At 38.9% G+C, this 138,531-nt stretch overlaps 2 long non-coding RNA genes across 5 annotated transcripts; one reads left to right on the plus strand and one right to left on the minus strand.

The window, feature by feature from the left end:
- Nucleotides 1-22,010: 22,010 nt before the first annotated feature.
- On the minus strand, nucleotides 22,011-25,413 carry LOC116575096. The gene is made up of 3 exons (XR_004279611.1): nucleotides 24,979-25,413; nucleotides 24,360-24,535; nucleotides 22,011-22,245 (listed from the first exon to the last, which is right to left on the minus strand). It is a non-coding gene; the product is annotated as an uncharacterized LOC116575096 (long non-coding RNA).
- A 2,008-nt stretch (nucleotides 25,414-27,421) lies between these two features.
- LOC116575092 lies at nucleotides 27,422-102,515 on the plus strand. Of its 4 annotated transcripts, XR_004279606.1 has the most exons (7): nucleotides 27,422-27,623; nucleotides 70,532-70,677; nucleotides 73,764-73,827; nucleotides 76,965-77,092; nucleotides 89,868-89,957; nucleotides 91,031-91,103; nucleotides 95,261-95,767. It is a non-coding gene; the product is annotated as an uncharacterized LOC116575092 (long non-coding RNA). The 4 variants fall into 4 exon arrangements; XR_004279607.1 differs by lacking the exon at nucleotides 70,532-70,677; XR_004279605.1 differs by lacking the exons at nucleotides 70,532-70,677; nucleotides 73,764-73,827; nucleotides 76,965-77,092; nucleotides 95,261-95,767 and adding an exon at nucleotides 101,918-102,515.
- The last annotated feature ends 36,016 nt before the right edge of the window (nucleotides 102,516-138,531 follow it).

Raw genomic sequence — 138,531 nt, forward strand, 5'->3', positions numbered from 1 at the left:
TTCTCCATACTTTTGAAACTTTCTTTTACATTTGTATCTATTTATATTCCCAAACCATGTTCTGAGTATCTAAATTATTTCTTTTTCTTTTTTTTAAATTTATTTTTTATTTATTTTCAGCATAATAGTATTCATTATTTTTGCACCACACCCAGTACTCCATGCAATCTGTGCCCTCTCTAATACCCACCACCTGGTTCCCCCAACCTCCCACCCCCCCACCACTTCAAACCACTCAGATTGTTTTTCAGAGTCCATAGTCTCTCTTTGTTTTCTATTTCAGATATATGTCTTTAAGTTCGCCAAGTCTTTCTTCAATTTTGTTTAGTTATTCTAATAACTTATGAATGGATTGACTGATTACTTTCATTTTTCTGGTGATTTGAATCATGACAATCTTGTGGCATGCCCCACAAGACTACAGGCTCCATGGTAGTGATAGTCTCACAATTATATCTCCATTATATAACATAGTGGTACCCATGCAGATGCAAACAGACCAATAATCCAGCAATTGAGTCTTTAACAAACTAATTTCATTTCTAAAAATTCTACTTGATTTTCTTCTTATCTATGTATCATAGTATTTTATTCTTTTCTTAAGCTCTTGATTCTTTCTTTTATATCTTTGATATAAGTTACATTGTTCTACTAAGGCTCTAATCTTCCTATTTATGTGTGTATGCATGTGTGTTGGCCAACTTTTGTTCAAGATGGCTTATTTTTGTATGTTTTGCAATTTTGGATTGTGAGCTTATCCATGCTAAGATGTTATCCATGGAAATTCTGTGTGATAGGGGTTGAGAAAATATTCCTCCAGAGTTTAATGTCTGCTTCATCCTGGTACCAAACTGCATGCTGATTTCTTGGCTTAAGAGTTCCCAGATAATAGTACCTGTATGACTGTAAGTCCCAACCCTTCATGAAGTTCAGTTTTGGGGTTTTAAATTCTGATGAGTGTATTACTACTACTACTACTACTACTACTACTACTACTATTACTACCACTACTACTATTTCCAGACTTGAAACTAGCTCTCTTTGGTTTCCTGATTCCAAGCACAAAACTTTTTTCATAAAGCAATGCTCCCTTCTGGAAAAAATTGGCTAAACTGGAAAAAATGTATGCTTTGTGACAGTGAGAAACTGGAAGCACATGACACACATTCTTTTGATTGTCATCTTAGTGGGCACTAACTATGTCTAGTGAAATTCATCAGCATACTATATTAGCCTGTGCCTAAACATGAGATGCAGCAGTGAAACAACTTGTGAAAGAAACATTTCTAACATTCTAAACACTTCTTAGCTAAACCTCCCATTTATTTTTGACTTGCATATATTTTCTAAGGTCTTGATATTATTCATTTTATAGATGTCTTGGTTTTTTAAATAGCTAAAAAATTTACAAGATATTTGATGGAAAAACTCACAGAATTTTGACATTGTGTGAAGCAAAGCCTTTGGTTTAAAAAAAAAAGCCTTTAATTTAAAAAAAAAAGTTAAAACGGTAAAACAAGAAGATATGTCATGTCTTGTCCAAATTCAGCCGTATTCCATACTTTTCAAACAAACAACACAAATGTAATTAAAAACTAAGTCCAATTTCAGAAAATTGGGCAATTTATTTATTTTAACACATTTGATCTTTACTGTTTATTAATTTCCTATATAAGAGGAAAAAAGGGAAAAGGAAAACAGTTCAAAACTGATGACTATAATGATCATGAATCTGTTCAAACACCTTGACTTCCAAATCAGTACCTCCCATCAGTATACTTATCAAGAATCTTGAGTAACGAAAATCACATTTCTTGATACTTTTTACCCATTAAACATTTTGCAAGTGTTCAAATTTTGTAGTAATTGAGGCCTGTTGTACACAGAGAAGTTCATGCAGGAACTAGTCCTGCATCAACACATACCTCTCACCACTCAGAGAATTTGTAGGTCCATACACATGATTAACCAAACATCTCTGTCTACTTTCTGCCTCCAACAGTCTTAGTTTAGACTTGTTGTTCCAATGTAATCTTTAGTGTCTCCTTTCACACTCAAAACTACCCCAGTTTGGATAGTAGTTTATATGGAAAATCACACTTACCATATTAGAGACTATGTTCTAACTCAGTGCCTGGTGAGAAGAACTCAGTTTTTCTGGGAAGAAAGTTACCAATCAATGCTAGCCCTTCACAAAAGCAAAAAGACACTTGGGACCTGATCTTCTTTAACTGATCTGTACAGACGAGTGGTCTCTCTTGGCTGAATACATGTAAAGTATTATATCACCCAAAACCCTGGAAGAAAGATAAAATGGGACATCTTGTAGCTTGTCAAAGACGATATATCTTTCATGCTCCTTAGTAGACAGGGCTAGATACCAAGGCAGCAGGCAAATTCATATAGGGATCAAGGGGTGTTCTTTGGGGAAAGAAATTAAAATTCTGACCTCTTCCTTGTTTGGAGTCAATAACATTGTATTTCTCTAATGGATTAGATTATTTCTAGCTGGGTTTTGCTGGCAAAAAATGATACTAAGGGCCCCAAAGAGGGACATTCCATAAAGAGGCAAGTAGTCTAAATTAGGGAGCTATAATGAACGCCAAGTCCTATAAGTGGAAAGGTAGATGCCAAACAGCAGCATGATGTTTGTATTTGGGGAATGATGGCAGATCATGTAATGTGTAAATTGAGACCCATAACCATGAAAGCTTGAAAGGGAAGTGGATAAGGATGGACTAAACTGGGCAGCATCAGCTTTCAGCAGCCTGAAATCAAAAGCCATCTAGAACTGTAACCCACTGAAGGACTGGTAAGAATTCCCAGTTCTCTCCTTGCCAGTATGTGGAAACACAAGTCATCTCTTCAGACTAAGTAAATGCCTAGATGTCTTAGGTAATTTAGAGTCAAGGAAAATTGTAAAAGACAGAAAATGGACTTCCTGCTAATAAGAGCATATGAAAGGGATTTAATGATTAATTGGGAAAATAAAAGGGATATGATAGTATTCTTGCCAAGAAAAAAAAGATATCATTTGAAGCCATCATAATTCATATATGACACAATGAATGCATTTTATAATGTTTAAAGAATAATCAGTTCATTTTGAGGAATGGAGGTAGTGTCCCATACATGGTACCTGGAGCAGAAAGGACACTGCTCTAACCAGCCTCCTTAATGCCCATCTCTCCCTATCAAAGTCCATAGACAATGTGACTTAGAGGCAGCCATATGGACAGGGATAGGAAGTTATAGAGACATTTTCAACTCTTGACAAGAAATCTGCTCCTGAAAGAAAATAAGCAAGCAAGGGCTAATTAGTAAGTGTAACACTGGCTCCTTAATTAAAATCTCCCTTTAGATTCAATCTATTCCATGGGATGACATTTAATAATATTGAGTTATAGTTATGAATGAGTTTGCCCAAATGTCTTCATCTTTGATTAAGATAAGTATTACCCATAGAGAAACAACCTTCCCAAGTTAAGTCATCTGTAAACAGAGATTTAACAAATCTTTTTATTCTGGAGCTTAGGTGTTCTGGGACTATTGTTTACCAAAGGGTATTCTGAGTGTACACTTTTCAAAATGCCACCAAGCAAGACCAGGTGTCAAATACCATTGCCACACAGTTCAACAGTAAGAATATACTGGCATGTATATTCCATATATAGAATATATAGGCATGTATATATGCATAAAAAACAACAAGAGAGCTACAAGGGGATGAGAAAAAAAGAAGTCCTTATTGTACCTTCAAGATAAGACTGATGTTTTCTTATGACACCTTCTGAAACCATGATGACCAATTTGCCCTTGATTCCACATTTTATTGAGGCTGGGTAAGAGAGGAAAAAAAATAACAGAGCTGTGGGTTAAAAGGATTTCCTTCTTTCTGGAATGAGTTGTTTTTGAAAAATAACATTAATGCCCAGATATTTGTATCTATACCTCTACTACACTTCACTTCCACTATTATCCATGGTGGGCCACTTGCCTGAAGAACCATGGATCTTCTGGGACAACAGAGACAACAGTATTTGCTATTTGTAATATGTGTCCAAAGCATTCTGCCTTCTGATTTTCTGAAATATTCAAGACTTGACAGGTTCTATTCATTTGATCTCTCAGTTTAGTTCTCCTTTCCTCTGTGTTTTGGGCATTATTCTCTGGCAGATTCTAACCTTTCAAATGCAAGATGGCTCCTGACTCTTTAGTTCCTGCCTTCTCACATTTAATTACAGCAAAATAGAGGAACCTGGTTTTCTAGTGTCCCATGAAAAGCCTTGAGACTTATTCTAGTTGGGTAAGTTTAGGACTGATGCTCTCCCCTGAATTATTCAATATAGCCAGAGATGGGCACGTCCATTATGGAGCCAAGGCAACCATATGCAGAAGTGTCGGATTATCAGTCAGCAATATAGCACCATTTTGCCTCTTTTATGTTCTCCCCTTTACCACAGATTTGGAAGTTTGGGAGCCCCTTTGCTTTGCAAGGCTCCAAGTTGGGTTCTAACAGTGAGAGTACTAGCCTAAGATTTGAAAGTCAAAGGAAATACACAGTGTCATTTCTCCTGGGGCCGTGGCAGGTGGGTGTGTGTGGGCTTTGGCAGTGCGTGGTTGTGAGGTTTTGATGGCAGCTCCCAGGCATCTTCCTGCAAATCACTAAGCTTTGTTGCTGCTAGTAGTTGAGATCATTGCCAGAATTTCTGTGATTGTGGCATTTTTTTAATTTCCTACCCATGAGCAACAGTTTCCCTGATCCTTACTCCCCCTTCTTTCATGGTTTCATAAGTCTCTAACTCTTTTATTAAATCCTTCCTGCTTGAAGTTCCTAGACTGGTTTCCGATTTCTGGTTCATCTGTGCAGAGGACCTGATAAGAGTGAAGGGGTACTACATCTGCAAACCAAATCTTGATTTGTAAAGAGGTAGAAGAATGAGGGTCAAAGTGGCAACAACGTTTCACTCTACTTCCTCTCAGTAGCACCATCTTAACATTCTAGAAATCATAGGAATTGCTTTTTCAAAATGCCTCAATTGCATGGATTAAAATACTGCATTTGTTTCCATCATTTGCCAAACCTGAAAGAGAGATTTCAGGCTGTCCTTCCTGGCCCTTCATGATCTGGTCACACTTCTCTTTCTTACCCTAGCATTCACCATCCTTCCACATGCCCCACAAAAGGATTTAAAGAGACTAGATTCTATTCTTGGAACATACCCTAAGCTTTCCTGCCGCTAGGCCTTCCTTCCAGTCATTCCTCCCATCTAGCATCTTAGTTTAATACAAACCCCATAACCTCTTTTCAAATGTCCCTCCAACCTCATCTTATCCTTTCCAATCTTCCTCCTTGTCTTTTTCTTCCTCTTCCTACTCTTCACAGCAAGGTTAACACTTAGAGAGCATGTACCACATGCCAGACAGCATAGTAGCTCTTCACATCCCATAAACTGAGCTCATCCCAGGTGGTAGGGGCTATTGTTTGCCCCAATGTATATGCAAGGAGCCTGAGGCTTGAAAGGTTGCATCCTTGCGGCAACCAGCTAGTGGCAAGTGGCAAGACTATCACTCAAATCCAGGTCCATCACTCCTAGTCAGAGAAACACCCCTCTTCCCTGAAGAGCCTCAGGGAATTTACAGTCTACCTTGAATACAAAAAATATAAATGAGTCAGTACATTTTCCAAGGTATTTTGCCCAAAGGACTGATGAGAGCCCCTCAGGCTACAAAGCTGGGATGCTCAGCCACCTGCCACCTGCCACCCATACCTCCCTATCACTAAGGAGCTTCATCTGTCATGACCTGTCAGCCTGCTTTGCATCTCCAAGGCACCCATCTCCTCTCCACCCAGCCCTCTTCTCCCTCCTGTCCATTTCCTCACATCTGATAACACTTTCTTCAGACAACCTTATAGGTTGTCACATGAATTTGTTTATGTAAAATATATGAAATAGCAGTGTGCTATTAACTATTTAACAGACAGCATATCTGAGCCAAACATTGTCATGTGAATTTGCTGTTTTGATATTTGACCAAGGACTTCTTTTCAACATAGTTATCATGTCAGATGCTTGGCTGAGGCCTCCTTAGATCTAAAAATCCAAAGCAAGGGCATTTGGGTGGCTCAGTTGGCTAAGCAACTGCCTTTGGCTCAGGTCATGATCCCAGAGTCCTGGGATCGAGTACTGCATCAAGCTCCCAGCGCCACGGGGAGTCTGCTTCTCCCTCTGACCTTCTCCCCTCTCATGATCTCTTTAACTCTCTGTCTCAAATAAATGAATACAATCTTTAAATAAATAAATAAATATTCAAAGAAAATTTTAAGAATGGATCAGCACTACATTAAGTCCATCAAATTCACTCTTGTACTGTTACTGCTGCCTCATGGTTTTAAAATCATGATATCATCGAGTACAGGTAATGAAATACAGTGCTATTCCTACACCATGTTATTTGACCACCAAAATCCATCTGACTTCTCTGCCTGGACAATGTGACTTCCCTAATGAGCAATGAATTTCCAGTTTGCCTTGGTAAATTAGATGTGTGCAACACCCGTATCATTCTTAAGAGGAGATCATTTGCCCTGCATTTATTTTATCTTTCCTGTGAGCTGAAACACAGATGTGTTGCCTGAAACCCAGGGATGAGAACAAGCTATATCCCAAGCAGGACATCTCAATTTGGGATATTTATATGGTTTCATAAAAGAGAAAAATAAACATCTTTTTTCTCCTAGCCACTTTAATTTAGATATTCTTTGCTTAGAGATTTCTTTAGAGGCTAAGCATCATCCTAGCGAACAGTATTAAATATATGTGCCTTTGAACAGAAACACACCTAAACAAAGTTACATATGACCAGCTGATGAAAAGTTATAACCAGAAGCTTGAGGGAACTTAACCCTCTATTTCCCCTAAGAGTAATGGCTCAGTATTAAGTACTTCAGCATTCATGGCCACTGAGAACTGAACTATAAAACAAACAAACAAAGAAGAACTGTGTCTAACAGCCTTGCCTCCTATATTAGCTGCATCATGCTGTCCCATTCTAAGTGACACTTGCAGGTAAATGAAAACAAAAACAAAAGCAAAAAACCCCACCAGCTTTACTTCTATACATGGTATCAAAGGGGAGGAATACTAATTAACAGTAAATAAAAAGGTTGTTTTCTTGCATTGCAGACTTTTTTGAGCAGTAAGACTGAGAATACAAATCAAGCACAGCCATCTTACCCTCTCCAACATACTCGTGAGAGAGAAATGTTCTCAAGAAGAATACCAGCTCAATACAGCTCAATACCTTCTTAACTCAGAGGAGGAAACAAATGCCCAGATGTCTAGGACCACACTATCTACTAGCTGATACTAACGCAGAGCAAAACCTCAGGTCTCCTGGCTCCCAAACCAGGTCTGCCCAAGGCTTGCTAGGTAAGGTCATGGGAAGAGAACTGTTTCTTTTGGTGCAATGAAAAGAAGTAGACAAACTAAGCGCTGGAAGGAGGGAAAGTTGGATGCAAAGCCAGGACCATTTGATTCTAAGTTGTTGTGTTCCTGACTTGGGACTTATGTTCCTGACAGCCAAGCTCTAACCTCTTATTTGAAATGAAGAAAACAGTCCTGCCTATGGCAGACTCTGAACGAGTGTTGTGTCCCTGCCTCTGACTGTTTCTCAGGCAATGAGTTTATTTCTACAAAGAACAGGAGCTCTATGTTATTTTTTCCCTTAAAGATTTTATTTATGTATTTGAGAGAGAGAGAGTGAGAGAGAAGGAACAGAGAGCCAGCTGGAAGAGCAGAGGGGGAAAGAGAGGGAGAAAGAATCTGAAGCAGACTCCGCACCTAATGTGGAGCCTGATGTGTGGCCTTATCCTGTGACCCTGAGATCATGACTGAGCCCAAATCAAGAGTTGTACACCTAACCGACTGAACCACTCAGATGCCCCAAGAGTTCTATGTTTTGAATTGAGTTAGGTGCCTGGCCCTGAGCTCTGGTTGCTACCCGGTTTTGATCATATTTTTGACATTCTTTACCTCTTCTTCCAATATTGTCACTTGCCCCATTATCATTAAGTACTTATCATATCTCAGCAGTAATTTCTTGACTGTAAAATAGTCAATGGTCTTTTTTTTTTTAACTTCTGAAGCATAGTTATTTGATATACAGATTTTTTCCAAAATGACTCTCTATCAAGATGTGTAAGCATACTCATCTGGTTAAAAGAAAGAGATGGGTATTCCTGAAGATCAAACCAAAGCCTCCCAACAACATTACCTTGATGGGCGGGTGGGTCCAGAGGCCCGAGAAGGTAAGTTCCCAGAGGACAGGAAACTAAACAACAAGCACCAACTACATACAACTAATTTCGGCTGGGAATTTAAAAAAAAAAAAAAAATTAGCCTGCATTGTGACTTCAGCATGCTGAAACAATGTCTGCACAATGCCAAAAACATCCAGATGGATGTGGAGAACTCAGCCGCCACCACATGCTTCATCTGCACCGACGTCTTATGGAAACAGCCAGCACAGATCTCTGGGGTCTGGAACAGTTGCCGGGCAAGAAGCCAGAGGGGAGAAATATTGCCAATATATGTTTAAATTAAATTAATTAACATTTATATAACTCTCTACATTGTATAAGGAACTTCTATGAAATATAGTGTCTCATTTAATCAGAAGAGCCACCTTATAAATTAGCTATTATTATCTGATGTACTTTACAGATGAAAAATTTAAGCCTCAAAAAAAATTAGATCACACAGTTACTAAAGAGTGGAGCCAGGACTCGAACCCTTCTCATAGAGTCTATAATAATGATTGAGGACTTACTGTGTAAAATCGTATCCTTGTACTGTAATTAATGTCCTCCACATAGATATGCTGTCAGAGAGGGAAGGCAAACATAAATGTTTCATATGGCATTATATACCTGGATTTCATATATCTAGACATCTATCTATATACATATTGATATCTATATCAGTCTATATGTATCTGCAGTATATATGTGCATATATATGTATATGTATTATATGTTATACATACATATATATTCACTTTACATTTCTATAAAGTAGTGGGAAATAAGAAAGAAATGAAGGAGAAGTGAAAGGATAAATTGGGTCTATTTGAAATTCAGTGGATTTGTTCCGTGAAGTCCTAATACTGCAAACATGAGCCCAGACAGGTTTCGCATACCTTTTTAGACTATCCACACCTAACAAGGCATATGTTTCAGTGAAGACAGACTATAATAATCCAATATGTTTGTAAGATTCACAAGTTGACAACGTGGGGCAAGTTGCCAATTTTGCATTCCTGAAAATTATTCTAAGTAGTGGCCCTAGTTTGATGACATTATGCTCCAGAAAGAGTTTATTCTTATTTCTAGAACCATCCAGATCAACACAATTCTGTTTGCACTTTTTTCACCAATATATTTTTATTCACCTCCAGTCCTCATCTTGGTCAAATGTATCCATGAAAGTAACTTGATTTTAGGGATAAAAAAACGAAATGGATAGAAATGCAGCACTGAGTTTGGAATCACCAGTTTCGACAGATTAAAAAAAGAGGAGAAACAAAGTTCCCTTCAGAAAATAAAGGAACGTGCTATCACATAAGAGACAGACACCATAGCCATGTACAGTGAGTCTCTGAAGTTTCCTGGTGACTGGGAGATAAAAAGAGGAGGATGTGTGAAGGATGCAGCCTTTTACATGGGTCCAAGACAACTTCCTGCAGCCTCATACCTCAGTCAGATCTCATATTCAGGGCAGCAGGTTTTTCTAGAACATTGGTCTCCCCCACTTATACTTCCACCCACTATGAGATGAGATTTGATGCCAATCAGATATTCACAGATGTCTATGCTCAAACCCCTGCCTGGACTTCTAAATTCCACCTATTCAACAGGTTCAGAAAAAAGCAAGATTGTAAGTTACATCTAAGCAGACAGATTTGGGGATGAGTATGTCCCTCCTATGGTGCGAACTATATAACTCAATAAGAACATATGATTCATGCCCTATTTACACAAGCATTATATTTTCAGTATCCAACATAACATGAATTATGCATGTTAGAATTTCATAACTTTATATAATCCTGCACATGAAACAGGTGCCTGGGCTCTTCTTAGAGTTACATCTACAAAAGATTTCAATGGTAAACACTATGATCACTTTACATACTGTAAAAACACAATGTTTTACATTAGAGGTCACCAAACTTTGGCCAATGGGCCAAATACAGCCTGCAGTTCGTTTCTGTATGGTTTGGGAGCTAAGAACTGTTTTTATAGTTTTAAATAATTGTGGGGTTTTTTTTTTACCAAAAACAAACAAAAAACAAAACAAAACAAAAACAAACAACCCCCCCCCACACACACACACAAAAGTAAACAGAATCAAATAAAACCATGCAACAGAGAGACCATGTATGGCCTGCAAAGCCAGAAATAAATTTACCACCTGGTCCTCTACAGAAAAAGTTGGGCAACCTATTTTAAATGATGAGCTGCAAATAAAACTATTTCATTTATTTACCTTCTTGTCTTTATTTCTCTTTTTTCTTTATTGGATTTGATTTATAGTGTTTTATTTATTTGATTTAATGAGGTATAATAACACTACATACCCAAGCTTTGGTTTCTAACTTTTGACAGTGGCTACCTGACGTGCTTCATAGGCATCTAGGAGTCTAGGAAGTTTGCGCTTGAGCGTGGTAGCAGGGATGCTGTATCAATTAGTGAAACCTCCATAGTAGATGTGGGAGGGTGAAATGGGGGTAGAAGCCCCACAAATTACCCTCCTTGCCTTGGGAGAGATTGTTAAAGTGTAGTTATATTTATACACGCCATTAAATATGCAGGGGTAAGAAACAAATACGTTAACAATGCAAGTCTCCGTGAGCAAAAGCCAGCTCTAGCCTGGAATGTGTCGTGCCACATGTTCGCTGCGTGACTGAAATGAGCTTTGCAGAGCTGCATATATTAAATGCTTGCACCCAGGAATTCAGGTCATTTTTTTTCAACTGGGCATCTCCACCAGCGTGGGTTGTGGCTTAGGTGCTCTAGAACCTCAGACTCTACACCAGAGCTTTACAAACAAGCACTTAGAGCTTTTTGCAAATATTCATAAATACTGGAGGAGGGTTCCCATAGCCGAGGATGGCCTGGCTGGCTGCTTCCTTATAGAGATTACACATTTTCATGCGCGGGTTCTCTTCCTCCACCAGTGGAGGAAGGGAAAGCACACTCCGAAGAGGAAGGCCACTTCTTGGGTCTGCAGTTACAGGGGGAGGCCCATGAAGAAATCCCCTTTCACGATGACAAGGACATAAGCTAGAAGCGCAACCTCACTGTCATCCTTCAGTTTCAAAAGCACAACATGGTATATTTCTGTGGCATCGCTTCAAAATGTATTACCTCATCAATTCGTTTCTGAAAAAGTCAAAATAGTGGAGGCAGTCTATTTTGCCAACATTTTGAATCAAAGCTGTTTTGAGTTCTTCAGGCACCAGAAAGCAGGCTTACTTAATGAATGGCATCTTCTCCCATCACTGGTGCGGCTTTTAGGGTTCAGAACTGAACATCACCTATCTAGTCATTTGTCCCATTCATTCAGCAAATACTAATTCAAATTCAAAAAGGGTTAGCTGTCAGATACTCTGCTCAGCTTTGGAGACACAGAAGTGATCAGAACATAGTCCCCAGACTCAAAAATCTAGGAAAGAGGTAGGTGAGTAAGCAAGCCATTAAAGGGCAGTGGAAGAAGTGTGAGAGGAGAAGCTTACCGTTTCTGGGAGAACACATAGGAGGGAGGAGCACTTAGCCCATATCCGCACGGACAGGGAGTCAGGAAAGGCTTTCCAGAGGAACAGAGATCTCTGCTGAACTTTGTTAGTTGAGAAGTGGGATGATACTACTTGACTTGTACGAGCATCACATGTTCTGGGTACAAAATGCATAGGATGTTCTGGGTCTCCAGCGAGTAGCAAGAAGCCCAGAGGGGGCAGGATATACATGAGATGGCTCAGGGTAGGCCAGCGGTAGAGCCAGGACCGGGCCCCACCTTCAGTACCAATCAGCTTAACGGCACACTGTATCTTCTCTCCTCGAGAGACCTATGTTTAGGTCTGGGACACGAATACGGTAACATAAAGACCTAAAACCCGACTATCACAAGCTCTGGGGAGAGTATCTATTCCAAGGACCCCTTCTATATTCATCTGCTAGGGGGTCAAGGATGAAGTGTCACACACGTGGTCTCTTCAACAATGGGAATGTCTTGTCTCGCAGTTCTGGAGTCTAGAAATCCAAAACTGAGATGGTGGCAGGGCTGGTCCCTTCTGAGGGCTGTGAGGGAGAGTCTGTTCCATTCCTCACTTCTGGTGTTTGCCAGCAATCTTTGGCATTCTTTTTTTTTTTAAAGATTTTTTATTTATTCATTTGACAGAGAGAGATCACAGTAGACAGAGAGGCAGGCAGAGAGAGAGAGAGGGAAGCAGGCTCCCCGCTGAGCAGAGAGCCCGACGCGGGACTCGATCCCAGGACCCTGAGATCATGACCTGAGCCGAAGGCAGCGGCTTAATCCACTGAGCCACCCAGGCGCCCAATCTTTGGCATTCTTTGTAGATGACATGCTCCTTTGTCTCCACATGACTTTCCCTCTGTACATGTCTTATTCTCTTCATGTGACATTCTTTGCATAAGAACATCACTCATAGTGGATCAGAGGCCCACCCTACTCCCGCATGACCTCATTTTAACTAATCACACTGACAGTGACCTTATTTCCAAATACGGCCACCCTCTGATGTACTGGAGGAGAGGACATCTGTATTCAAATGAGGGGAAGGTACCATCCAACCTTAACATCTTTATTTAGACAGTAACGGAACTGCCTTTCTGCTTCTCTTCATAAAGCAGCAGCAACAGTGACAATCCAATGACGCCTACAAGCAGAAGGGATAGGATAGAGGCCTTAAGGCTGGGCCCTCGGGTGCCCAAGAGCTATGAGGAAAAGCCCAAGATAAGGATAACAATTTCTGTCTTTCAGCTTCAAGCCCCTAAGTAATCATTTCTTCCACCTTGGCATTTTACCTGTGCTAGTCACCAGATCACCAAAAAAAACCAAAAAACAAAAACAAAAAACAGAAAATATGAGTGGGGCACCTGGATGGCTCAGTGGGTTGTGTCTACCTTTGGCTCAGGTCATGATCTCAGGGTCCTGGGATCGAGTCCCGCATCAGGCTCTCTGCTCAGTGGGGAACCTGCTTCCCCCTCCCTCTCTGCCTGCCTCTCTGCCTGCTTGTGATCTCTCTCTGTCAAATAAATAAATAAAATCTTAAAAAAAAAAATACCACAAGGCTCCCCGGAGGTGAGTACATCCCGATGAATCCCATACTGGCAATGAGGTCAGCTAGCCCTTCCTCACTGTGCAAAGCAGGCTGTCTTAGCTGTTGTCAGGTCAGGAGGCACAAGGCTGGACCCTGGAAGCAGAGCCTCCAGGCTGAGCAAGGATGGGAAAGGAGGACAAGAGAGGAGGAAGAAGAGCAGACAAGAGCGGAGGTCATCTGGTTCTGTCCTGTTTGAGATGCTGGAGCCCACGGGCTGAATGTTATTTTAGAATTCGGTATGTCGCACCGACACAGCATCACCTGCCTGCAGCCACCCTCCTACCAGTGGGGGAATTAGGCTAATTATGTCTCCAGGCAGGTATTCCCCTAGTTTTCAGGAAACAGAGACATAAGTAGGAAAGTTGCTGTGGAAAGGAAACTGTGGGCTATGATAGGATGGCAGGTTAGTACTGAATGTATGCCCCAAAGGCCTATGCTCCCCCGAGCCCTTGTGCTCCTACCTCCGAACGAGCTGTAGAAGAAGCAGGACGGGGGAACCTCCAATGGGGTCACTGAGGAAGCGTGCATTGTCACAGGCATAAACTCACCTAATCTTAACCTTGTTTTACGAATGGGGAAACTGAGGACTCAACACACATGGAGATGAGTTCCATTCCCCCAGGGGGAGACTAACAATAAGCCCTACCACCAAACTCTCCATTTCAAGCTCTTTCCACAACATGATATGATCTCAAATTGCTGGCCAGCCTGTATAAGTTCCCTAGGGCTGCCATAGGAAAGTGCCATAGCTGCGATGCCCTGAACTTTATTTTCTCAAAACTCTGGAAACTAAATATTTGAAATGAAGCTGTTAGCAGAGCTGGTTTCTTCTAAAGCCTCTCTCCTTGGCCTGTAGACGGCCTCTTCTCCCTGTGTCTGAGCATGTTTTTTCCTCTGTGCCTCTCAATGTCCAAATTTCTTCTTCTTATAAAGACACCCATCATATGGGATTAAGGCCCATTGTAATGACCTCATTTTAAGTTAATTACCTTTTTCAAGGTCCTATCTCCAGAAACGTCATGTTCTGAGATACTGGGAATTGGGGCTTCAACATACAAGCTTGGGGGGATACAATTCAGCAGTAATCCGCTCCCAGAGCCTTTCCTTGGGAAAGGCTGCTCATAACTTGTGCCGCTGGTGTCACATGACCCCGTCTCTCTGATAAACACAGCCAGGACCAGGGCCACTAAGCTCCCTGGAAGCCCAGCAGCCCTAAAGGTTGTTTATTGTGACAGCACTCCCAGTGGGGACAACTGGCTGGCCCAATTCAGGCTCTTTGGGGCAGTCTGAACTCAAGATATGGGAGAAACAGAGCAGATACTAGGGAAGCACAAACAAAAGGAACAGGCACAGAGAAGCTAAGCCTACAGCACAGTGAGGTCTAAGCAGAACCGCATCTCCTGCTACTGATCAAGAGAGAAAAAACTCTGGACACCAGAACCAGGCCGGACTCTGGATACATTTCCAAAAACCATACTGCTCAGCCCTGGTAAGGTCCTCAAGCTGTGCCTGGTTTTTGAAGCTGCCAGCATTGGATATTCCTTATTTCCAGGGGTAACCTGACATTAAAAGCAACCAACAAGTATAAGCATCTGAAATAACCATGGTGAGCTGAAAGAATCCTACCTTTTTTTTTTTCCTTCTCTGTCTAGGAAATTCATGTTACCTGCAGATGAAAAACAAACAAACAAATGAGAACCAATACAAAACCTCAGACATACATTTTGTTTCTTTCTGTGAGCCTATGGAAGTCATGGAGGGTTGAAACAGAGCCAAAATGGTCCTACTGTTCCCTGAAACAAGAATAAATGGAAAGCAAGGGTCTGGGAAACATATGATGGGCACACCGTAGTGAACAGCATTCTTTCCATCTGTACTTTGAGTTGTGCATAAGATAAAACTGATTTTAAATGCAACAGAAAGAAGGAAGAGTGCTGAATCCATTCAACAAACCTACCGTGAGAGTCCTGCCCGCAGTTACATTCCTGACTGCCCTACTGAGAACATTTCAACACAGAGAAATTTCAAGAGTTTCACATCATTTATCCCGTTTTTTTTTCTAGGTCATCCCTTTACATGGCAGTTAATCACCTGTCAGCCCTTTTCATGACAGGTTTTTAAGCAGTTAGAGTCCACCCTCCATTATTTGGAAGGAATAGTTTTTTTTTTTTTTTACTTCTTTATATTTTTCCCTTTTAGATTAAACTGTCTATTCCTTGGCCTGTATCCGTTATTCCACTCTAGGCTTACTTCAATTTGTCTTTATCTTTCTGATAGTCATGATCCCTAAAACACTACAAGATTTCAGAGTCATTAGTTGTAAGCCCCTCTGGAGTAGAAATTAGGCTCCTGATTTCTGTTCCATCTCCCCACAGTGTCTATGTGGTGCCCCCCATACAGGAGGCAGGAAACAAATGTTCCCTGACTCATTCCTTTATTCAGACTAGTTCTCCCCCAGGACAGTGGGACTGCTTACATAGCTCACAAGGAAAGACAAAGATTCTGGACCTCTTTTACCTTCTAAATAATGTTTAGTTACGTCACATTTTTGTAATATCCCTCTGTTGACCTGAAGCTGATTTCTTTCTCAGTCCTGAGTTATTCCATCAGCTCTGGAAAAATCCAGATTTGTAACATAAACTGTTCTCTGACCCTAAATTTGCTCAACTGCCAACGGAAGGATTGGAAGTTGGTCAGAAAAAGCTTAACCCTGGCACGACTTTCCGCAGCAACTTAGAGATCCCTGGACCAAGCCTTCCTTTTTAGAATTAAATTTCTTGCCCTGAGATGCCCCAGAAATCTTCAGTGGCAAAACCACAATGATATACCACTGAGGAGGATGCTGTGGGGTTAGCTGAGCAAATACATAGTGTGTCTTCTACGGGGAAGGGCTGAGGGAAGGGAGAAAATCATGTGTGGATTCAAAAAAAAAAAAAAAAGGTGACTTTTTCTAATCATTCCTAAGTATCCCTTTTTTGTAAAACAGTTGAGCTGTTAACTTCTATGCTAAGGCACGTATGCACTTTGGAAAGGTAATTTGAAAGCGAGTTGAGCCATGACAAATAGGGACAGCTGGCCTAATTGAATCATTTGATCTAAGACAGCTCAACTTGGTTATCCTCACTGCAGCCCACACTGATATTAGCGAGTGAATCATTAGCCATGAAATCATGTCGACTTTCCCGACTGCAGCGTTCTTGACATGACAGGATCGCGGTCTGCCTTTCATTAGAGCCCCAGTAAGTTCCTTCGTCTGTCAGGAAAACAACAAAGCGGCTTGGGAAACTTTTAGGCTCTGCTTCAGAAAGTCATTTGCTCCAACATGCCACATAGAGCATTTCAAAGAAAGGGCACGAGTTAGAGACGGGAGCAAGCTAGCTGCACCTAAGCAAGTTCACTGCACTGAAGCCTCTCCAGCAGCCACACCTGCAGGGAGAATGCAAGAGCAGCTTTATTTTGTAAGCACCAGTTTGTGGTCACTTGGGAAAGTGGGCTATAAATGGAGTAATAATAAATGCTTTAACACTTGACCCACAGACCTCCCTAAGGGGAGTCTTCATGTAGAGAGGACATTCCTGCCACCTTTAATTTAGTTTTTGTAAAAGGAAGGAAAGGGGCAAGCTCCTCTTTTTGCTGGATTTGTCAGAAGTGGTGAGACAGTTGAGAGCTCAAATGGAGGGACCAGTTCATTGACATGTGGAATCAGCCTTGGTTCCTTACAGCACTCACACCTTATCCCTAACTTGGCCCCTCACAGCCAGGCTCCTTCTTTAGGTCTCCCTCTCAAAACTGTCCCTGAGGGTGCACTGGCCTCAATTCTTCCCCACAGTCAGACACTGGGACAAGGGCTTATGAGGACCTGGAGGAGTGAGACAGAGCAGAGAAAGCCAAAACAAGATGCATCAGCTTTGGCTTCAAGAACACTGCTCAATCCTACGGAACCTTCTGAGGGGTCTATGAAAGGCATTTCAGAGCTGTCTGCCAGGGGAAGAAAGGAGGAAGCATTTACTCAATTGCTACTGCCCCCTGTTGGTAAAAGGTGGCACCAAAAGAATTAACTCCTTGCACTTTCGGGTTACACAATTGTGAGTTATGAGCCCTTTCCTTGGCTGTCCCCCCAGAACGCATCAACAATGCCCTAGACAATGCCGCAAGTCAAAGCGCCACCTGTTGTTGCTGTACAAGCCTCGCCAAACCCTGCCTCAAACTAGTCTCTCCGCCTAAGAGATGGCCCAACAAGATTTTGAAGAAACTGTACTGATAAGAATGGTCAGAAACAGAAGTGTGGTTTGGATGCAGGTCATTGTAGAGAAAAAGTAGACAAATGGATACATTCGAAGTTTTCCAAAAAGTCTGAGTAAACAATGCCATTTGCAGATAACTTTTATGCCGAAAATGACATGAGATTTAGAATGAATATACCAAGACCAAGAAACAATTGATATGGCTCACTTTCACAACTGTCTAAACAGTAGGTGAATCTGAAAAGCAATGGCAAAAATTGCGTAAAATGAATGTTGACTTGGAAAGTACCTCAGTACTGTAGGGGTACATGTCATAGCTACAATAGTCAATCTGAATCACAAAATTTCAGAGCTGGAAAGCAAGTTGGAAGTCATGTCCTCAAACCCTCTATTATTACAGAGGAGAAAATCAAGCATCTTCAGATTCCGCTGCTGTGTAAAACTGCTAGACCAGCTTTACCATCTGATGGGAGCACGTGAAAATAATAAGGGCGATTGGATAGCTAGAGTCAGTTCTTTAGTGAACCCTAACCCCAAAATATTTTCACAGTAACCATGACATGCAACAAAGATCACAGCCAGAAAAGAACTGTAGACAATTAAAAAAAATTTTAAGGTACTGTTTTAAGTTTTAAATGTAATTTTGTCAGGGAAAAATTAAAATTTTTTAATTAAAATAAATATTATGGTACAAAAAAAAGAAAAAATATAACTATTCACCTGATGGTTTTTAAGTACATCTAACAGTTTGAACTTTAATCCATTGGCTACAGTTTCATATAACAGCATTTTATGAAAATCATTGTCTAGTAACTAATTTATAAATTTTACTTAAATGATAATATCTGGGGTGCCTGGTTGACTCAGTCGGGAAGAGCATGTGACTCTTGACCTCAAGGTCATGAGTTCAAGCCATACATTGGGTCGTAGAGATTACTAAAATTAAATAAACTGAAAAAATAAAATGACTTTAAAAGGTACAATTTAGGTATTATTAAATAGTGCCACTTATGTAACTTTCCCTCTTTTTGACTTTTAAATAATTTTAAAGCAATTCATTTTAAAACAATATATTTTAATTTTAAATGCATATTCAGATTCAGTGAAATATTTCACACAGAGATAAATTTGTCTTTATGAACAAAAATCTTTTTTTTCTGTGCCTTGACTTTATTTTCAATCAAATGGAGATTACAAAAACCTATCATTTAAGGATCAAATGAATTAATACAGGTTTTACAATAAGCCCTATAAACATGATATCAATTATTATTATCTTACTATTGCCACTATTATTACTGTCATTATTTGGGGTATACAGAGGTAAAGTAAAGGAAAAGAATTGGAGAGAATATTTTCACAGGTGATGTTATGAGTGGTTCCCCCAGCATCTTCTCTACACTCCCTTGGAATGTTCCACTGAGCTCCTCAAGTAGAGTTCATTTTAGTTCTACACCACTTTCAGCCTTGAGGGGGATTAGCATAACAATGAAAGGTAAATTTACCTGAGAGAATTCCTTCTTTTTGAGATTTACCAAAAATTTAAGCCATTTTTAAAATTTATTTATTTTCAGCGTAACAGAATTCATTGTCTATGCGCCACACCCAGTGCTCTGTGCAGTATGTGACTTCCATAATACCCACCACCTGGCTCCCCCAACCTCCCATCCCCTGCCCCTTCAAAACCCTCAGAGTGTTTTTCAGAGTCCATAGTCTCTCATGGTTCGTCTCCCCTTCCAATTTCCCTCAACTCCCTTCTCCTCTCCATCTCCCCTTGTCCTCCATGCTATTTGTTATGCTCCACAAATAAGTGAAACCATATGATAATCTATACTTGTCTTTTGCACTCAGTTTTACTGTTTTAAGTTGTAAATACCACTAAAACCCCCAAATTGTCCCATAGAATGATAAAACTGAAGAAATGCAAGTTCTCTTTCTACATCTTCACAATCGCTACACTATCGTTTACTTATTTTTTTAAAAAAAAAGATTTATTTATTTGTTTACTTTAGAAAGAGAAAGCACAAGCATGAGCACGGGAAGGGGTAGAGGGGAGGGAGAGGGCCAAGCAGACTCTGCGCTCAGCGCAGAGCCCATTGGCGGACCCTTATCCCACAACCCCAAGATCATGACCCAGAGCCACGTCAAGAGTCAGGTGCTCAACCAACTGAGCCACCCAGGTACCCCAACACTATCCTTTCTTTCTAATATGCTCTTTAAACTCAGGAATATGTCACACCGTAGGGACCAGCATACCTTCTACACCCACAGCAAGCTGGGAAATTCTGAACCAAAGGAAAGGTCTGAGATAAACACATAGTATCCACATATGTCAGGGGCAACTATGTAACTAGGAATTCTTTAAATTAACTTTCATGTAGAATACTGTTTATTAAAGGATGAGGAATAGCGTTATACTCATTTAACTATTATTTAAACTTGACAATAATCTCAACAATTGTTAGAATTCAGATCATAAAGTTTTTTCAGAGAGCATTTTATCACTGACACTGTTTAGAATTGCTGGCAAATGGTGACAATAAAAAGGCCAGCTTTGGGTCAGGTTTGTAATTGTTCTTGAATGCTGCACAGTTGATTCACTCCTTACTGCATGCCCCTAACGGTCACTCTATAGAGTGGTGAGCACTGTTCTTGAGCAACGTTACTGATGTGGATGACCACAGGCTGGCTCTGTTTTAAAGAGCACAGGATCCAGCCGACCACACGCCAAGGATTTGCTGTCCAGACAGAACGTGATTTTGCCTCCTGCAGTCTCTCGTCTTTATGCTCATGATCTGAGATAATGACAGAGCTTTATTCCATCACCTATTTCTGAGCCTTCATTTCAGCCATTTTTTCTATCAAAAACTTTCTTCAATAAAAGGTTTTTATCTCTTAGCTTATTCATAGCATAGAGACAAAGACAAAGAAGCCAACCAGGACTTGGGACTTCACCATTTAAACCATGACTTTTTAAAAATCCCATGCATGCACACATGTGTAGAAACCACACATCAATGCTCCATACCTCTGCTCATTTTAAAAAATTAATTACATTTAATCAGGTCAACTCAACCGTGTCCATTAAGTAATGGACTAGGTGAGGCATAGCAAAATAATACTTTTTAATGATTAAAGCACCTGCATAGAAATGAGGAATCCAAGAAACAGAGAGGATAAAAGATTATCCTATAGTCACACAGCAATTGGTTTTAGACCCAGTTTCCTCTTCCCCTACTTAGATCCCTTCCAACTTAAAAGCCATGTTCCCTAGATACATTACCTAGAATCCAGAGTAGGAAAATACCATTGCAATACATGAAGTTGTTCAGCGTTATGACAGTGTGTGGTCAAATGCTACAATGGAAATCTAGGGAGGTAAAAAGTGGCTGGAGATGTCAGGAAAGGGCCAGTAGAGGAGGCTTGAGCTGGCTTCAGAAGCTCTTCAGGATGAAAGAAAATGGAGGAGGAATGGATCATTCCAATGGTCTGTCAGCAAAGACAGAGGAGTGAACCAATGGCCAGCAAGTCACTTCACCCTCTCTAAGCCCATTTTATCTCCCTTGAAATAAGGGCACAGTCTTAATGACATAGAGAAGTGTCATTCACCAGAATCACTCATGAGTTGAGTCTGTATTTATTAGAAAGAAATGAACATAAGCAAGAACAGACTCATGCACCTAAGGCATTCCATTAACTGTTATTTGTGAAATAGAAAGAACTTGCATTTTTTTTTTCTTTCTGAAATGAAAGGAGTAGGAGAATGAGAAGAGGAAAAAACAGGGAGAGGTCAAGATGACAGAATATGGTTATGGCACATAATGTGACCCCCTTCTAATGACCTCTCAAAAGCTCATGAAAGCATACCAAAAAAACTACAACATGTTAAGTGTGATGGGATTTCTTATAGAAACTGGCAGGGTATAGAGTTCTGCCCAAGTGATCATGGATAGAAAAAGATATAGTATCAAGGATGTGGGCATCAACTGGCTTCTATGTTACACTCTGTGACGCCTCCATATTCATTGCCTAGAGCTGCCATAACAAATGACCACAACCCAAGTGGCTAAAACCAACAGAAAATTATTCTCTCACAGTTCTGGGAGTTAGAAGTCCAAAATCAATGTGTCAGCAGGGCCAGGCTGCCTCTGGGGAGAAGAATCTTTCCTTGCCTCTGCCAGGTTCTACAGTTGTAGGCAATTGTTGGCATTCCTTAGCTTGCAAGAGCCTGATTGCAATCCCTGCCTCTGCAATCACATGACCTTCTTTCCTGTGTGTTTCTGGGAGGCTCCAACTCTCTCTGCCATTATAAGGATACCAGTCATTGGAGTCCTAAATCCCATCCTAATCCAGTATGACCTCATCTTAACTTGATTACAGCTGCAAAGACCCTATTTCCAAATAAGATCACTGTCCCAGGTACCAGGGTTAGGACTTCAAAGTATCTTTTTGAAGGACACAGTCAACCCACAATAGACCCAGATATATCCCTGAATATTTGCCATGTGCTTTATTAGGAGAAGCTCAAAGTAGCTGTATAATAACTGCATCCTTAACTTCACCTTTGGCTTCTCTTTGCTGGCCCAGAATGGTGGATCTGTGGAGAGTAAGACAGATCTGATGTACCCTTACAGCTTCCCCATTATGACAGTACTTAGAGAACCATTAGGTTCAGGTAATAGTTTTCATGGACGATTCATCTGTACATAGGCTCACAATGAATAGGCAAATAGTGCTTGGCCTTGCCTTAGATCTTTCCAGATATCTCTCTGGGCACATAGCATATATGAGGGCTTTCCTGCTCCATTTCACTTCTTGTCTTTCTTTCTCCCATACCCATGTTGAGGTCTGTTGATCCCAAGTATAGTTGGTACTCTATTATTAATACTAACAATATCATCAATATCAACAATACTAACAAAATCATCTACCTCATTATTTTGTAATTATGAATGGATGCCAAAGTTACCATACTTTTGTTTCTCTATTGCAATTATTACAGACTCTAATAAAGGCCTTTCACAGAATTCCAAATTTCATATGTTGTCCAGTGGCTTTAGGTCATATGCCTTTCTCCTTAAAGGGATAATTCTTCCAGCATCCCTCTTAAAATTCTTCCAGCATCCCTCTTCTGACCTTGGGAGAGTCTGATGAGCTTTAAGTGGTCTTAGATGGCTTGCCTATTTTCCCACGTTCCCTTCCACCACTATTACTAATACCTTTACAGACCCACAATTCTCATGCGCTTCTATTCAAGCTAGCTTGGAGCATTCTCAACATTCCCCTTATTTGCCATGTCCTTTGTACACCTATAACTTGCTGTTTCAGGTTATTCTATTAACTTTATCACACATTCACATTATTTCAACTGGGTTGTCAACACCTCAAGGGCAGGATTCATGCCTTGTTCTTCTCTGCATGTTTTTGTTTTTTTTTTTTTTTTAAGAATTTATTTATTTATTTGATAGAGAGAGATCACAAGTAGGCAGAGAGGCAGGCAGAGAGAGAGAGAGAGAGGGAAGCAGGCTCCCCACTGAGCAGAGAGTCTGATGCAGGACTCTATCTCAGGACCCTGAGATCATGACCTGAGCCGAAGGCAGTGGCTTAATCCACTGAGCCACCCAGGTGCCCCATTCTCTGCATGTTTTATAACGTTTATCATGGTGTCTAACATGGGGTAGGTGTTCACAAAGTATGAATATCATTAAATTGAAGTTGGGATTATCTTCCATCTTTTCAGGGCCTGAGCTCTCCTGAATTTCAGCATTGTAAAGGCAGTGAAGCTCACAAAAAGATATGCATTTATAGTACCCTATTCATCTCAAAAGAAGAGAGTATGTTTAAGGAGATGGCATAATTCTTCCAGGAATGGGACAAAATTTTGCTAAAGAGCTGGTGGTAAGGGTGAAACAACATAGCATTGTTTCTGCCACAAGGAAATCAGGCTTCTGGAAGGAAATCACTTTAATGCACTCGGAAAATGCTGCAGCAGATATACAGCTGGATGCAGAGGGAGATGCAAAGCTGCTGTTATTGCAATAAAATTGGGAAAATCCTACCACCAGACTGATATCCCCTCTCATTTTGAAAGAGAACTATTATGTTCACCCTATCCTTTCTGGGCTCTCTGGTTGGTTTCCTCTTGCATCATTAACAGGTTTTTCTGAAAATGCAAAATTTTGAATCAAGATACTGTAGACTGAATATTTGTTTTTCCCCAAAATTTATACATTAAATCCTAATGCCCAATGTAATGGTGGGGCCTTTGAGATATAATTAGGTCACCAAAGAGGAGCCCTCATGAATGGAATTAGTGTCTTATAAAAGAGCCTCCAGAGAGGTCCTTTGCCCTGTCTACCATGTAAGAACACTGCTAGAAGGGGTTATCTATGAACCAGAATCTGCCAGAACCTTGATCTCGGACTCTCCAGCCTCCAGAACTGTAAGCAGTAAATTTCTACTGAAATAGTAGAAAGCCCCCAACCTGTGGTATTGTGTTAGAGCTACAGGGACTAAGACACAAGGAGACCAGTACGGCTTCCATACAAGCCCCTTTAAATGCCATGTCATTAACCAAGTTTGGAAAAATGGAATCCTTGGCAATGGGATTGGTTGCTTTCACATTTGTGATTTTGTTTACACTTTTCACAATGCAAATACCACTCTGATTTTTCAGGGTTAATTGAACAATTTGGAAAAGAATATACCCACCTTTTCAAAGATGTCTAATGTTTTCCCCAAATACTTCCATTCTTTATTCTTCCCTGATTTACACATCATTTTCTCCTGAACAGACAGTACGTTGTATGCCAGCTGGACCTGGACCATAGTAGGTTTGTTTCCAAAGAAGGTTCGTGTCCAAAACATTGATAAAAGACCAAAGAAAACTGAACAGAAGAATTTTTTTAGGAATAGTTGAAGTAAAACAGTCCAAATCTGGATTGTCATCATTATACAACGGGAGGTGTAAAAGTTTTTTTAAGTGTCAAATGCAGATAACCTACATCTACAAATTTATTCCCAACCTAGAATTTCTAAGTTCCATGTCTTTACCCACTACCACCTATAAGAAAGAAAGAAAGAAAGAAAGAAAGTTAATTTGCAATAATTTGTTTTAAAGAAGACCAAGTGGTTCTAGTCAATCTTCACAACATTTTATTATAAACTCACTAATGCTTTGTGATTAATAATGTAAGAATTTACCCTCACTCAACAACAAAATACTCCAAGCATTGTCAGTGAGTCACTTTTAAGTTATCTACTACCCAGCTCCTATTAAAAGTCCTCCTGTTAAAAGTTATATAAACAAGCAAACAAAAAATCAGGTTACCCAGCAGCTCACTTCCCTTCACTTCATCCTTCAGCCTCCGTGAGCTCTATCTAAGCCCTTCACAGACTTGCTTCCCCTGCATTGCAGTTTTACAATAAGGGAAATCCATTCCTGTATCTATGATTAAAATCGTGTCAAGGTAAAGGACATGGTCCACTGTCCTATGTGGCTGCTCTGTCAATGCAGTAGATCCTCCTTGTCCACGGTTTTGCTTTCCACGGTTTCAGTCTCTAGCAGTCAGCCACCGTCCAGAAGAAGATGGTCCTTCTGACATACCAGAAAGTCACAACAGCCTCATGCTACGTCACAATGCCTATAGCTTTCATTCAATTCATCTCATCCCATAGGCATTTTATCTTCTCACATCATCACAGGAAGAAAGTGAGTACAGCATGGTGAAATATTTTGAGAGAGATCACATTCAAATAACTTTTATTACAGTATATTGTTATCATTGTTCTGTTTTATTGTTAGTTACCGCTGTTAATCTCTTACTCTGCTTGATTTATAAATTAAATTTTATCACAGGTATGAAGGTACAGAAAAAAAGTATGATATGTAGAGTTTGGTACTTTCTACAGTTTCAGGCATCCCCTGAGGGTCTTGAACCATATCCCCTGAGGCTCATAAGTGGGGCCTATGGTATTCTCCCAAAAGTGATTTGCTTCAGAATTCAAGGGAAAGAAAAACTGTTTCAGCTGGGGAAGTGGACTGGTGCCTGTTATGAGAAATCTGACTCCAGTTTTGATCTTTGATGGCTGACAGATTTTAAGCCTCTCCCATCTCCCTCTTCCCCTTTTGTCCACAAATGAACAAACTGATAACAAAGCCCCTTATTTGGTACCTGTGGGAGATACAAACCACACAAGGACTCCAGAACCTTCCCCCAGGCCCAGCTCCTAACAATAAAAACTCAGGCCAGGCCCCTGCCCTCACTCTCTCCAGCCATTTCAGTCTGCTTGAGAGGAGGGCCCTTCTCTCCACTGAGACCTCAATGATGTAAGCAACAAATCTTTTCAGACCCTTATACAGTGTATGTGGTGCCATCAGTTTCAACATCCCAAACAAATTTCGGGTCGGGGTGGGGGGCCTCTTGCTTTAGCAAGGGTTACTATAACAGCTACCTTCTTTCTGAAGTGAGAACTAGATAATATACATCCCCCTTTTGATCTTGACCAATATAAATACCAAGTAATTACAGCAGGCCAGCATGGTCTGTACATCTATGGATGCTTCTAAGGCAGGCAGATGGGCATCTCATGGTTATGGACATGAACTCCCAAATCCAGGTAGAGCCCCTATCTTTGTGCATTCCTAGCACCCTAGATTAGGGAGTGTTTACCAGCCTGACTCTGCACTGGGCTGTAAACTGCAGGGCAGCTCTCCACCCATGGTGCTCATCACGGTCTTCCTAGCAGCCAGCACAAGGGCAGGCGCTGAGCAAATACTTAATCAATGAATGACTGAAAGAATGAAATTTAGGTAGAAAAGTGATTTGCAAGAAAGCAAGGCAAAGATTAATTAATAAGTGTCCCAGGGGATAGGGGTGACTGGGTGGCTCGGTTGGTTAGGTGTCTGCCTTTGGCTGAGGTTGTCATCTCAGGGTCCCGGGAACAACCCCACACTGGGCTCCCTGCTCAGTAGGGAGCCTGCTTCTCCTTCTCCCTCTGCTGCTCTCCCTCTTGTTCTCTCTTTCTCAAATAAATAAACAAAATCCTTTTAAAAAAGTAAGTGTCACAGGGGGAAAATAAAGGCTTCTTCTGTAATTTAGGAAATGAGACAAGTACCCAACATCCAAACAGTAATCCTAACCTACAGCCTTCTGATCCAGTTAAACTGCCAGCATGGCACCTAATTGCTCAGGCCTTATACTACCACAGTCACCTGCATTGAAATTCTGGCACAAATCACAATTTACTTCCCAAAAGTTAAACTTCATTAAATATTAGTTTAATTTAATGTTTTCTAGATTAATTTAAGATTAATTTATAGCCAGGCATTTGCACAGCCCAAGCAGTATCTTTCCTTTCTGTCATTTCTATCATCTCACAGACAGCAGAAAAAGGGAAAATGTATGGTTAAGAAGCTCTATGATAAAGTAGGGGGAGATTTAATTAAACTATTACATATCTTTTCCTCAAGTGTGGGGGAAAAAAACATAAATTTGCCAGGGAGTACAGTAGTATGCATATCAGGAAGCCTGATAAACAAAAACTTTGCAGATATGAAAAGTGGTTCTTACAAAATGACTTGGGCTGAAAATCCAATAATGTATTTAACCCTACATTTTCTTCCTAAGTCTAAAATTATGTATTTATATCAAAAGAATCTTTGATTCATTGTTGCTAGAATTTGTTTTCAAAGAAAATGGGGGAAGAAAAAAAAGGCTGTTCATTGATATCCAATGACTTTTTTTTTGCACAACTGTCTTTTCCAGAATCATAGGATCTTAGTGCTGAAAAGGACTCTGGGCAACATCTAGTCCTATAGAGTTCACACCACTTTAACACAGCACCCTTCACTCAAATGGCATCTTATATGGAAATCATCACTGAAAGTAGGTCAAAACACAACTGCTTTGGTGAAATTGAGAGTGAGGAATCTGAGCCTTCCTCCAAACCCCCTCGTTCTTAGGGGCTGCCCCTGTAAATATTTCATCATCAGTTTCAGAGCTCTGCAAACACAGCCTGAAATTCACTGATTTAATGCAACCTCCCATTTTACAGATGAAAAAATACTGAAACAGTCAGGGCCAATGTATCAATCAAACTGCGCTGGTAAATTGTAGCAAATCCAAGTTAGCCCCCCCCCCCCCCACCGGTCTTCTGGCTGTCTTCATGACACCCAGAGCTTCTTGTCCTGGAGAGTGTGGCAGCCAAACTCACCATGCAGGTCTAGAAGAGGGTCTGATTGGGAGAAATGGTCACAAAATAGAATTCTATGAGCAGAACGGCTGAGGCCCTGATGCCTGCCTGTGACTCTTTTTTCATCATTAATATCTGCAGATTGTTTTAAGAAAAATCAACTCTTACAGAACTCTAAAAATAAGTATAAGTGTCCCTTCCTCCCACCCCACAGGTTCCACACCTCAGAGATAATTACTTACTTTCTTCTTCACTGAACAGATGCAGATTCTATTTCTAAAGTTATCAATATTAAATGAGGAATTTGATAATGATACGACACTCCACTTTTGCTTCTCTTATAGACTTAGTTTTGCATTGTCAAGGTTTCTAACATTCATTTCTGTAGTTATAAGTATATTCTGGGTGATTTATTGATTCTCGCACATTTTCAAGGAAAATGTTCTGATTTGGGGTTGGTTGGTTTTCTTTCTTTTTTTTCTTTTCCCCTTCCTCTCTGGAAGTATTCACGATGTTTTCTCTATACTTTGTGTTCTCAAATTTCACAGGATATATTCAATGGTAGAATATGTATGTATGGATATATGTAATTTCACTTATCCTGCTCAGAACTCAATGTCACTTTTAATCAGCAGACTTGTGTTTTTCTTCAGTTCAGTTGAAATGGTCTACTTTAAAGATATCTATTATTATCATTATTACCCCTGCCCTCCCATTATCTCCCATTATCTCTGTTTTGCTTTGTAATTACAATTAGTGGGAGTAGTGCTGGACCTCCTGGTACTAGCCTTTTGTTATGGAACCTGGACTGGATCCTAGGGGAAGAACCAAGTGGCACTCGGCATTTGGAGACTTTGGAGGATTAGAGGTTTATTTAATACCGGTGGGCTCAGAGGAGACCGTTCTCCAAGGGTCTGAGCCCCAAGCACAAGCAGGGAGGGTAATTTATACTCTTCTACTTCCACATACTTGGTACTTTTGGCGCACGTGGGAAACAGGGTAGGAAAGAAGAACCCAGAAGGGCTTTGAGACAGGGACTAGAATTCCCTTGCTGGTTTGGTTGGCCATCTTAGAGTACAGTTTCATCTTTGGGGTATAGTACTTATCATTTCCCCCCTTTGATGTCCCTTTAAACACCATATTTTAGAGGGCATCATTATCATCTATTATGGGCCGATACCCCTGCAAGACTAGTATCTGGGCAGCGGCTTGCCTGGTAACAGCGTTTTCTCTGAACTTAGCAAACCATGTTAAGGTTCCTAAGGCTGCCCAATAAACAATAACAATAACAAGCTTCTGGGAGAAAGTCCAGTCAGAAGGGGCAGTGGCATAAAGTCCAACTCCTGAGGTGAGGGATATCACGCTGATAATAGCCAGGGACCAAGGTGAACAGATGTCCATCAGTTGGTGGGGTCTTATCGAAGGTGGAGCCAGAGTGGGTCCATAGGGTCTAGTTGGGCTTTTCACTGGTGTGATTCGTCCAACTCCAAAGCAGTGGATCCATTGGGTGACACCTAAGACCTTGAGGGCAGTAGAGGTGGTTAGAAAAACAGTGTGGGGTCCTGACCCACATGGTCTCAGGGGGTCCTTTCTAAAGCTTCTCATCTATAGAGATGTGCCTTAGAGTTTTTCCCAGGGCTTGGAGGTGCTGGGACACTTCTAAGTTTCCAATCTGTTCCAGGTCTCCTCTAAGTCTATTTATTATAGGGGGTGGCCTGCCATTGAGCCTTTGAGGTGAATTTTAACTGTGGGAATCTTTCAAATACAGTTGACTAGAATAAACAAGATCAATGACCTCCAACAGTTATGCTCTATGGAAGTAAGACATTCATGTCCAGGCATAAGCGTAGCTGGATTTAAAGTTCGACAGGTTTTAGGTATTATTTCAGGCATATCTGTAAGTGTAGCCTGAGATTTAGTACGTCAGTCTCCTTCATCCATTGGTTTCTAAGACACTCTGGACCTGATGTGAAGTCATTACTGTTAGGGGCTGTCCCATGGTAAGCTTTGAGGTTCCTTTTACCAGGAGCACTGTTGTATGCTTAGCTAAGCCTTTGTTTGAAATTGCACCTCCTCGGAGGTGGCTTCTAGGATACATATGACTGAAAAATACCATCAAGAAGACCTCTTTGTTCGAGGTAAAGAGTTAACATTCTAATTACAAAGGATCACTGGCAAGTGGGAGAAAATCTGTCTCAGGAGATAAGGCTATCCCCAAGTGCATTACCCAATCCAATCATAAGGAAAGTGGGGTCACCCATTCTCTACAACTCCATAGTTAACCCTATGGAGTGGAGTATGCTCTGGCTTTTAGGGAATGGTTTAATTATCCCAGCCACACAGAATTGGTCAAGGTGGTAAGTTATACAATTGTTGGGGAATCAATCCCATTTTGTTTAATCATGTGCCATGGGGTCCTGTTATTATTATAAGTCAAAATAAATACAAAAATAAGAAGATTGTCTAAATGAGCTATTGTGCAACCTCTGAAGTTTACCTCAAATTGTCTAGCTTAGGTAAACAACAAACATTTAAAGACAATCAAACCTAGAATTTACATCCACAAAGGTGGGTTATTTAAATGTAATTTTTCTCTCTAAAATAACCCTCATTTCCAGAGATAGCAAAGTCAGGACTAATTTATTTGAGAAACAAGTCCATTTCTAACAAACCTGCCTTATTATTTACATACACTCAGCGAGAACAGTGAGTAATCATATAGATCTTTTAGAATCTGCTTTGCTGGAACTTTATAAGGAATCTCTAGGTTGAATTTTTAGTAGCCTCTCCAGGCCAGAAGCCAAGCCAAGACATACCTGCAATACCTGTAAGATTTGGGCAGATTCTTGTTCATGAGGTCCCCAAATTATCCTGAGGTTCCTGTACCTGCCAAGAAGTGACATTCTTTACTCACCTGGTGAGGTTGCTGGGACCTCTGTAAGCAAGGTATCAGGCCAACAGTTCAAAGGGGCTTTATGGATCCAGGTTTCATAAAGTCAACCTTAGCTTCTTAAAGCTGTCTAGTCATATCTGAGTCTGTGAAAGTCTTTCTCAAATATGACATTCCAGTCAAAACCTTGGTAAAATAACCAACATTTCCAATGGTGTCCTGTTACAAGGAGAACAGATTCTTATGGAACTTGTGCAAATGACTAGGATTGCCATGGAAGAAGGTATACTTATGGAGACCTTTTGGGTTTCGGAGGCTTCAGATAGAAAAGTTGAATGCTTTAATTTGCTTACAAATGATTATTTTATCATGTTTCTGTATGTCATAGAAATCTTAATTTTCCTTAATCAGGAAGAATGAACATTAAGGAAACAGTAACATTTTTCAAACAAGGATCACAAAGCTATAATCATCTTTTTAGTTCATTTAGTCCCATGTTACTGATTCTGGGTTTAGTCTGAATGCAGCTTCTTACTTCTGGAAGTTCTTACTCATTTCAGTTCTGATCTTAAAGATATTGGATACCTGTATTGTCCTAAAAGTCCTTTATATGAACCTCCTTAAAGATAAAACTTATTTTACAAGAGAATTAGAATAATTATAAGTGACAAAAACTCAGAATACACATGGTTAATGATCTGATAGGAGAGTTCACTATGATACGATTGACAAGGAAACTCAGTTATTCTGTGATACATAACACTTCAATAGCCAGAACCAGAACATTACATACCACACAAGCAAGTCTAATTAGTCAACAAGACTTTGTTCATGATTTAAATCTTGGGGAAGTTTGTTAAAACCTTAGAAAGTTTTAAAGCACAGGCCTACATAGGATTAGGGATGTTCAAGACCTGATAAAGGCAAGACATAGAACCTGGTTTTTCTTAGCAGGCAGAGAGAAAACAACTATTTGAATTTTCTTGTCAAGAGCAGACCAAAAATTGAGAATACTTTGTCTTTTTGAACAGAGAGAAAACCAAATTTCTATACCTGTGTCTTTTTAAAATTCATTCATTTCAATCTTAGTTCATCCTGACCACACCTAAAATTTGTTTGCAAAGATTTCCCTTCACAAACATTTTACAACTTTCCTTTGCATTCAGGTTTTGTCCCAAGCCATTTCCTTCCAAACAACATCTCATTTAGGACAAAATTACCTTCTTCTACCTTCAACAAATGTGCATTTCCATTCCTTATCTTTTTTAAGGTTAGCAGAATTTTGCACTTTAGAAACCTTAATCTCAGCGAAGACTGAGTAACCAATTGTGAACTATTGCACCAGAATTCTTATAAATGGCAAATTTGTGAATCAGTTAAGCAAAAAACATGTTTACCAACAGATTTAAATATCCTTACTTCTCTGCAATAAGTCAAAAGCACAAACCTATGTCCAGTAATCAATGCTTTAGCACTTTATCCCATTTGAAAAAGACCTAGATAGATGTCCACCAAATTTAATTCCATTTGTCATCCAAGCAAAACTAAAAGTTTCAGGTTACCAAAAACTTTGAAAACTATTTTAACAACTACCCATGAAAACTTTGATGAGACAATTAATCATTTTAGTCATCTTTTTACTAACAACTCAACAGAGATAACAAGAGATTATCTGACCTTCAGTAAACCTTGACAGAATAAAAGTTTCAGGTTTACCACCAATAACTTAAAAGACACATCTATCTTAATTAAACCAACGAACTTGGTTTAAATACTGAATTGTGTTCCATGTGGATCCTCCCCATGGTCAGTTTTCACCTGAGACACATGGGGAAATCTGGAGTGGGCAGTGGGGGGGGGGGTCCTCTTGCTCCTTGACAGTGAAGGGAGGAGCCATGGTGCCTAAGGCACTGAGGATGGTCTAGTAGCCAGCAGTGTAGGCCACACCCAAGGTGGTGCAGAAACGGGAAAAGGGGGATGGGGAAGCAGAAGAGACAAAGTGCTGCCAGAGGGCAGAAGAAGGGTTCTTGGTTCAGGAGCTCATCAGCTCCAGAGAAGCAGATGCCATGTTTCCCACCAACAAGGCGGGTAGGTAGTCCATATCTGGCCAGAGAAGACAGGGAATTTCCTGGAAACAAAGGAAGTTTTGGCAACTGCTTGGGAATATTCCTTCAGTATCTTTTGTAATAAACCTATAATCTAGTAAGAAAATTGTTTTCTGAAGTTCTGCGCAAAGTTCTGTGCAAATTGATCAAACCCAAGGAGGGCTCTCGAGGAGGATGGTGCTCTTGTGGGATAGCCTTTATCCTGTACGATCTAATGCTATCTCCAGGTAGAGAGTGTCAGAATAAATTGAAGGACACTCAGTTCGTGTCACAGTTGTCAATTCATATTTATGGTGTTAAAATCTAGGTAGAGTATTCAGGAAGACCACAAAAAATGTGTAGGTTGGTTTTCCTAGCAGGCCCTTTTCCTGAATGGAAAGGCAAGCTGAAGGACCATAAGTGGCTGACCATATCTCAGGAAGGCTTCCCTGAGGGGTCACCATAGACACCCAAATGAGGACTTTACTCAAGGACAGAGAATCTTACTGTATTTCACTTTTAGGCAGAGCTGTCCCTTCTTTTAAATTTTTATAGTGTCTGATGTGACTGTCCTAGATTTGCCTCAAATCTGCTCTAGTTTTTTCTCAAGCCTCATTACTCACTTCTAGATTATTCTCAGACAGATTATCCAGTGTATTTATGGTATGTTAGTCTGGTACTAAAGCCACCACTCAATACACAAACAATAAGTGTCACAAACTTAGAAGGGTAATTTTATAGGCTCAGCTATTTGAGAAGTGAATTCTTTCATGAAGTACCCTGGTGACTGTCACATGTTTCACACTCCATTCCTGGTCTCACATCTGAGTTTCACTCTTCCCTGGAATGTTCTTATTGCCTATAGCTTTAATCTCCAATAAACGGATTTTCCCCTGTTACAATTTTCCCCTGTTTCAATCTAACCCCATCCATTTCTCATCTTGCAGTATTTCCTTAAATGTTCTGGTCTACCATCAGTTTTCTTTCCTTGGTTTTCAATATTGTTATGACTTTATTTTTATTTATTTTTGTAAACGTCTTTTCAATCACTTCAACAAGACATAGGAAAACGGAGGAAATGATGTCTATCAAACACCTGCTGATCTTGAGTGATGTTCTAGAATTTTGGAATCTTTGACTAGAATACTAAAATCTTCCAGTGTTGAATGTAAAATAACAAATGTGTCCACATATATGAAGTTGTGTACTCAGTAGCCCTCCAGTTCTGAGGACAGGTGTGGCAGACCACCTGCAAGCTATCATCAAGCAGGTCAGCCCTATACACTCAGACTCCCTCCACTTCCATAGTTTAATATTCCACCTATCATCCCCCTGCATAAATAAGGTAACCTGGCAAAAAAGAATAGAAAGACCTAGAGTCTGCAGTCTCGACCAAGGCTCACAAAGGTCAATAAACAATCACAAAGGAAGTACAGATGTAGGGAAACTCAGTGATTATCTAGATCAATATCTTATGTTGGCCTGTGGATAACATGAAACTCTAAGACTTGAAGCTATTTTCTCATGGCTACACAGTTACTAGTAATACACTTAGGACTTGAGTCCTAGTCTTTTTATATCTAGATTATGGCTTGCCACACCTCTGATTGTCTTTTTTTCTCCTTGTTTCTCTTTTTTCCTTTATATATATATTTTTTTCTGAACAAAAAAGCAGAATAGTTACCCTCACCAATGAGTTCCTCTCTTTCTATCAACCCATTTTGCCACATACACTTCTCTATACAACATTCAACAGCAGAATCGCATGTGTTTGTGATGTCTAAGATGTCAGTCTTACTTTGCATAATCAGAGGCACCAACATTACCCACTGACTACAGTTCAGGTGAATTCTATGAATATTAAGCATGTAAGACATAGAAAGCACTGTATTAAATGTTTCAGGAAATACTAGGATGAATAGGAACTATTAAGAGACTACAGATATAAAGAAAAATGGCCCATGATAGTTTATTCAGTTCATTTAGAGGACAGGTGGAGAAATAGAAGTAGACATTGCAAGTGTCCAATGGTATCTGGTGCTTCCCCCACTCCAGGCACTTCTCAGCAAACTTGCAGTTGGACGGGTCCAGGTGACTCTTTTGGCCAATGGAGAATATGAACAGCATGTGTCACTTCAAGAAGAAAAGCATAAAAATGATTTTTTCAGATTCCCTTTCCTGCTATAGCAACTAAGGTGACTATGTGTTCTAATGGTGCAGCTATAAGATATGGGCAGTATCTCTAAAACTAGGGCCCCAAGAGACTGTGTGGAGCAGAATCTCTTGCCAACCCATGGGACATATAGCATGGGTTGTATGTATGTCTTTCTAAACCATTGTAATTCTTATTACTAGAGCATAATCTAGTCTGTTTAGTATAGTCAATCCTGACCAACCAGAGGACCCAGTTAAAGAAACGAAGAAGGAGCAGCTAGCAAAATGAGAAGATAGCAAGGAAGAGAATATCATGTGGTCATGAAAATTAAAGAAGCAGTGGGTATTTGTTGCCAATATATCAAGAAAAATGCACTAAAATTTTTACTCTCATTGATAATCATTCTGTCAACACTTTGTCCTTCAATACAGCTTCATTCTGCTTCAGTAATTTTCTTGGATTAAAAAAGCACATGCAAAAATACCTCATTGCAAAAGTATAAACCTGAAATGTGAAAACAAATGCATATTACAATCAGACCAAAATATTTACATGATGTAAAACATTAAATAAATAAACCGTTAGAATAATCCTATTGAATTAAGCAAATGGAATCCAATAGAACAGCTGTTAATATTATCTTCCTCCATAAAGAGAAACCTTGATGACTCATTTAGAGCTTCATAAATTGTAGTCTTTTCCCTGCTTGGTATAAATAGGGTTTTTTCCATCTAGTATATTATTTGGTAAATATTGCTAAAATTCATATGCATAACAACATAAGATCTTATCTATCTATTGTGTCTCCTAGACCTGGAAACTCCCTGTCCACCCAAGTACCTCATATAGGCAAATCCACTCAAATAAGGCTGAAAAAACTACAGATTAGTGGTAATCTAATCCCTCCTATTTATTTCTTCATAAACCCATTTCCAGGATAGCATACTTTTTAAAAATATATGTATTTATTATCCATTCCAAAAGAATCATAATTTATTCTTAAGAAATAAAACATCACTAAAATAACTTGAAGTTTTTGTGTATTCCCCTAAAATTGCATCCTTCTCCTTTTGTGTGCCTAACCCCATTGTCTTGGTAACAATTCAAAACACCTTCCGCCTTGTTCTCCAGCACTCTAAACATTTCTTTGGACCCCTCGAGTGATCAGTCCTGGTTTGGACTTCCCAAGGAGCTTAAGCGAGAGACCTCTTGTCCTAGTCACACATCCATGATACTTCCACCACCCAGGAAAGCACCCTATGAAGAGAAAGGGCGGGATTTGTCTACTGCCCTTCCCTTTACAACACAGAGGATATTGTGAAGGGTAAAGACCAATAATATTTCTGAGCGCCTTGGTTTGAAATTGTGCAAAAGAAAGAAGAAAAGGAAAACACTTGTGGCTTGTCTACAACACCGTCCTCAATAAAAACACTACTAATTTTCGGGTGCCTGGGTGGCTCAGTGGGTTAAGCCGCTGCCTTCGGCTCAGGTCATGATCTCAGGGTCCTGGGATCGAGTCCCGCATCAGGCTCTCTGCTCAGCAGGGAGCCTGCTTCCTCCTCTCTCTTTCTCTGCCTACTTGTGATGTCTCTCTGTCAAATAAATAAAATAAAAAATCTTTAAAAAAAATTTAAAAATAAAACACTACTAATTTTCAATTATCAAAGGATAAACTGTTTCATTTAGAGCACAGAGATGGCCATCATGAGGATTTACAGTATTTTCAAGGATTTAGACCTGAGAAACCCACGATACCTGACACACAAAAAAATTGACACAAAACCATGAGCATCCTTTACTAATGCCTCGTATTTGGCAGAAAGGAATTTTCACCAATGAAGAGAAAAGCTGAAGACAGTACTAATAAGTGGAAGGTGAGATGGTAAAGGTCTCAAGCTGAAGCTTCCACATACAGATCTTTAAAACTTTAAGTTCAAGCCCTTCACTTTAACCGTGTATAGGCAAGAACAGGACTCTTTGAGAACACTTTAACCAGATAAATGGAAACAGAGCTATGCCACCCACAATATCCCATGTTCTCTTATAAATGTGTGTAATAATAATCTGATTAAAATCAACAGAATCAACAGAATTTCTTGCATTTTGATACCTGATACAGCCATATTGTGGGAAAATTGGTATCACCTAGTGAATTTGAATTTGCACATATAACCCAGTAATCCTACACACAGGTATATACCCTAGAATACAGTCATCTATGGCCATAACTTTTTCAGAACTATGAGATGTGTTACAGAAATGTTTATGGCAGTGTTGTTTGTGAGAGGAAAAACTGAAACTACTGAAGTCCGCAAAGAGGAAACTGGATAATTTTGGAATACTCATACCTGGACTCCAATATACATAAAAGAATAAACCATAGGTATACATATCAACATAGATGACTCTCACAAATTTACTCCAAAAGAGGACAGGTGACAAAATAATACATACAGCATAATTCCATTTTGCCAAAGCCTGGCAAGATCAAGCAATGCATTGAATTATTCACAAAAGATTCATTATAATGGCTACTTAGAGAATGAGAAAAGAAAGGATGAGATTTTGGAGGGACAAATGATAGGCCTCAAAGAAAATAATAATTTTCTATCTTTCAAGCTGGGTAGTGGGCAAAGAGGTTAGTAGTCCTTGACACATATATGTTACCCATACTCTTTTGTATATAAAATAAATTTTTATATAAAAATTATTAAATTTAATGTACATAAGAATTTCTGTTTAAAAAAATTTTCACAGGCCAATGTTCAGGGAATCTGTTTCAGTGGGTTTAGGGAGCAAGGGGTTGCCTCAGGTTCATCTTTTATTTCTTTTTTAAGATTTTATTTATTTGTCAGAGAGAGATAACAAAAGTGAGAGAGAAAGCACAAGCAGGGGGAGTGGTAGAAAGGGAGAAGCAGGCTCTCTGCTGAGCAAGAAGCCTGCTGCTCCAGACCCTAGGATCATGACCCGGGTCAAAGGCAAGTGTTTAGCCACCTGAGCCATCCAGGGTGCCCAGGTTCAGCCTTTTTAAGTACACATCCCAGGTGCAATTAGAAGTGGTCCATGCAGGTGTATGTGGCACTTAGTGATACCTACCAATCTAATAAATACTATTTTCCTGAGTTTTCAAGTTTTATACTAAAGTTTATAGACTTTTTTTTTCAAACAAAATCTTGTTTTTTAAAAAACCCAATTTGTAGAAAGGATCAAAACAGAGAGTTTCTAGTTAGAGTTGGGGAGGAATTGTTAATGGGCATTCCTTTCCCCCATTACAACTGCAGACTTGGAAGCAGCTCTAGAAGTCCATGACTTTATGACCAATGGCAAAGAAACCCCCAGTATCAATCCTATTCAGTGAATTTCAGAATAGAAAGAAATTATGCAAGCTTGGCTGTAAGACAGAGGCAAAGTGGAAAATAAACCCTGGGAATATTTTAACTAGAGTTTATAAAATGTGTATGCTACTGTGGCTTGATTATGCACACACAATTTACACACTTTGCATAAGTGAAAGTACAATGTCTGACACACAGTAGGTATGCAATACAGCTCAAGTGAATCAATACCTGATTCATTCCATAACTTTGGATAAAATAGGATTTGAGGCAAGAGACTTGTTATTCTGTGATTCTAACTTTTGGGTGCAATTTACAACATAGTACTAGCCACAACTTCTCCCACTGGAATGCTTCCAGGCAACAAAAGTAATGGATTTGTTAAGTTACCCTCGGCAAACCACAGCACCCTGAACACCTGCTGAAAGAAAGAATTTTCTAGTTACAAATGTAGTTGAACATGCTGTCTAGAGCAGATCTACTCTGCATGAAACATGTAGCCAAAGTGAGAAAGGAATGGGATGGAATATTCAAATAGGAAAAAATAGGTGGGTGGCTACATATTGGTGTAAATGGAACATCATGTAGAGAAATGTGTTCTTGCTTCCTGAATTTACATTTTATACACAAATTGTATAATTAATACTTAGCCATAAGCAAAACTTCATGAAGTGGCTTTGGAAACAATTCGCTAAATTATTGCCATATACGGAGCCCCTCCCCACCAAATATTGGTAAAGACTTATACTATCTATAATGGCAAAAAGAACATGGAAGTTAGTATTCTGGGTGAAAACCCTCCTCATAAGCCCATTGGTTTCTGTTGATTCTCTTGGCCTTCATTCAAGAGAAGCTGGCATGGGCTGTTGCCTAGCAACAGCATGAAGTGCACTTTTCTACCAGCCCATGGAAACGCTGTCTCTGGACCTCATGCCATTTAGCACCATGGTTTTATAAATTATGACAATCCCTTAGGAACTTTGCTTTCCTCCCTTTAAATGAGTGCCTGAGGATGACTATTTTAATACTCATCCTTCAACGCAAATATTGTACTTGGCTTAACACAACCAGAAAATAAGAAGTTATATCCATTGGCAACTCTCCATTTCTCTGACCACTGACAGAGAAACCAGTAGGAACACACATCTTATTGAGAATTGCAGTATATTTTCTTTGAATGAACTGTGAGTTTAATGCCATCCTTACTAGTATTTAATTAATACCTCCTATGTGTTTAGGATATCTCAACAAAACAGACACTGTTCTTATCCTCCTGGAACCTACTTGCCTATTCTTGAATCTCCCTAGACGTTAAATGTCCACCTATAAGAACACATTTGATATCCTTATGTACTCCAGCTAAAAGGGAGGTCCTACTTTTTTAAAACCAAGAAGTGTTTTCAAGCCCGATTCAGATGACTAAAGCCCTAGTTGTTCAAGGGCAGGTGAATCCAAATTAGAAACTCCAGAAAATCAAGTCAGCAGCCCAGGAATCTTATCTGTGTGAAGGTCCCAGTCCCCACAGAAATGGTAACAGCACTGCTGAGACTCACATACCCGTCATGATTGAGGTTCTTTAATCAAAAAGAAAGGATGAAGGTTTTCAAATAAAGTATCTCTGAAAGGCCAGAAACTAACTTACCAACAGTTAAGAGAGGATTAAAGGATCTGTGTTCATCCTGTATCCTAGCATACAGGTTCAAGGACACCTAAGGAATGTAATGGGAACTTCATTCAAAACATCCTCTGAGCCATTCAGTGAGAGGAATGTTCCAAAATCCTCAACAGAGAGGACCAAAAGAGCATGACAACTCTTTGAGAACCCAAAAGAAATCTGGCTATGTGACTGTTCTTTAAAGAGTCATATCACTCAGGAAGAAAATTCCTCCAATTTGAGGAAGGACAGAACAAAGCTACAGAGCAAATGTTTGGGAGTAGAAATTTTGACAGTTTTAAAGAACCACAATTACTCAACAAACCATGAGTTACTGAGACTTGTAAGAAAGGAACAGAGGTTACTGGGATGGGTAGAACAGTATTAATGCCAAATAACTAGTGAGTGCTATGGAAATTTGTATGACATGATTTTCATTGGAGATATATAAACAGATCTTGAGAAAGTAATATGGGCCTCAAGTTGATTTAAACATGAAGCAGCCAATATTCAAATTTGTGACAATGAACCTAAATTCAAAGAACCTACCTGCTCATGAAAGAATGGAAGACATCTTGAGGGCCCTTTGACTGCTTCAGACTAGAAATTGATGGGGTACTTTTTTAAAGTTTCAGGAAAGGAAGAAAAGAGAAGAGAAAAAGGGACAGAATTTCACCAGAAGACTATATTATGAAGAAAGTTTTTGGAACTTTTCTAGCCTAATTTTTACCTTATTTAATGCCAGCTAAGTGCTCTTCCTCCCCCCATCCCCACAAATGTTTTAACTAAAAGATAAAAGAGGCAAGGCAAGGTTCTCTCAAACTTTTTTTTTCCCCTTCAGACACAAAGCATAATAATGGAAAAGCAATCCTATCACTATGCCTACATGATGAGCAATTTCTTAAAAAGAGAAAAATAGAGATAGAAAGAAAGCCCATGTCAATTAAATTCCATGTTCTTAGTTGATAGAAATTACTTTAGGAACATCCCTACATGTACATAAATATACTTTTTTTAATAGCAAAAACAACATGCAATAAAGGCTCTATGTGTTCTTTTTTTAGAGCGAGAGAAAGTGAGCATAAGTGGTGGGGAGGGGCAGAGAGAAAGAATCTTAAGCAGGCTCCATGATCACTGTGTAGCCCAACGTGGAGCCTGGTCTCATGACCCAGAGATCATGACATGAGCTGAAATCAAGAGTTGGCCACTCAACTGACCGAGCTACCCAGCCACCCCATGTGCCCATTTTTTAAATGGTACTGACTGCCTATATAAACCCACACATACATGGGCCTTCCAAGCTTAAATGTTTGGTCACAAATATTTCAGATCCTTCCCCCATGCACCTCACAATTCCTGTCTTTTTCAAATTGCAAGATGTGCCAGTGATTTCCTCCTTTTGGGGATCCCTGTGCAGACTGATCTCCTTCCCCTGCGTAGTGATAGAAAAGTCATCTACATGCTGAAGTGTCTGCAACCACAGAGCCTCTGCGGAGTCAGTCAGCCAAGCAGCACTCATGACTGAGAGTAAGAAGTCTTCCCAGGGGAAGGGACGTTCGAGTGGGACTCCTAAAGCCACATTAGCTCCAACTCTCCTTGCCAGCTGTGCTGAAGGATAGAGCTGAGTCCGCAGGTGCTCTTGTTCACTCAGGAATTACATGGATTCTCTAGGATAATTATAGTGGCTATTGTGTTTTTTAAAAAAAGCATTTCCCCATTGACGTGACTTTACTGGTGAGGTATGTTCTCCCCCACAGCCCATCCCCCCATGACGCTGGGTAGAGAAGTGGCTGTGACTGAGGACTCACCTCCAGAGAGAGAACAAGTCAAAGGAAATACCACTCTTTCTGGCTCAGGAGGGTGGGGGAAGAAAGGAGAGATGGGAAGAGGAGCCTGGAGGAAGGCCCAGGGATTCAAGAGTATCCAGATTCACTCCCCGTGCCGCCTCTGTTAGAAAAGGAGAAAACCAAACACAGGTCTATTCCCTGTTTTCCATCTAGGACTCTGAAAGGAAGAGTAAGCACAGGGTACGCACAAAATCAGGAGAGGCCTCGTTTAGCTCCATAGTTGTCCTCAGCTCCTGTATACCATTTGGAGACCGCTAGAAGTTAGCAGAAGGTATCTCCTGATGAGCTTCAAGGGATGGAGAAAGATAACCAGACCAGAGACTGAAGGCGAGTTTCAGGCAAACCTCAGGAGCAGAGAAAGAGGGGCAGTGGGCCTGAGTCAGCTAGGAGGAGCCCCAGGCCTGACCACCAGGGAACAGACCCCAAGTTCAGCAGCGTACCCGAGGATTCCACTGCTCCAGAGGCCTGCACGGAGGCAGACACGTACATGATCCTTCTCATCTGATCCTAACTTTCCCGCAGGCAGAGCCCTCTTTCCCACCCCCACTGCCACCAGAAGCTCATGGCACCCGATGCTCCTTAACCACTTACAGCTTTCCAAAGGTGGCAGTCTCGGCTGCACCCCATCTATGCCTTCGCACTGCAGTTGTGTCTTGAGGATCCTTTGTCCTCTTGTTCATATGATCGGTTTATTCTACAAGAACTAACCCTAGCCTCTGAAAAGACTCACCAGTCCCTCAGGCCAAGATCACCACTCATTACTCTGCTCACTGCATCTTGTCTACTTACTCTATGGTAGGACTCATCAGGGATTTGTATGTGATTTCACCTTCCCCACCAGATGGAAAAGTATACCTCCTTCATCTCTGCATCCCCCACTCTAATGACAGCACCTGGCTAAGAGGAAGTACTCATAGCTTTATTTATTTGTTAAGTGAATTTATAGACATGGACAAAATAGAAAATTTCTGTTAGGAAGTCCAAAAAATGCTTTTGTTAGGACCTACTTTATGCCAGACACTGTTAACATGCATTTTTATATACATAATTTCATAAAATCCACACCCCAATGTGCAAGAGTATTATCACTGTCGTTGTACCAATGAGTACACTGAGGCTGGGAAGGATGAAGGGACTCCTCCAAGAACAGGAAGGAAAGGAAAAAGCCAGGGTTAGAATTCATGTCTTCCGACTCCAATAGGAGGACTCCACAACATCAGTTTCTAAATAGCTTTCACCATTGTACTCAACTAGATTAGAAAGGTTGATATACAGTTAAAAAAAAAAAAGAAAGAAAGAAAGAAGGGAAAAAAAAAAGTAAACTATGGCTTATATTTTATCTTTAACATCTCTTCATATGATTATAATTTAATAGCATCAATTCACATTAGTCACTTAAATTTTCTGTCCTAGTGGGGAGCCCATAGGGTAAGGAGGAGACTGAAGGGCATGGTGCCAATACCATCCCCCACCTTGTCACAGGCAGCTGATAGCTTACAGTAGTTTTGGGTCTCCATGAGACTATGATCAAACAGAGAATAAATGCTGTTGGAATCAACTGTGAGGCCACAGCTGCATGGAATAAGGACTGGAGGGTGACTTCAACAAAACCAAGTGAAGTGTTTTAATGATGGATACATTTTTCAATGAGATGAGCTTTTCCCAGACCCTACTGGCTGTTTCTTTGAGCGATCATGGTGAGTCATGGGTTTGACAAAGCTTTCCCCCACAACTTTGAGGCATTAGGAGGTTGTCAGAAAACTCACACTTGCGGTGGAGATCTGTTTTTGAAGTTGTACAGAATTACCAATTAATGAGTTCTCGTATTATTCTTTTATAGCTGGGTGCATCTGGATAAGACTCAAGCACAAAGGGGCCCAAGTTATATATCATTAATTCTAACTTCCAGAGACATATATGGTCTCACTGTTACCTACTCTATTTGCCTTTGTTTTCTGGAGAACGAGTAAAGCCAATTAATAGGCCGATTAGCAAAATTTTTAATTCTTTTCAAGTGCCTCCTTTTTTTAATGACTGCAGATGCACCAGATCCTCTAAGCAGGGCTATAAAGCATTTGGGTTGTCTGATTGTAATAAGCTCTGCAAGGCAAATGCCATGTGCCGGCCCATAGGCAGACGTGGAATTATAGAATGGATTACAAGTTCTGAGAAGTATTTTACTGGTAGTAAACACACACTCAGAAAAGAAAGACACTTGGTCATCGCATTATGCTCAAAGGATCAGCTTGACACCTGGCAGGTAACAGATGCTCTTAAAATACTTCTCAAATAAATAACGCGACTCATAGACCCTCGACTATGACATCAGCTGTAGTATTATTCAACTTGCTATCTGGTACAGATTACAGAGAATAGATTTACTTTTATTCAAAAAAATGTTTTAATTTCCCTAAAAATACAAAGTATAACAAATATCCATATTCCTGCCATTCATAATTAATCAATGTTAATCATGTATCACATTTAAGATTTTTAATAAAAGAAATTAACAACTAACATTTATTGAGATTTAGCCATGGAGGTATTCCAAGTATTTTACATATATTAATTTGATTAAATCTTTAAGAAAAACCCTATGAGATAGGGATTGTCGTTATCTCAATTTTACCTAGAAGAAACTAAGGTATAGAACTTTAAGATTGTGCCAAGTCATAAGATTTAAGAGGGTACACTAGTTTGCTAGGGCTGCCATAACAAAGTACCAAAGGCTGTGCCTTAAACCACACAAATTTATTTTTTCATAGTTCTGGAAACTAGAAATCTGAGACCAAGGTGTCTATAGCCTTTCTTCTGAGGCTTCTCTCCTTGGCTTATAGACACCTGCCTTCTTCTGGTGTCTTCACATGGTCTTCCCTCTGTGCGTATCTGTGTCCTAATTTCCTCTCCTTAAAGGAACACCAGTCATATTGGATTAGGACCTACCCTAATAAACTTATTGTAACTTAGTTACCTTTTTAAAGGTACTGTCTTCAAGTACAGTCATTTTCTCAGTACTGGGGGTTAAGACTTCAACATACCAATTTCAGGGACACAACTGAATCTATACCAGAGGCAGAGCTGACATTCATTCCCAGGAAACTGTGACCCATAGCCATGTACTTGCTGTGCATAGCATAGCTGTCTCTGATAACAGTCAGGTCCCCATTGCACACTTTCTCAAACCGAGTCTCCCCATCCCATCCATTCTTCCCAGAGGCAACACTATCACAAAGTTTATGCTACTTTTAGAAGTTAACCTACATAACATGCATCCTTAATCTTATGTTTTTCTAACAAGTATTAAATTAAAAATACCACCCTTCTCCCAATAAGACAAGAGTCTTAAAGTGTTTTAACTTCTCTCCAAATAGCACCACATGCTCACACCTTTCATGTTATTGGTGTCCCGTATCTTAATCATCCTTTAACCACCTCTCCTCCCAAATGAGTTAATAGAGCTAACATTTAGGCTTACAAATATGTTTGATTGATTTCCTTGGTCATGATTTCTTCTTGCACTTGGGGTTCATTTTTCTAGTTGCTGAAGTGTCTACATTAAAATTTCTTACAATGAGGGTCTGAGAGTAGGAATGTGCTCCATCTATGTATATCTGGAAACATCTTCATCACCCTTACTTGATACAGTTTTAGGTTCAAGGTATTTTCCCTCCATGCTTTAAGATAGGATTACATGATTCCTGGTGATTAATTCATAATTCTAATCATTTGTTTCCAAGTTTATAACCAGTAACCTGGTTTATCTCTCTGGTATCTTTAAGTCTTTCCCCTCTTTTTCCTTAATGTTCTGCAGATTTATTATGTTGTGTTTAGATGTGAATTTGTTTCTATTTACCTGACCTGAGACAAATGTCTTTTTTCCATTCTAGAAAAGTCTCAGTTATTATCTCTTCAAATACTCTCTCTTCTATTCTTTTCATTTAATTCTTCAAGATCTCTAATAGAAAAAGTTATAGCTGTTCATTGTACCCTCAATATCTTCCATGTCGTTTAATTTACCTTCCTTTTCTCACGTTGAGATCTTTTATCCATTTTGAGTTTATCTTTGTGTACGGTGTAAGAGAATGGTCGAGTTTCATTCTTCTACATATAGCTGTCCAGTTTTCCCAGCACCATTTATTGAAGAGACTGTCTTTTTCCAGTGTATATTTTTTCCTGTTTTGTCGAAGATTATTTGCCCATAGAGTGGAGGGTCCATATCTGGGCTCTCTACTCTGTTCCACTGGTCTATGTGTCTGGTTTTATGCCAGTACCATGCTGTCTTGGTGATCACAGCTTTGTAGTAAAGCTTGAAATCAGGTAACGTGATGCCCCCAGTTTTATTTTTGTTTTTCAACATTTTCGTAGCGATTCAGGTCTCTTCTGATTCCATACAAATTTTTGGATTATTTGCTCCAGCTCTTTGAAGAATACCAGTGGAATTTTGATCAGAATGGCATTAAAAGTATAGATTGCTCTAGGCAGTATAGACATTTTAACAATGTTTATTCTTCCGATCCAAGAGCATGGAATGGTCTTCCATCTTTTTGTGTCTTCTTCAATTTCTTTCATGAATGTTCTGTAGTTCCTCGAATACAGATCCTTTACCTCTTTGGTTAGGTTTATTCCCAGGTATCTTATGGTTCTTGGTGCTATAGTAAATGGAATCGATTCTCTAATTTCCCTTTCTTTATTTTCATTACTAGTGTATAAGAAAGCCACTGATTTCTGTACATTGACTTTGTATCCTGCCACATTACTGAATTGCTGTATGAGTTCTAGTAGTTTGGGGGTGGAGTCTTTTGGGTTTTCCATATAAAGAATCATGTCATCTGCGAAGAGAGAGAGTTTGACTTCTTCACTGCCAATTTGGATACCTTTTATTTCTCTTTGTGGTCTGATTGCTGTTCCTAAGACTTCTAATACTAGGTTGAACAAGAGTGATCAGAGTGGGCATCCTTATCATGTTCCTGATCTCAAAGGGAAGTCTGTGAGCTTTTTCCCATTGAGGATGATATTTGCTGTGGGTCTTTCATAGATAGATTTGATGAAGTTCAGGAATGTTCCCTCTATCCTTATACTTTGAAGCATTTTAATCAGGAACAGATTCTAGATTTTGTCAAATGCTTTTTCTGCATCAATTGAGAGGACCATGTGGTTCTTCTCTCTTCTCATATTAATTTGTTCTATCACATTGATTGATTTGCGAATGTTGAACCATCCTTGTAGCCCAGGAATGAATCCCACCTGGTCATAATCTTTTTAATGTGGATAATCTTTTTAATGTGCTGTTGGATCCTGTTTGCTAGGATCTTGTTGAGAATCTTAGCATCCATATTCATCAGTGATATTGGTCTGAAATTCTCCTTTTGGCAGGGTCTTTGCCTGGGGGATCCTTTTCTCTAAGTCCTTGTCTCAGTACTGAGTTCCAGGTGATTACCCCAACTCTGTCATCTACTTCACTTCACTAGTTCTCTCTCTTTCTGTAGTTAAACTATTGTTTAGTCTGTAAAGGAAACACTTCCTTCAAAGGCACAAGTTCTCTCAAAAATCCTCAATTGTCAGCATCCTATGATAGGCTAACATTCATTTCAAAGAGCTTTGTTCATAAAGCTCATAACACTGAAGTGAAATGTTTTCCCTAGATGCAACAACAGTAAAAAAAAAGTCCAAAACCTTATTCAAGTGATCATTTTTTAAAGTAGTTCATAGATTATCTATTGTATGCATTTTATTCATTGAGAATCTGTACTAAGAATGGCAGTACAGTCAAGCAATGCGTTTCCAGAAATGGTAATGAAGTGCAGCCAAAATAGAGATAATTATTTTAATTAATGGTAATGATTTTAACGGTTGAACATTTTAACTAATTAATTATGATTGATTGCTTGTTACTAATCAGGAATATGATTTGAAGTTGTAATTGAAAAACCAGGAGCAATAGGTTCTGCAGAGAGCATATTACAAGCCTACTGAGATCAGGAGCATAACTTTTGCCTTGAAAACTGCATCCTGGAGCATTCCAGTCCTTTTTCCTTCATATATTCCTTAGAATAACTGTCAGAACACAGATTTGGGTTCCATGTTTAGGATCCTTTATCAGCAATGGAAAACAAAATGTAAATACATTTGATGAAATGTTTTATGGTATTATGGCTATAGCCTTTAATACCATATTAGTCATTTAAATTTATTATTATTAGTCTTTGAGTCTAAGTTGTCTCTCTTTAGATAAATAGTATGGATATAAGAAGCTACTCAATTAGTCTACTCAGACAACTTCTTTTATTTTAATAAGCGTTGACTGAGAATTCGTTTTCCATATAATTTATATGTAGTACTTTGGACATTGGATTGTTAAGCCTTTTAAATCTGACAAACTAAAAATATCACATTAAAAACTGCTAAAACCGGGCGCCTGGGTGGCTCAAGCTGCTGCCTTCAGCTCAGGTCATGATCTCAGGGTCCTGGGATCGAGTCCCGCATCAGGCTTTCTGCTCAGCAGGGAGCCTGCTTCTCCCTCTCTCTCTGCCTGCCTCTCTGCCTACTTGTGATGTCTCTCTGTAAAAAAAAAAAAAAAAACTGCTAAAACCAATGAAATAAGCTTCTTTTCATTCTTTCATCTATTGTTCTAATGATTCTATCTAATTTGGCAGATCACTATTTCAACATAACATGGGATTTTTCTTGTAGTAATTCATTCTGCATTAATATGTGTTACTGTACTATGGTAAGGTGGCTATTTTCATCTAATCCTTTATCATAAGGAAAATGCCACATTGACCTGCTTCTATTGGTTAGATAAGGAGAGGCAGGGAAAGAGATAGAAAGAATAATAAAGTGATAATAAGGCATGACAGGTTTGGAAAAAGGCAGAAAGTCAGTGTAGCGTGGTGCAGGGTATGAAGATAGGAAAGTGGAAAGAAGTAAGACTGGAGGGGTGGGTGGAAGCCAAGTTGCAGAGCCCTTGTTTGTCAGAGTGCTATGGACAAGGAAGAAAGGCTGGAGATCACTAGGGAGGAGATGACATAATCAAGTGTATTTTCTGGAAGGCCATACGGGAGCACCTATTGGAAGATCGATGGTAATCAGGAGAGAAGTTACGAAGGAGGCTGTTCCTATAGTCTAGATGACAGACAATGAAATCTTAGAGTAAGACAATGACAGGTTTTGGAGGCCACAGAACGGTTGGAGTTGAGGACCAAACCAGGCCCTGACTTGTATCTCCTTCAAAGTCCGGACACCTTGACAAGGTTAAGGACGGGAAAGTTGAGTAACACTGAGAAAGGGTCTGTGCTACGTGTCGTGGGCTCGCCTACGTGACTTCCCACACGTTCTTCCTGCAGTAGGGAACAATGTGGCCACAGTCCTGAATTCTTAGTTAATCCTTGTTGTTCTGTACCTCCCATGATCCACTCCCTGGTTGATTGTCTTGCTAATGGCTTTAGCCAAAACTACCTGGCTTCATGAGGTTTGCTTGTAGTTAATGTAAACTTGTTTGTTTGGGTTTTTTTAATAAAGATTTTATTTATTTATTTGACAGAGATCACAAGTAGGCAGAGAGGCGGGCAGAGAGAGAGAGAGGGAAGCAAGCTCCCTGCTGAGCAGAGAGCCTGATGCGGGGCTCGATCCCAGGACCCTGAGATCATGACCTGAGCTGAAAGCAGAGGCTTTAACCCACTGAGCCACCCAGGCGCCCCATAATGTAAACTTGTTATAGGAACTTGCAGTCATCTGACTGTACTGATATAATGCTCCTCCTATTCTGGTCTGCCTTATAAATGCTTGTAAGACGTGAAATAAATTTGGCACTGTTGGACATCATCTTCAGTGTCCCTCCTGCCCCCATCTCTTTGTCTCTTAACTTTTTTTCATCATCTCCTTAGCCCCCACGGTTACTCTGGTCAATTCGTCGCGCTGGCCGCCACAGACAGGGAGCATTCCTAGAATAGGACTGCTCACATTTGGTTAACAGTTAACTGTACATAAGTATTTAATTAGCAATTAAATGTATGGTGACCGTGGAGGAGGTTCAAGTTCAAGAGATAAATATGAGCTCAGTTTGGGACATGTTAAAATCAAGGTCCTGAAAACACTCTGGTTACCTCATGTTCTAGCTAATTCTTTCCACTTAGCCCATTCAACAACAATACCTCATCAACCTATTGTCTACAGCCATGGTCTCCAGATCATGTATCTACTTTTTAAATTGGATTCATACAGCCAGGTTCTGCCATCAGAGAAGCAAGTGTGGGAGGAGGGCCTGTGCCATTGATTGGCATGGGAGCAAATGCACAAAATATTGCCAAGATTGGACCCCTTTTTTTTCTACGTCTCATAGTCTAATCACTGATTTTTCAATCACTTAATTTATACTGCCTCCTCTGAAATTATTTTAATCACAGTCTTTAAAAACATTGGCTCTGAGTCACTTTGGGTGACTAAAACCAATGAAATAAGCTTCTTTTCATTCTTTCATCTATTGTTCTAATGTTGTCTCTCTTTAGATAAATGAGTTCATAAAGAGTGTCTGATCTCCCTTCTTTTCTCCTAGTAAATTTTCTCCTAGTAAATTTCAGTATCTAATTAGCTACAATTGAATCTTTCTCTCATTGCTCAGCCCATCCTTATGAAAGTCTAGTCATAGATTACTGGACCCCTCCCCATTTTCTCTACCCTGTAGTGGCCCAGCTATGAAAAATATCAGCACACTGAGGCCCAGAGGACAAGACTCAAAATCCCCGTAATTCTTCTCGTCCATAGTCAAGATGGGACCAAAGCCCTCTGTGATCATGGAGTCTTCAGCTAGGGGTCAAATGACTTAAGTGTGAAGAGAAGAGATCTGTAAAATGTGAAAGCCAAGCAATTCCCCAACATTTTTTGAAGTTAGTAGCATTTGCAAACCTTTACCCATTTCATAATCTTGTATGAAACTCTGGGGGCATAATCTTTATTTCTCTCAGGTATTATCAAGGTTAAAGTGCACTGTTTATATTTCAGCCAAGAACTTTTTTTTTTCCAGAATCAAGGGGAAAGTGGACACAGAGATGAAGGAATAATGATATTCAGATCATCAGCTTTTTTTTTTTTTCTTTTACCTTGCTGTAGATCGTCCACTCAGTAATTTACCCTTGGACATTTTTAGTCTCAGGTCAGACTTCCTTCTGCCATTTGGCATTCTCCCAGGCACCATCCTTTTCCATCACTCAGTGTAAACATTAGCCAAGCATAATTAGGAAGGTAAATCTGCTGTAGAAATGATCATGATTTCATTTAGATTTAGCCAATGTTAAACAATGGATAGGCAGTTAATTTTCTTTTCCTGGAAATTTAAAAACAAATAACAGACTCATCATCTAGACACATCTAAACTGTCTAAGTCACCTGCTGCAGCTTGTTTTTCTGATGCTAATGTTTTCAGTTATGTTCTCATTTCAGTACTAAGAAATGAATTTTGGGGTAGGAAGAAGGAAGGAGCACAGAGAATGAAGGGACAAGTAGAAAAGGACAGTATGAGAGGCCACTGTGTATCAGAAGGCCATCATATAATTTAGGTATTTCAGCTGCAAACAAAATTCACTACTTACACTGGTTTGCAGAACTGACAGTCTGTTTTGCCAGAACGATCAACATTAGCAAGCAGCATCCTACTGTTCAGCTGTGGATTTAGTCTGGAGTCATAGAAGAGGATAATATGCTTACGAATAGCACCTCTCAGAGTGTGAAGTGCACCTCCTGCGCTGGCAATCGAACCTTGGTTCTGGCAGTGCCCCCAGCAAGGTGAAGGAAAAGGGGGGAGAAATGAATGAATAATATTTCCTCTTTTACTTAAGATTTGCTGAAACTAGAACCTGGCATTGAATACTCAGAGCTGAAATACTCCACAGATAGTTCCATTCATGTGCTGGATCAAAACTGATATGGCTTAGTAAAGAAGAAAAATGAGCACTGGATGCTCTATCCATATGGTAAAAGTAAGAGCCTGACAACATCTCCCTTTTCTTCCTCATTACCAACTTTTGTGTGTTCCTAAGGATCTGCCTTCAGAAGGGATCTGAATCTGAGATCATAGTCAGTGAGTTTTGAAAGTTCTTATGGCAGTGTCTTCAAGATCATGATGTAGGCTGGATATCCCAAGACAGAGCAAACAGTAATATTCTCTTATGTATGTATACAGCTAGCCATACCCACTAACCACAATGAGTTAAGCATCTCACAGTAAATAATCCTGCTGAAATAAAAGCCTTAATTTTCTCAGCCCCATATGAATTATAAAGATAATCCATTTACCAATTATAAATATGCCCAGCGGAAGCTATTATGGTGCAGCAAATGTGTATCTTATATCCAAAAATGATGTTATTGTTATATTCTGTGATAGGGTTTTCTCTTTGGATCATCTCTGCAGCAGTGGTATTGAGTTCATACACAGATACTGACATGCTTTCTTTCCTTGTTGCTGATGACCCAAATCCTCATTTGTTAGATAGTTGGCCAGAATTGGGATCATCACAGCAAAATAATTTAAAGCTTATAGATTATTGTTACTATCAATGTTAATTTTTTTACTACCAGCAAAATTTGCCTAACCCATACAGAAAGGGTTTTTTTAAAATGTTATATCCTATTATGTAAAGCAAGTAAAGCACAATATGTACATTATATCACATGTACATTTAATTGGTTAAGGTAAAGTATTAGTTTCAGTAAAAAAATATTATTCAAAGAAGAATGATTATAAAGAATTCTTTATATGTGAATGATGATTAAGTTGAGTTATAAAGAGAATCAATGGATTCTTTCTTAAGAGATTTATGATATGAGTCCTAATTTTATTGCTTTAAACCAAAATCTTGTATAAAAGTTAGAAAACAAAGCATACCTACAAAGTGAGGTTTAATTAAGTCACAAAAACTAAAATAAAGTTAGAGCAAACTACTCAGGATTTATTTTGAAAAACAATTAACCATACAACTGTATCTACCATCTCTTTTGACCTCCAGGTTTCAAATAACATTAGCTCAGGTTTTTTAAGACTCAGTGCAAATAGTGTCTCCAAATTTAAAATACTTTGTCACTGTCAGATAGTAATTTACCATTCCCAACATTAATCAAGAGTAAATACTAATTAAAAATATGTTTAGTGGGCACCTGGGTGGCTCAGTGAGTTAATCCTCTGCCTTCCACTTGGGTCATGATCTCAGGGTCCTGGGATCGAGCCCGCATCGGGCTCTCTGCTCAGCGGGGAGCCTGCTTCCCCCTCTCTCTCTGCCTGCCTCTCTGCCTGCTTGGGATCTCTCTCTTTCTATCAAATAAATAAAATCTTTAAAAATATATATGTTTAGTACTTTATCCCATGATTTTACATAAACAAAGAAGGGCCCCTGTCTTGTCAGTTCTAGATAGAAGGTCACCAGTTTAAGAAGCAATATTTGACTCGAACCATATATTACAAGGATGGAAGATGTGGAGTAGGTAGTCTCCTGAGGGGGCTTCTTCCAGCTCTTGACTATATATTTGGATAATAATCATTAGAAGAAAATGTATTATCTTTTTATTTTGACATTATTATTTCCCTCTTCTCCCATTCAAAAGATGTGTGCTTTCAAGTAGCATGATGTAATTGACAAAAGCAAGGAATCTGTAGTCAGAAAATACAGAGCCTTTTCTCATCCATTTTAGAAAGTCACTTTCTTTGTAATTATAATGGAAATAATAATGAGACTGTCCCCCACATACCTCACATGGTGAATTTTAAATGATACAGGAATGTAAGAGCAATTTGTAAAGCCTAAAGTCCTGTATAAATGTTAAAGTTGAACATTTATTTAGTTATTTTTTTCTAATTATCATAATGATAAACACTAATTTAGATCTTACTGATATTGAGGAAATGCATTTTCTTAATAGATGGCCATGATTTAGAAATACAATCTGATGTTGAAAGAGTTTAGAATTATTTAAAACTAAGGGACAAAAATATAATATCTGTCATTAAAACCCAGTAGTGAGTTTATCATCACACTGGACCCATCAGAAGACAGGATTAGTAGGCTAAAAGAGAGAAAATTATAAGATATTCCAATTAAAGCTTAGGTTAAAAAAAGAATAAAGGGGGAAATCATAAATATATGAGCAGCATGTTCATGAGTTCTAACATGTGTGTAACTGAAGTCCTAAAACAAGAGAAGAAAAAGGAGCAGAAGAAATACTGGAGACAATAATTGCTGAGAATATTCCAAGGATATTAAGAGGCTCAATGAACCTCAAGCAGGATTAATACAAAAGAAACCACACATAGTCATATCCTCATCAAATGCTGGAAATCAAAGATAAACATCTCAAAAACAGAAAATCGCCTGCAAAAGAGTAGCATTGAGGCTTATAAAAGACTTTTTGTCAGAAACTATGAAACTGAAATAATAATGGAACATCGTTAACATGTAGAGAGAAAAATCCATCAAGTTAAAATTTTAAACCAAGCAAAAAATATCTTTTTAAAAATAAAGGTCAAATAGTTTGCATAAAAATGAAGATATACAATTAATAACCAGCAGTGATGTTACAAAAATATTATACTAAAAAGAATTCTTTAAGGTGACAAGATAATTCCAGGTAGAAATACATATTGACAAGTAGAAACAGAGAATCAGGAAGGATTTGTTGCATGAATATAGGATATTTAAAACTTCTTCAACCATCCAGGAACCATGAAAGGTGTATTCCTGATAAAGAAGATGGTGAAGCCAAAAGATAGAAGTCATTAAGGTACTGTTGAACTACTGAACCATTCTGGAACTAATTTTCACAGAATTCTTAGGTTAGATAATAAATTTCTTATTTTTAATAAAAATATTTCTTTCTTTTAAAAAGCTAGCAATTTTTGCTTCCAGCATTATGGCCTGTTAGATGCTCAAGAGATATTCCTTTGGCAGAAAGAATACATTCTGGATAGGACACACTTTGTTGCATTGCTTTTCTTCCAGGGAGTATGTGAAGTCTCCAAGGAACACTTTCGTCTCCTTCCTCCCAAAATAATCACCTGTCAGCTAATGGGTTAGGGTTGCCCTGTGGGTGCATGTTAATAACACCACTGTTTTATGGATGTTGAGATGTGGTGCAGTGTTAAGGTGCAATATCTGAGTGTGGAACTCTGTGCTAGCCAAGACGAAGGAGAAAGTCTGAAGGAAAAAGTCTTCTGTGGAGGAAAACTATCCTAATTTAGGTCCATATGACTCCCAGGTTAAAACTAAGTAATGAGCTTATGAATTCTTAAAAATCACCAAGCATTTAAGAATGCAAACCACCCCATGTAAAAGTCATAAGAAGCTATAAACAATAGAATTGGCTACCCAAGAAACTGCAGATACAGAAAATGGAATTTGATGATGTGTAGAAAAGTTTGTTTTAAATTGCTTAAAGAAATAAAACGCACTAAAATGAATATGAGCAAGTAACAAGAAACTATGAACAGGCAGATCTGAAAAACAATGAAATTTATATATGTATAAAACTTTTAAATTAAAAAAGGTTAATGGACAGGATATGTACTGCTGTATATAAAATAAGAGTGCAATCTGATAAAAAAAATCCATAAAGTAGCACAGTGAGATAATAAGGTATAAAATATTAGAAGGGTAAGAAATATGAACAGTAAAAGGATATAACTGATTAGAGAGACAAGAGGAGATAATGGGAGACTAGAAGGAAAGGTAATATTTGATAAGTTAATGGCTAGAAGTTTTCCAGAACTTTATGGATTCATGGATACAGGAAGAATACAGCATCCTATGCAAGTAAAATAAAAATAAATTCGTATCTACCACATACTAGTAAAATTACAGGGCAAGAAAGATCTTTAAGGGAGCATGAGATCAAATTCGTATAGCCTAGAAAGGACAATTCAAATGACAAAAATTTCTCAGCAGTAACAATGGAAGCCGGAAAACAACAGAATGTTGTTATCTTAAAAAATGCTGGAAAAGGTAGCTTAGGGGCAATGCGTGGTTCACTCAGTTAAGCGTCTGCCTTCAACTTGGGTCATGATCCTCGGGTCCCGAGATTGAGTCCTGCATGAGGCTCCCTGCTCAGAGAGGAGTCTGCTTTTCCCTCTACCTACCTCCCCTCCTGCTTGTGTTCTCTCTCTGTCAAATAAATAAATTAAATCTTCAGAAAGAAAGAAAGAGAGAGGGGAAGGAAGGAAGGAAGGAAGGAAGGAAGGAAGGAAGGAAGGAAGGAAGGAAGGAAATGTAGTTTAGCCTGATTGAACTGCTTTAATAAAATACCATAGACTGAGTGGCTTAAATAACAGACATTTATTTCTTACAATTACGGAAGCTGGGAAATCTGTACTTTGCAAGTTTCACTATGATATATCTTGGTGTTGACCTGTTTTTGTTAATTTTGAGAGTTCTCTGTGCCTCTTGGATGTGAATGCATAGTCCCTTCCCCAGATCGGGGAATTTCTCAGCTATAATTTATTCAGATAAACCATCTCTCCTTCTGGGACTCATACAGTATGGATATTATTGAACTTTGTGGAATTGCTGAGTTCTCTAAGTCTGCATTCATGATCTAATAGTTTTCTTTCCCTCTTCTTTTCAGCTTCTCATTTATTTAAACTCTCTTAAAATCTCTTATTTATTTAAACTCTCTTATTATTTTCCATAATTTTATCTTCTATATCACCTATTCATTCCCCTGCTTCTTCCATTCTCATTGGGATTATATCCAGCCAATTTTGAATCTAAGTTACAGCATTTTTTATTTTGGCCTGACTAGTTTTTAGGTCTTTAATCTCTGCAGCAAGAGTTTCTCTGGTATCCTCTATGCTTCTTTCAAGCCAATTAGTATTCCTATGACTGTTGTACTAAATTATTGTTCAGATATATTGCTTATATCTGTTTTGAGCAAATCCCTATGATTTCTTCTTTATCTTTCTTTTGGGGAGAACTCCTCCACCTTGTCATTACGTCTACACTTCTGTCTTTTGTGTAATATAAAAGCTTGTTATGTTTCCTGCTCCTGAGAGTACTACTATACTGAGAAGGGGTCATACACAGTCCAGGGCCTCACACTTCAGGAGTGTTTCTGGTGTATGCCGTGTGCTCTCTGATGTTGTGTTTCGGCTGCTCTTTCCCATAGGTCAGACCTCTGCAGAGTTCCTCCTGGCCTGTAGTGGGAAGTGTTTGGACCTTTAACTAAGTGTGCTTTGATTTGTTTGTTAAGCCTCATTACAAAGACAGGAAAAAAGAAAAAAAGAAAAAAAAAAGCCTGATCCAAGAAATGAGAAAAGGAAAAGAAACAAAAAAACAAACAGACAAAAAACTATTAGCCCTATTACAAAGAAAAAGAAAGAAAAATGGAAAAAAGAAAGTGGGGTGTGGTGGGGGGTGGGGAGAGAAGCCTGATCCAAAAAAACAAAACAAACAAACAAACAAAAAAAAACACAAAAAAAAAACAAGAAAAGGAAACAAACTAACAAATGAACAAAAAACCGTAAGCCTGTTTCCAAAGAGAAAAGAAGTAAGTGAAAACTGAACACTAGAAATAAGATAGAAAGAAAAAGAAAGCCTGTCCTATTCCCACTAGAACTGAAGCTGACAGTTCGGTGCACTCTATGGTCAGTAGACTTGGTACATGGCAGGGTTGGGGGGGTGAAGCGGGGGGACTGTGTTCTAAGGAAGAGGCCCACTCCACTGCACTGACTCAGTCAAGCCTGCCCTTTTAAAGATGCCCCTGCCCAGCACAGGGTGTTCAGGGTTTGGTGTAAAGGGCTCCAGCCTCTACTGGAGGTACTGTCTTTCTCTTTAAAGTGTGACTGTGCTGGGGGAGTTGGGGGCTGGTTAAAGATGGTATCACCCTGCACTCTCGTCCCAGGGGAGAGGAACTCTCAGCCACTACTGTTCAGGAGGCCCTCATAGAAAAGCGAACAATCTCCCTTCCTGTGTCCCAGGCCCTCTTCAGATCCCCACCCTCACCCTGTCTGTACCCAGGCCATCAGCACACCTGGCACTATAATTCTCCTCTTCTACCTTTGGCTGGCAATGGGATTCAAGACTCCAAATCTTAAAAGACCTAGGAAGGCACAGACTTGCTCTCTCCCCCAGAGGAGCACTTCATAGCACTGTGCCCAGAAAAACCATTCTGTCCCAGAAAAACCAATCACATGGCCACAGAGGTGCCTGGAATCTTCAGTGAAGCACAGCAAAAAGGTACAATCAGGTTATCTGCCCTCTGTGAGCACCTCTGTCCCCAGCTGTTGAACTGCCACTCAGTGGTGCCCAACAGGTCCTTTGTCCTTGGAGAGGCGATATACCCTCTTCCAAATGTACTCCAGGAAGGGGAACATTCATTCTTTCCTAGCGCAACCCATGGGATCCCCACACCATGAGTACCTTGCATGAACCCGAGGTACTGCTCTCCCTCCCATTCCCTCTCTCCCTGACTTGTCTCCACAAAAAGATCTCCCTCTGCTCTGAAGCACTGTGGCTTTTCTCTCCCCCAATTCATATCTCTGAACCTCACATCTGCCATGCACTCTCCTTCCAATTGTACAGATTGTTTTCTTAATCCTCAGATCAATCTCCTAGTTGTTCAAAATGACTTGATGTTGATCTAGCTGTGTTAGAGGGACAAGGTAAACCTAGGGTCCCCCTACTACTCTGCCATCTTAACTCCTCTTCTGGAGGCTGGAAAATCTGATATTGGGTTGCCAGGATGGTTGGGTTCTGGTAAGAATCTACTTCCTGGCTTATAGATCGTTGCCTTCTTGTTGTGTCTTCACATGGCAGAGAGAAAAGCTCTGGCATTTCTTCTTATAAGAGCACTAATGCCAACATGTGGGTTCCATCTTTATGGCCTCCTCTAAATCGAAATATTTTTCAAAGTGCCCCTCCTCCTAAAACTATCTCACATTGGGGTTATGACTACAATATATGACTTGGGGACGGGGGACACAAATATTCAGTCTATAACAACAGATATCAACCTTGAGTTGTTTACTGAGTTAAATTCTTTAATCAAGATAAATACACTTGAGATAAAGAGAAACTGGGAGTTTACAACCAAGAAATTTATACCACAAAAATTTAAGTATTTTTGAAGAGTTTATTTTTAAGTAATCTCTACACCCAATGCAGAGTTTGGATTCATGACCCTGAGCTCAGGAGTTACATGCTCCACCAACTGAGCCAGTCAGGTGCCCCACATGAATTTAACTATTTGTGAGAGAGGAAAATGATTCCAGACTATTTTAAGATTGAAGAAGAATGAAAACAAATTTAATTACAAACATACGAAAATCTAAATATTTATATAAAAGAATGTTAATAACGAATCTAAAGTGGTAGGTAACAATGACATTTAATTTGGAGAGGATGATCAAATTTAAAGTGTTGTTAAGCCCTGATACTAAAAATATGATCTACTAATTGTCAGCATCAGCATCACCTGTAACTTTGTGTGAAATTCACATGCTCAGGCCCCCTTAACAGGATTCCCAGGTAATTACATGCATACTAAAGTTCAAAAGCTGTCCAAAGTTCTACAACTGTTCATAATGGAGGATTGAAATATTATTCAAATGTAAATTAGTTTAGTTCATACATGATAAAATGTCAGTGCTAATCTCTAAAAATAAAAAAAAGAAGGTGAAATTTTAAAAACACCAAACCCTTGGTCCCACCCCAGAGGCTGTAATTAACCTGGTCAGTGGTATGGAACTGAGAACATAATTTTTGGAAGTTTCCCCCAGATACCTGTGATGTAGAGTCAAAGCTGAGACCCACTGCACCAGGTAACTGAACTAACATAAATATTTTCTTAGTATCTGAAACTTGATGGGGCTAAATATAAAATACTCTTCAATATGTCCTAAAGAAAATAAGGTATACCCAACTAAATAATAAACACATATGCTTTGGAAATACTAGCTTTTCTGTCTTGAGTAATATTTGAGTAATATCTTGTCTTTTCACTAAGGAAAAAAGAACCTCTCCTGAATAGAAAGAAGGGAGTAATGGAAGGCTAGTATCACTGAAGTACAATGGAATAGCCTTTTAGATAATTAGAGTTCTGGTGTTTTAGCATTTAATTGCACCTTATAGATTATATAGTTTGCTCAATCTGACTATATCCTTACTTTTAATAAGTACTTTTAGTATATTGTACATTTTCATATATTCTTATGTTATTAATTAGTGTCCTTCCACTTCAGCCTGAAGGAGTCCTTTCAGCATTTCTTTTAAGGTAGATTTAGTGGTCATGAATTCCCTCAGCTTTTGTTTTTGGGAAACTCTTTATCTTGCCTTTATTTCTGAAGGACAACTCTGCTGGGTAAAATAGTCTAGATGGCAATATTTTTTTTTCTTTCAGCACTTTGAATATATTATCCCATTTTTTCTTGGTCTGCAAATTTTCTTCTGAGAAATCTGTTGGTAGCCTTGTGGGGGTTCTCTTGCTGCTTTTAAAATTCTCTGTCTTTGATCCTAGACAGTTTTATTATTATGTGTCTTGAAAAAGAATATTTTGGATTGAAATTATGGAGTGACCTATTAGCTTTATGAATGTGGATGTCTTAATCTCTTTCTCGGTTTGGGAAGTTCTCATCCATTATTTCTTTAAGCAAGCTCTCTGTCCCCTCTCCCTCTCTTCTCTTTATGGGACTCCAAGAATATATAGATTGTTTCTCTTAATGGTATCTCACAACTCCCATAGATTTTCTTCATTTCTTTTTATTCTTTTCCTTTTTGTTCCTTTAAATAAAATTATTTAAAAATAATTTTATTTTTTTTAAAGATTTTATTTATTTATCAGAGAGAGAGAGAGGGGGAGAGAGCAAGCACAGGCAGACAGAGAGGCAGGCAGAGGCAGAGGGAGAAGCAGGCTCCCTGCTGAGCAAGGAGCCTGATGTGGGACTCGATCCCAGGACACTGGGATCATGACCTGAGCCGAAGGCAGCTGCTTAACCAACTGAGCCACCCAGGCGTCCCTAAAAATAATTTTAAATGATTTGTCTTCAAGTTCACTGCTTCTTCTGCTACTTGGTCTAGTCTGATGATGAATCTCTCTTATTTTATCTTTAATTAATTAATTTATTTTTTAGAAAGAGTAAGCATGCACAAGCAGGAGTGGGAGGGGCAGAGGGAGAAGAGAGAAAGAAACTTAAGTAGGCTCAATGCCCAGCACAGAGCCAGACATGGTGCTCCATCTCATGATCCTGAGATCATGACCTGAACCAAAATCAAGAGTCAGATGCTTAACTGACTGAGCCACCCAGGTGCCGCTCTACTGAAATCTTCAGTTCAGTCATTGTATTCGAGAACTCCAAAATTTCTATTTAGGCCTTTTTTTTCCTCTCTATTAAACTTCCCCTTTTGTTCTTCTATTTTCCTGACTTCATTAAACTGGTTAATCTGTGCTATGAAAGTATCTCTCTGAGCACCTTTAGAATAATTATTTCTAATTCTTTGTCAGGAAATTCATGTATCTCCATTTCTTTGAAGTCAGTTACCTGAAGTTTATTGTGTTCCTTTGGTAGCATCATGTTTTCCTGATTCCTCATGAGTCCTGTAGATTTGTGTAGTTATCTGCACATTTAGAGAACTAGTCACCTCTTCTAGGCATTATGGACCAACTTTGGTAAGGAAATATGTTCACCTGTAGGTAGGAGCATGTTGGAGCATGCTTTTACCCTGGGTAACAGAGCACCAAGTGCAGGGATGTGTGGCATCTCTAGGTTTGCGGTCATATGATTCTTCATTGGCTCAAGACACTGTGGCCCACAACAGTGACAACCGTGTGCTCTTTGGTAAGTCATGTGGGGGTTTGCAGTGGCTGCAATGACTTCTGAGTTTTCAGTGGCACCTCTATGTCCACCGAATTGGAACCACAGTAGATAGCAGTGGTGGCTAGAGCCAGTGATGTGCATACCCTTAGCAATAGGGACCAGCTGCAGATGCTGTGTTGTGGCATGTGCTAGCTGCAGACACACACATAGTGGTGGAGGCCAAGGTCAGCAGCAAGAGCCAAGGCCAACTTCAGGCACACTGCAGTTGTAGTGGCCCTGGCTATAAGTGTGCATTTGTGTGGCTACAAGATCACACCCTGGGCATGTGCCCACTACTGGAGACCAGTGACAGGAATTGGATCAGCAGGGTGCAGGTACATAGCTTAAGAAGCTAACTCAGATGAAACCACTGGTGCAGGAGATAGAGTTGGATCTGGGCTCAAAAGCAGCTATGGGGGTCCCCGGCTATTGACATGCACTCCTACTCCTACAGGATCTCCCCACTAGCATGCACATGGCATTGATGGCTAGTGACAGGGGTGAGCCAGGAGCATGCAGGTGCACAGCTAGGAGGGCTAGCAGAAGGTGTGTTCAGTGGTATAGACCAGTAACTGGAGATAGGGCCAAATTTGGGCCCACGAGCATCTGTGGGGGCCTTGGCAGTTGGCATGTACTTCTGTGGCTGTAGGATCTCTCCAAAGTCACATACATGACAATTGTGACCACGGCAAGTCAGGCTGGTAGTGTGCGTGTACACAGCCTAGCCACAAAGCATGCACATAGCAATGGAAGTCAGCATCTAGGCCAGCATGTTGCATTAGCATAGCCACAGAAGCCTGGGTTGGTTGTCAGTGTACATCTCAGATTCCAGTTGTGTTCAACTGTTCAACTGTCCAGTTGTGGCAAGAGAAAAGAGGCAGTGGGGAGGGAATCAGGCAGCTGGTATTAGTTAAGAATACATGTGGGGCAAAAACCAGAGAAATCTGCTGGGGTGTGTGGTTACCTTACTAGCTATCAGTTTCTTCAGTGGCAAAAGCTGCTGGGGTCCTCTGTAGAGCAGGTCACTGAGAACCATTGACCACTCCCATTACATGGCTAATACTGATAGCCCTTGACCTTCCTCCTTGCTCCTCGTCATCTCTATATGTCTCAGCTTTGCCAGTTTCTGGGTGGGTGAAACCTAAGTAGTTCTTTCATATGATGCCCCAAAAAGCTGGGGATCCTGGTTGCTCACCATACTCTCATTTTCCTGGCAAAAGGAACTCTTTCTAGCTTGTAGGTTTCCTCCCAGTGCTAAGCTGGTCGATGAGATGATCCAAGCAAATTGAAGCTGTTCTTCCTCCTCTTTTTATGCAGTTATTCCCAGGTTTTATTCCACTATCTTGCTGAAATTTCCTATATAGACCCCTGAGCTCAGCCAGAGCTGGTTTTTTTCTGTGGATAGCTGTCTAATTGTCGATCTTTGTGGGGGGATGAGAACTGCCGTCTTCTATTTCACCATCTTGGTGATATCACTCCAAATATTTCTAAATATAGTCATGATTAATAAGGAGTTCTCTGGGAAAGCTTTCATTATTAAGTGGTGATTCATAATATTTCTAAAGCGGCACTGTCCAATAGAATTTTCCACAAAGGGAAATCTGCTAGCCACATGTGTCTATTGAGTAGTTGAAAAGTGATCAGTGCAAATGAGGCACAGGATTTTTAACCTCACTTCATTTTAATTTATTTAAACTTATATAGCCACAAATGGCTAGTGGCTACCATATTGTTCAGTACAGCTCTACAACCTTGCTACTCAAGGTACAATTTCAAAGTCCAGTAGTATCAGCATCACCTGGGAGTTTATTAAAATCTTGGACCCCATACCAACTGAATTAGAAGGTACATTCTAATATGACCCCTGTGATAATTCACATGTATATTGAAGCTAATAAGCACTGTTTTGGAAATTTTCCTCCTTAAATGAGGCTACATTAATTGGCTGGAGTTTTGGTTGTTTGTTTTGTTTCATTTTAATGTTTTCTTGTTCTGAAAGCATATATCAAATGACTGTCTAGGCCTGAATCCAAGAGTATAAGACCTTAAACATACAATGTCTTTGTGTCCCAGTTTCCATATATCTCATATACAAATCTCAGTTCCATAGCAACCTATGTCACAAGATTGTACTTGGGATTTTTTTTTAGCATCCTGAAATTATAAAGTATAATTTGCACTAGGAATAAGTATAATTTGAACTAGATAATGTTACCCCTGGAAGGGCCTATACAAATAACATTTAATAACTAAGAAAAGTCAGGCCTTCAAAATTCATTTTCCCTGATCTCATCCTTCCAGGCATCTCTTCTTGTCTCATACCCCCAGGCCTTTCTCTGCTCCTTCAAATGGTCCATTATCATACAGACCAATATACGGGCAGCATACAGACAGCTATAGATCGACAATTTCCTTTTCCCAGTGGGTTGCAATTGGCTGTTCAGGGCCACATGTCTGTGACATTGCATGTGTTCTCCTTACCGAGAATTTTCTTTCCTGCCCCTGACTGGCAAAATTCTATTCATCTTTCAAGGATGCTGGTCATTTTTTTTGTCCCTGCCCCTAAGCAACGTGAATACCTATCTCTTCTAAAGCTTCATGGTAACGCATATCTGCTGCCATATGGTATGTATCACACAATATTGCAAGGATTTATTTATCTGTCTCTCCACCTCACTACATTATTAGCTCCTCAAAGAAAAAGAAGCTATATCTAATTCATCTTGCTAACCTTTGGGACCAGTACATTATTGGCATGTAGTTGGAGTTCAATGAATATACAATGAAATAAAAAGAACGGATGTTTCTCCAAGGTTGCATGGCTTTTGTCAGAGCTGGAACTGGAACCTAGATTTTCCAAATCCCATCCAGGCCAATGCTCTTTCTACTACATCCTATAGCGTGTTTTAACACAGAGAACAATCTTGGAATATTTGGAGCAACAGCTAAGAAAGAGAATTCCATTTTCCAAAGCGATACAGGTCAAAAGAGAAACAGAGCAATGTCACCTCAAAATTCATCCAGTTTCTCAGAGGCTCCCTTAGAGATCGTGTTTCACTTATATACCTGGTAAAATTAAGCAATGAAAATCCAAAAATGGATCAAGAAAAGAATAAAAACAGACAATTTGTATTTAGAAACACCAGAGTATCCCTATTAGTTATTGTGAAAAGATGACAGGCAGGGCTACGTAGTAACTGCAGTGAGGAAAGTACAGATTGCATCTGCTGTTCTGTTAAAGTACGTTATACTGACTACACTTAGAGGTTATCTGGGTAAATGGCCCAATAGTAATTGAAAATGAGCCTGTGAGCAAGACTGGATGGGGGAGAGAAGGAAACACGTGAAGATAGAGAAAATGTATGCAGCTGGTAAGAAAAGGCAGAGGGACAGAAGGAAGGAGCTTAGAAGAATAGCTGAAGATTTTTAAATTAACTTAATGGTAAAACTGATTTAATATATGCATATGAACAAAGGGCAACTATATCCACCCTTTCTTTTCTCAGTTATGAAGGGTTCTCTTCCTTCTATTCTTATTTCCTTTTACTTGGGTTGTTTCATTTAAAAAATAAATAAAAAGGTGAAGACAATGAGTAACCAAGAAGATAATCACACATTCTGAAATATTTCTAAACTGTTTCAATTTTCTATTGCTACTGTAACAAACTACTACAAACCTAATGGCTTAGAATGACACAAATTTTCTATCTTCCTATTCTGTAATTCAGAACTCCAACATAGATCTCACTGGGTTAAAATCAAGGTGTCAACGGCACTGTGCCCCTTTCTAGAGGATCTACATGAGAGAATCCATTTCCAACTCTTTTGTGTTGGTGGCAGAATTCAGTTTCTTGCATTTGCAGGACTGAGGTCTGTTCCCAGGTTCTAGAAGCTGCCTACACTCCTTGGATAATGGTCCACTTCCCCCATTCTCAAAGCCAGCAATAGTGGGTCAACCTATCTCATACTTCAAATCTCCCCTGCCTGTTCTTCTCATTGTATCTGTCTTCCTTCTGCCTCTCACATCCTTTGTTAAGGATACTTGTGCTTACGCTGGATCGACCCAGATCCAGATATCCCAGAATAATCTCTTTATTTTAAGGTTCATAACCTTAATTCCATCTCAAAATTCCTTTTGACATGTAAGATAACACATTCAAAGGTTCTAGAAATTAGGGCATGCAAATCCTTGGGGGCCATGATTCTGCCAACCCCACCTTCCTTCACTAGACAGATGCACATCCAAGAGGTCACTTGGCTCTGCCTGCTGGAAAGACATCATCTAAGAAACAACTTCAGAAAAGATTAGGGGTGAATTCAATGTAATTGCATATACATCCCATCAAAATATCTGTGGCATTCACTCACATGGTCACTGAACAAAATTTATTAAACACCTACTGTGGACCAAAAATTCTATGGTGAGTATTAAAATGAAAGTTGGTCAAGTCCTAGTCCCTTCCCTGCAAAAGTTGACAGTGAAGTGACAGGCAGGAAAGTCAAGCAGCTACAATGCCAGGTGGTGAATAGTGAAGGTATGTATGATGGCAGAGAGAAGGAAGAAACCACACAGAGAAGAGGTTCAGAGGAGGCTTCCAGGAAATACAGCCTTAATAATAGGGATGTTACATACAAAAGTTGTGAGCTGTCTCGTGTGATGAAGTCAGGGACGTACTTGGGCAAGTGTTGAGAAATGGGTAGGGGAGGAAGGCAGGAGATAGTTCCCCAATATCATGTATGTGCATCAGAGTAAGGAGTCTGGATGGCACCTCAAAGTCAATGAGAATCCATTAAAGGATTTAAGTAGACATGTAAGTAGATTTTCTGTTTAAAAGATCACTCAAGAAGCAAATAGGGAAGAACTAAAACAGTAAATTTGAAAATAATTTCCAACCTATATGCTCAATGGGAAAAGATATCTATACAGACATGTAAAAAATGAAGACATAGGAGCAGGTATGAAAAGCTGTTAAATGCTACTTCCTCTTTCAAACTCTATTTGTGAATTCTTCATGGTAACGGTACAGCAACAATCTGAAAGCACATTTTCTCTCAGATAAGCTGTTGTGGCCATGTTCCATGGAGATCTCAAACTCTTTCACTATCCACCAACACAGGATCTCCTCCCTTACACACGTGTCTCTACTTTCTTCAAACCACTACCTTCCCTTCCCATAGCCCTAGTCAGTTTCATGGGAAATGATATCACATTTTAAATCCAGTAAAAGATATTTCTATTTAAAGAAATCCTACACTTTCATCACATATTTTCTGAATATAAAAGTAATACATGTTTATAGTCTAAAATTTGGAAAACTATAAAGTTTGATGTAAATTCTTTCATCTTTTTTTCTGTAAGAAGGAACACTATGATTATGTGATTATGTGCTAATGCTTTTTTATCTCCTTTTTTCTTTATTTATTATAATAGGAGATTTATTTTGTCCTTAAATATTATTCTAAAGCATTGTTTTAATGTCAGTATAGAACGTTACTGTATGAAACACCATAATTTACCTAACAGCAATTTACTAATTTCCTAGTATTGGTTATTTCTTCTTTTGCATTCTTTTTTTTTTTTTTTTGGATAGTATAATACTAATAAAACCATTTGAAACACCTGTGATTTTCTGAACATAAATGGACTACTTTTGAATTTTTTTCACATGCATCCAGAATTTAATTTTTTTTAAAACTCATTAACGTATATCTGAAGCCAACTGTTCGATGCTCCTCTCTCAAGAAAAACAAAGGAAAAATGACATGTAAATACTGCCACAATTCTTTTTGGTGAAAAGATAGCCAGGATACAGGCAATATCTGAAATCTGCAGGAGGAGAATTATGTTAGAACAAGGCATTAGCCATACAGAGAGGGATACAAATGTTTATTAAGCACCTACCATAGAACAATCTCTATCCTGAGCACTGGGGATATAGCCATTGCAAGACAGGCACAGCCTCACCCTCCTGGAGTTCAGTCTAACCAGGTAGAAACACTTAGGGAAATGACACTGGAGAATGATGTTAAAACCAATGCAAAAATTGCACCTATAAATAATTTTTTCAGGGCTACTGATTTTTAAGCCTCATTGTCTACTATTAATTCTCATCCTTCACAAATATTAATCAAAGTTACCTCCACATCTATACTAGTTTCTTTCATTAGGTCTTAGACCCTTACGCATCAGAGAACATTTTGCCTTCGTTAGGACTGTAATATCTTGTCTTGAATTTTGAAAAATGGCTCCTTTCTCTGATAGAAGGTCATTCAGTATCTATTAGCCATACCCTAGTGGTATTTTTAGATCCCGATTTGCAGGATCAGTGTTTGGGAACACAGAACTCTTAGCCCCCTAGAGGGCATCATCCAGGAAACCACAATCTTCTACTTTCTTTTTAAAGGTTCCCTAATTCATGTTTCTTAATATAAAACATACTACAAATGAACTAGATGATCTGCTTATCTTTTAAGATTTAAATATAATCATTTCTCTCCCTCTTTGCACCAACCCAGGCACTTTTGAACTCAAAAGCTTCCATCTGCAAAGAGTACTTGCAAAACAAAGAAGGACAAATGGTGGGGTGGGGGGGTGTAAACTTTTTCTGAAGAATGTGCTAAACTCTTTCACTGTTTAATAGATAAGAATGAATACTGCTGTTTAACCAGATCCAGCCTCTGAAATATCTAATTAAAACTGATGTGCTTATTTAGTTTCCAATTCATCACAGGTGGGCCCACATTAATGTGAAAATGAGAGTAAATTGCCAGCATTTGGCAATCTCACTGAATGTCATTCACATTATTAGCTCAAACCTCAAAATGCTTTTTAAAATGTGGTTCACAGGTAGGGCACTGTCTCTCCACACAAACAAAAGTCTTCACTGGAGGCCTGCTGGAATTTCATTTTTGTGTAAGGAGTTCCTCATGGCAAAGGTCCACCTTACTCAAAACACCTACCCATGATCGGATAGAAGGTGCACTCAGAGAAGGTGGTAGGAAGCAAAGCTCTGTCTCTTCCCACTCATAAACATCTCCTGGGAATGACTGTGTAGTTTGGCCCAGCTCTCTTTTAGCCTGTCAACCAGAACTTCAGATAAAATCCGTTCATTTAACTTTACAGAGGACTTCTTTCCTAGCCGTCCTCATGCAGATTCCACATTATCCCTGCTGCAAGCGGGCCCTGAGACCATCATCCTTTCTCTTTTCACATCTACAAAACATAAAGTCATCTTCCAAATAATTGATTTTTGAAAGGCTCTTTACAGCAATATGCTGAAATGTAGTCTGGAAATGCATGGATTAGAATTTTCGAAAACAAGGGCGCCTGGGTGGCTCAGTGGGTTGGGCTGCTGCCTTTGGCTCAGGTCATGATCTCAGGGTCCTGGGATCGAGCCCTGGGATCGTGGCTCTCTGCTCAGTGGGGAACCTGCTTCCCCCCCTCTCTGCCTGCCTCTGCCTACTTGTGATCTCTCTCTCTCTCTCAGTCAAATAAATAAATAAAATCATTGGGGAAAAAAAAAAAAAAGAATCCAACATCCAACTTGGTTCAGTCTACAAAACATGCACAATGACTTATTCGCATCTCAGAATCACTTTTGTTTTCCACTTTCTACAGCTTCCAAATCCACATAGAAGATAATTTTGTCATTAAAGCACCCACTGTTACAGGCTAATTTATAAGCAGAATAAAGTATTTCAGGGGTACAGAAAGGAAGCCAAGAAAGCTTCCACTTTAAACACATACTTGCACATTCGTATCTACTTTACCTGCCTTTAATACCCAAAGACCTAAATGGAAATTTATTTTTTATCTCAAAGTTCCAAACATTTTGATTGAAAATTCAGATTTCTTGGCAAAGAATAAATAGATGACATGATGCTCAATCTCAGTAGAAGTTTGGGAAATCTAAATTAAAGCAACAATGAATTATCCATATTCAACTACCAGCTTTATCAAAGTTAACAAAAACAGGAACATGCTGTGCTAGTAAAGAAATGAACCAATCCTCTTCTCACTCATTGATGACAGGAGTTGAACTTACTACAAACTTTTCATAAAAATAATCTAGCAGGGACGCCTGGGTGGCTCAGTTGGTTAAGCAGCTGCCTTCGGCTCAGGTCATGATCCCAGCGTCCTGGGATGGAGTCCCACATCGGGCTCCTTGCTCGGCAGGGAGCCTGCTTCTCCCTCTGCCTCTGCCTGCCATTCTGTCTGTCTGTGCTCGCTCGCTCTCCCTCTCTCTCTGACAAATAAATAAAATCTTTAAAAAAAAATCTAGCAAATTTTATGTTATATTTACTTTATCACAATTTTAAATGCAATAATGATAAATAATCTAGCACCAGCTATTATAATTAAATATATCTAAACCCATTGGCTCATCTCCACCTCTCCATCTTTGGGAATCTAACAAATAGAAATCGATACACTAGTACATAAAAGTATATGTCTAAGAAAACCAATTAACCGCAGCATTATATGTGTCAGGGTGATAGGAGATTAGCTGAAGACACTGACATAGCTATACACTGCGGAATGTTCTGTTGTTTATTAACCTGGAAAAACCTCCATGGAATACATAGTTAAGTAAGAAAAATGAGTGCAGAGTATTATAAATAAGCAAAGAAATACTGTGTAGTCATTCAGAGCATAGACTCTGGAGCTAGATTGATTCTGTAGCCTATATTTTTAACAGTCTGACCTTAGATAAGGTTCTTCATCCCTCTGAGACTCAGTACCTCATGTATAAATGGGCATACAAAAATGGGGACAAGACCATCCCTGTCACAGGGTTTGAGTAAATACTAACTAAAAAAGGATGTAAAAAGAATGTAGAAAGCATTCAATTAATGCTAATTCCCTTCTTCCTGTGCCTCTAAAATGAATCAATTTTAGAGGCCTGCTTGACAGCCCTCACAAAGAGAAAGACTGATTGGGGACCAACAACAAGAACTTCACTCAAAAGAAATGAGCACAATCTTGAGGTTAGAAGATCTGGCTTCAAATCTCTGATCGGCTATATACTGATTCTGTGACCTTGGGTATGTCATTGTTTTGAGCCTCATTCCCTTCCTTTTAGTAGTTTCTATGAAGTTTAAATCAGGTGCATGCTTTGCGCACAAATCTCTATGTGCGTGTGTGTGTACATGTGCACATATACACATGCTCTTTGCTCCAGAGGTGGTATTTGAAATGTTAACACCTGGTATTGCATAGATACCGTCTAACTGGAATGATTCCTGGCTGTTGGCACATAATAGGTATTCAGTATGTTTAAATTCCTTTCTTTCTGTCATTAATTAAAAAAAAAAAAACGAATATTTTTTGAATACTTAATATAAGCTCAGTATTATGCTTTCTTTGATGGGAAAAGATAGTTCTGCTACTCAGCTAAGAAAAAGGCAAATCATTTTTATGAAAAGGTGGTAGAACCAATTTCCACTCCTTTGCAATTTTTCCTAAAGTCAGTGTCCCACACCTATCAACAGAAAAATCAAAGTGAAACAAAACTCTGAAGTTCTTAATAGCAGTGTTATTTTAGCTGTGAAGTCCCTGTCATAAAATGCTCTGGCAACATAAATAGGGAAATCCAGAAAGGGAAGCTAGACATTAAAGTTCACAATGAAAGAGTGGGCAGCAGAATGCTAGGATCAGCACCTTGTGATCTGCAATGGAGATGATGCAGCTGCAGGTAAGGAAAGGTAACACCTGTATCAAAGAGAGCTAACTAGGAGCTCAGGTTGCCATAGTCCTTGTTTTGTCTGGGTCTCTGTTTCCTCATCAGGCTAAATAAGGAAAGTAGAGGTCCACATCACCTGTAAGTAAGGGCCCTTCTCTCCAAATGCTGAGCTATTCTGAGTTCCAGTCAAACCTCTCAGGATTTTGAGAGTAAGTTTTAAAGGGGTGAGGGCCGAGAACAATGAAGTTCAGTGTGAAGTTGCAGGAAAAGAGAGTTTGGTGTCTGAGAGACCTGGGTTTGAACCATTTTCACGATATTCAAACCATCTCTCTCCAACGAACTGGAAGTGCTTCAGTCAGAAGGGAAAGTCTGCACTCCACGTGAGTGTAACAGAGCTCCTTAACTAAGTTAACTTTTTTTTTAAGATTTTTATTTATTTGACAGACAGAGATCACAAGTAGGCAGAGAGGCAGGCAGAGAGAGAGAGAGAGGAGGAGGAAGCAGGCTCCTTGCTGAGCAGAGAGCCTGACGCAGGGCTCGATCCCAGAACGCTGGTATCATGACCTGAGCCGAAGGCAGAGGCTTTAACCCACTGAGCCACTCAGGTGCTCCTAACTAAATTAACATTAATGAAATCTGTGGTTGCTACAAAAGAGAACCACTATACTCCAAACAAATACTGTTTCATTAAATTGGGAGTTATTTGTTTTTCTCATGTACTAAGAAGTCTAGGGCAGTTGCAATGGAATCAATCTCCTCTTATCCTCTTGCCCAGCCACCATTAGACTATGTCACCTCATGGCCATGAGATTTCTAGAGTTTCTAGAAGTCCAGCCAGCAAACATAATATTGTGCGGAAGAAGGAAGGTAGGGTGATCAACTTACCCAGTTTGCCCAGTTTTGTCTGGGCTTTAAGACTGAGAGGTCCATGCTTCTGGACTCCTGACAACCCTAGGCAAACCAAAATAGTTGGTCATCCTAAAGAATAGACATAAGCTAAAAAAGAAACTGCCAGGTTTGTCCTGCCATTTTAAGGATATTTCGCAGAGGTCCTGCCCAAACAATTTCTACTCATTGGCCAGAATTTATTCACATGGTACCAATTTGCAAAGAAGGCTGGGAAATACACATGCCTGCCTAACTAAACTTTGTGTCCTGGTAGGAAAAGGTGAGATGGCTATTGAATAGGCAGTCTCTTTCACCCTTATTAGTCTGGAATGGTGCAGTTTAGGGAACACCATATTGTTCCTTAATCCTAAAACTACGGTGAGCCCAAGAGCATTCTTAGAGTTCTGTTGTAAGTACCTGCCACAGCAGAGGTGATAATGACTCAAGAATTTAGCAAATCAGAGTACCATTTTGAGAAGAGCTGGGATAGGCTATTACAAGTGTAACTGCCTGAAGGCTCCCTCTGGGCTCTAGATCTCAGGGTCTTATATAAAATAGTCCCAACAAGGGGATAGGAAATGGTTTCCAATGATTCCCCTCCAATGAGTGTGCATCTCTGTCTTGTATCTAAGCTCCAGCAAGCAGAAGAAGGAAGAAAGATGCACACTACTACCAGCACTGACAGGGCCCTGATTAGGGATTAAGCTTTCTCCAATCCCATCTCCACCCAACCACAGAGTGTCGTTTTGAAGAATCATTTGTGGTAAATGAAGAGAGAGGAGCTATAAGGGCAAGAAATTGGTAGAAAATAATAGGAAAGAAGTGCTATCGTTTGATGAGGGTAATAACCTTTCTAAACTAGTGTCCTACTGCATTAGATTTTCCATGAAATTATTTAAAACAGCAGGGAATCAAACATCCCCACATTATTAACCTCTAGTGTGTGCTTACTGAAGAAAATCCAAAGGATATTTATGCATCTCATGCAGAGGTTGAACCTTAATGTCACCGACTGAAGCAATGAAGCTATGGAATCCTGACTGCATCGTCTTTTGTCGATAACAGGAACCACAGATGTATTTCTTGCCTGGTGAACATGCAAAATCGTTCTTCAGCCTATTGCGATAAGCAGAATGTCAGTCATCACTTTCTAGCTTTTGACAGCTTATTACGTAAAAGAACAGGTCTTATTTGCAGCTGATCCTCCCTTTTCAGGGACTCTTGGTTATGAGAAACACTGAAAAGTTGATACACAAACCACTGTGGTTTTTTTTTTAGACTCTGTCCTTAGAGGAAACACAGTGGTATGAAAGCTTCACCACCATAGCCCTGATATTGTTATAATAAAGCATTACATCCCATACACGAATAAGAACATCCAGACACAGCTCATCACATTACCTGGGAGTAAATCTGTCACAATATGAGTCACTGTAGAAGCACTATGGTCAAACATGTTGAATTATAGCTAGGTTTTAGCATTAATTATAATAATTATGTTGTAACCACCATTTCATCATAAAAACTAGTTTCATTATGACATTTTATTCTTTGTTCCAGGGCTTGCAAAATTCCCAAATTGTGATAGGAGTTTAAAAATAGTGTTTGATCAAGGTTACAAAATGTAAGTTTTTACAGATTTATGGTTTTTTAAAATAGCACTCAAATAAATGATAATTAATATACAGGGAAGCTTGCTAAAACTGATTGGATTCCATACTCCCTATAAGTTAGAAGGATTTAATTTTTGCGTTTTTTGAAGAACTATGCATGTATAAATTATAGGTAGCTGTGAATTCCAAAGCTATAAATATACTGGAGGACCCTGGTGGTATCATACTGAACAGCTGTTTGCAGAGAATAAACCTCTCCAGTACCCTGAGGAAGGCACAGAATACTGAAATGTTGGCGAAATGTTCAAATTGTTCAAAGAATGAATACCTCTAAAAAAAAAAAAAAAGGAAAATATGAATGATGTCCCTGGGTTTATTCCTTGGTCTGAGTAAGCTCTGCCAAAATCCTCTTCCAGTCTTTCCTTTCCCTTCTCTTCCTTTCTCTTTCCTTCTTCTCCTTCTCTCCCTCCCCTCCCCTCTCCTCCTTCCTCTCTCATCTCCTTTTTCTTTAGTTCAAAGGCTGTTAGCTAGAGCTGAGCAAGATAGGTATCAGCAGAGGGGCTCAGACCATAGTGGCACAGAGTAATATATTATGGCCCAAGCCCAGTAAGAATGGCACTTGTGATGAGGAAGGGTAGCCCAGTACAGGATGTTGGAGCCTGAGAAAGGTGAGGTGGGTATCCATGGAGATAGCAGTGGCCTAGTGAAGAGCATCACCCCAAGTAGATAAGAGCAGGTGGGGTACAGAACAGAGTGTCCAAGTTGGTGCCCAGTGTGCCAGGTATCCTGTGGGTCTGGGAGCTGGAGTGAGAAAGGGATAGCAGGGAAAGGGTCAGCAAGGGTGCTATGGTGTCCAGGCCGAACAAGGTAAGAAGGGCACCTACATTAAGTTCAGTGGTACAGCATGTAGTGCTGAGTACCACCAGGATACAGAGTATCTCACAGAGGGGCAATGGGACACAAGTGAAGGCAGCAGGGTATCTGTGAGGAAGGGCTGCACATGCAATTGGGTAGACTCTGAAGGGCTTGAAGAAGCCTCCATTCATGGAGGAGAAGGTTGCACCAGCCTGGCATGGGGTGCCAGAGCCCATGAGAGAAGGAGTAAGTATTGTGGGGAGGGCAACTAAGCCCAGGTAACTGAGCCCAAGCTGGGCGAGGTGGATGTTTAGATAGGAGGGTCCCAGAGTGGGTGTCAGTGTCTGAGTAGGATGAGAAGAGAGTCCAGATTGGGGGTGAGCAGCCCAGCAGCAGATTTAGGACTAAGCAAAAGTTAAAGTCTACAAGAAAGGATAGCCTAGTACAATATATCAGAGCCCTAACATGAGGGTGGGGAGGCATATATAGATAAGGTACATTTATTGAGGGATAAGAAACAGTGGTGGTGACCATACGACTATCAGAGCTCAAGTGGGATCAAGAAGGTGTCCAATATAGGAATTTGTCCAGGGCTTGCTTCGGCAGCACATATACTAAAATAGGTATTTGTCCAGAATCAATTGTCTGAGCCCAAGCAGGGGGGGCAGAGCAAACTCACAGAAGGGAGCCTTAGTGCAGACTGGCAGAACCTAAGCAAAGTGAAGGGATAAGGAGGAGAGTTCATGGAGTTGGGGGGGCAAAAGTGGCAGTGGTGAAGCATGGGAATTTGGAGCCCAAGGGGGATGAGGTGTGTGTACTAGGGAGAGGTGGGCCCATGCGGATATCTGAAACTGAACCAAATAAGCATAGTGCTCCTGCAGGGGGTAAGGGACCACCCACAACAGGGAGTCAGGTGGAGCAGGGTGTCCTTGTGGGATCAGAAGGGAGGGGGGTACTGTAGAAGCAGTGATAAGAATTTGGCTATAGCAACAGACTTATCAGTAAGTAAATATGTGAAGGATAATGGGAATCAGGTTTCTCACTGTCAAAGAAGAGAATTTCAAAATATGGAAAGGGAGAAAACAAGAGTGAGACATGTGACATTAGACTGCAATTTGAAGTATGAATTTATGGTTTTAAATTTATTTAGATAGATATAGAAATACATATTGATGTAAATGTGTGTGTGAATGTGTATATATATACATGTATTATCTAGCCAATTCCACTGAGAAGGCCTAGAAGTGACACCCCAACAACAATGAATACACCTAGTGCCCAATCCTGATTTGTAAACACAATGTTGCAGTCTAAAAAATCAAGACTTCTTGCAGAAATGGCTGATTCCAGGGCTGGGATAGGGATACACAGAATGAGCTGAAACATTTTTCTGTGCCAGAAAGGAACTGCCCAAAAACCAAAAGAGACATGTCAAAAGGAAACAATGCCAGCTAGGGTTCTTGTTGGCCTAATCTGAGACAGTTTTAAGTATCAAAACCAACAACAATAGAAATAAATTTTTAAGTCATTCAGTAGTAATGGGAATCCATGATCCCACACCTATATAAATAAATAAACAACAAATAAATGTAAAAGTAAGAAATTTAATTGGGTGGGGTGAGACATGCCTGACAGACACCACCTTAATCGGTGATCAAAATGAACATCCACAATGGAACAAATCAAAATTATGTGTTCCCTGATAGAATGCAATAAGAACAGCACAGCATCATTTCTGTGATATTTATCACAAAGATACATATTCTGAATCTAATCATTAGGAAATAGACAATCCCAAATTAAAGAACACTTAACAAAATAGCTGGACTGTAATCCTCAAAAGTTACATGGTCTTGGAAGTCAAGGAAAGACTGAGGAACTAGTCTAAATTGAAAGAGCATCAAGAAACCTAATCACTAAATGCAATGTGTGATTTTTAGACTGAATTCTTTTGCCCATAGTACTGTTATATAGCCAACATATATGTGCCAAAAAGAGCAACAGAAGTTCCAGAAGGGAGACTATCTAACCAAAGACCTCAGCTAGACTACCTAGCTAAAGACCTCAGGAAAGCATCATTGGAAAAGACAGTGGACAACCAGGAATTGGCAGCATTTTATAGATGGTCAGGAGAGAGAAATCCAGATGAACAGAAGTTTGAGCAAAACAAAGGAGGAAGAACAAGATATCCAAGTTCATAGAAGAATAGAATGCATAGAGTAACACAGATGGAGGTAGAAAGGTAGAAATTTGACCATGCTAAAAATTTCCTTCTGTGTGTAATTTTGTTTAGGAACCACTATCAAACATAGTTTTAAGAAGATAAAGCATTTACATTGCCCTGTGAATTGATATTTGGCAACAATTTTGAGAGAAGATTAGAAAGAGGAGAGAGTTGGATTTGAGGAGGGTCAATCTGAGGTACAGTATGGTATCTGTTACTTATATTCCTCATTGATCTCTGGACTCAAATCTAAATTATGGGAGAGAGTTGCTATAAGGAACCATTATGAACTACATGGGCTCTTACTGAAATTTCTATGAACTATTCAGAGCCCAATACAGGTTACTTTTTAAACTATATAAAGGTGGTTATTACAAGTAGAGGTAAAGAATATCTCCCAGGCAGTTGGTACTGGAATGTGCTGAAGTCCAAAACAAACTCAGCAGCTGAAGTAATGGAGCCAATCAGCCTATGTCTAGGCTAAAAAAAAATAGATTAAAAAGAACATCACCTCAGATCTTGGGAGTCTTCTTTGTAGGTAGCTGGCCAAATGCAGCAGTAATAATGCAAGCAGGGAAAAAGAACACCAGAATAAGTCAGGGGAAAAGACAGATGACCTTCTTGAGACAAAATGAATAGTTTATGAACGCAGCACCTGAAACACACTCTGGGAATTCTTTGAACTGAAATGAACTTGATTTTACAACATCTGAGGAGTCATCATGACATTGGTAGTCTGTCCATTTATTTGTTCTGAAATCACTTTTATACCCAGCTATTTATAACACTTGCTATTAATGACTTTAAGATACAACATGGTGGAAAATAACTGTAACTAAACACAAAAACACATAATTATTCTGCCAGTTATATATAAGTTTTGTACTCTGAAGAATTAAAGACCTCACCTACATAATTCATGAGCTAAATTGATCACAAAATGTTTTTAACTTTTTTAATTCCCCATTTTGAAATGGATTTTCAGGAAGTTTCAAAAATAATACAGAATTATCTCATGTAACCTTTACCAATTTTCCACAATAGTCACATCTTATACAAAATCAAAACTTGAAAACTGACATTTGTAAAATGTGTGTGTAATTCTATGCCATTTTTTCATATGTAAATTTATGCAACCACCATCACAATCAAGATTTAGGACAACTCCATCACCACAGAGATCTCCTATAGCTACACCTTTATTGTCACACACACACACCCCCCAAAAAAATCTTCCCTAAGTCCTATTTTCCCTATTTTTAATTTTGCCATTTTGAGAGCATTATATGAATCACATTATATAGCATATTATTGTCTTTTTTTCACTCAGCATAATACCCTTGAGACCAAACCATCTATTGTTACCTGTATCAATAAGTCATTCCTTATTGTGACTGAACAGTATTTCATGGTATAAATGTATCAAAGTCTAACTATTTACCACAGTTTTACTATTTTGGTTGTTTCCAGTTTTGATTATTACAAACAAAACTCCTAAGAACATTCACGTATAGAAGGGAGGTGGGCAGAAGACATGAACAGACACTTCTCCAAAGAAGACATATAAATGTCTAACAGACACATGAAAAAATGTTCATTATGATTAGCCATCAGGGAGATTCAAATCAAAACCATAATGACATACCACTTTACACCAGTTAGAATGGCCAAAATTAACAAGACAGTAAACGTGTGTTGTAGAGGATGTGGAGAAAGGGGAACCCTCTTACACTGTTGGTGGGAATGCAAGTTGGTGCAGCCACTTTGGAAAACAGTGTGAAGATTCCTTAAGAAATTAAAAATAGAGCTACCCTGCAATTGCAGTACTGGGTATTTACCCCAAAGATATAGATATAGTGAAAAGAAGGGTCATCTGTACCCCAATGTTCATAGCAGCAATGGCCACAGTCGCCAAACTGTGGAAAGAACCAAGATGCCCTACAACGGACAAATGGATAAGGAAGATGTGGTCCATATATACTATGGAGTATTATGGCTCCATCAGTAAGGATGAATACACAACTTTTGTATCAACATGGGCAGGACTGGAGGAGATTATGCTGAATAAATAAGTCAAGCAGAGAGAGTCAATTATCATATGGTTTCACTTACTTGTGGAGCATAAGGAATAACATGGAGGACACTGGGAGAAGGAGAGGAGAAGTGAGTTGAAGGAAATCGGAGGGGGAGACAAACCATGAGAGACTGTGAACTCTAAGAAACAAACTGAGGGTTTTGGAGGGGAGGAGGGTAGGGGATTGGGAGATCCTGGTGGTGGGTATTGTGGAGGACACACATGGCATGGAGCACTGGGTGTGGTGCATAAACAATGAATCTTGGAATACTGAAAAAATAAAATTAAATTTTAAAAAAAGAGGGGAGGTGGGTAAAAGAACTCTCCAGTACAGGGAAAAAAAAAAAAAAGTCATTATAAAGAACAATTTGGGAAACATTGGACAATTTGAATACGGACTGTGGATTCGATGTCAGCATTGTATCAATGTGAACTCTACTAATGTTGGTGATTGTAACTATGATTAAGAAGACAACGTTTTTGGGGCACCTGGGTGGTGCCCCAAGCACCAGTGGCTCTGTGGGTTAAGCCTCTGCCTTTGGCTCAGGTCATGATCTCAGGGTCCTGGGGTGGATCTCCATATCAGGCTCCCAGGAGGAAGCCTGCTTCCCCTTCTCTCTCTGCCTGCCTCTCTGCCTACTTGTGATCTCTCTGTGTGTGTGTCAAATAAATAAGTAAAATCTTAAAATAAAATAAAAGACAACATTCTTCCTTTCAGAAAATACACACTGAAAGATTTAAGGATGAAGAGACACTTTACCTCTCCATTTCAAATGATCCTAGAGAAAGAGAAAAATAAGGCAAAACTTAAACAATTCATTAATCTGGATAAAGATATACAACATTCTTAGTACTATCCTTTAAATTTTTCTGTGCTTGAAAACATATTAAAATAAAAAGTTACAAAGAAAAGTACCATCAGAATGACAACCTACTTTGTATATTTTACTCAAAGATTCTTGAAGAGTTAAAAATGATTTTAGACATGTCCATAACAGAGAACCTTCATCTGCTCTAAACTGAAATAAGTGAAATGTAATACTAGGTCTCTCTTTCTAAATATTACTTTAAAAAAAGATCTGATCAAAGATTTTTTTTTTTAAGATTTTATTTATTTATTTGACAGAGAGAGATCACAAGTAGGCAGAGAGGCAGGCAGAGAGAGAGGAGGAAGCAGGCTCCCTGCCAAGCAGAGAGCCCGATGCAGGACTCGATCCCAGGACCCTGAGATCATGACCTGAGCCCAAGGCAGAGGCTTAACCCACTGAGCCACCCAGGCGCCCCAAAGATATTTTTAAATTGATGTTAGGACGCCTGGGTGGCTCAGTTGGTTAATTGACTGCCTTCAGCTCAGATCATGATCCTCCTAGGATGGAGTCCTGCATCCAGCCCCCTGCTCACCAGGGAGTCTAATTCTCCCTCTGATCCTCCCCTCTCTCATGCTCTCTCTCTCATTCTCTCTCTCTCAATAAGTACATAAAATCTTTAAAAAATAAATAAATTGATGTTAAGGTTAAAAGATTAGTATAGGCTCAGCCAACTCAATCTTCGGTAACAACATTTTCACAAAGACCATGTGGTACAGAGGCTTTGGTGTCTGGCCTCTGGAGCCATGAGACTTGGGTTTGAATCCTGGCTTTGCCACTTACTGGTAGTGTGAACTTAGGCAAGCTGGTTAACCTCTCTGTGCTTCAGTTTCTGCATAAAAGAAAATAGAAATAAAAATAATCCCTAGTTCTCAGTGGTTTCTTGAGTTTTAAAAATGTTTACATCTGGGGCACCTGGGTGGCTCAGTGGGTTAAAGCCTCTGCCTTCGGCTCGGGTCATGATCTCAGGGTCCTGGGATCGAGACCCACATCAGGCTCTCTGCTCAGCAGGGAGTCTGCTTCCTCCTCTCTCTGCCTGCCTCTCTGCTTACTTGTGATCTCTGTCAAATAAATAAATAAAATCTTAAAAATAAATAAATAAATAGATAGATAGATAAATAAATAAATAAATGTTTGTATCTAAAGTTGCTATAAGACTGCCTGGCATATACTAGATTTATACAGACGTTTACTGTTATTAAATAGAGGGATTAAAAAATAAGTCCCTGGACAGACACAAACACTGCATGTTGCCTTTTTTCTAGACATTTTTGTCTTTGCCTCATACACCCCTTCAAATTTGTATCAAACTCCATCCTCTTTTAGGGTATTTTTATTTTCCTGCTCTTTGACAAAATGTTTCTTAATCTTCAGGAGTAATACATCAATATGGAGTGACAGTTTGACAATATGGTTCTCACTTTTCATAGTATAAATTCAAAGACAAATTGTGAACGAGTCAAGTGAAACTTGTAATTCACAGCTGTGAGGTCACACTAGTGAATTATAAGCTTTTCATTATGTCAGAACTGTGAATTACAAAGATTTTTTTTCTATATTTCCTGTCAAATAATTTATTAGCTACCCCTCTATCACAGGATTTTGCAGCATGCCAGCACCAGAGAACACAGGGACTCTACTGTGGCATTTCCAGATAGAACAATAAGAATTCAGGCATATAGGAAGAATATTAAAAAGGAAACAGCAGTGATTTTAAACTGTATTCTCCTCAAGTTTAGGGTCATTCCTGATGAGCAGTTAGATTTCTCTAAATTGGAATCATCACCATCCGGACTTGAGGGAAGTTGTGTTTTTCCTGTCTCCTCCTTATTAACACCATCAACTATCATTTCTCGAAAGCCAGTAAGGGTGTAATTTTGTACTGTTCAAAAAATTAAAAGATATTCTTGTTAACATGAACATCATTATTATTACTGCTACCATGAAACTCTGGATAACTCTTTGTAATTTGCAAAGCATGTTCAGGTCTTATTATTCACATTGACCCAATGAAGTACTATATTATATGAGTATAATATAGTGAGATATATATATATATATATATATATATACATACTTATATTTACATTTATATATGAAAGTTACTATATCCTTACTCACTTATGAGGAAATTGAGGTATGGAAAAGCTCCAAGAAATAATAGAGGCTTATCCAAATCATGCCACTACTAAATGTCAAAAGCAAGAATTCTATATTCTAGTTCCATATCCAGAGATTATTTCCCATGTTGCACTAAACCTCCTTTTCTGTATAAGCCTGCATGTACAGTGCAAACCAAATAAATCCTGGTACCTCTATAGACCAATATCTCTTCTGTTTCACATATGTAGAAGGAAGGCAGTATTCTAAAGTAATTTTTGAAAGAATTCTGACATACACATGCAAATCTTAAAGAAAATTTACTCAGTTTCAATTTATACTGTACAGCCACATCAATTCTTGTCTTCTGTTGTACCCTCAAAACTTTCCCTACCGTGAACTCTCCTACACTGTTGGTGGGAATGCAAGCTGGTACAGCCACTCTGGAAAACAGCATGGAGGTTCCTCAAAATGTTGAAAATAGAACTGCCCTATGACCCAGCAATTGCACTATTGGGTATTTACCCTAAAGATACAAACGTAGTGATCCAAAGGGGCACGTGCACCCGAATGTTTATAGCAGCAATGTCCACAATAGCCAAACTATGGAAAGAACCTAGATGTCCATCAACAGATGAATGATCAAGAAGATGTGGTATATATACACAATGGAATACTATGCAGCCATCAAAAGAAATGAAATCTTGCCATTTGCGACAACATGGATGGAACTAGAGTGTATCATGCTTAGCGAAATAAGTCAAGCAGAGAAAGACAATTATCATATGATCTCCCTGATATGAGGAAGTGGTGAAGCAACATGGGGGCTTAAGTGGGTAGGAGAAGAATAAATGAAACAAGATGGGGTTGGGAGGGAGACAAACCATAAGTGACTCTTAATCTCACAAAACAAACTGAGGGTTGCTGGGGGGAGGGGGTTTGGGAGAAGGGGGTGGGATTATGGACATTGGGGAGGGTATGTGCTTTGGTGAGTGCTGTGAAGTGTGTAAACCTGGTGATTCACAGACCTGTACCCCTGGGGATAAAAACATATGTTTATAAAAAATAAAAAAATTAAAAAAAAAAAGAACTTTTAAAATCTACTTTCTTAACAACTTTCCAAAAAAAAAAAAAAAAAAAAACTTTCCCTACCGTGAGTCAATATGGCTTTTGCCATTTGTTCCCCTTCCCCTTTCCTTTGGTCTCTCAAATCCTGACCCTCTCTCAGTAGCCTCCTGATTCTGCACCATAAGTGTCCAGGAACCAAACCACATTCTCCTTGAGTTCAGGGAGGTGGGCAAAGGAGACAAAATCAAAATTATCTCTCATAACTGTGTTGGGATAGTAAAAGCTTGTAACACTCACTCAATAATAAATCTTTTCCCTATTCCTATAGTTTTTGATCTTTCTAGCTTGAAGATTATACTGATGAGAATATCGTTACATATACATTTCAGTGTGATGGGTTAAACCAATATTTGGTCAGCATCTCTTTCCATGTCTCATACATTTCAACACTTGTGCAATTCCCTAAATATATCATGTTCTATCTTCTAAACCACTGCTCCCCACTCTTTTCATGTCATGATACATTGGGATAAACAGTAGAAGTCACTGTGAGGACTAGGAGGAAGTATCTTTGCACAGGGATAACCTATTCAAAGAACTCCAAAGTATAGAGATTCACTGATTAGAACAGTTGGTTCCTTGTCTTTGAGCATGGTGCTTTACCATCTAGAATAATCTTCTTCTTCTCCCCCTCTCAATGCTTTGTCTAGTCAGCACCCCCTTATCCTTCAAGAAACCACTTAGTGTCACACCTCCCAGCATATCTCCCCACTGCTCTCCAAAAGCAAGGAGGTCATCAGTCCCTAGCTTTTCTGTGCTTATCCTCATCTTAGTGCCCCACACTGACTTTGTATTTAGCTCTACCTTCCATTAGACTGTAATCGTGACAGCAGGAACTTAATTTTATACACTTTGGTATTTTCAGCACTTGCATGTTACCTAGCAAATGGTCGACACTAAAAAACTACTATCAAATGAATTAATGAACCGATGAACTCTGCTTGTCATTGGACGGCATTGCAACCTTACTCCTAAAAAGAACTCACAACTGATAGTTACTGCAGGAAATGATCTGATAAAGTCTCTAGGGGACTGCCCTAGGAATGAGCCAAACCTAGTCTGGCCATCAAGTACCATGTTGTTCTTTCTTGTGGCATGCTGGTCTTTACCTAAATTATAATTTGTAAAAATATGTGTATCTACTTGTTTAATGTCTATGTCTCCCACTAGACTGTAACCTCAATTAGGCAGCAACTATTTAGATTTGCTCATACATCATTCTCAGTTCTTGTAAGAGTAACTAACTTATGGAAATGAATGAATGAATGAATGAATGAATGAATGAATGAATGAATGAACAAATTAAGTCACTCTTTTCTTAACTGCTGAGATTGCTTGTTATCACCTTTTTTGATGGGCAGTTCCCAAACTCTGTGGTCCTCCAGAACAGGGACTACGTATATTCTAGTAAATCAAATGGGTCTTTTTCATTTGGTCCAGGATTTCCCTTATAGAACCAAAGCTGAGAATAATATAAAATAAGCAATGTCAGGCACCTAAAAAAGATGCCAAGGGCATACACAAAGAATTTGTTAAAAGACAGTAAAACTGGTCCAGAGACCCATTATGCCATGAATCCATACTAACAAAAAAGCTAGGGTTCTTTGGAAGAATCTTATGATATCACTGTATTGTGAGTTTAGTGGGACATTTCCTCTCTTTTCTATGAAAGTGAGAATGAGGGTGTTTCCTCTTTTCTTTTACTGAAACCAATTCAAGAATGTTTCAAGAGAACAAGACATACAGATAAAAGGGGACCTGCAAGAAAAGAACATCAGCAACTCACTGCCCAGATGGATAATTACAAAGATATGGATCCAAAGGTCCCAATGTTACTAAGAGGCTCAAAGGAAAAAGGCTAAGAGAAGCCTTGGATAAAACTGATATATGATTCCCAGACCTGGGGAGTATATATAAACACAGAGATTGATATCTGTCTCTTCTTGGGGAACTCTAAGAAGGGGGAATTCTGAAGACGAGCAATTGCAGGGACTAGCCTAAGACAATAGAGGAAAGAAAGAAGCAACAGTGAAGCAAGACTAGAATGTCCACTACTTATTGTTTGTCAAGACAAATGTGTGTAAGTTTCCCAAGAATCAAGTGGATACCAAGGAAGATAGATGGGCTTGAATTATCATGCTGGGACCCCATTGGCCAATAAAAAACTAGTCAGGATGGGGGGGCACCCCACTATTAAATGGCTATAGGGTAGATCACTGGGATCATGAGTTATAGGAATTCCCCCAATATAGTACATTATTCACATTAAAGAATGATGCCATGAGGGATTTCCCTTGGCTCCTCTAATGAAACCACAAATATATCCCAAAGAGTCAGTATTTTGAACTACAAATATCATAAACTAAGTAGGAATATCTGTGACCCTTTTCTTCTGTGTACCCTCCCTCTCTAAACTATAACCCAGAAGAACAAGAGGGAGGGAAAAAGAGGACTAGAAGTGCCCAATGTGTGAAAAGACAGCACATAACCATCTTTCCCTGAGTTACAGGTCATGTAGCAGGCAGAAGAGCACCTCTGAACTAGATGTAAGACTCAAGTTTTGAATTGGACTGAACTAAGTTTAATATCAGAAATTGACCAGAGAGCTATTGGATCTTCTTGAAGTGTGAAGATGTTGACAAAGGTAGGAAAAGGAAAAGTCAAGGGAGACATTAGAGACAATGATTAGAGAAAAATTAAACCATTTCCTGATCATACATTTCTGAATTCAGTTCAACCAATTAACCACTCATAGGTGTTATAGCCCCTTTTTGCTGTCCATATCAGAACCTTAAGTTTGCCTTGTAAATGACTGACATGCTTTTGAAAAAGTGCAAAATAAATCTTAAATTTGTGGTAAGAATGCACATATATTTATGCCCAACTTGCCACTTAAACCCCCACTCCATGCCTTGTCCTCCTCTTCCCCACATCCATATTACCGCCACAACTCTTTCTTCTACATGGAACCCAAGGGGTGGAGTCAGGCAGAACACAAGGAAAATTACCTGCAGATCACTTTTATAAGCAAAGGGCTAAAGCAATAGTGATGTGACCAAGTGACTGTGACTATAGGATTCCTGTTCATGTACTCTAATTCTTTAGGTAATGTTAAGAGATTTATTTTCATAAAACAAAGCTGATCTCATCACTTACCTGCTTAAGACTTTTAATTAATAGTCTATTGCAGGGCACCTGTGTGGCTCAGTGGGTTAAGCCTCTGCCTTCGGCTCGGGTCATAATCTCAGGGTCCTGGGATTGAGCCCCACATCAGGCTCTCTGCTTGGCAGGGGGCCTGCTTCCCCCTTTCTCTCTGCCTGCCTCTCTGCCTACTTGTGATCTCTGTCTCTCTCTCTGTCAAATAAATAAATAAATAAAATCTTTTTAAATAAATAGTATATTGCTTACCATAGTACTATAAGTACTAAGTCTTTTTTTTTTTCTTTAAGATTTATTTATTTGAGAAAGGGAGAAAGAGCAGGAGGCAGGGGTTGCAGAGGAAGAGGAAGCAAGAGAATCCAAGCAGATTCCCCACTGAGCACAGAGCTCAACCTGGGTTTCGATCTCATAACCCTGAATTCATGACCTGAGCTGAAATCAAGAGTTGAAGGCTTAACCAACTGAGTCAGTCAGACACCTCAGTACTAAGCCTTTAATACTCAGATTCCTTAAGGATCTGATACTAAATTATCTTCCAAACATAATTACCTATCACTCCCTTATATAACATATATTTTAGATAAATTTTTAAAAACTTACTGTGCTTTCATTTTCATCTCGGTTATGAATGGTTGAGGGCAAACCATTCATTCCACAATTATTTACTAAGCACCCACTACGTGCCAGGCACTACGTTCAGTATAGAGTTACAGCAACCAAATGGGTCCCTTCCTTTACAAACTCAATAGATTTGCAATAAAGACAGACATTAAAACAGTAATTAGATGAATAATTCATTATTGCCATTGTGATATGTGCTTCAAGTGTCTCAGAGTGCTATGAGGACAATGACAAATCTAACCAGGTTATGACAGCCAATTGACATCCAATCTCCTCATTTTTTGTCAGCCACAGTTGCTGCCAAAGGGCATTTTGGTAGGACCATAAGCCCCTGGGCAAGAGCTAAAGGGAAAATAAAGTCTTTCTTCAAATAATGGATCTGTCAGAGGTTCTGTGTATAGAAAATTGTTCCCATCTAAGACCTAGCCAATAACTCAAATCACTTAAGAAAACTTGTGGTTTTCTCATTTTAATTAAATATGTACTTATTTTATTTTTTTAATATTTTTAATCACCTATCAAATACTTGAACAACACACCACATGTCTTTGCACATGCTAGAAATCCTTCCTCTGATCTCTGTCTAAATTGTCTAACTTGATGGCACCTCATGCAGCAAGTCCCCTTGATTTTCCCTAAACCTAGTATATCTTCTGTCTTCCCATAGTACTCAGTTGTAACTCTTATGTAGCCTACCCTTTTCTACTGTATATTATCTTTCTTATATCCAAATTTTTAAGAATGAGGGAGGGAAGGGGCACCTGGGTGGCTCAGTGGGCACCTGCCTTTGGCTCAGGTCGTGATCCCAGGGTCCTGGGATTGAGCCCCGCATTGGGCTCTCTGCTCAGCGGGGAGCCTGCTTCCTCCTCTCTCTCTCTCTCTCTCTCTCTCTGCCTGCCTCTCTGCCTACTTGTAATCTCTGTCTGTCAGATAAATAAATAATATCTTTAAATAAGATATTATGAGGGAGGGAAGAGAGAAAATGGAGGGGAAGAGAGTTACCAAGTTCTGACAGCCCTAAAGGACAGTCAGTCAAGCCACTAATGCTGAGTTATACCCTAGGTAGTCAAAATGATCATATACAGGATGGCGAGCACAAGGGACATTAAGATGCAGTCATTGTCTCAGTAGGCCTCTGAAAGGAGAAGAAAAAACAGTATTATAATCCTTTTAGACATTTGTTAAAAATGTAAGAATACCAAGATAATTGAGCCATCTCTAAAATGGAAAGTCAATGCACATACCTGATTCAAAAGAAATTGGAAATGGTTAAATATATGTTATGGTATATGGTCCAACTCAGTATTTTTAAATTGGACAGTATTGACTTTAAAGCATTTTTCTCCTAGTTTTCAAAATAGTCAATGCCGAAATAGCACCCGTAAAATATGTCCCATGACTGTTATAACAAGCTTGTCCTAGATACAAGAAAACTAATTGCAGAGTCTGTTTTTCTCCCTTTTCTATAAATACATTCTAAACAAAGGGTTATGAGTTTAATTAAATAAATATTAACATATTCCATGGAAAAATAAAAGTCTTTCATAAGACTTCCCTGTCTTGGCACCATCTCTACAATAACCAGAGTAATAAAGGATTTAATCTTATCCGAAGTAGGAATTTTTAGTGACACTGGAATTTCTGGTGAGCAGTCATTACACTGCTGTTGCAGTGTATGTTGAAGGAATGTCTTTTACCCAAGAACTTGACTGAGTTTTCTCCTGAAAAAGTTATATGTACTTATATTTGTGCATTTAGTGGTAAACTCATCTTTTGAGCTGCTAAATTACGATTTCTTTTTTAAAGCTTAAGATTAACCAACCGTTAAGAAAACTGAAAAAGTTTAATTAGAATCATAGAACTAACCCCATCACAAAGCCAAATAATTTTGAGCCAGCTAGAAAGGCACTTGCAGTTCTAAATCTGAATATTTTCTTTATCACAAAGATTTGCTTGTCACTGTAGAACTGAAATTAGATCAAAGAAATCACTTTATAATCTCTTTCCTAAGGATTCTCACCATATTTTGACAACCAGTGGAAATTATATAAGGCAGTCTATGGTTCAGTAGGTAAGAGCATGGATTCTTGGAGTCATGCTGATATGGGTTCAAGTCCTAGCCTTGCCACTCACTGGCTCTGTGACCTTAAGAGTGTAACTTAGTCTCTTCGAGTTTCAGTTTCTTACCTATAAAATGGTGATAATAACTGAACTATATTACAATAATGCCATGAAGATTAAATGAAGATGTGTAGAATACTACTGAAGTGTCTGGCATATATTAAGTGTTCAGTAAATATTAGCTATTTACTCTATTACTATTATGTATTATTATTATTATATATTGTAGCATTATTATATATTACTATTATTACTCTATATTATAGCATATACAATATACTACTCTTTATTATTTCTAGTGTCTCTATTGTCCATGATCCAGGCTACCTTTCATTAGCAACTTCCTTCCTAGCCCTATTCCCTCCCACTTTGTGAGAGACTCAAGCCAATAGATACACATGTATGAAGGTCAAGTGAGGTTGTTGTAGTAATAGAAAGCAAAAAGTAGATCAAGAGATGAACTTAGTGGAATCTTTTGGAAAAGTGAAAATATGTATTATGTTGTCAACCCTTCTATCCATCCACAAAACTGCAGTAATATATGTGTGCCCTTAGTCAGTTAAATGTCTGCCTTTGGCTCAAGTCCTGGGATGGAGCCCTGCTTTGGACTCCCTGCTCCGCTGGGAGTCTGTTTCTCCCTCTTCCTCTACCCCACTCACCTACCCCACCCCTACCCCCACCCTGCTTGTGTGTAATCCTTCTCTCAAATAAATAAATAAAATCTTTTTTAAATATTTTAATTTAAAAAAAGGAACTTAGAGAATTCAGACATTCGATAAATATGTATTAGGTGTCATGAATAAGAATGACACAGTCTCTACCCTCAAGGAGTTTATATTCAAGCTGGAGACACAAACTTGACACAGTGAATTATTTCCTTACAGTTGTAATTATATATTACAGAGAAGAAGAAGGTGTGCAAAAAAAGAGCACTAATGAAGAAAGTGACCTCCCCAAACCACTGGAGTCAAAGAAGTCTTCTGTGAGGAAGAGGTACTTAGACTGACATCTTAGGGATGAACTGTGAAGAACTTGGGTTTGGAGAAGGTAGTTTTAGCAGAGGAAACACTGTGTACAGTTTCTGAAGGTACCAGGTGTGTGATGCATTTCAAAACTAAAAGAAGGCCTGTCCAGAGCAAAGGACAGTCATGTTTACTGCCCATTAGAAAAGTTTTGGGCCCCAATCTCAGGATTTCTCTCCTTTAATGCAAGTATTGCATTAGTATTGCAAAGAGTACCATGTTAGATGGTACTCTTTGTGTTTCCCTGGGAGAACTGAGGCTTGGGATATGCATATTGAGAGAGAAAGAGAGGAATTAAGAGGAAAGTCAACAAAGCACTATAATTAAAAGCATAGATTTTGAAGCCAACCTTCATGGTTTGAATATTAGCTTTGCCACTTATTAATAAGATTTGCTGATTTCTTTCAGAAAATAGAAAAAAGGGGGAAACGTACCAACTTGTTTTATGGGAATAGAATAGCCTTGACACAAAACTTGACAAGGATATTATAAGAAAAAAATTACAGATCAGTGTCTCCCATGAACATAGATGAAAAAATCATGATAAAAATATTAGTAAACTGAATCCAGATATGTAAATCAAGATAATTCATAATGATCAAACTGGATTTACTCTAGGAATACAAAGTTGGTTTAATTTTTTTAAAGACAATCATTATATTTCAACATGTTAACAAAATAAAGAAAAAGAATCATTCAAATAAATGTAGAAAGAACATTGATAAAATGAAATTTCTATTCATATTAAAAACTATCAGCAAACTAGATAGAATGGGACTTGAGAACTTCCTAAAGATGATATGGGGTACCTTAGAAAAACTAAACAAAAAACCTACAACAAACATCATAGTCAATAGTGAAATGTTGAAAGCTTTCCCTCTGAAACTGGAAATAAAACAAAGATGTCTGTATAATCAAGATAATGGTCAAGATTCTAGCCCAAACTCCCAACCTCCAGAAACTGTGAGTTAATAAATGTTATTGTTTCAAGCTACTAAATTTTACTGTAATTGGGGTAAATTTGATTCTAAAATTAACTTATAGATCCAAGAAGTTCAGTGAACCTCAAGCAAGAGGAATATAAAGAAAAACATAGCTAATCACTTCAAAATCAAAGGTAAGAGAAAAATGACATATCACATATGGGATGACAGCAATAGTGATGACTCACTTCTCAACAGAATCAGTGAAGAACAGACACAATGTAAGGACATCTTGTAAAGCTCAAAGAGCAAGGGCAACTAGAATTCTATGTCTAGAGAAAACCTTTCAAAATTAGAATAAAATAAACTTTCAGATTAGAGCTGAGAAAATTTTTCAACAGTAGAAATACATAAATAAATAAATCTCCAGGTTCAAAGGAATGATAGCAGATGGAAACTTGGATCTATATGAAGGCATAAGATGTACCACATATGGTAAATATATGGGTAAATATATATAAAGATCTACCTTTTTTTTCTTTTTTAAATTTCCTTAAAGGACAACATACTGTTCAAAACAAAATAATAACATAATAACATGGGGGCTTATAACATATGTAAAGCAAAATAATATATAGCAACAACAGCAAAAAAGGGAAAGAGATATAAGTGGATTTATAATATTGAATTTTCTCACATTTTATATGAAGTGATTCACTCCTCATTCTGAGTAGACCATAGTAATTTAAGGGTGTCTATTGTAATTCCTAGAGCACCCATCAATAAATAAACTAAAAGAACAACAGGAAATATAAAACATAAGACTGAATTTTTAAAAAAAAAGGACTAGATTAAATAAAAACAAGGGTGGAAGAGAAGAACCAAAAATCGATGGGGCAAATTGAAAACAAATAGCAAAATAGCAGATATAAACTAAACCATACCAGTAAGTACAATCAATGTAAATGGATTAAATTCTCCAGTTAAGAGGAAGAGACTCAGAATGACTAAACATCAAGACCTAACTACATGCTGTAGACAAGGCACACACTTTAAATATAAAGATAAAAATCAGTTGAGAGAAAAAAGAAAAGAGAGAGAGAGAAAGTGACAATGCAAACAGAATTTAAAATCACTAGATTTACACCAAAGTGGACTTCAAAACTATACATATTTCCAGGGACAAGTAGTAGTATCTTGTAATAAAAAAAGAGTTAATTCACCAGGAAGACATTATAATCCTAAATGTGTACATGCACCTAAATGTGTATATGCACTCTACATATAGAGCAAATATTTATAAACCTAAAAGAAAAAAGACAAAAATCCACAATCATGATTAAATATTTTATCATTTATCTCTCAGTAATTGATAGGACAAAGAGATTTTTAAAAAGTTGTAAGGATACAGAAGATCTGAATATTATTCACAACTTGACTTAATATCTAGCAATACCCAAGAAGTTCAGAATTCACATTATTTTCAAATGAGCGTAGAATATTCTTCAAATAGACTATATGTTAAGCCCTAAATTAAGTCTCAGGGGTGCATGGGTGACTAGTTAAGCATCTGACTTCAGCTCAGGTCATGATTTCAGGGTCTTGGGATCAAGCCTGTTAGGCTCCCCACTCAGCAGGGAGTCTGCTAAAGATTCTCTCTCTCTCTCTCTCCCTCTGCCCCTCCCTCTGTTCGTGCATGCTCATTCTCTCTCACTCACTTTAAAAATAAATAATAAATCTTAAAAAATAAAAAACAAAGTCTCAATAAATTTCAAAAGGTTGATATAGTGTTCTCAGAATAAGAAAAATCAAATTAAATAATAATAATAATAGGACATCGAAAAAAAAAACCAAGAAATTGAAAGTCAAACAACACACTTCTAAACAATGCATCATCCAAAGAAAAATGACAAGGAAAACTAGAAAATACTTCTAATTGAATGATAATGAAACACAACATAACAAAATTTATAGAATGCAACAAAAGCAGTGTTTAAAGGGAAATGCATCATTTTAAATCCCTTTATTAGGAAAAACTTTCAGAGAAAAAATGTAATAAAAGCTTCATGATTTGGAAGAATTAACATTATTAAAATATCATCTTCCCCTAACTGATCTACAGAGTCAATACAATCCAAATAAAATCTGAGCAGTTTTTTTAATTGGCAAGCTGATTTTAAAATTTATATGGAATTCAAGTTATTAACAGTGGCCAAAACAATTTTGAAAAATAAGAACAATGTTGAATAACTTAAACTACCTGATTTCAATACCTACAATAAGGATGTAATCATGACAATGGGATATTGGTGCAAATATAGAAAAATAGATAACAGAAAAGGACACAGAATCCGACAACAGACCCACACAGGTATAGTCAATTGATTTTGACAAAGACACCAAATATCAATGAGGAAATGATCAGAGTTGTTTTTTCCCCAGTAAATGGTGTTGTAACTATATATTCATGTGAGAGAAAAAAAAAATTCATCTCAGCTCCTATCTCTCACACATAAATTAATTCAAAGTGAATTATAGACCTAAGCATAAAAATTAAAACTCTAACATTTATTAGAAGAAAACAGAAAAGATTATCTTTTTGATCTGACGATAAGCAATGAGTTCTTAGGACACAAAACATTAACCAATTTTTTTTAAAAAATGGCTAATTGGACTTCCTCAAAATTAAAACTTCTGCTCATCAAAAGACATGATAAAGAAAAGGAAAATTCTCCTAGGCTCTTGGAACATACCAAAGAATTGAGTACCATCGTCCAAGCAGAGACTACACACTAGCACCTCCTTGCCTTGGTTTTCCCTTTTTCCAGTTTCTTTTTTTTTTTTTTTAAGATTTTATTTATTTATTTGACAGAGAGAGAGATCACAAGTAGGCAGTAGGCAGAGAGGCAGGCAGAGAGAGAGAGGAGGAAGCAGGCTTCCCGCTGAGCAGAGAGCCCAATGCGGGGCTCGATCCCAGGACCCTGGGATCATGACCTGAGCCGAAGGCAGAGGCTTAACCCACTGAGCCACCCAGGCGCCCCCCCTTTTTCCAGTTTCTTCACTACTGCTCTCTGGAATCACATTCCAAAATATCCCATATATCATCTTTCACTTCAGCCTCTGCTTCCAATGGATCCTAGGTTAAAACAATGTTCTAGTTCATGAAGTACAGATGAAGTCCCTTGGGCCAGGAAGAAAGAGAAACTACCACATTCTGAACACTCAATATATACCAGGCTCTGTGCCAGGCACTCCACAATGGCTATTGCACTTGATATGCACCAGAACTATGAAATGGCTCAAATTGGAAACTGGGAACCATGTTATTTAAAATTACACAGCTTTGCCAGGGCTAAAACTACAGGTTTCTCTCACCTCAGTTCATATTCTCTTGTTCTCCCCACTGCCTTCAGTAATATCTACTTTTGACTGTGCTCTTAGACATATTTTTGGAAATGAACTCTCATGATAAAAATAACAACAGTAGCTATTATGCCTTGAGTGCCTGTTTAGGTCAAACAATTGGTGAGGCACTTACAATCAGTCCTCACTGTATCTCCACAAGCTATTACTATCTCTAATTTATTCAATTGAAAATGGAAGCTTGCTGAGGTTAACTTTCTGAAGGTCTTCTGCTAACAGAGTAAGAGCTAATATTTGTGTTCATTATATGCCCTTAACATCTATAATTTCATTTAATCCTCTCATACATTCTTGAGGTACATTTTTTATGATCATCACATTACAGAATCAGTCACTCCAAAGCCCATGGGTACCTTTTCCCCTGCCATGTTGCTTCTCATTATAGGAAAGGGTAAAGGAAAGTAATACACAATCAGAAAGAAAGAAAGATAGTACTACCATCACCTTCTCTCTCACATATGTTGATAAAAGACTTGGACAAATTGCTTTGAACAAAGCAGTAGTCTCACCAATAAGCACCTATTAAAAATATGACCCATGGCTAGTTTTCTTAACCTCAGCACTATTGATATGTTGAGCTGGATAATTTGTTATAGTAGAAGAGTGTCCTGTGTATTACTGGATGTGTAGCAGTATCTTTAGCCTCTGACCATTAAACACCAATAGCACCCCACCTCAAGACAACGAAAAGTGTCTTCATACTTTGCCAAAATTATGCCTGGCTGACAACCACTGGTTTGTGATATTTTAACCGAATCATTTTAATTCTGAAGTTGAACAAAGCGTATCAGGGTAATGGTTCTTAGGTGAATTCTACTTATTTCCAAATCAATTGTGGATATGTGAACCAGCCTTTAATCCAGATTCACATCTTCTCTTCCTCTACTCTTACTCTTTCCCTCCCTCTTGTTTTGTCTCCAACTCCCAGGGATGCCATTCACCCAGTAACAACAGACTGAAGCACTGGAAGAAACCTTGTTCCTGGGCCATGACGGCCTTCTCATTTCTCATCAGTCATTTATCCCTTGATTCAGATTTTCTTGTCTAGCCCTGATTAGCATACCATCATCTCCAGACAAAGAACAAAACCTATGTAATTGGCTCTGCTTCTAAATGAAAGCACACTATGTTAAGAACATTGTTTCTATATTTACAAATCCAAGACATGATTGAAAGCGTCACGCTCTCAGTGTAGGAACAATATGCCCATAATCAAACATCCAGAGCAAATTGTATGATTATTTGTATTATCCAGGATTTCAAGGCTGTTTCAGGGCAGAGAAGCCAAGTAGAAATATGTCAACTTTTTCAGCAGCCCCTTTTCTCCTGCATACACAAATTAAACTATTTTTGTGCATTATTTTGTCTAAAATTTTGACACAAATTCCCCTAAACATTCTAAACTTATGGATCATAAATAAATGTTACTGAGTTGAAACCATAAGAGATATGACTAGCCTAAAAAAGATCCTAGGTTTTTAAATATCTCCTAAACTATCAGTTCTTTTTGGAATATACCATGAAGCAGGAGTGTGTGTGTGCGTGTGTGTGTGTGTGTGTGTGTTATATAAAGCTGAATGTGTCCTCTCTTAGAAATTTGGCCAAGTAAAATACCCTTCTACAAAGCTATTCTATAAATAACTTCTACAAAGTTCTATGATATTCCTATCACATCTTCTAAATAAATTTTTACAGGTAGAGTTTAAAGGGTAAACTCAAAGGCATCAAAATTAGATCAATTTATCCATATAATGAGTATTTTACATTTATATTTAGATAAACAGTTTGCCAATTCTAAGGTAACATTACCACCTTCTTAAGCCATTCATTCTAAAATATGTGTTTGAAATCTTTGGGAGCCACATAGCAGAAATTGGGGTCCTTCTTAACAAGTTTTATTAGACTCACAACTTGGTAAAAGCGGGGGGGGGAATGTTCTTCTCAATTTACAAAATCCTTGATCTCATAATCTAGTCTAAGCATTCAAAATTAGAGATAATTTGGGGTGCCCGGGCAGCTCAGTCAGTTAAGCATCCAGCTCCTGATTTCAGTTCAGGTCACGATCTCAAGGTTGTGAGATCTAGCCCCCAGTCAGGTCAGAATCTGCACTCAGCAGGAAGTCTGCTTGAGATCCTCTCTCTCTCTCTCCTTCTGCCCCCCAACCCACTTGTGCTCTCTTTCTCTCTCTCTCTCTCTCAACTAAACAAATAAATCTTTTTTAAAAATAAGAGATTATTTCATAAGTTAAAGAGCTGACTTAATACAAGTTAAAAAGCAACTGGTATCGAAGTTAATTCAACTTTGGATCTCCATTCTTTTGTTCCAGTCCCATTCTGAAACTTGTCATTTGGCACTAAGTAAAAATAACTTCCATTAGGTAAATAATTGCCATGGAGATTCCATTTATGAAAGTAGCAACATGTATAGACCAATGTATACCAAATATATACCAATACACATTTTCATTATAAATGAAAGTTTAAACTAAATTTTGTTCTAAAGGAAAATCTGTTTTTTACAGAGCTGCTGTGAGAAACAAGAAAGATTACATATGTAAAAGTGCTTTGTATATCTGGATATGCTATATAAAGTGTGACATTTTTTCAAATTTCAAACAAATTTCTCCAGGTATTAGTTTCGTGAAATAGTTCCAAAGACCCGTGCCATCGCCCTGGTGGCTCCTCCCTGCATTGCCTCACCTTCCCCACTATTCATGAGAATATCACCAATCCAGGGAAAGCACCTTACCATAAAGTTACATTTTATTAAGAAGTTAAAAAATAGAAATTAGGGGCGCCTGGGTGGCTCAGTGGATTAAAGCCTCTGCCTTCGGGTCAGGTCATGATCCCAGGGTCCTGGGAGCGAGCCCCACATCGGGCTCTCTACTCAGCAGGGAGCCTGCTTCCTCCTCTCTCTCTCTCTCTCTCTGCCTGCCTCTCTGCCTACCTGTGATCTCTGTCTGTCAAATAAATAAATAAAATATTTTTTAAAAAAAATAGAAATTATACAACTAAAAATCAGTGAGCAGATCACAAGTAAACATTAATTGCTCAGTTACAAACCTCAATTACAAAACCCATTTCATTCACCTGCCTTGGCATTTTGTTCCATTCCCTGAGTTAGAAGTTACTGCTTCAGTGTGCCCTACACTTGCGCCCAGCTTTAGCCTTCCTTAGACTCTGGAGAAGCTGCTTAAGCCTTGAAAGCAACAGAGAGTCCTTTTTATCTGGGTTCCCAGACCCCATCTCTGCTCTATTACCCCTGGCCCCTTCTCTGGTTGCTTGGACTATGGTTGCTGAATTTTCCATTTCCTGGGAAACTGCACACTGGTGGTGTCAGAGTCAGTCTAGCTCACTGTGTGAGGCATGAATTGAACAGACCCAGAAATTCTCCAGATGCTGTTAATGCTAGGGAGGAAGGTGCTGTAACTCCCTTTTCTTACTGTTTCCTTTTTTGCTTCAAAGTTTGTTTCCATCCCCTATTCCATCCTCCAAATTTCTCTTTGCCACTGCCCCCACATACCCTTTTACCCCTTTCCATATTATAATTCAGTATTATAATGTTTCTACAAATATTGCTAATATTTGACTTTCATTTGTAAGGGTTTGAAACACCACCAAACATGAAACAAATAATCTTTGACTGAGCATGTTTACTTTCAGGTCACTGTTGTATTTAAAGATTAGAAGCCGGTCTTGGGGCACCTGGGTGGCTCAGTCAGTTTAGTGTCTGGCTTCCTTTCAGGTTATGATCCCACGGCTCCCTGCTCAGCAGGGAGTCTGCTTTTTCCTCTCCCTCTGGAGGTCTCCCACACCTGTGTTCCGGCTCGCTTGTTCTCTTTTGCGCTCTCTCTCTCTCCCTCTCTCTCTCAAATAAATAAATAAACTTTAAAAATAAATAAAGATTAGAAGTCAGTTTTACCTACAAGCAAAAGCATCTTCACTATGTATGAAGAATATCCTAGAAAACAAGATTCGAACAGTTAGCAGCTAATATGAATAATAACTGAATTTTTTAAACTCTGTTGCAAGGATATGCTAAGTCTTTACATACATAATGCATTTGGTCCTCACAATAACTCAGTGAAGCAGAGTATAAAATACCTGCCCAACATAGGAAAGCAAGTAAGTAAAAGAGCCAAGGATGGAAAGCCTGACAGTTGTGTGGCTGGGAAGCCCTTGCTTCCCGAAAGTGCGTAACAGGTAACAGTGGAGGACAGGTGAGAAAAAGGGGGAGTTCCAAAAAAGTTCTTTGTCTTCTTGAGAAATTGTGATTCTTGTAGATGGACTTTGAGACCATTATGCTAAGTGAAGTCAGACAGAGAAAGACAAACACTGTATGATCTCACTTCTATGTGGAATGTTTAAAAAAGAAGAAGCCTCTCTCATAGATACAGAGAACAGACTGGTGGTTTTCAGAGTCAGGAGATTGGTGGGAGTGGAACTGGGCAAAAATGGGTTTAGGGAATCAAAGGTACAAAATTTCATTTATAAAATAAGTAAGTCATGGGGATATAATGGACAACATGGTGAGTACAGTTAATAATACCGTATTGCATATTTGAAAGTTTGCTAAGAGTAGATTCTAAAAATTCTCATCATTAAAAAAAACTGCAACTATTTACTGTGACAGATCTCAATTAGACTTATTGTGGTGATCCCTTCATTGTATATATAAATATCAGATCATTGTATATTTGTACAATGATTGTACATTTATTGTACATTGTACAATTGTACACCTGCAACTAATATAACGTTATATTTCAATATGTGCCTATTAAAAAAAAAAGGCAAAGAAAAGTAGTGATTCTTGGAGCATCAGCTTATCAAATGAGGTGGTAGCTAGGAGAAGAATCAAGGAAAAAGGAAGTGGGGGAAGCTTGTGCCTCCTCCAGTTAAGCTTAAATTTCTGTCCATCCTGGTAAAAACAATGTTATTCACTGACATCCTTCCCAGTATCCTCAAGGAATCTCTCATTAAAAGCAAGGTGAGCTATAGGAGGAAAAAGGGGGTGACAGTATTAAAGACTTCTTCCCCAAATGGGAGCAAAGTAGCACAGATTAACAGAGTGGTATATGAGGCATATTTGTATTGAATGAAAGCCATGAGACAAGAACTTAGATTTAAGCAATTACATTGGTATGCTCAGTTTTTGAGGAGAAAAAAACAGAAGGTGTCAGCCAGATCAGTTTTTTATTTTACCCCAAATTATAGAATTGCTAAACTTCACTACAAAAGTCTCCCGTGTATTGCTTTATTCTGCTGTACATTGAGTTGTAAATGCTACTGAAAATTCCAGGACTATAAAATTGCCTAAATCTTATAGTCTCTTTCTTGGTCTCCTGAAAATTATCAGCTAGCTCCATTCACATCAACATATTCTTAACCAAAACAACAGTAAACTATAGAGAAGGGAATGAACTCTCCATTAAAACCTAGAAGGCTTAATCACAAAAGCCCCTATGGAATAACAAATGCAACCAAAGCTGAGTTCCCAAAGGCTAAGTAAGAAGGCCCCAGGAGGGATTGACTCCAAATGATAAACAAACGTTTGAATTTCCATGAGCACAATTCTGCTGATCTAAAGACATAGGGCATGCTAAACAAAGAACTTTACTTATAAATGGTAAGTCCACATTTGTGACCTGGGATGACTGGGATAATTAACGAGGCCCACAAAACAGGGTAGATGGTTATCCTGGCTAAACACCACTATTATTCTGAAGTTTTTTAGAAAACTACCTAAGCATTTGACCTTGCATCCCCTCTTCTCCATTAATGTACACCCTTTAAAGTTTTCAAAGTCTAACTAGAAACTCACTTCCTCCAAAAAAAATACCGCCCCCTCCCAAATAACCATAGTTGTCTCTGTTCATTATTTCCCAAAACCCCTTCAAACTTTATGTTTAATCTACATAATGTCAATTTGGGGGCCTGGCTGTCTCAGTCAGTACAGCATGTGACTCTTCATCTCAGGTGTCAAGCCTGAAAAGAAAAGAGAAGAGGAGAGGAGAAGAGAAAACCCATGTATAATGCCGATTTAGGGCTAAGTGTATGTGTGTCTCTCAGCCTGCTAATGTTCCCACTGTAACCTAACAAAAGAAGACACTTCATCCCCTAGGCTGCTTACACTGGAGACTTGTTGAACATTTACTCTGCACTTTGTGCCAGGTAACATGCTAATAATGCTCTGTGGGTTAATTCATTTGTTTCTCCCATCAATAAAAGAGACACACAGTGACACACAAGCTGCAGTTCAAAACCTTAGTAAGTAGAAGACACATCCAAAAATGTCATTCAAACCCATACCTTATCTTCGGTTCTTTCTGCAATCACTAAAGTCAATGATAGTGGCCTATACCTAGTGGGAAGATGAAAAATGTTATTTCAACTAATTCAACCAACATTAATTGATAAAAAGAAGTTTGATAAACATTGTAAAGCAGTGGGTCTCAACCAGGGATGACTTTTTGCCCAGAAAACATTTGTCAATGTCTAGAGACATTTTTGGTTATCAGAGTTGGGGAGAGGTACTGTTGGCAGCTATTGGGTACAGGCCACCAACAGTACTAATCACACTACAATGTACAAGATGGCTCCCGCTTAACACGAAATTATCTGGCCCAAAATCTTTATAGTGACTGAGGTTGACCTGCTCTAGAAGATAACTTCAGAGATTAATTTTACATCTAGAATGTTCCATTTCTGTGAGGACAGGGACTCTGTCTATCTTATACTGGAAGAACCAGGCCAAATCCAGTACCTGGCACATCACAGGAACTTAGCAAATATCTCTTACATTAATACATGCAATAGTGAAATTAAAAAGGGTAAATATACACATGACTGTAAGAGAACATGAGAAAAGGAAAGGTCCCATGAAAAGAGTACAAATGAAGTGTTTGGGGAATTTAAAGGACAAGAAATCCTATCCAATTAAACAGGAAAAGACCATCCAGAAGGCAGCATCTGAGGTGGAAGGACATTTAAGATTTCAGGAGGGGGAGATGGGCAAGAAAAATCATGTGAAGCCAGTGAAACAGCTTGAGGAAAACACTGAGGCTGGCTGAGGAGCAATTCAGTTGGGGTGGTATGCAGGGTATAAACAGGGAAGCAATGAGAAAGAAACTTGGGAAGATAGATTGGGGTTTGTAGTTGCAACATACCATGAAGACTCAGGTATGGAATTTATACTGAATTTGATATATAATGAGAAGCTGGCTCCAGGTGAATTTAACCATGATTAATCAGAAAGCAGAGTCAGAAGGAATTAGAGTGGCAAGAAATCAGAGGCAGGAAGATTAGTTGAAAGTATTTTATAATCGTACAATCAAGAGAGAAAGAGGTAGCACTAGGAGCTGGGTTTACAAAATATTTGGAACATAAAACTCACATTTCTTGCCAACTAACTCTATGGAATCAATATATGAAGTGAATAAGCCAGAAATGATTACCTAGCTTCGATTCATCATAGGAAAAAGGAAGTTCAGTTTGAAAGGTTTAGGGATGAAAGGATTATGAATTGTATTTGGACATAAAGGAGGTGCAAGTGAGAGATGTTAAACAGTTGTTGCACATTTCAGAGCACTGGATTCTGCAGCTCAGAATAAAAATGATGGCTAAGGAGGGAGCTGTGCAAGAAACAAGATGTTCATGGTGATGCCTATGAACATAAACTCAGAAAAGTTACAAAGTCAGAATTTGGGGGAATTCCTCCAATTAGCTGATAAGTGGAAGAAGGGAAGCAAACAAAGAAGATGGAAGGGAATTGGGAAGAAATCAAAACAGTGCTGTGTTAGGACAAGAGGTCAAGTTTGAAGAAAAGAAGTGGTCAGGTCTGTGAAACACTGTAGAGAAGCTGGGAAAGCTGAGGTGTGACAACACGTCATTGACCATTAAGAGACAGCTGATGGCTCTGAGTGGACAGTTCATGCAGTGTGGTCAGGACACAAGACAAATAACAAGTTTGCAGAGGAGTTGAGAAAATGGTACGGCTTGCCATGGTGGAATATTAAGTTAACTTTGCAATGTACAGATTCTTGACCTTCTTTGTTTTTGCAGTAGCTACCCTGGTGCATCGGCATAGCAACTTCTGTATGTGACTAATAATCAAAGGTAATTCACTAGAGAAAATAGACTAAAGAATCAATACCTAAATTATAAACAGGTTACCTTCCAATTCTTAATTTAAGTTATACTACACGTAAAAGTGTTTTCCTGTAGGTTAAAAAAAAAAAAAAAAAAGTTTTAAGACGTGAGTAAATTTCTAGACCTGGAGAGTCCTCCTCCAAACTTATCAAGCCATAATATACTAAAAATAGAAGTTTATTTCAAACAAATCTAGAATATTATTTTTTAAACAAAGATATAATGATTTTTGTATTATCTTCTTCATGGTAACTTTTACTGAAAAATAAATTATGAAGGTTGAGAATAGGTACTTCGAGGATATCAATAGGGGCTACATTAGAAAAACCAGTCCTCTACCTTGGTTTAAGGAAAAATATTTTACTATATTTGCCTAAGAGGGTGACTCTATAGCCCAGTTCCTCCCCAGTATACTAATGGGGCCCCAAGATTCTTGTTATGAATCCCAAAGAACTCTCCTTCTCTAACACTGTTCCTCCCTGTTTTGTGTAGTCAGTCATAAATCAATGTTATAAGTTGAGGACTGTTTGTATTACACACAGTCACCCTCATGAGGATATTAATTGAGCCAATAAATATATATGACATGTTGGCAGGTAAAGGTGATCTTGTCCTGAAGGCTAGTTGGCCAGAAGTTAGTCTTCCATAAAGTTGAATGGCTACTGACCATGGCTCAGCACTTAAGACGAAGGCCTCTAGTCAAACATAAGGTTTGGACCACAGCTCCCAGCAGTGCTGTAAGAAGGAGTCCTTCACTCCCAGTCTTGAAGGCTTACATGGCAAATTGTGCCATGGCCTTGTCACAGCACAGAGCTACAACTAGGGGACCCCACGGGCATCCTCCTTCTCAAAGCTGGGAAAGAGCTGGTGTTATCACAAACACAAATAGAACTGTCAGGACAGGACTAGAGCCAAAGCTCTGCCACTCTGAAATGCTTTTGTGTTCCGGGAAGTGGATGATGCTTATCTGATTACGCAGATTCAAAGGCCTCTCTTCTATCTCTCTTTCAAATAGCCTAAGAGTTAGGGACCCTCTCCCAGAGTCTAACATCTGTACTTGCTACATCTCTTTGCAATGCCCTGTAATGCAATGAGCAACAGGGGACCTGTTAATGTTCCTGTCTCCATGAGTTTTCCCCATCAACACTGATCCAGCAGTCCTGGTACATGTGCTGCTTGGCCATCTGCCCTTGATGCACAAGTACCCACAATCAATCAGGCACTAGAGACACAGAAGTAAACAAAACAGAAAGCCCCTGCCCTCAAACTTACATTCTCCTGGGAAGGGAGAAAGCCAACAGACAAATAGGTACATAACAAACCAACGAAGGGGTGATAAGTGATATGAGAAATAATAAAGTAGCAGAAGGAGATAGAATGATCATGGGAGTATAAAAGGTAGTCACCAAAAGTGACATCTGAGGAGTGACCTAAAGGAAATAAGGGATTGAGCCACATGTTTGTGCAGAAGAAAAGCATTCCTGGCCAACAGAACTCAGTTCAAAGACCTTGAGGCAGACTATTTTGTGTGTTTGAGGAAGAGCAGAGTCTCTCCCTGTTGCAGGAGATGCAGAGAAGCGTGGGAGGAGATGAGGTCCTGCAGTCCATGGCAGGGGCTGTGGATTTTACGTTGATTCAGATCAAAAGCCATTAGAGGAAGCTGACTCAAATTTCCAAAAGATCCCTTGGGTTTCCTGTGAAGAGACCAGATAGGGAGAACTATACGAAATGTAAATCAATGTAATTCATTGTGATAATCCCAGCAAGAGATCTGGTGGCTTGGAATAGGATGAGTGGTGACAGACATCATGAGAAGAGGTTGGATTTGAAAAATATTTCCAAGATTAGCAGGATCTGCTAATGAATTTGATGTGGAATATGAAAAAAAGAAGTTAAGAATAACACAATCTTTTTTTGGCCCACGCAACTGGAATCCATTGATTGGAATGGGGAATGATGATCAAGTTTGTGGGGGTAAACTGAGTCCAGGTTGGGACATGTTAAGTTTGAACTGCCTCTTAGACAAGAGGAGATGCAAAATAGAAATTTACAAATACATCTCCTGGCATTCAGAGAAGTCATCTAGCATGAGATGTAAATTTCTGGAGTCACGTTCAGAGACAGCATTTAAGGACACAGGTGAGGTGACCTAGGAGAATCAGGAATAAAATGTGGTCAGGGACTTCTGCAGATCCCTGAGACTTTTTTAGGAGGCACACATGGTCAATGTTATTTTCATAACAATACTAAGATCACATTTGCCTTTTTCATTCTCATTCTCTCACAAAAATATAGTGGAGTTTTCTAGGTGCCACATGACATGTGATGTGGCAGCAGATTAAATTCTACCTGTTTTTTATTAACCCGGACATTAAAAAGATTAGCAAAATGTAAAACTGTGACACTCTTCTCACTAAATTTTTGGGAAAATATGGTTATTCTATATAAAAAAATGTTATTTATATTAAAGTATAATGGGTTTGGGGGTACCTGGGTTGCTCAGTCAGTTAAGCATCTGCCTTCTGTTCACGTCATGAGATCAAGTCCTGCATCATGCTCCCTGCTCAGTGAGGAGTCTGCTTCTTCCTTTGCCACACTTCCTCCTACCCATATTTTCTTATGCATGTGCTCTCTCTCTCTTTCAAATAGATAAATAAAATATTTTTTAAAATATCCAACAGGTTTGTTATTTTTAAGCAAGTTAATAAATGTTTTTAAATTTTTATGCTTGAATTTCTTATATAGTAATCAGCAATAGGAGCAATCCACATAAGCAAGAGCTCTTTGGGATCCCCAGCAATTCTGAAGACTGTAAAGAGCTCTTAAAAAAAAAAAAAGGCGCATAAGGAGGTATAAGACCAAAGAGTTTAAGAATTGATGACCTGTATGAAGGAGAAAGAAAGGACACCTAAGAAAAAAGGTAAGGTAGATAAGGAAAAACCAAGAGGGAGAGTGAAAAGAAGAGCAAGTGAGAAAAAATTTTTCAAGATGGGAGCAATCACCTGCCTCACATATTACAGAAATACTAAATAAAATGAGGACTCTTGGATTTGGCAAGACAGAAGTCAACATTTTACTGTGGTAAGAGAAATCGTCAAAGTGGTAAAGACAAAAATCTGACTAGAGGGAATTAAAGAAATAACAGAAAGACAGGAAACTGAGAGGAGGGCAGGATCACTATCTAATGAATTTAGTTTAAAAAGAAAGTACATATAAAGAGTGAATATAACACCAAAAAAGAATGGTGCTGTTTTTTTCCAAATAAGGGTGTTTTAAAATATAATGTAATAATAGAAATTTTGAGGCAGAGTAAGAGCAACAGTTTGGAAGACAACTGCCACTGAAAAGATGGTGAGTCATATATTCACAGATACAGGGAGAGTACCCGTCATGTGACAGGGAACCAGAGTGAGAAACACTGTGGTCAGTTTTGAGACAGAAGAGAGAGAAAACTTCACTGTGGTTTCTACAGGGAAAAAAAAGTGTCAGGCAAGGCAAGCAGGCTTAGGATTGGTTAGTTTGAACAACTTCAATGGGCTCTGGGGCATAGGCCCATTGTCATCTGGTACTTGACCCTGGGGTGATAAGGGCAGGTGTATAGTGCCCGGAGTATGACAGTCTCATAAAGAAAGTGGTTGTGGGTGTTGATTCTAGATTGACTGGTTTGTGTTTGATTGAGTGATTGGTTTCTGGAAGGGTATATAAATAAGGAAGGCTGGAGGCCAAAGCAAGGTGATTCAGCCATATTATCAGTTGTCCAGAATGAGATGTCTGCCATATCTTCAATATGCCAAGATATCGCCAATATCTTCAGTATGGCAAATACTAAAGGATCAAGTTTACAGAAGCTAGAAACATAGTACACAGGACTACAATAGTATATTTACATGATAATGAGAATAATCCAGGAATTAGGGAGGGTTAATAATATAAGAGAGAGATGCCGTGTCTTTGAGTAGGCAAGAAGGAATGGGATCCGACATACTAAAAAAGAAGTATGGACAGTTCTTTAATTATTGTAGGCCAGAAGGAAGTGGATGTGGGGACAAATACAAGTGGGTTGGTAGATTTGGGAACGGCACTGTGTGGAGGCTCTCTTCAGATTGCTTCTATGTTGTCAATGATGGGAGGTTATCAGTATAGAGTAATGAATGGAGAGGTAATGTTGGAGATCTGTTGGAGAAAAGAAGGCAGGAAATAATCATGTAGGAGATCAAGAAAATGAACTGGCTAGCGAAATGTAGTAGGATCACAGGATTGCACTAAGGGCTCACAGGAACTTAGGAGTCATAAATTTAAAGTGAGATCAGACAACAGAGTTGTGTATTTTCCTCCAGCTGTACTCAAGTAGCAATACTCAATTAAGACCACACATCCTAAAATTCTTCTCAACTCTGAATTGAGCTCTGAGATTTAGGATAATGGTATTTGGCCCATTTGGGTACATATTTCATGATTTCTCTTTCTTTTCCTTTATCCTTTAAAGCAACCAACAATTAACTTAGATAAATGATGACCATCCTTAGGTTTATTAATCGTTCAAGCTACTCTCTCTTCCTGAACAACTGACTTAATAAGGAACAGAACCTAAGTACTATTAACAGGAGCTCAAAAAATTCTGAATAAAATGAAATGTTAATATCTTTATTTAACTAGGATAGCTTCCCCTCCCCCACCAAATCAAATCAGCATAACACAAACAATAAATTATCAATACTACTACCATGAACAATTATGCCTTAGTTGAGTCACTTGTTCTGCCTTCCGGCTGTTATGCACAGTCGTGATGACAATTATAACAACAAAAGTCATATCTGCATTCTCTCAGCTTCTCATATCCCAGTTTATTACCATAACTGACAATATTTGCCAGAATCACATTTGTTAAGAGCCATCTAAATGCTACAAGGCCCATGTCTAAGAGAACGAAAATGTGTCTAATCCTTCATCTAACCATTGCCTCCTATAATTAGCTATTTGAGATTTCTCTGTAATTATCTGGCATCTAGGCCTAAGGAAGATCTTCACATTAGAGTACTAGGAGTGATCAAGGATTCTGTCAATTTGCAAGTCTGGAGCTCTCCTGTAAGAGAAGATTGTATGATTACCATATACTGGCTTTGTCTGTCATGTGAAATATTCTCTTTCAAGCCCTAGAAGATAAGATTGGTACTGTTTCTGGAAAAAATTCTCTCTGTTCAAAGCCAGCAAGAGCAACTATTATGTATTATTGCTCAAAATATATAGCTCACCTCAGCCTTCTGTTGTGGCTCCTCAACACTGACCTTGGTACTCTCTACTTCTACTTTACTATACCCTCAATTTTATAATCATGAAGAATACCAAGCACTCAATGTGAATTATTTTCTGGAATCAACTGAGTGTAAGCCACCATTTATCTGGGATGCAATGAGCACCTGCCATTTTTTTACCTGCCCAACACCTCCACAACAAATACTCAGTGTTTGGGGTTTCCCCACCGTATAATCTCTGCCTTCCCAGGAAAGAAGACAGAAAATGTATTCTCCTTGCAGCTGAGGCACCAGTCCATCAGGCTCTAGCAACAGACACACTCATGGGAGCTTTGAGTTTGGAATTAAACAACCCAAGGAAGCCGGGCTGTGGCAGAATCCATTCTCAGAGTCGGGTGGCAAAGGATGCATCCAGCTTCTGTGGAAAAGAGTAGTGGAATTTCTGGTACTTGGTGTTCCATATCAAGGCTATGAGCTCAGGTGGTACAAGAAGCAGTGACTCACTCAAGCTGAGTCATGGTGTGCGTTTACTATTGTGACTGGCTGCATTACCTCCAACCTAACTTGCCAATCCCAGAAATTCCAGAGCTATCTGACAATCCTTAATATGGTGGTTTTTATTTTTAAACTATTGTTCACAACCAATTAGTAAGATGTAAAATCCATTTAGCAAATTACAACCAGCAATTTCTTAAAATGCAACAGAATAGAACAAGAAGAATGTTTAAATCTCATAAAGCAAGAGGTATTGCTCCACTCAAACTTTGTTTTATGTATATATGAAAACAGGTATGGATATGTGAATGCCACAAGGTAAAATGTACTTCATGCTGAGGGTACCAGTCAAAAATTTTTTTAACAAATTCTTTTTCTGCTATAACTAGTAGGAGTAAGGATTTTGTTGTTTGCAACTAAGAGTCCCTGATAGTGTCTAACAGGAATAGACTAAGGGTACAGCCTCATTCTCTTCTCCCTACGGTGCTCTAACCCCTGTGATTCATCACTTAATGCCTCTCCGTTAATCCCTATTCCATATCATGCAGAAAGTTAGCTCATTCCAAATACACATCCTAATAGAGTTAATCTATTTGAAGGACATCCGGGAACTTTTGCGTTAAACTAGAAAAACTAAAATTCTATGGTTTATGTAGATATTTATGTCTGTGATATTAGTTTTCCATTTGCCTTAAAAATTTCTCAAATGGATGTGTTACATGAAGTTGAAACTGGATGCCAGGATCGCCACTTAGTTAATGCTTTTTTTTTTTTTTCTCATGAGAATCTTTATCCCTCCCAAGCATATTCTTGACTCCTCCATGAGTGAAGTTAGGGTAGTCTACCCAGGCTCATCTCCTTTCTGAAAAGGAGATGTCAAAAACAATGTTAACCAGCTTGACTTTGATTAAGGAATAGGTTTCTGGTTTTTATCTCTGGCATTCAATAAACACAGTCCTATTACTTCAACTTAATGCCATGTAATATTTATCAAAAGTTGTGCAAGTTTTGGATTGCCTAAAGAGTATGTTGCCCCCCAAATTCCTCTATATACTTTAAAATTCACCCCTGCATTAAGCCAGAGGAACAGAGTTGTATTTCTGGAACATACAGATTTATTCCCTTATTCAATTATGTTGTAGATGAGCAGGACACCTTCTACATCAGAAATGCACTGGCCTTACTTCTAGTTCATTACCTTTGTTTGTTTTTGTGTTTTTCCCCCATGCCACTCATTGCATTCCTTTGCTGTATTTCAAAGATTCTTGCAAACTACCTTAAAGTCTTCTTTGGAGCGAGACAAGGTGTAAACAAACAAACTCCCTTTCTTTTCTTTTCCACAGCCCCCACACACAGAAGGCTTAATTCAACTTATGCCTCAATTACTGTAAAAACCTTCTGGCTGGTTTCCTTGCCTCTATTTTCTCCTCTCATAAATGTTGGATTCCTCTTCTTCAATATTGTTTTCATCACTTTACCCAGCTGCTCAAAAACTGCAGTTGCTTGGTAATATCGCTGTCATAGATATAGTCCTCAGGCTTACATTCAGAACCCTCCATCAATTGCCCACACACTTCCAATTTTATCTCTCACGCTCACTAACAAGGTGCTTCTGTTCCAGATAATTCAAAATGATCGCCATTCTCTATTTACCAGTTGCAGTTGTGCAAAGCCCACCTCCAACAACTACTATCCATATTGCCTTTGGAAAACCATCTCGGTTGGAAAATGGGGAGTAACATTTTGTATGGTTTTTGGGAGAAGAGATAGCACATACAAGTGTCTAGATTAATTACATAATGAGTAAAAATGTCTATCTTCAAAGCACGTGGCACATAGTTGGCACCCAATAAGAAGTGTTTTTGGGTAGACTATTTTTTGCTTCTGTTCATACTATTTGTACAGCCCTGAAAAGTTCTGCTCCCTCCTTAACCATTGGTTCCTAAAGAGCAGGCAATAGGTATTTAGACTTTGAATGCAGACAAAGGGAGGTTTGAGTCTGACACACTCCACTTGACTACTGCATCGCTATGAGCACTTGGCTCAGTGTCCTCCTGTGTGATCATTCCCCAACTTTGCTGAAGAAGTGGGCCCAGGAGCACAGTGAAGAATGTCCAAGACACAACTGATACAGTCTCGGGAACACAATCAGTACTGCATCTTCTACTACTGTTTCCTTCATACTACTAATAAATAAATGTCTTTTAAGTTTGGTTTTGTTTGAGATAAGGTGACTGAGTTGTTCCTTTTACCCATGGAACCCAGGAAAAGTAACTGTTAAGGTAGAAAAACTAATCATTGGACCCTAAGGGGAAGATTTTGTCGTTTGCAACCTTCCAGCTACTAGTAAGCTAGAAAATATTCCGGAGTAACTGTATCACTTCCTCTAAGGGTCCCACAATAAGAAATAAGAATGGTGATAAAATGAGACTCCTGATAAAATAAGAACTTCAGTTCACCGTAAAAACCTTCTTCCCAAACCCTTCTGGTTAGATTTCTTTAACTATAAGTGAGTATCATATGTTACTTTTGTGTATCCAAAATATAGAACATGACACTAAGCCAGGGCTTTGTATTTACTTTTGACTGAAAAAGTAGGCTTTGTCACCTCTAAAAATACATGACACCCATCACAAAGCCACTATCTTTCTGTGATGGAGCATTCTCACAAAGAGTTTTCCCAATTCATCAGATCCAAAGACAATCTATGGTGCCAACAAATTTTGTCTTGGCATGGCCTTCATTTATAAATCTTTTTAATTCTAATACTGCTCCTTTCCACAGTTCCTGGAATCTCTAAGTATTAAATTTCTGCCTTCAGTCGGTACTGCCAAATCCCACAGCAGCACCTCCATCACCTATCCTAATTCCTAACCAACTTTAAACCTAACACGAAATGAAAGGTAACAGAGTTCATTTCTTAATTCCCCTTCAGTCTACCTTCCTTTAATGCTAGGTCTTCGTGTTTGAATTGTGTACCCCAAAAAAGATACGTTAAAGTCCTAATTCCCAGCACCTCAGAATGTGACCTTACTTGGAATTGGAGTCGTTTCGGTTGCAGTTAGTTAAGATGTGGTCATTAATCCAATATAACTGGGTCCTTATAAGGAAAAAGAGAGACAAAAAGAGGACAGCACTTGAAGACACAGAGACACAGGGAGAAGGCCATGTGAAGACAGAGGCAATGACTGGAGATCTGCTGCCACAAGCCAAAGAACATCTGAGGTCCAGAAGCTGGAAGAGTCAAGGAAGGATCCTCCCTGGAGGGCTTTAGAGGGGGTATAATCCTGGTAACACCTGACTTTAGACTTGTGGCCTCTAAAATGGGGAGACAATAAATGCCTGTTGTTTTAAGCCACCCTTTTTGGTATTTTTGTTAGGACAGCCCTAGGATACTAATACACTGTTAATCTATGCTTATCCTCCAGATGCAGAAGGTAAACTCTCCTCTAAACAGTGCTAGGCAAATAATCTGTCAATGCACTGCTTTGCATGGTCTTAAGTTCCTTCTTCCTGAAACTCAATGGTGCTCTTGGGTGCCAATGGACTAATGGATGTCTTTTCTTTAAAGTTTCTGTAGTTTCTTTCCCAGCAGCAACAACACGACAGGGCAGTGCAATGACATTTAAAGAGCGGGACCTCTGATTCAACAGCTAAAAGCCCACACAATGTGCACATAAGCTACAATAAATACTATTCCCACTGTTTCTAGACATCACATATTTCAAGCAGCTCAGGCTAATACTCTCTACACTGTCAGAAAAACTATCCCAGACTCCAGAGGGCTGACCTCTCTTCATCCAGCCAAAGAATGGCAGCATTGGTCAACTGCACCATCTGCAAAACAAAAGTTGGGCTTTTTAAACACAATCAAGGGCCTGTTTGATCTCAGGTGGGGTGAAAGTCCCAGGAATGGAAACTCTCTAGCTGATTTCTCCCATTTTTTTTTCAATGTTTTTAATTATACCCCAATTAAATGAAAAACCCCAAGAAGAGGGCACAGATTTGACTTTTAAAAACCAGATGTCTCATGTTTTGGGTCCTCCTTTTAAATTAACATAGGCAAACAATGTTATCTCCGTGTTAACAAAGGAAACCATCTTCTCGGCCCTTTGTGTTCCTTTCAGAGACTCTGGGTAAATGAAGACCACACTTGTTCCACTAGGCACATTTGCCGAGGACAGAACCGGCGCCAATTCAGCCGGTTCCCTTATAGGAAATGACACCCGGCAGCCGGGCCTGGATCTCCCATAAGCTCCACATATTGTTGAGGCAGCTCGGAGGACATGCTCGGATCAGTCAGATGGTGCCCACAGCTGCTAACAGCCGCCGCACACCGCTCTGACCCCTCCCTGAGTACAGTTTTCCTTTGGCTTCCCAGGAAACTTCCTGGGAAGTAGAGGCTCTCTATAACTCTCTGCCCATAGTAAGGAGATGCTTGTGGTGAATCCACAAGTCCTCGTCAGGGTAATTAATAATAATAATAATAATAATAATAAATCAGCTTGGGGGAGCTGACTAGTGGAAAGGGAAGAGGTATATACTCTGCAGTTTTCTTGGAAGGTAGGATTTTCCCCTCTTTAAAACGTGAAGGTTCTGCTTTCCTGAAAGAGCAGCCTCCAGTTCTATGATTAGCATCAGGAACTGGAGAGGCTCCATCAGACCGAATCTTTGATTTCAAGGCAGCTTTGTGTCTCAAACCTGGTGAGCAGGCTCTTGAGAAGGTTGGTCATAGCTTGGAAAAGCAATTCAGTAGGTGGTGCATAGACTTCAGAGAAAGCAAGCAAGCACACGGTTTACATTTTTTTTTTCATTGTAAGAAGTACCGATAGCAACATAGGTGGGGAGAGGGATGTGGGTGGGGTTAACTTATACATAGCTTTTTTATACTGTGCCATCTTGCAGCAGATTTTCTGAGGACTTTGTGTGGGTTTGTTAGGGAAGTAAAAATTGGGTCAGAATAGTTTCACACTCTACTACAACGTTCTTTGCGTTGTTTTTTTTATAGCCTCAATTTAGGCAAATCATATTCATGTATCATTGCTAATTTTCAAAACAATGACACAAGAAGGCTTTGGCTAAAAAGGAGTAACATATTTCAATCTATTCTTGCTTTTCCCTAATTTATCAGTTCAACATTGTAACAAGGGACTCAAAAATTGTTCTGTAAATATCATTCGTATTTTGCCAGAAAGATGATTACAGTGTTTTGTGTTGAAAAAGTTTATCAAGCCTGAATATATTTTTTTCCAAAAAAGAAAAGAATTTTCTTAAATGGACACAGGATTTTCCATATTTATTTAGGTGGCATGATTATCAAATTTATGACTAAAAGGAAATTGCGAGTGTCATAAAATGAATTGAATGACAGAGTCAGGATTCAAAATTATTTAAATGTAGTAAAATTATGGGAAGATCTAACATGATTATATAGCATGATTGTAACATTTGTTATAAATGGAAAGTCTGGTACTGGAACTCAAAATAACAATTACATAAGGAAGGATGAGGTGGCTATAGCGAAAGAGTGACATTTGGGAGAATGACCATATCAATTTTGTTTAGTACAAGCTCATTGTGAAGTGCTTGCCAAAAAAGCTAACACATCATAGATAGCCTCCTAATTCCAGAACAAAGACAAGATTCCTGCTCTCCTAATCACCGCTCAGACTCACTGGGAATCTGGAACCTTATTTGCTTCTAGGTAGTGCTCATTAAAAGCCCACATGATCCGGACCAATTATTCTGAACATCTGAAGAGTCATAAACCCTTTAATAATCTGATCAAAGTTATGGACCTTCTGCCCAGAAAAACGCGTATACCTTCAGTTTTGTATCCCATTTCCAGGCATTAACAAGCATTCCTTAAAGAATCTATAAGTAATAATCCTAAACTCTAGTTACTCATGGATTCCAGATCATGAATTCCTGGTCTAGAATATACACAGAACAACCAGAATCAGAAGTGTTCTAGAACCAAGGTTTATCCTGAATCTCATACTGAAATGTCTACTTTGTTAATTCCTGCTTAAACCCAAGACTGAGTTGGGAGGCCTTCAGTGGCCATCTTTGACTTATCTAGATTATGCTAGTTTTCTACTATCACAAAATCATGCAGTGCAGTCGATTCAAACATTTTGGCAAATATCAAATATCTGAAGTCTCTCTTCATATGAACAGACATTTAAGTAATTGATTTTTTTTCTGTTTTAGTTTCCTAAATGTAATAGGCGTAATAATACAAGCTAAAATTTACTAAGCGCTCACCACATGTCAGACACTATGCTAAGCCTTTATAGAAACATTCCTAGTATATCCTCCCAACAATCCTATGAGATGAATATTGTTCCTCCCCAGTTCAGATGAGGAAACTGAGGCAGAGAGAAGTTGAATAACTTATTAGAAGTCACAGTTTTTAGAAGTCGGGAGCAGACAGAACTGGTGCCCCCATCTGTCTGCTCCCAACCTTACTACTAAGCTGTGTTGCCTCCTGGCATGATAAACAAACCAAGTTATCTTTCTTCAGAACCTGCTGTTAAGCATCCATGATGTTAGCATTGGTTATCAGGTCATAATCACTTTTTTCTTTTTTAAGATTTTATTTACTTATTTGACAGAAAGCGCACAAACAGGGGGAGCAACAGAGGGAAAAGGAGAAGCAGACTCCCCGCCAAGCAGCGAGCCTGATGTAGGGCTCCATCCCAGGACCCTGGGATTATGACCCAAGCAGAAGGCAGCCATTCAACCAACTGAGCCACCCAGGCACCCCGGTCATTGTCACTTTTAAGGACAAACAAAGCAGAGCATTCCTACTTACAGGTTTATAAACTTTGTTGAGTTGCTACCCATTTAAATCTCCAGTCTTAATCTTCATTTCATGTCTTCCTTACTGTTTGTGAAAGAAGGGCCCTCTTTTGTCTGTACATCACACCACCTGTCCTCTTCTGTTAGTCTCAAGTTACAAACCTCTGATTTGGGGGGTTTATATTTTAAACACAACACTTTTCAGAGTTAACTTTATTGTTATTCAGTATCATAGCCCTGACCTGATTCAAGCACCTTTCATAAATAGGTAAGAACAAATCTGGGAGCGCTTCTTAGCTCTAGCTCCAGGTACTGAATTAATAAAACTCACCCTGTTGAATACTAGCTCTCAAAGGAACTCTGGGTTCTATAATGTCTTTGGCTCATAGAGATTCAGTGACAGAAGCTGTGGTGTAAACAAGAGAGGCACTGTGTCTGGTCCCTCTCTGACATCTCCCTCCAACTACTTTCTGATGAGCAAGCTCACACTTGACATTCTCCACCCCCTGCCACTACTACCTCCCTTTTTCTTGTATGTCCTTAAGCCTTTGGATCCCAAGAGAAACCCTCCTTTCCCTCTCTGAATTTTTTGACTACAGAATGCCAAATAGCCATGAGAGAGATTCATTTTGTGTTCACTGAATTTTAAAAAAAAAAAAAAGCTGGCAAATTATTACCAGAATGCTTATAAGTTAACAGAATCTGAAACAATCAGGTAATGCCATACAGTCTCCTCTGATATGAGTTTTGTGCCATTGCACTCTGATTTTGTTTTATAGAAGATGAGAACCCACAACTTAAACAGGAGCAGGGGAGGAAGGGAGGAGGTGTCCCCTCTGATCCCATAAGGAGCATTTCGAGCACACTTACCCACAGTTCAGATTCTTGCATTAATGTGCCTTCACAAATAATCTCACTAAACATCAAGCTGGGAAATGAACACTGGCAGAGTCCTGGTAAATTCTCTTAAACTGGCCCCCGGCGGGAGCAAAACATCTCAAAATGTGTTTATTATAGATCAGGATAGTACTTGTAAAAATTGTCCATCATATATGTAAAAAAATCTCCTAATAAACATATCTGACAAATCATGATGATAGCCTCCATATTTCTTTGTTTAATTCTCAGTTTTCTTCTAAGACCTTCTTGAAGTTTGGTTGTAATGGATCATTACGTCCATAATGTGCTCAATGTTGGAGTGAATTTTGAACAGTTTTTAGGCTGCATACTGTTTTCTTCCAGATAATTTACTGGATTAAAATTAGCAGTGTGAAAAGCTGTAGAGAAATCTAAATGCCTGCCAAATCAAAGAAATAATCACATTTTTATGAATATTTAATATCATAGTCATGGCAAATAAGGCAAGTAATTAGTACTTACCATAAATTTGCAAAGTATTATTTTATGTAAATGTTACATTCTACTAGTTTGATATGAATTATTCATTGTATAACCAGACACTGACACAAACCAGTAAACATTTAAATCTATGTGCTATTAGTTTACTTACCTTCAATGATTTTGTGCGGAATATATACATATTTTCGTCCATGAATTCGTGTTTTTCCTCTTGCCCCAAAAAGGGACAAAAGACAATGAGAAGAATGTTATTTAAAGCCATCTACTCTATATTCAATAGTAAAGAAACTTAAGATGCAAATGTGAAATATGTGGTCCCCTCATGTGTGCAGATGAAGAGCCCCCAGCTCTACTTCTGCCTCCTCACCTCTCATGTGGATTTTTAAATGAAGAGCGGTAGTGAGTGATGTTCTAAAAACAAAAATGTCGGGGAAAAATAACTGCATATTACAAACCGTATAGTGAAAAATTAACCTTATCCAAAAGAGAGGTCTGGCCTTTGCCTTTAGCTACTGAGAGTTGATCTTTCAACTCCTGAAATGTCATGACTAGCAGGACTGTCTTTGTTTGCCTGGGGGCTTTGGCCACCAAGGAGTTCAACGATGTGATTTATGTTAGGCCAAGCAATATCTGTTGCTCTCAGGAGGAACTAGAGTCTAAGGGTGTCAACCTAATGTCCAGAAGAGCTGGAAACTAAAGGACATGCAGATGAGAAGTGACTGAGTGCCAATAAAAACTCTGGACACCCAGGCTCGGATGAGCTTCCCCTGTTGGCAAAGCTCCATGCACACTGTCACACATGGATGCCAGGAAGAGTTAATGCTATCTGTGTCTCCACAGGGAGAGGACAATTGGAAGCTTAACATTTAGACCTCTCTGGAGTCTGCCCTATGCATCTCTTCCCTTAGCTGATTTTAATCTGCTATAATCCATAACCATAGTATAACAGTTTTCAGTGAGTTCTGCAAGTGCTAAAGAATTCTCAAACCTGAGGGTGGTTTGGGGAATCCCCCAAACTTGCACTTGACATCAAAATGGAGGGCAGGCCTTTAAAAACTGTACTCTGTCTTGTGTTAGAGTTGGCTAAATTTTGCGTAAGTAGTCAACTCAAGGAGACACCAGAGCCTATACCTGAGAAATGAAATAGAATAGCATCGCCTTGGCAGAGAAAGGGTGGGCCCTTAAACCCACCACCAGGCTACATGAAGGCTTTTCCTTCCCATCTTTTTTTTTTTTTTTCCTGAAAGTCCTACTGCTTTACTCTCCCCTTACTTTGAGAGATTAGTTGAGCTCTAAACTGATTCCAGAGATACAATGCCAGAGCTGATCAAGCCAAAGGAGTCCTCCCAAACAGCAAATCGCCTAAAAGTCATGGTGTTTCTAGCACCTTCCCCAATCTTCACACAGCTCACTTCCTGCTTTTCTTCTCATCTTCTCAAAAATCGCCTTCCCAGTAAGTGCTCCTTAATGTTCTTACTTGATATTAAACCACCCCCCTCAACCCCAGCTTTTATATCCCCACTCCCTATTTTTCTCCATAGCATGTATCTTTAATACATATATATATGTTACTAATTTTTTTGCTCATTTTCTGTCTCCACTCATGAGACTGTAAGTTCAATTCAAGCATAGATTTTGTCTCATTTTGTTCCCTTTACTCCCACACCTAGACAGCAACTGAGACGTAGCAGGTGCTCAACAAATTGTTATTGAACAAAGGAAAAAGTAAATCATTCTATATAGTAAATTCTTAAGGGAAACAATATGTCCATAGGAGGTCTAGAGGACTTGTCCTGAATCTGACAGATTGTTTTCATGTGGATTACATTCAACACAACAATAAAATGGCATGGTTTTCTGGAGAGCTTTCCTTTTATTCACACTGGTCATAAGATTCATAACCTTTAAGAAAACTAAAATTTAAGGGGCACCTGGCCGGGGCTCATGCTCAGCAGGGAGCCTGCTTCCTCCTCTCTCTCTCTGCCTGCCTCTCTGCCTCCTTGTGATCTCTGTCAAATAAATAAATAAAATCTTTAAAAAAAAAAAAAAGAAAAGAAAACTAAAATTTAAAATTTTAGGTGGCTGAGGGCAGAAAGGAAGAAAATCCCACCACCAATCTGGAAAGCCTATCTTGGTCTATTTTAAAATCATTCTCATTTCAGGAAATTCGTAAATAAGCCAGAGTACTTTTAGAACAAAGGTACTCAAAATGACTAAAGGAATGCTATTGAGGCACCATTTTCACATTGTCCAAACCTTTCCACTCATGTGTTCTCTTACTCTGTCTACTGTTTCCCTATGTTTTCTAAAACTCACACACACAACCAGCCAGCAAGATTCTTAACCTGCGTGGTTAAGAATCACTGTGAAAGGGATACCTGGGTGGCTCGGTGGGTCAATGCCTCTGCCTTCAGCTCAGGTTATGATCCTGGGGTCCTGGGATCAAGCCCCATATCTGGCTTCCCGCCACCCCCCCAACGCCCGCCTGCTTCTCTGCCTACTTGTGATCTCTCTCTCTCTATCAAATAAATAAATAAAATCTTTAAAAAAAAAAAAAAGAAGAAAAGAAACACTGTGAAAGATACAGCCTGACCTAAACACATCTTCCCTCATCCAGGAAGGAAAGGGGCACAGGCTAAGTCTACGCTATTCCTTTCACATGCCTGTGAAGAAAAAGAAAGTCATCAATGTGCAGTGGGTATGGGTACACTTGCGTTCTCCATGGCCTTTCCCTTTATTTAGGGAATCAAAAAAACATGATTACTACATTGTCCATGCCATGTCTTAAATACCATTTTAAGTAAAGAAATCCTTGACTTTAAGAAAATAACAATCAAATGAGTCAGGAAGTAGCAATGAAAAATGGCCACCCATACTTTTCATTAAAATAAATGAGCTAAATGGAAGTTTCTTAAACATTGATAAAAGGGGCAAAAAAAGTTCCTAGGAGACCCTTTAGCACTGTTCTTATAAAACCTGCTCCTTTGGCTCAGGGAAGAAGACAATGTGGAGATGATGGTCATGTGAAATCTCAGTTATGCAAGATAAGAAAATTCTGGAGATCTACCAAACACACAGTTCCTATAGCTATCACTATATTGTATACTTAAAATTTGCTAAAAGAGTAAATCTTAGGTTAAGTGTTCTTATCACACACAAAAAAAATTAATTAACAAGAGAGGCTGGAGGGAATTTTAGGAGATAATAAATACATCTATGGCAAATACATCTGATGGTGGTGATGGTTTCAGAGATGTATACTTACCACAAATTCATCAAATTGTATACATTTAATACATACCACGTTTTACATGACGATCATACCTCAGTAAAGTAGTTTACAAAAAAAAAAAAAACTTGCCCTTTCTTTTTAAAGATTTATTTATTTATTTGACAGACAGAGATCACAAGCAGGCAGAGAGGCAGGCAGAGAGAGAGAGGAGGAAACAGGCTCCCCGCTGAGCAGAGAGCCCGAGGTGGGTCTCAATCCCAGGACCCTGGGATCATGACCTGAGCAGAAGGCAGAGGCCTTAACCCACTGAGCCACTCAGGTGCCCCCAAACTTGCCGTTTTGTCCTGATATTCCCATGCCCACAAAAATAGGTCATGTTCAGTGAGCAAGATTATTTAAAATAAATTCAATAAAATGGCTGAAACTAAGTGAAGTCAAGAGAATATGACAGCATATAAAACTCTACAATCCCATTTCACAAGAAAATGTTTCTCAGAACTCCAAATCCCTCCTAATTCTCTTTTCAATCTTTTTAAGAAAATATGCTATGAGGTTAGATATCCTGGACTGAAGTCTATATGAACCTCTGCAAGTCATGAAAACTCCATCAAAGGAGAATAATAGCAGCCCCCTCACACGGGGCTATTGTGAGGGTCTGAGGACCAAACTCCTCCAAGATCTTAGCTTAACATCTGAAACAGAGTGCATATTCCATAACTGCTAGCTGTTTGGTTAATTACTGCTTGTGTTGTGGATCACTTCTTTTTTTTAAGATTTTACTTATTTATTTGACAGAGAGAGAAAGTACACAGGGGGAACAGTAGGCAGAGGGAGAGGGAGAAGCAGGCTCCTGGCCAAGCAGGGAGCTCAAGATGGGGCTTGATCCCAGGACCCTGGGATCATGACCTGAGCCAAAGGAAGATACCTAACTGACTGAGCCACCCAGGCGCTCCATGATATCACCTCTTTCATTTTGAATACTATTGCACCTTGCTGCTGAAGAAGATCATGCTGTTAGAAATAGGGGTCCAGATTGGACAATAATTCTTCTGTCTACATCATAGAACTATTTAGGGGTTTCCCCACAATATCATCTGGTTAGAAATGAGCAATAGAACTTCTCTACTTTGGAAAGATTTTGTTTCCCCTGTAAGCTCTTCATTCAAATGCACATGTAATTAAAGAGAAAGCAGAAGAGAAACTTTAAATTTTAAGTTGTTCAACTGAGGATGCATAGATATTCACATATCTGTACGAACATAAAACCTGGATTTTCAAACTCAAACTTTGATTTAATGTAACCAGATGCTAAATAAACCATTTTGACTTTAATTTCAGCAGAGGCCCCAAGACAGTAAATATATTACAAAGCGAGACACAAGGCCACCAGTCAGAACATGCACGGGACTTGGTTAAAAACCGTTATTCAACACTTTGCTCACTACTCATCCTCAGCCTAGAAAGAACTGGGGGGGACTGAAAAAGCAGTTTGATTATTAAAGGACTTTTTGCAGAGCCACTCTGCTATATGCTGTGAGTGCCAACCCTCCCCAAGATTGAGGAGCTTGGAGTATAAAGTCAGTGCATGCCCCTCCCTTCACATTTAAGGAAAAGACTTCAGTGGGATCCCTCTGAAAGCCTGGCATACATCCCCCAGAGCTGGGAGACACCATGGACTGGTGTCTGACCCTGGAATTTCCAAAGGGAGAAAGATGATGGCCAGCTCCTCTGATAGTGAAGTAGAAATTGTTGTCATGCCTTGCATATGCCTCCAGGGTTTGTTGCAGCAAAGGATTCCTGAGTATCCCCAGATGTGGCCTCTCATATAAGCAAGCCAGCATAATACTAACAAAGGACCTACCTAAACAGATGAAGAGACCCCATCAGTGTGAACTGCTGAATCCCCAGGGCTGAGGACCATATATGTGACCAACCAGGGGAGACACACTCGTAGGTATGTATGTGTGTGTGTGTGTGTGTACGTGTATGTGTGTCCTACAAGAGAAATGTAGTTTTACCAATCTCCCAAATCCAGGGAGCACCCATGCCAACAGTGTGAGCTTCCTGCCTCCCTCTCCTCTTCCATACCATCTCTAACTAGGGCCCTGGCGAGACAGAGCACTGTACGGGGCAAGTGGCACCAGCACTAGCACCCCAGCAGCCCCCACAAGCCTACCAGGGGGCTGCTTGTAACTAGCCCAAGCTAAGGAAAAAGTTTGCCATTAAATGGAAACAGGCGTTTTACTTACTACGCTGGTTTGACGTATTAACTACTGAACTGAAATCAGTTACTGATGACAATCAGAGGATCTTTTGTTATCTGGAGGTAATCAGAAAATCGAGAACTGGCCCTTAGGGCAGGAGAAAAACAAGCAGTGGGGAAGATGAACAAAGGTATTTTCAAGTATGCCTCATAAACCCACTTGTCCAACACAATGACTAAGTTATTTTTTTAAGATTTTATTTATTTATTTGACAGAGAGAGATCACAAGCAGGCAGAGAGACAGGCAGAGAGAGAGAGGAGGAAGCAGGCTCCCCGCAGAGCCGAGAGCCCGATGCGGGGCTCGATCCCAGGACCCCAGGATCATGACCCGAGCTGAAGGCAGCGGCTTTAACCCACTGAGCCACCCCGGCGCCCCCAATGACTAAGTTATTAAACAGCATTCTTGCTAAGCTTACTAAATCGGTTCTGCCATATGCCTTCTACCTTTGGTAAGGCAGGAGCAGCTACCCACAGTGACACCAGGACTGGCACCAGTTGAGGGGAACATGAGGACTACTGAGAGCCCCCCAGTTCCATATATACTAGACTCAACCACCCCTGAGGCTTCTAGGCCATCCTGGAAAAGAGGAGAGGAGGCCGCAGGGCTGTCTCAATGCCCATGTTTCCTACCGAGCCTCCTTTGCAGTCCACACCCAAAAGTGTAGCCAAGAGCTAAACAAGGGAAGTGATGACAGGAATGACTACTGCTTGTTTCAAGTGGAGCGGCTAACAAGATCTAAGAATGCCCCAAACAATTCCATCAAACAATTTTCCATCAAACAATTTTTAAGGACCCCATTATCAATTTATTTTACAATAAATGAAAGGGCCCCTCCCTCAGAAATTCTCACGTAGTTGTGATGGCTGGAGAAGCAGTCATTCCGGGTAATACTCAGGGTACCCTATCCCTAGCCCAGCCCAGCCCAGCCTTGTTTCTAGCAATGAGAGAGGGGATGTTGTCAAATTTAGAACTGACTTGAAAAAGTGTTATTTCTAAACCTAGAATAAAACTCGAAACATTTGGAATTTGTATTTCATTTGGCTCTGGAAAAGATGAATTTGAAGCTGCTGCAGATTTTGTGATCTTTTTCCCTGGAGAGTCTTAGAGGCTAGGGAAGTAAACTTTAGTGTTCTACTGGTAGAGTATGGAGGCCATGATATTTCAAAATATGTGGACTAAAAAGGCTGTGTTTCTCAGTGTTAACTCAGTTTGTGGTAATCATTTTCATACTCTCCCATGTAAGCTGAGAAATCGTTAGGTGAGTTGGTTTATAACCCTGGGAACAAATGCCCTCCATAGCCAGTAATTCCTCCTTATGATGCCAGAACAAAAAGTTCCATTTTTGTCTTTGTAGCATTAACAGCAGGAATGGTTCTGTTCCTTTTATCTACCCTAAAATGACACACACAGACACACAGACACTGACACACACCAAAAAAGTCCACGCATGGGAGAATGTGTCTGACAAGCACAATGAACAGAAGAGAGCTGGAAAGTGGAGCTATGTGCTCTGTAGGACTCTTCTTGGCTTGAAGGGTTTGGTCTGTGCTTGCAAGCCACATGCTGTAAATGAGGAAGTCCACTGCGGTGTTGACAGGTAAGATACAGTAAGTGCCTATCAAAAGTCAACTCACAAAACCACGCTTTTGACAACACACTGTGATGCTCAGTGGGAAACGTAAAATTTGCCAGTTGGCCCAGCAACAAGGAGAAGCACATCCAGGAAGCTCTGCTTTCTCTCTCCTACGGCAAGGGGACAGCCCCTTTTGATTTCAGGTTGGCATGCAGGAAGGACAAGAAAAAGACACAATAATTGCTTATGATCAAAAGATTGTGAAGAAGAAAATAAAACAGTGGAAATCACTCAGTTCATCATGCTCCTTCTGGAATCTCATCAATACACAGTGAATGTAAAAGACAGAATCCAAGACCAGAGAATATTACAGCAGGAAACAGGAGTCACCCACACAGACAAAAAGATGGGGCTCATGTAAATGTTTGCCTTTCATTTATTTGGAGCAAACATTTCCTTCCACGTAACAGACTCATCCTGATCAGCCACTTCCACCTGGTGTTCTTCAAACCAGATGGAAGCGTAAATTATTTAAATACATGATCTTCCATTAGCTGTTGAGCTTAAGTGCCTCAAAAAAAAATTTTAAGTGCTTTCCAGGATTCTAGAAAGCATTTGCACAAGGATAGATAAACATATTTTCAAGACACAACTCCAATGACAGTAATTTTTAGATTTTAAAGTACAGTCAGCATTAGCATCTATAAGTAATTATGACTTCTGCAAAAGACTGTTTACACTGTAAAGTAAAATCAGAGCTAATGAGCTAATTAAGAAAGGGTTTCTTCCCCTCCACATGACATTATTCCACAAAATCCAAACATGTTCATCATGATACACTGAGGAGCTATAATGACCCATCTTAAATCGTTTCTCCCATTCACAGTTTCAATACTTTTTTTGAAAATACACTTTTAAGTAAAACATTAGATGGTAGATTTTAAGTTTAATCAGTTTCTTGATGGGAAATGGTGTTAACACTCATGATAATGCAATAACCACTGTGTTCATGTGTGCAATGTGTAATGGATGGATCCATAAGAGTGAAGACATCACAGTTAACTTCCAAAGCTGAAATTACTCCTTTGATTATAGAATTATAAAAAGAATATGTTACAGTTAAATATTCAAAATTCATAACATTTCAGAAATTGGAAAAATCATACAGATCAACTAGATGGGAACTTATCAACCTGATTTTGTTAAAATACAGATTCTAAATCTAGGGTTCCAGAATGGGTCCTGAGAGTCTCCATTCCTAACAAGCTCTCAAGTCATGTTGATGGAGTCGGTCTGTGGACCATCCTTTAAATGACAAAGCCCTATTTGTTAGATATGCCCTCGTCAGCCCCTCTGGAGATGGTATATCTTGGGAGAAAAAAAGTGTGGAAAAGGCATCAGATTTCACAAGATAAGCAAAAAATCTCCTCTGCCCTTAGTATAGTATTAGTAAGTTTTATACCCAGCAGTCAATCGGATATCAAAATAAGGGCTACCACACTGTGGTGCAGTAGTTTTCTAAACTTAGTTTAGTAAAAGGAACCATTCATTCTAAGATATTTTACTCAGAATTCTAGTCTATAAAGAACATAAAAGTGGAATTGTTTGAATTAAGTGTGTTTGTACATGTGTCTGCATGTATGTGTATTTTTGTGTGTGTCCTATGTGTGTGATATATTTGCATGTGTCTGGCATATGGGCATGTGCGAACATGTATGTGCTGGTGTGTGGTGTTCATGTGTAGGTGTGTATGCATGTGTATGGTGTATGTGCATGTGTGTGTGGTGTATTTTGTGTGGTGTGTGTGTGTACATGTGTGGTATGTACACATATGTGCTTGTGTGTATGTGAGTATGTGTGCCTGTGGGTGTGTGTGTAGTCTCATTCATCTGGCCTCTCCAAACTTAACTCTGACTCTCCCAATCCCCATCCAATGTCCAGAGAATAGAATTTCTCAACTTTGGCAAAATGAGTTCTGAAAAGAACTGTGACCTCAAAGAAGTATCTTTTGGGACCTCACTTTTCTTGTTTGCGTTATAAAAGTCTTGATTCCAAACTGAGTTGCTCAAAAGAATGATCCCAACCTACTATGGATGGTAATGTCTAGATTCAAGTCTAAATTCAACTCTACTTCCCACTTTCTCTCATGAACTTAATTTTTCTTAATTGCCCTTTGACCGTGATATCTGATATCCTTCTTCCATTTCTCACTCCATCAACACTGTTCTTTATTCCCATAACTTTGTTTACATGGGTTTATCCCCTATTTGACTTGTCCACCTTCATTTTCTTCCTCCCACCAGTGGGATGGCTAACGGGAAATCACATCCTTCAAGCTCTAATCATCTTCTTTCCCATCCATCACCAGCCTCCTCCATCACAGCATCAGATCAGCAGAGTGAACAGGTGCCATGGAGGCTTCAGAAACCCATTTGCAGTTTCTGTTTTAGATAAAACTAACTTACCAAATCTAGTTCTCAAGAACCCCTGCCTTTTTCCAAAGTTAATTGCTGCTATTAATAGAACTAATTCTAAAATACACTTTCTTTACATGTTTGAGGATTGAAAGGTTTATAAATAACACACTTTTTTTCACCAACCAAGTTCAGAATTGACACACAGAGCCAGGAAAATGAAAATAAAATATCACCTTTGTTCCTGAAAAAGCTGTTGAAGAGTTTGCTTCAGATGGAAGGGCACAATGGGCTTGCTAACAATGTGTGACAGAATTAAAATTATACACTATGTCAAAGAAGTACTGCAGTGCTACAATTACAGGCCTTCCCCACCGATACCCCACAGTAGGCAGAAATAGTCCTGCTAAGTTACTAGATATCCATAAGCAGACAAGTACACATGTTCAACGCAAGCTGGGAAACCTGAGACTGGGATTAAGAAATGAGGATACCCTATTTCTTCTTCTCAAACTCATCTGTCAAATTCCTCTTGCTCTGCTTACTTCTCCTCCCTCCAGAACGAGTGAGTAAAAATAGGAGGAGAAACTGGAAGTGGTAGGATGTCACTTCACAAGGCAACAAGAAGAGTGGAAATACATGTCTCCCCTGAACATGGGCTTTTATATGGAGGATTTAATATATTAAATTTTCCAATTCTCTCCTTACATTTAGATGTACTCTCTGGAATTGGCATAAAGGAAGTTATTGTGCTCACCACTAATTATCAAGTCTCCAGTTTCCATTAATTAGCATAAATTTATCATACAAGGTACTATGTCAACAGTGGTGAGCGATACAAAGTAAGACACTGTTTATGCCTTGTTTAAAAATCTAGTTGGAGATACCAGACTTGAACAAGTAAAATTAAACAATTAAGTATTTAAATAGCATTTCAAGATAGTACTATGAAAGATGTCACAGGTCAGCACATAATTAACTTCCTCCTTAATTAATAGTAAACTAAGAATCCAGAAGAGGAAAAAATCTTGATAGGCTGGGGTTGTAGGAAAATATTTTACTAAGTTGGTACAATCTGGGTGTTCAAAAATGGACCAGGATGGATAAGGAAGAGAGAAGAGGGAATAATATCAAGGTGGATGAAGTCAGAGGAAAGATCATACCCTATGAAGCAACTGTTTTACAAGAGAAAGCTTACAACACAAAATAAGAAATTTCCACCAAAGAACTAGGCACCAACATTCACTACCTAACTTGCTAATGGTATGTCCCACACCCATGTTCCTCTGTGGACACACTGTATCCAGCCAGGCCTCAACTATAGGTTCCCTCCACCAGCAGACCTGTTCAAACCTTGCTAACACTGGGCACACCCCCACCCTTGCACTTCTGTGGATCTACCCCCTCCAATATGATCTTGGCCAGAGAATATCCAGAGTGGTGTCACAAGCTTAGCAGTGTGCAAGCAGCCCTGACAGAGCCTAGTACCACTCCAAAGTGACTCCTGCCCCAGGGAAGAGGGACAGATAACCACACACAACAATCAGACTGTGGCCCCAGCAGTAGAAGAGGGATGTACAGCTGGTCTGACTGTAGGTCCCACCCACCAACAAAAGCCTCTCAGGAGACAAAACAGGAGAAGTGCCCTGCAGTTTGGTGCTGCTGCATCTCTGGCAAATGCCTGGTCAGACTCTGCTCAAGCCCAAGGCAGCCCCAAACTGCCCCACTAACAATACAAGGATGGACCAAACCTGACCCAAAACTGGCAAGAGAGCCATTGCAGATGACTGGAGTGAAGGAAAAAGTGGCTCAGCCGTAATAGCAGGGTGTACATAATATACATAGAAGATACCCCACAAGACTTAAGAGTGGAGGATCTCAATAAGCAAAGAGATAGAAAACATAAGAAAAAACCAATCAGAGATGAACTCAATAAATGAAATAAAAAATACACTAGGTAGAAACTACTGGAAGCAGAAGAATGGATCAGTGACCTGGAGAACAGAGTAATTGAAAGCAAGCAAGCTGAACTTGTGAGAGAAAAAAAAAATACAAAATGAAAATAGACTTAGGGAATTTTGTGACACAATCAAGCAGAATAACATTTGCATTCTAGGGCTCTTAGAAGGAAAAGAGAAAGAAAAGGAGGCAGAAATTTTATTTGAAGAAATAATAGCTGAAAACTTCCCAAATTTTGCAAAAAAAAAAAAAAAAAAAAAAAGGAAAGAAAGAAATCAGCTCCCGGAGGCATAGAGAACCACCAACAAAATCAACCCAAGCAGATCCACACCAAGACACATAATAATTAAAATGGCAAAAAGTAGTGATAAAGAGAGAATTTTAAAAGCAGTAACAGAGAAGAAAACAGTTACATACAAGGGAAACTGTATAAGGCTATCAGCTGATCATTCAGCAGAAAGTTTACAGTCCAGAAGTAAGTGGCATGATATATTCGAAGGGCTGGAAGAAAAAAAAATCTGCAACTGCAAATACTTTCTCCAGCAAGGCTATCATTTAGAATAGAAAGAGAGAGTTCAAAGGAATTCATGACCACTAAACCATACCTGTAAGAAATGTTAAGGGGGGGAAGGGTGCTTGGGTAGCTCAGCGGGTTAAGCCTCTGCCATTGGCTCAGGTCATGATCCCAGGGTCCTGGGATCGAGCCCCGCATTGGGCTCTCTGCTCAGCAGGAATCTTGCTTCCCACCCCCCTCTCTGCCTGCCTCTCTGCCTACTTGTGATCTCTGTCTGTCAAATAAATAAATAAAATCTTTAAAAAAAAAAAAAAAGAAAAGAAAAGAAAAGAAAAAAGAAACAGTGTCTTTCAATGACATTTTAGACCAGAGGGATCTAACAGATATATTCAGAACATCTCATCCTAAAACAGCAGAATATATATATTTTTTTCAAATGCACATGGAACATTCTCTAGAATAGATCACATATTAAGTCATAAAACAAGTGCCAATAAATTCAAAAAGACTGAAGTCATACTTTGCCTCTTTTCTGAAGACACTATGAAACTAAAAATTAACCACAAGAAAAATCTAGAAATAGTACAAATACATGGTGGTTAAATAACATGCTACTAAATAATGAATGGGTCAGCCAAGAAATCAAGAAATTAAAAAATACAGGCAGACAATTAAAATGAAAACAAAACAGTCCAAAATCTTTGGGATGCAGCAAAAGGGAAGTTGATAACATTACGGGCCTACCTCAAAAAGCAGAAAAATCTCAAAAAAGCAACTTAATCTCACATCTAAAGGATGTAACAAACAAAACCTAAAACCAGGAAGGAAGAAAATAATAAAAATTAGGGAAGAAATAAAATAGAAACTAAAAAATAATAAAACAGATCAATGAAACCAGGAGCTGGTTCTCTAAAACCAATGAAATTGATAAACCTTTAGCCAATGAAATTGATAAACCTTTAGCCAGACATATCAAAGGGGGGGGGGGGGACTCAAATAAGCAAAATCAAAAGTGAAAGATAATAAATGAAACCAACACCATAGAAATATAAAGGATTATAAGAATATTATGAAAAATTACATGCCAACAAATTGGACAACCCAGAAGAAATGAATAAATATCTAGAAACATATAAACTCACAAACTGAATCAGGAATAGAAAATTTGAACAGACCAATTACCAGCAATGAAATTGAGTCAGTAATCAAAAAACTCCCAACAAACAGAAGTCCAGGACCAGACAGCTTTACGGGTTAACTCTACCAAACATTGAAGGAGCTAATACTATTCTCTTCAAAGTATTCCTAGAAAATAGAAGAGGTAGGAAATCTTCCAAATTCATTCCATGAGGCCAGCCAGCATTACCCTGATACCAAAACCAGATAGATTCCAAAAAAAAAAAAAAAAAAAGAGGAAGAAAGAAATACAGGCCAATATCTCTGATGAACATAGATGCAAAAATCCTCAATAAATATTAGCAAACCAAATCCAACAATACATTAAAAAAAATCATGCACCATGATCAAGTGGGATTTATCCCTGGGATGCAAGTGTGATTCAATATTTGCAGATCAATCAACATGATCATCACATCAGCAAGAGAAAGGATTTTAAATGATATGATCATTTCAATAGATGCAGAAAAAGCATTTGCAGTCAAATGCTCTGCCCCTGAGCTATACCCCTCAGACAATCAGAAAAAGCATTTGATAATATACAGTATCTATTGATGATTAAAATCCTAAACAAAGTAGATTTGGAAGGAACATACCTCAACATAATAAGGGCCATATATGAAAACCCACAGCTAACATCATACTCAATGGTGAAACACTGGAAGCTTTTCCACTAAGATCAGGAATAAGACAAGGATGTCTCATAACTTTAATTCAACATAGTACTAGAAGTTCTATCCACACCAATCAGACAAGAAAAAGAAATAAGACATCCTAATTAGTAAAGAAGAAGTAAAACTTTCACTATTTGCAGATGACATGATACTATATACAGAAAACCCTAAAGACTCCACCAAAAAAAAACAAAAACAAAAACTTCAAAGAACTGATAAATGAATTCAGGATACAGAATCAATATACAAAATCCATATATGAAAATCCATTGCATTTCTATACATTAAAAATGAAGTAGTAGAAAGAGAAATTTAAAAAACAGTCCCATTTACAATTGCACCAAAAATATTAAAATGCTTAGGAAGAAACTTAACCAATGAAGTGAAAGTTCTGTACTCAAAAAACTTTAAAACACTGGTGAAAGAAATTGAAGATGACATAAACATCAAATATACTCCATGCTCATGGATTGGCAGAAGAAATATTATTAAAATGCCCCATAATTTCTAAAGCAATCTACAGGTTTAATGCAATCCTTATCAAAATACCAACAGCAGTTTTCACAGAGCTAGGACAAATAATCCTATAAACTTTGAATGGAACCATGAAGACCTCAAATAGCCAAAGCAGTCTTGAAAAAGAAAAAAAAAACTGGAAGCATCACAATTCCAGATTTCAAGATATACTACAAAGCTACAGTCATCAAAACAGTATTATAATGGCACAAAGATAGACACATAGATCAATGGAACAGAATAGAGGCCTTTCTTCCAAGGCCTTTTCAATGAATAGGGCTAGAAATATGTTGTCATTTTAGGTAAGATATAACTTTTTTAGGTAAGATATATCATGAAATCAAATTTATATTTCTAATGTAAATTCAGAACTACAAAGCTTTTACCTTGCCTCATTTATATCTTTTGTCCTTTCTCCTAACCCAAAATCCTGTGTCCCAGTTGTATAAACATAACTATTCACTTCATTCACACAATATCCAACAGCCTTAAAATTAAAATGCCAACACTACCAACTACAATATGATCACTGGGAAAAGTTTAAGGGTTTTTTTTTTTTTTTCAGCTTTATTTTCTTCAAGGCATACTCCACTCTGGAAATATGGTCAAAGTAGCATGTTGCAGGGGCGCCTGGGTGGCTCAGTGGGTTAAAGCCTCTGCCTTCGGCTCAGGTCATGATCCCAGGGTCCTGAGATCGAGCCCCGCATCAGGCTCTCTGCTCAGCAGGGAGCCTGCTTCCTCCTCTCTCTCTGCCTGCCTCTCTGCCTCCTTGTGATCTCTGTCTGTCAAATAAATAAATAAAATCTTTAAAAAAAAAAAAAAGTAGCATGTTGCAAAGTCACTTAAAATAGTTTCTTTCAACATGGTTGTGCCACAAATTCAATACTCTGGTGATTCATTTATTTCATTTGGCTTTTAATTTCTAGAATCTCAATTTAATTTTGCTTTATAATTATGTGAATATTTACATTATTCCAAAATGAAATCTACAAAACAATGTTTATTCAGAGAAACACACATTTCTACCCTTGTCTTTTCCATCACACACACATACACACTCATTTGTATATACTCTGTTTTGGACTGATTTGTGTCCCCCCCCAAAAAAGATATGCTAAAGTCATAACTTCAGTGCCTGTAAATATGACCTTATTTGGAAATAGCATCTTTGTAGAAAGCAAGTTAAGATGAGGTCATACAGGATTAGAATGGATCCTAATTCAGTGACCAATATATTTATAAAAGGACAGAGAGGGAGATATGGAATCAGAGACATAGACACACACAAGATGGTTGGGTGACTATGGAAGCGGAGATTGTAGTGAAGCAACTACAAGCCAATGAATACCAAGAGCTAGCCAGCACCACCAGAGACAGGAGGGGACAAGTAAGGATTCTTCCATAGGGCCTCCAGAGGGAGCATGGTCCTGCTACCACCTTGATTGTGGATTTTTAGCCTCCAGAACTGTGAAAGAATAAATTTCTGTTGTTCAAGCCAGGCAGACTTACTTACTGATACTTTGGATGGTAGCCCTAGGAAACATACACATCCACACACCCCCACCCCATGTTCTTAGATTAGTGGTACCATATTACACATATTTTTCTCCATCTTGTTGTTTGTTTGTTTTTTACCTAAAATATATATCCTGAAGATTATTCATAATAGTATATAAAGACATTCCTCATACCTTTCTACAGCTGCACAGCACTTCAGTTTGTATAATACACCTTAAGTCACTCAACTAGTTAGTTCTCTTTTGGTCATAAGGTAGGATCTTTTTAATGTTTTGCTATTGCCAATAGTACTTTCAATAGGCTTCCAAAAGACCGTCTTATATTTTTGCCAGAAACTTTTGTGATAACTTTTTAGGAATGGTATTCCTGGGTCAGAAGGTAAAAGCATACATAATGTTGCTGAATATTACCAAATTTCCCTCCTGAAAGTTTTCCCAATTAGCAGTTACACCAGTCATGTGTGCCTGCCTATTTCTCTACAGAGTCACCAACAAAGTACACTAGCAATGTCTGTATTTTTGCCAGTTTGATTGGTGAGAAATGGTTTCTCCATGTAGTCTATATGTGAATTTCTCTCTTTTTTTTTTTTAATTTATTTGTTTGACAGAGAGCAAGAGAAAGCACAAGTTGTGGGAGAGGCAGAGGGAAAGGGAGAAGCAGTCTCCCCACTGAGCAGAGAACCCAATGCAGGACTTGATCTCAGGACCCTGAGATCATGACCTGAGCCGAAGGCAGATGCTTAACTGACAGAGCCATCCAGGTGCCCCATGAATTTCTCTTATTATGAGAAAGAACATCACTCATAAAGAAGTATGCAAAATGGAACACCCCTTTGCGAATAGATTATTTTCCCATGGTGTCCCTCCTTGGTCAGGTTATAAGACTCTAATATCTCATACTTCCCTTTTCTTCTTTTGATGTTCAGTATCAAATACATTTCAGATCAAAAACTACCTGTGTGATATTATTTTTAAAATTCTAAGAAGTCATCCCACCACATCAAAACTATATTAAACTTGTTCCACAAATGCTAATGTAGGACCTATTAAGAATCAGGAACTATACACAGTTATAAAGAAGTATACAAAATGAAATAGACAAGAAATCTCTCTCTTAAAACCTTACCACCTAGAAAGAAATATAGAAAACAATAGCTAAGTATATAAAGTTCCACATAACTATATAGTTATATAGGTGACACTAATATAAGCATGTACACATATACACACACCTAACATAATAAGGTATTATTAATAGAACTGAAAAAGAATGGAGAGGAAGAATTAGTACAGAGGATTATCTCAAAATTTTATTTTTAAGGCCCATTTATTTTTTTTTCTAACTGGGGGGAAGGGACAGAGCGGGGGAGGGACAGAGGGAGAGAGAAAGAATCCTAGGCAGGTTCCAAGCCCAGCGCAGAGTAAGGCACGTTTCTTTAAGACAATATATAACTCTATAAAAAATAAATATTTCTGGAAACGATAAAACATCTGGCTATAGAATCATTCACACTTAATATAAATCAACTAACCCAACTGTTTCTCTTGTTGCAGTCACCTGAGATCTGCTGGCTTTCTGGGTGAGGAATCTCCCTAAATATAAAAGACCTGGATATGGTGTAAAATGAGAACATTTGACAATGAGAAAAAACAGAAGACTGTAAGTTGAACTAGAAAGGCTGTATAATACTGTACCTCAGAATGTATTGGAGATAGGCCTTTAAAATGGTAATTAAGATGCAGCTGTTAGGGTGGGCCCTAATCCAATCTGACCAATGACTCTATAGAAAAAAAGATTAGGACTTACAGAGACACAGCAAGGACACATGTACACAGAGGAGCAACCATGTGAAGAGGTAGCAAGAGTGACTATTTGCAGACCAACCAGAGAAGCCTCAAAGGAAACCAATCTTTGATCTTGGACCTCCAGCCTCCTGAACTGAAAAAAAAAATACATTTCTGTTGGAGTGCTTGGCTGGCTCAGTTGGTAAAGCATGCAACTCTTGATTTTGAGGTTGTTAAGTTCAAACTTTATATGGGCTATAGAGATTACTTAAAAAATAAAATCTTTAAATAAGTATATTCCTGTTGTTTAAGCTACCCAATCTATGACATTTTGTTAGCACCGCTTGAGCAGACTAAGACAGTGGGTAAGGCTAAATGAATACTGACTGTTCAAAACAAATAAATAAGTCTTATGGGGGTTAAAAAAGTGTTCAGAATTAAAATGCAATAACAGTACAAAGTAAGAGGTAAAGTGTTTTAAGATCCTAGGATTACTATGGAAGTAATAAAATTAAGTATCGTATTAGACTGCCTAAGAAGACATGCTATAATCTCTGTAGTAACTACTTTAAAAAAATGACAGGATGTATAACTAACAATACAGGGAAAACATGCTATAATGAAAAATGTTCGATTAATCCAAAGGAAGGCAATAAATGGGAGAAAAGGACATATCTAACAGGTGGGTCAAACAGAAAACAAATAATAAGATGGTAGCTACAAACCCAAGTATTTCAGCAATTACATCAAATACAAATGGACGAAATATGCCAATTAAAACAGTGTCAGAATGGATTTTTTCTAACTATGTGTTTACAAAGAGATATACCTTATATATAAAATGCTTAGCATGATGCCTGGCATATGGTGTCCCTGAAAAGGAGCTGGTGGTAGAAGCTGTAATTAATATGATTGTGAGTGTAATTACCAGTTTCCTGAGGAACCAGGATGAAAGCCTGTCAGAAGATGTATAAAGGGGGATGTGGCTAGTTCGCAATTGTGCCAATTATTGGTCCACAGAATAGACGTTAAAAGTTCTCTCCATGAAGGCACAATATGAGTTGAAACCAATATTACATGATTTGCCTTTAAAAAAAAACTCCCTTATTAAGATAAGGTATTACATCAATAGAATTTACACTGTGTTCAAACAACTGACTTATACATAATAAGAATTTAGAGGAAGTTCATTATCGCATGGTGACCATTTACAGATTTTAATTACTTCATCAAAACAAGAAGTCTCTTTTTTTCATATTTAGCTAACTTTAAAGCACTCAGAGGCTGACATGGTATTAGTTCAAAGTAAACTACTGCTCCAGATATTTGAGTCCAATTTTATAATCCAATATTAATGCTTCAAAGGTAATTACATGATTGCTAAATAGTCTTTCCCCAATGCAAATTTAACTTTAATTACAAAAAGTTTTTAATTTTTTTCTTTAGGGAATTTTAGAATTAAATGTTTAAACATTTGAGAAGATAGTCTTTTATTTTTTATTTTGGAAAACTTCACTAACAGGCAACCTACAGAAAAATTGCATGAATAAAATGAGGAAACTGCTTGAAGTGATTCTTCAATTTCTAACGTTTGCTATATATTCTCTCTCCCTACCTGTGTGGGGAGACACACACACACACACACACAAATACGTGCATGCATGTGTAGTAGTTGTTACTCTGCTGAGCCTTTTGAGAATAAAGTACAGACATCATCACTATTTACCCCTAAATATCTCAGTTTCTATCTCCTAAAAACAAGGAAATTTTCTTACGTGTCCACAATGTGATTATCAAATTCAGGAAATTTAAACTTGATGCACTAATACTGTATACTGCACATATAGTATATTTGAAAATTGCTAACAGAATAGATCTTAAAAGTTCTCATCACAAGAAAAAAAATTGTAAGTATGTGTGGTAAAAATGAGACTTATTGTGGTGGTCATTTTATAAGATATAAAAATACCAAATCACTATGTTGTACACCTAAAGCTGGTACAATGTTACATGCAAAATTGTAACTTCAATTTTTAAATAACTTAGTTTAAAAATTGATATACTACCATTAACTAACAGAATTGGTATTTAAATTTTTGAAATCTAGCTCATATGTGATATCTTCAGGGAAATCTTTACTGTCTCCCCTTCCTTCCTGATCATTTTACTGGTTCTATAATTTTAGTGTCATGTGTCATAGTCCAATTAATTTCCCTTCCATCTTCTCTCCTATCAGACCATGACATTCTGAAGGCCAGAAACTAGGTTTACCTATTTATGTGTCCCCAGTGCCTAGTACAGTGCCAAGGACTAGCAGACACTTGTAAAATATTTTCTGAGTGAATGAAATGAATGCATTACATATACTTGGTTTGCTTTTTTCTTTACCCAAAGCACTTTATCACTGATGGATGTTTAGTTTGTAGACAACTTAAATATTGTATTCCTTGTCTGTTACATTAATTAGACATACTACATGATTATACACTCACCATAGAATTTCAGTCTGTTTATTTATTTTTAGTTAAAAATCCTTCCAACCTCTGCTCAATCTACCTGCTACTGCCATAAAACCAGCTACATTCTTAAACTAATATTTTTTGAAGGCATGTGAAGGGTAAGAACACATCCTTGGGGCGCCTGGGTGGCTCAGTGGGTTAAACCTCTGCTTTCGGCCTGGGTCATGATCCCAGGGTCCTGAGATCGAGTCCCGCATCAGGCTCCCTGCTTCGGCAGGGAGCCTGCTTCCTCCTCTCTCTCTGCCTGCCTCTCTGCCTACTTGTGATCTCTGTCTGTCGAATAAATAAATAAAATCTTTAAAAAAAAAACCACACGCTCCTAAGTACTACAGAACCCATCATTATGAAACAAGCAAACAAAAAGAGGTCAGAATTAATATTGAGGTATTTTAGGCTTCAAATTCTAAATAATTCTTCCTCCCCTATCCATTTCACATAGTCAGAAATGGGATTGGAGAAGGCACTGGAAAAGGAGGGAAGAGGAGAAAAGGGTGCTACAGTTTAGTAATAAAAGCTGGACTGTGTGTCAACATAGACATCATTTAGAAGAGAGCAGGCCCGACTATGTATGAGAAAAGAGAAAAGAAATATTAAATAGTGGCTTCCATTTACCTCCATAGCTTCTGGATCTAAAGATTCTGTCAAGGAACCTTCATCGAACGATGTCTACCGTCCAGTTCTCTGGTATGTTTCGTAATGTATCTTGTCTTATATTCGCAACAAACACACAGCATCACTGCCATTATCATCCCAGTCTATAAACAGAAGAGGTTTAGAGATGCTACCTGACTTGCATGCAGCCACAGAGCTATCGTAGCCTTTTACTGAGTCTAAGTCCACTTGATCACTCACCATTATTTTATGTTCCCCTAAGAAAGAAAAAATGCTGAAAGTTAAACTACGACAATATGTAAAAATGTTCTTGATTTTAGAGTACGTCTTCGTTTCAGACAAGTTAAAAAATGGGTCTTCAAATTGGTTAAAGAGGACAAGTGGTGGAGCTGGGACTTGAACATTGGTCTGTTCCTCCTTTGAGCTCAGTGCAAAGCAAGCACCTACCTCGCTGAAGTCAGAGAGAAACCAGAGTTTGGATCCGGGCAGATTAATGGGTACTGCTGATTCCAAAGGCTGAGTGGCTTTGAAGAAAAAGTGATATTTTTGACCATCCACCTGGATGAGAAGGATCAGGTTTTGCCTGCCCTAGGGGAAGATGAGCTTCCACACCTAACAGTTGAAAGGTTTGAAAGGAGATCTAGGGAAAGGCACACGGGAGAGAGATTATTTTCTCACCACAACACAACGGACAGCTGCAGGCAATGGATCTAGCACCTGAAGGCCTTGACACAGAAAGGTGCAGAGACTCACCCAGGAGTGTGATGCATCAGGGCAGAATTTAAATTAAATGTGGAGCGTCTCGCTCCCAGGCCTGTATGGGTCCACTTTGGCATGCTGCTTTCCCTGCACAACTGTGATTCTTGCTGAATAATTGAAGCCCAGGCTTTGTCCATATCAGGAATATTACTGTTTGATTTTGTGGTCCCAAAGGGAGAGCTGCAAACAGCTGATGCCTCTGCTGGTACTGAAATTGCTGCAGAATGTGGGAATTTTTCTAGTTTTCTACTGGAAAAATCTCTAGGCATATTGCACTTGAGAAGCAGGGGCTTCGTAAGGTTTAAAAAACAGTGCAGGGGTATATGGATGGGAATGGCAAGAGGCTGGTGAGGTGCTTTTCTGTAAGACAAAATTGCATCTGAGCAATATATCGTTAAAAATTTTTTTAATTATAAATGGAATAACCTAGTCCCTAAGGAATAGAGAAAATGCAGAATAAATTCCTGATAATGGAAAGATGTGAATTCTAATTTGCATACCTACCAGGGTAATACTGTTCACATACAAGGGCTATAAAAACAAGCTCCAGGGTGCCTGGGTGGCTCAGTGGGTTGAGCCTCTGCCTTCAGCTCGGGTCATGATCTCAGGGTCCTGGGATCGCAT

The sequence above is a fragment of the Mustela erminea genome, chromosome 16, assembly GCF_009829155.1.
Source record: "Mustela erminea isolate mMusErm1 chromosome 16, mMusErm1.Pri, whole genome shotgun sequence".
NCBI classification, from domain to species: domain Eukaryota; kingdom Metazoa; phylum Chordata; class Mammalia; order Carnivora; family Mustelidae; genus Mustela; species Mustela erminea.